The 118,416-nt window shown below is 39.5% G+C and overlaps 1 protein-coding gene and 1 long non-coding RNA gene across 3 annotated transcripts; both read left to right on the top strand.

Moving 5' to 3' along the window:
- The first annotated feature begins 8,736 nt into the window (after nt 1-8,736).
- Nucleotides 8,737-62,796, top strand: CUL2 (cullin 2). The gene is made up of 21 exons (XM_083379428.1): nt 8,737-8,859; nt 10,388-10,526; nt 13,634-13,736; nt 13,999-14,093; nt 15,809-15,914; nt 17,554-17,636; nt 24,592-24,688; nt 24,786-24,896; nt 30,638-30,800; nt 31,516-31,640; nt 33,942-34,049; nt 37,635-37,694; nt 38,385-38,513; nt 38,614-38,700; nt 39,955-40,107; nt 42,046-42,123; nt 49,759-49,825; nt 50,832-51,034; nt 56,929-57,030; nt 61,012-61,128; nt 62,192-62,796. The coding sequence occupies exons 2-21, from the start codon at nt 10,408-10,410 to the stop codon at nt 62,321-62,323; spliced, it is 2,238 nt and encodes a 745-aa protein (XP_083235554.1). The 5' UTR covers nt 8,737-8,859; nt 10,388-10,407; the 3' UTR covers nt 62,324-62,796.
- A 1,332-nt stretch (nt 62,797-64,128) lies between these two features.
- LOC310648734 lies at nt 64,129-73,810 on the top strand. Of its 2 annotated transcripts, none has more exons than XR_014494135.1 (4): nt 64,129-64,244; nt 70,313-70,429; nt 72,433-72,514; nt 73,068-73,810. It is a non-coding gene; the product is annotated as an uncharacterized lncRNA (long non-coding RNA). The 2 variants fall into 2 exon arrangements; XR_014494136.1 differs by having other exon boundaries at nt 72,433-72,591.
- The last annotated feature ends 44,606 nt before the right edge of the window (nt 73,811-118,416 follow it).

The following is a 118,416-nucleotide window of genomic DNA, read 5'->3' as shown; positions in this document are numbered from 1 at the left end:
CATGAGACAGCCCTCTATCGTGGCACGTATGGGAATTAAATTCGGGCTACTATATCCGGCCTCAAAACTTGATACGGTCCCTGGAGAACTCTGGTGATTGTGGCCTATGCATCTCGTTGCTGTCATCTAGTGGTCGTCCGGATATCCGAAACCCAATTTCTCTACTCTTCATGAAAGAGAGTGCACGGAAGAGTGCTCCAAAGTCACTTGGGAGGCTTGGCTGCCTGATTATTATGCTAAACAAAATATAGTTAGCTACTTCCAAACATAGTTTATTATTGGTTCTTTGGTCATTTCCTTTAGGGAAGCTAGCCACTGTACTTTAATGCTGCCTAAACGCATGTTTGCTCAAGCAGTATAGTTGCTTGATTCAGTGCATCATATTGACTTGGAAAACTTAGGTTAACTCAAGACACACATAATATGATTTCAATAAATGTGTATTGTGAGCATACAGTATATTGAGTATATGATTATATTTTATTGGATTTTATGCAAGCAGCATGTTAGGTTGATTTTATATTACAGTAAACTGAGATTTTTGGCCAATCCAGCTGAGGCAGGTAAAAAGAGTTCAATAACTAGATAACTTTCTTTGAATAACTTGATATAAAAAAACAAGGCTCTACAATCATAGAAAATGTGGGGGAGTGCTTTGGACACCATTCAAACAGAAGAACAATATCCCACATATTCATTAAGCACCTTGACTTTCACCTTCCACATGAGCTTGGAAAAGAGTTATAGCTATTTAGCATTTAACTTTTTTTCAAGGTGCTACAGTGCAGAGGTAAATAGAAGCCTGGACTTTTTATAGCAATAGGCACTCACCATGTACTTCCAGTGCCGAACCTCCTTCATACCATGTAATTTTGTTTTACTTCCCGAATCTGCTGAATGATCCCCGGATAGCATAGTCTAGAATGGGAAAGGCAGCATTTTGTCCTCCAATGAGTGACTTTTGACATTCCTAACACTGTCTCAGCAGCTTCCACAGGCTTGTCAGAGCACAAAAACACTTGTGATGTTTTTTGTTTTGTAAAGTCTGCTTCTTTTGGGCATGAGGGCAAAATCAGGACTACAAAAAAAGGTGGTGTGATTTGCATTGTACACTGCTTTTGGCAGTCTGATCCCCTGCTCCCTTATTTGCAAACACCACCACCACTTTCTATCCTACTGACTATATTACTGGTATAATCATTATAAACAGGGAAGGCAGAGAAAGGTCTCTCCCCTTTTCATTTTATTTTTTTTTAAATCTGTTCTACTTATCCATCACTGGAAGAATAATTAAAAAAAAACCTGAATCTGATACAGGAAAGATAGAATACTTTCTCCTTCTTCATACTATCAACAAGATAGAACAAACATATGATTAATAGTTTCAAAGCATACACATCTGTTATGAACTACAACTTGCATCATCTCTCACATTAACCATGTTCAACCATATTTGGATAGCTTTAGGCTATCCTCCTTTGGAAGTTTTTTTTTCAGTTTTCGTTTTGCCAAACCCTGAGGCTCTTTCCCAGTGAAAACCAGTTTTTCAAGATAAAGAGTTCTGAAACCACCAATTTTTATGAAAATTGGCCAACACAACTATTTTGTGTGTATGTGTGATTCAATTTAATGTGGTTAACTGATTGCAAAGGAATTTTATCTGGGGGAAAACATGCCTGGGGAAAAAGCTGCTCATCAGATAAATGTTTATCAGTGTAACAAAAAATGGGGCTAAGAAAGAAGATAAACAATTGAAATTTCTTTCTTGGCTGTATTGTCTCTCAAAACAAAGGGTCCATTTTCTTCCAAGTCTACCCTTATCCTTTGTATTGCTATTACTACATTTCTGGTTCTAATAAAATCATCACCCATGTAGTGATTATGGATAAAATTCTCAGGTATTTTTTTAATCTAGTGATTATTTGGTAAGAACTCAGAACAGATCATTTTCCTTCCAGTGTGTGTTACATACACACACTCTAGAATTATAGCTTCTGTCATTTATAGTCAGCATAGTGGAGATAAGAACTGTAATCAAATCCATCTGAAATTTGAGAAAGATTGAGTTATGTGGTTTAACTTGCCCTAGAAGTCTGGCTTCCTGAGTTATCACTAAATTGATTACTAAACCCTAAGGAAATAAAAGTATCTTCTAGAAAGTAGCATCATACCATTTTTCTTCCATTTACATTTTGGATATGAGGTCCTGTCTGTAAAGCAATTAATTGCTGCTGAAAACAGAGAGCTAAATTTGAGGCCCCAAACTCCATTTTGAATACCGACATGTCTCTTTAGGACAACTATGAACACCACTAAATACTGACCCATTGTATTATAAATAAATGGAAGTATTACCAAACGCTACAAAACCCCAGTAACTTAATTGGAAAAGTATCTGAAGTTGGTATCAGCACAGTACTCATGGTATTTCTGTTCTGAGAAGAGTGCTCATAAGCAAGATGCACCTATAAAGCAATGTGACTTGAGTTCAATTTTTAAAAATGTCTATTTTGGAAGATCACACTATTATTTTTTTGAAAATTTGGTTTCAGAATTAGCATGTCAAGAGAATTTGATAAGACATTTACAAATTATAATTTTATTTACTTACTGGATTTATATTGTTATATATTAAATTTGTTTGCCACCCATCTCAATATGAGGTGATTGGCTTACAATGTTAAAAAGAAACATGTATTTAATAAGAATAAAATACTATAAAAATACAAGCTGACAGGTATAACTAATCCTGACAAGGATTTTTAACATCTCCTTGCAAACGGCATGTGTACCATCGTGCTTGAAAGCAGCTACCATTGTCCCTGTCCCTAAGAAAACTGCAGTTGAGTGCCTGAATGACTACAGACCTATTGCATTAACGTCTGTAGTCATGAAATGCTTCGAAAGATTGGTTCTCCAACATCTTAGGACATGCCTCCCACTGGACTTTGATAAACATCAATTTGCCTACAGGGGAAATAGGTCGACAGACGATGCCATAGCTACTGCTTTACACTCTGTAGCAAGTCATCTCGAGAAGCCTGGAAGTTGAAATTCTTGAAATTCTCCCCCGCCATCTGCGATTGGATTCAAGACTTTCTTAGGGATCAGTTACAAACAGTGAGGGTCGGCTCTGCTTTGTCCACCCCCCTGAAGCTTTGCACCGGCACGCCACAGGGCTGTGTGCTTAATCCCTACCTGTACTCTTTATACACTTATGATTGTGTATCATCTGACCCATCCACTGTGATAATCAAGTTCGCAGATGTTACAACTGTGGTGGGTCTTATTACAGGTGGGGATGAGACAGCATATAGGGCGGAGGTACAAAAACTATCCATATGGTGTAGTAACAACTTGCACCTAAACATCGGCAAGACGAAAGAGATGGTGTTAGACTTCCGGAGAAAAAAGGAGGAACCTGCCCCACTTTACATCAGGAAGGACTGTGTAGAGAGAGTTTCCTCCTTTAAATTTCTGGGAGTCTACCTCTGTGAAGATCTGACCTGGAAAGTTAACACAACTCAGGTGGCTAGAAAGGCCCAACAGAGGCTTCACTTTCTTAGGGTCTTGCGGAAGAACAGGGTAGAACAACAGCTAATGACCCTCTTTTACCAGTCTACTATAGAGAGCGTCCTCTCGTATGGTATTGTGGTTTGGTATGCCGGTCTGACAGCCGCGGATAGGAAAGTATTACAGAGGGTAGTGAGCACAGCACAAGACATTGTGGGCTGTTCCCTGACACCACTGGATGACATCGCCAGGGCTCGTTGCCTTGGAAGAGTGAGGAAGATTCTCAGGGATGACTCACACCCTGGACGGTATCTCTTTACTCTCCTACCATCCAGTAGGAGATATAGGAATATAGCCAGCCGTACCAACAGGCTGAAAAATAGCTTTTATCCGTGGGCTGTTAGGCTTTTAAATGGGACATAATCTCATGCAGAATTGACGTGGGAGGCCGGTGTGTGGTGTAGTTGGTTCACATAGTGTGGTGGGATGAACGGTTTATTGTCACTGTGTGTTGGGGAGAGCACGGGGGGGGAGGCTCAGCTAATCTCAATGTACACATGTTGTACTTTGACAATAAAGGTTTATTTATTTATTTAAGATGGGCAGAAGGGAGTAGGATGAGCATGGGTGGGTGGGGAAATGAGATCTGTTGTTAATCTATCTATCACCCCAGAGTGATCCTCCCCTATTGGACCAAGCCAGCTGCCAGAGCCAGGTCTTCAAGGTCAGGAAGGTGAGGAAGATAAGAGCTGATCTCACAGGGGAGTGGGAGCAATGGCAGAGAAGACTCTAGACCAGACATGTCAAACTCGCAACGTCACATGATGTCGCGCGACGTATCAGGACTGTTTTACCATTGGGGGCAATGGAGTGGGCACAGCTTCCATGTGATGCGTCTGGCCTGTGGGCCGGCAGTTTAACACCCCTGCTCTAGAGCCTGCCAACCAGAATTCTCTGGCTGAGGGGCCCACAGTTTGCATCCTCTGACGGAATGGGTGGGGCAGGCCAATCACATTGGGATGAAACAGTTCCTTAAGTAACCACCCATGTCCCTGTTCAAGGCAACTCTGGTCTTGCAATGTGATAAAATTATAAATATAAAACATTAAAATTGACAATTAAATGAAGATTAAAAAACAAGAGAACAGACATTATTCCACAAATACCTCCAGCATAGCATGTCCCCATTGGTTACCCAAGCCAACTGGCAAAGGCGGATTTTTAAGGGCCTTCAAAAAGGTCAAAACTGGGGTATTAGATCTTACGTCTAGGAGTAAGATGTTCCAGAGAGCAAGGGGTCATGATATAAAAGACTCTTCTCCAAGACCCTGCTAGTTGAAATTTCTTGACCAATGGGATTTGCAGCAAGCTCCTTCTGTCAGAGCAAGTGGGGTGGGCCAATCCCATTTTATTTAGTTATGACCTGCAAACTAGCTACAATTAAAAAACAGCACATATAAGCACGCTCAAATACAATGGCAATCAACCCATCAAACAGAATTGCCAATTAAAATACAATTCAAAGCGAAATAGGAAAAAAATAAAAAAATAAAAGGACAAAAGTAAATTCTGGTGACATCATTCCAAGGTTAAGACACCTTCAACATTCTTATAGTAATAGCTTCTTATAAAAACTTGGCAACTCTGTGATAATGGCTACATCAGAGAGTACAATATAAGTTACTTTTTCCTCTCTGAAATCATAGATAGATAGATAGATAGATAGATAGATAGATAGATAGATAGATAGATAGATAGATAGACAGACAGACAGACAGACAGACAGACAGACCTTTATTGTCATTTTTCACTGTGGACACATTGGCACACATTACAAATGAAATTTTGTTGCTTACTCTCAAAAGTGTACACATATAACACATTTGAACATGCTATATACAACACATGCATAAATATACATCCTTACATATAATAAGATATAAATATTAATCACTCTCCACCTTGAATACATAGTGGAAAGAGAAAGCTTGAGAGTTCAGAAGGTTAATACTGTATGGAACAAAACTGTGACTGAATCTGGATGTTCTGCTACGGATACCACGAAGCCTCCTCCCAGAAGGTAACAAGGAAAACAGGTCGTGAAGAGGATGTGTAGTGTCCCAGACAATCATGCAGACCCTGCTCAAGCAACACTTATATGCTATGTCCTGGATGGAAGGGAGGGAACAGCCAATGATCTTTTTTGCCATCCTCACCACTTTCTGCACTGCCTTCCTATCTGACGATTATCTATCTATCTATCTATCTATCTATCTATCTATCTATCTATCATCTATCTTTTTATACTTCCAAAACAGACTGTAATGCTGTATAACAGGATGTTCTTGATTGTCCCTCTGTAGAAAGTGATAAGACAGGGAAAGGAAGATGTACTTTTCTCATGCAACGCATGATCTTTACTAAGGGGTGGCACTTATTCCAGCTCATAAATTCTTACAGAAAAGTCAGTGAAGAAATACATGCACCAGGTTCTCTGGTTCATTTTGATCACAGGGACAATTTATCTAATTAAACAGACTTTATGAAACCATCCAATACTGCTGAGGGTAGGACACTAAAGTAGCCCCAAGAAGTGTAAACAATAGGGATTGCTAAGCATGCAAGACTGAATATGTAGTTTGCACGTCTAAAAGGTTTGCAGGAGGGAACCCAACCCTATAGATTGCCTATAGCACTCAATTCTACCTGATATGTAATATACTTTGGTAAAGGAGGTTGCCTATAGCACTCAATTCTACCTGATATGTAATATATTTTGGTGAAGGAGGGGGAAGGTTCATTGGATATGTTATTTATTTAGCATATGGAGATGTACAGAAAGCCAGGAGTCTACTGTGTTGAAGAAAATAGATATTCAGCAGACGATGGGATCCGGAAACAACCACCAAGGCACTTCTGAGGTATTAAGATAAGACAAGATAACTTTTATTGTCACTTTACTGTGGGCACAACGGCACACATCAAAAATGAAATTTAGTTGCCCACTCTCAAAGTGAAACACATACATGACACACACCTAACCATACTATATACAACATATGTATAGACCCACAACCCTACATATACATAACAAATAAATATTAAATACTGTCCATCTTGGATATATAACAGAAGGAGGAAGCTTGTGAGTTGTTCACAAGGTTAATGCTGTATGGAATGAAACTATAGCTAAATCTGGATGTTCTGCTATGGAAGCCTCCTCCCAGAAGGTAACAAGGAAAACAGATCGTGAAGAGGATGAATAGTGTCCCAGATAATCTTATGGACCCTGCTCAAGCAACACTTAGAATAAGCAAGAGCTTAGTTAGGCAAAAAAAAAACCCACCTTCTTTTTTTTGGTAAGTACAGCAACCGCTAAGTCTATATAAATATTAAACTGTAGGAAAGGCAACATGCATCTTTCATTCCTCAGTAGATTGGAATATTGGAATATTCCATAGCATATTAGGACAACCAGCTTTATTGCACAGTATCTAACCCCGCTTATTAAGCATTTGACAAAATGAGCTGCAGCTCACAATAGCTTATGTCTTTTAATAAATTCTGTTACTTGGAAAGTGCTTTCAAAATGTCCTGATTTTTTGCACATGGTTCTCCTACAGAGAATATAAATTTCTGTGTGCAGCAGTGGGCAGTAGTTTGCTTGATTTTAAGAAAGCTATCAGGATTATACTATACCTGCATGGGAAGACAATAGGGCTGTAGAATTGAAAAGAATCAAATGGAAGAATCTCTTGCTAAACATATTACACAGGATACATCTGTAAAGTCACCAAGATTAAGTTTTATTGTGTCTTGAAATAGCAAGACTTTTAAGCTACTTTGGACAGATCTATTCTCACTGTGTATTTGTCCTTCACCCCTCTCTCCAGTAACAGTTCACTTGAGAGCTAATCACAGGGTATTATAACAGTAGCCCTTCAGAGCCATTCTGAGATTGGTTATTTTTTTATTTAGATAGTTGCCAATAACTTGAGAAACAATTACAAATCAGATTGCTCAGTGTTTAGAGCAAGGAAATGTCAGGGTCTATATTAAAGATGAAGTTTAAAAACCTGCACTCATTTAAATGCCTTTTGATTCCTGTTTTTGTTGAAAGCAACAACAACAAAAACAACAACAAAAGTAGGGAATGAGTTATAAAATACCTGGGCTCTTGATTTACAGTAATTTTATAGGACTCAGAACTGTTAGCTTGGACTGCAAGGTGTTTTTACATAAATTTCAAAATGTCCGTTGACATCTCTCTTTCAGGGCTTGTGACAAAGCAGGCTTTCCAACATCATATTTGATTCTGCATCACAGTATATTTTCAAACGTTTAATATTTGGAAGATAAATCTCAGCAGGGACCATTTGGAAAAAGAGTTTCATAGAAAACTAAGCCCAAAAAAACCAGCCGTGAATCGGAGCCATTGCAAATCTGCAGCATCCCCCACCCCCACCAATCAGCTTTTCGAATCCGGCAGGTTCCGATACGGCACAACCTGTGGTCCTTAAACAGACCCGGATGAAGTCCCCCCCCCACCTCAGCCGCAGAAGCATATTGAGTGACCCGATTTCTGCGTCCACACCTCAAAGGGCTGTTTGACGAGAAGCCCGAAGGAGGGTTTGGAGCTTCTGAGGGAAAGGCGAGATATAGTAAATCGAAGAACCGCAGCAGCATTAGCCGGACTGTTGTTTTCCTCCGTAGATATAGCAATTTTTTTAACCCATTCTGAAAAAGGCTTCTCTCAAAAGATGAAAAAAGAGAACGGGACTCGACAGCACCCCGCGGCCAGAAAGCAGCGCGGACTCACCTGACAAAGTGAGAGACTGCGCGCAGGTTAAAGTCTGACTGCGCCTGCGCAATCCAACCCTTGTGCTGCGCCGGAGGAAGCCGTATTTATTCATTTATGTGAAGGAACGGCAGTGGCGTGCTTGTTTGGCCCTTCTCGTGTTCCATACATGGGACGAAACCAACTCTCCCCGCAGCCTGGGTGGGGAGGAGAAGTAAAAAGAGTAATGAAAAGCAGTCAGGTTATTGCTGTTAGCCCCGACGTGCTGTCTGACAGGACGAGACACCGCTGAGAAAAGGAGGGAAGAAACGGCTGCCTTTCAGCCTTGGAGGGCGTCAAGAAAGATTGGTGAAATGGTCGCGCCCGCTCTGTCCCCGCTCGCGCTGAGCCAATGGGAGCCCAGAGGGCGGGGCTCAACGGGCAGCCGTGGCGGCTGGGTAATGGCAACCCTGTGAGGGGGGTCTGGGAGAGCAGTCTGCGCGCGAGGTACACACGGTGCGGCGAGGGCGTGGGGACGCGACGCTGACCCAGGCCTCTCCAGTTGCCAGGTAACAGCAAAAGGGAAGAGGCTGAGGGTGGGGAGATGCTCTTCCTTCGCCAATCTTCCCTCCCCCCGCGACATCTCCTTTCATCGCTCCCTGGAGGATCCGGTGTCTCCCTTCCTCTCTATTCCCTCTTCCCAGTTACCTCCGGCTTCTTCCTCTTGGGGGGACGGAACTGAGCCTCCCCGCCCGCATCACCTTAGCCGATTATCGCTTGCTTCTCCCCTTTCTCGCTTTCAGGATTAAATGTGAGTATGCGAACACGCGTGCGTGCTTGTGTCTGGAGCTAGAGATGGTGCAACCCGTGTTTAGAGCGGATCGGCTGACATCCTTGCCGAGTTAGTCACTTCAAATCGGCAGGATGTAAGCTGCTGGGTGTGGATGCTGGAATAGGCACCAAGCAGGCCCTGACCCCGCAAGTCATCAGCCAAAGCCGTGCCTGATTTTGAAAATTCGGATAGGATCATCCGGTCCACACCAGTGTTTTTGTTTTTGCCCTCATTGGAGGGGGAGGGGGCATGGCTGTAGTGGGGGAAGAGAATAGTTGCATGATCCTGGAAGCAAACAGGCTGATCCAGTGTAAAAAAACATGTTATATTTCCTTTAATCTAGGTGAGATAAGGTTATGCCTTCAAACTCCGGGATGTCCCAACTTCTCCCAGGTCCTTGCTTGTTGATCCCGAATAAAGGATGCAAAATGTTAAATGCTGGCTGGATCTTAAAGTTAGAGAGCATTTAAATTTTACATCGAAACACATTTTTCTATAGCATTTCCTTCATGAGGATGGCCTCATGCCATTATCTTCCAGACGGATATTTACTTTACTTTCGCAATGCTGAAAAAAAGATTACAGGAGATTGTGCTCTAGTTTCGAGTTTGTGATACAGAAAGGCAGCCAGCTTATAGTGCTTGGGAAAAGTAATTTGCTGACAAGACCACAACCAATACAAATATTATGTCACTTATACTTATTCTAGTGATGTTATGTTTTTATAAAAGTACTCAAGCTGTACTTATGAACTATTACTCCCAATTATATGACAAAAATGGTTCACCTATTTATCCTTGTTTTAACTGGCCATATGAAAAGTTAATTTAGGGGTTCCTGCAATAGCCTAGCTTTTTGCTTTAATTAAACTTTTATAACACCCAACATGCTCTTCAGTTGTCACTGTATATTACAAAATATAATAGAAATAAGCTATTTTTCTTGATACTGTTATTTTTATACTCTTTCACCTAAGGTTTGCTAGGAATTGATCTATTTGAGTTTCATCCAAAATATCCTTCCCTGATTTAGAATTTGTAATTCAGGTGGGAGAAGTAATAATCATAAGGATAAATCACCAGTAGCTGCAACTTTTTAGTAGTAATAAAGTTCAGTAGTAGTAGTAAAGTTTAGAGAAGTATCTGAAGAAAACCAGACTTTCTAGCAATATAGGATGTTTTTTACATAGATATTGTAACAAAAAATTAAGATTAATATTTCAAAAATATATAATCATATTTGCATATTTGGATTTTTTTTTGCAGATTCATTTTACTTCCCCACAATGTCCTTGAAACCACGAGTAGTTGATTTTGATGAAACATGGAACAAGCTTCTCACAACCATTAAGGCTGTTGTTATGCTGGATTATGTTGAAAGAGCAACGTGGAATGATCGCTTCTCGTATCCTTTTATTAGAGGACAGATATTGATTACACAGGATTAAATGATGTACAGAAATTGATTTTTTACAGAATTCAGAGCTGAATAAAATACATTCAGCATCAGCTCTAGCACTAATAAGTTTTATAATATAATGACTGTTAAGAATTATGCATAGTATACATAGTAGATTAAGCAAAGTCTAATTTGCTAAGAATGGTACGTATGTCTAAATTACAAAGAGTACGTTTAGTATATGATTCTATGCAGTCTCTTCTGAATAGAAAATGCAATTTCTAATTAAGAAAACATGGTTCTAATCAAACCCACTAGTTGTTCTCACTGTTCTTGCTAACCTCATTTGAACTACTGCTAAGCTTTATTCTGGTCCAAACAAAAAGCACAGCACAGCAAAAGGGAAGAGGCTGCGGGTGGATTTTCATTTGGAATTATTCTGAAGAAAGTTAAGATTGGCTAGAACTAGGGAATCATGTGCTCTAGAGGAAATGATAGATACTTGTCCATCTGGTGATTTTGAATCTTGTAAACTTCTATTTAAGGGGTATAGATTAGTAAATAATCTATTATTTGTGCTTGACATAATGTGTTGTGCTGAGTTGGATATACTCTATCTGCAGTTCATAGATAAACTTTATTATTATATGAGGGTGTCCATGACTGGAAGATTAAAATTGTTTATGGAACAGAAGAACACTCTAGCTAGGAAGTGAAAGTTCAGGAAATCTTTCAGGGACTGCATCGGTAGCCATAGATCAAACTACTGAACTGAACTACACTGTTTTTAAAATATATATATTATATAATTCTAGCCATTCCAATTTGTAAACTATGGGTTAAGCTTAGTATAGTATGTGTTGCAGGCTGCTCTGCTTTATTTATTTCAGGTAGCATGGCTAACTATAATATGAGAAGCTAGCAACTGTCTATGTTAGTACCAACTTTTTAAGAGTGTTCCTAATGACGTGTATGGATTTTTACTTTAAAGGGGGTCCTGTGCTTCTGTCTCCATCTTAATTCATTAATGTCTTTTAACTATGGTTTGAGAAAGAAAGCAAAAAAGAATGCTCTCAAAGGTTTCAGTGGATAATTAATACATTTTTAATCATCCTTAGTAGATGTGGCATATATATAGGAAAAAAATCTTGTATCTTACTTAAAAATATAGATTGTTTTACTCTCTTTAATCAGATGGAAGCAGTGTTTAATTGTATCATAGATTTTAATCCCTCTTTTAATTAAGAAATGCTCCTTGTGGAATTGAAAGCAAGATTAAGCATGCTTTGGACATTGAGTGTCCCAGTATAGTTTCTAGTCTTTTGGAAAAGAGCAGTGGAAAGGCCACATAGCACTTTTATTTGAAGCAGTAACTCACTTTCTCTTACCTTTTGACCTTCACATCTCCTGTTCGAACCTCTCTAGAAGTGAGATATTTCTGGCCCTGCTATGTTTGTGCCACCCTCCCAGCAGATGTATGACAACTTAAGTCTGTTTCTAGAAATAACTGAATGTTTTATGATTGCGTTTTGTAAAATAATATAACTGTTTTTTATTTATTGGGTACGGGTTACCTTCAGAATGTTGATTTTTTTCGCATTAAGGAGCTTTTTTAAAAATTCAGTTCTAACCTTTCCTTTATTTATCTATTGCCAAATAAATAAGACCATTTCTCTTTGCACATGGTCTTGTGACTTCCCCTTGACTCTGGCTTCATTCAATCACTTTCCACAAACTTGCTATTTATTTACCCTACTATTTGTCAAACTATACAATTGAAAGAGACTGTAGAGCCACTTAAGTCTTTCCCTTTGGATAAAGGTCTATCCTCCATTTGAACATTGCAATAAATAACACCATCAATCTTGGTAATTGGTTCATTGTCAACCTGCTGTGTTAGGAAGTTTTTCCTGTCTTTTAGTGAGAAAGACTTACTTATTTGTTAGGGTTTTTTATTCAACCTTTATTACTTTAAGAGTAACTCAAGGCAGGGAACATACATAATACTCCTTCTCCTATTTCACAACAACAACCCTGTGAGGTGTGTTGAGAGAATGACTGGCCCATTCCTTCGTGCCTGCTGTGGGACTAGAACTCAGGGTTTCTAGCCTGAGCCTTTAACCACTAGACCGAATTGATTCCTGTAGAGTTTCAAACATGGTCTGCAACAAGGAAAAACTTTTCATGGCCTTTCAAGTGTATAAAAAGTGTTATCTTTTTTCAATCGTGTGTTTTTCAAGACTGTTCCAAATTCTTTGACGAAATAGGGTGTTTTGTTTAGGAACTAAGACAATGGTGATCTATATACTGCAAATGAGTGTGACTTTCAACGTAGCACAGAAGCAAAACAATTTTGGGAGTCATATATTTTTTTACTTTTTTATTTTAATTCCATTTATATCCCGCCCTTCTCCGAAGACTCAGGGCGGCTTACAAGCTTAGCAGTAGCCTTCATTCTATGTATATGCCTGCTTATTAGGGCTTTCACACACCCCCCAAGCGGCATTATTACAAAGTCAGCTTAATTGCCCCCAACAATCTGGGTCCTCATTTTACCTACCTCGGAAGGATGGAAGGCTGAGTCCTTCTACATTGTATTTTAACAGTAGTGGTAGGTAGTCAGACTAAAAACCCACAAAAATGCTAAGTAAGCCCTTTAAAAAGTTGGCACAGGAAAGACAAAATTTGAGTAGCTAGGTTTGGTGGGTTAGTGAGTAACAGACTTGTGCTCTAGAGTTGAACAAATCATCTGGTCTTTAGAAAATAGTGATTTGGAAGATAGTTTCCTTTCCATAGATTCAGTCCAAGGGGCTTTTACACAATATCCCATGAATATATGGATGCTTTGCACTTAATCCCTTGTAGTGCCATATTTTGGAGAAAGTTCTCCCTTCTATCCCAAAGTGTTCTCTACACTTTCAGAGAAACAGGGATCATGGGATTTTTTTTCCCTGTAGCCTGAAAATTTTGAAAACCATGGCTCTTCAGCAGCTGGAAAGGCACATGAACTTTGGAACTCCAGTAAGACATTGGTTTTTTTCCTTTCTATCAATATTTCATTAGAACTTGAGTTACAAAAACAAAAAACATTTTAACCTTGACTTAATACCCAGGGACATATATGCTTTGTGTGTGGCCTATCCCGAACCTCTTGGAGAGAGACTTTATATGGAAACTAAAATATTTTTGGAAAATCATGTACGCCATTTGCACAAGGTAACTGTGGAATGGATTAAAAAAAATGTTAATGCAGCTTGTCAGAATTAATTAGCGTGCAAGCTATTTTATAATCTGCTGGAAGAAGACAGCCATTTATTTTTATTATCTAAAACATGACATAAACGTGTTAATATGTTATTTTATGCCCCAAATGTTTGAAATAGTTCATGGAGTTGAATTTATTACACAGTGAGTTGCTTTTTAACATTTTAAATACAATAGAGCATGAATAATAAAATTTAATCTGGTTTTTTTATAGAAAGTCTTGGACTCTGAAGAAAAAATATTGGTAATGTATCATAGAAATTGGGATGAATACAGTAAAGGGGCAGATTATATGGACTGTTTATATAGGTAAGTGCATTTTGAACTTATTCTGGAATTTGGATATGTAATTACTCATAATTGAGTTATGGTTTTGATCCATTGTTTTGACGCTTGCTGTGAACATCCTTACCTAATTTTCATGGGGAGAATCTTGTAAGCGTATAAAGTTGGAGGTTTGGGGGCTTGGCTAATCATAATACCCAAAAGACAATTTATTGTATTCCGACCACATATTTCCCACTTCCGCTACTATATTGGTAAAACAAAATAGGACCACAAATCGGCTAGAAACTTTTTTTTTGCCCCATATCTGGTGTGTGTTTGTGGAAAAGTGGAAAATGGAACAAGAATTTTAGAGACACATCTGCATGGTTCTCTAAAATTACAGAGATGGTTGTTTTGTTACAGTGCTTTTAGAAGAATAATTGGTGTTTATTTCTAAAGGATATCATGACCTTACCTCTGTTTCTCAATCTTGGCAACTTTAAGATATGTGGACTTCAACTTTAAGATATGCGGACTTCAATGCCCAGAATTCCCCAGTCAGCCAGGGTTGAAAAGCACTATCTTAAAATTGCCAAGGTTGAAAAACGTTGCCTTAGCTTAACAAATTAACAAATTATGAGGGGTCCTTGGTCCTTTCTGACCTTGGTTGTTTTCTTGCAGACATTTCATTACCCAAACTCGGTAACATCCTCAGTGCTAGTTTTATCACCAGTTTGGGCAATGAAACCTCTGCAAGAAAACCACCAAGCTCAGAGAACACCAAGGACCTCTCATTTCAACCCTGAGTTGCAATTATTCTCTTTATTGCTTAACAAATTACACTTTTCAGTAGAAAAGAATATATATATATAGCTCATATGAAACTCCACAAACTACACATTTTCTAATACTTTTTGATTGTCTCTTTTCCTCCCTCTCTCATTCACAGAAGAGATTCTTGTTACAGGTTTGATATGCTCTCTCCAGTTCACAGGTTCACTGCATTTACTTTCAGGCTTTCTTTTAGTCTAAAGAACAGGAGGAAAGAAAAAAAATAATGCTTTTCTAAATAGTTTGGAATTCCAATATCTTTGTCAAGCTATCGAGTCATAGTTATCTTGTGCATCCTGGTATCTGCCCCGTCCTTACTAACGCTTCAACCTTTTCTACCAGCCAGTCCACTCCATAGAGCTCTCTTTCAGATCGTGCTGGATCCTGAATTGTAGGTTCTTCCTCCTGCTATACTTGGGTTCACACAGTACACATGCAATACCAGCTGACTGCCAACAGTCTCCGCTGCCTAACACGTCTGCCCTTTTATTTGTTTTCATCAAAAGGCAGAAGTGTCTGCTATTGGGTATATTAAATAGGCAGGAAACTTCAAGGTCTCTCTACGTGACAGTTTGCCTTAAAACATCTTTAAACTTGAAAACAGTTTACATTATCCCCTGTTCATCAGGGCAATCTGCCTGATGGAGATCAGTTTACCTGTGGGAAACCTTAATTGGAAATAGAGCCACAGTGATTAGGCTGAAAGCTCAGAGTTGTCAGTGATTGTAAGATTGTATCATGCTTTTATTCTCTATCAACTGATTTCTCCAGGAACTCAGCCAAAATTGAGCACCAACCAAGCTTTGGACATGATAGAGGTTCATTATCTTATATGCATACATATTCCTTGGGTCTAAAAATGTTCCTGTTACTTTCTCTTCCATAGAACAGTTTTAGAAAATATCTGATAAATATTTTTTTCATAGATACCTCAACACGCAGTTTATTAAAAAGAATAAATTGACTGAAGCTGATCTTCAATATGGTTATGGAGGTGTGGATATGAGTGAACCATTAATGGAGATTGGAGAAGTAAGTAATATGGAAAATAACTGTGGAGAGGTAACTGTAAAATACATATTTTCTGATCCATTAAGATAATTTTTGCCTTTTCAAAATCATGTAATTTATTTTGTTCGATCCATAAAACAAAGCTTGCTTGTATTATTTTCCTGAATAAAATAAGCTATTATTGGCTTTTAACTAGCTTCTGATTTATCTGTTGAGAGAAATTGAAATTGCTGTACTTAGATAGGAAGGGTGAACTCTAAGGATCAAATATGGGCTGCAAGACTCTGACAACAGAAATACCAAGCATAATTAATGGTTGTCATGTATTCAATGCTTATTTGTTTAAGGTAGCTTCTTTAATTAGAAGTAGGTAGGAATAGAGCTAGTTGAGACCTTTTCAGGACCCTGTGTAATGAAAATTAATCATTTACAGCAGTGTTTCTCAACCATGGCAACCTGAAACTGTGCAATTCCCAGAATTCCCCACGCATCATGGAATTCTGGGAGTTGAAGTTCATACATATTAAAGATGCCAAGGTTGAGAAACACTGCTTTAGAGATAGGTGCACTTTAAGCCTATTTTATATTTTTGCTTATTTTTATAAAGGAAATAGATTGTTTACCTATCTGTATTACATTTCTACCAGCAAACAGTAAATGGTTATTTTTTGCTATGAAATAAAAGTCAAATGGAATTAGTTAAAGATAGAGACAGGAATAATTCATGGGTAAAAAGTAATAGATAGGATTCCATTGCAATCAATAGGATTGATACCTGTTTATAGTATGTCAGAGAGATACAGTATGTAGAACAAATAGTAAGAGATGTAAACATGGCCTTTGAAATAGGGAAGGAATGATCAAATTGTTAAGGAGAGACTCGAAAAAAATAATTAGTCTTGAGAAAGTGGAAAGCAAAATAAAAAACTTAAAGATTACTCTGACTTGATTTTTGTTTGCCATAAGATGAGACATACAGAACACTAACAGGCTTTGTACTACAATAACGAGCATTCATAGAGTCCCTGCCATGATGGTTTACTGATTTGTTTTTAATTTTTTGGTTGAAAGAAAATAAATCAAGGACTGCTTAATTATTGTGCAACATTAGTAATCCTTTCATTGAACTCTTTTAAATCTTGCATTTTAAACAAAATACCTCATGCAGCCTTAAATATATAATGTATGGAAGTAAGATACATCAGTAATGCAAGCATATCCACATAAGCAGTTTTGAATTCAGTATCTGCTAACTTGTACTTAATTTGTAGGTTTTCCAAGAGCAGATAAATTTCTTTAATTCCAAAAAGCTACTTATTTCTGAATATTAGATGCAATTTGGTCAGTGTAGAGTAATTGGTTTGAAAAAGAAAAAGTAGCAGGGGTCATAAAAATGCCATTCAACATTCCACCGTCTCTTCTTTTCAAGTGACAGGAAGCCAATAAGATTTTTGATTTGGTATATTCAGTTGCTAGAGGTTTCCTTCATAAGTGGAAGAATTATTGCACTTTATTAAATTAAATTTATCTATTTAGTATCCTTTCAGTATATTCCTCTATTTTTGAAGCATTTGGGGCTGAACATTTTTTTAAAAAATAAGTATGAGTGAAATGACAGTTCTATTATTGACTTGTTTTTTTTTTCATCGTACCATGACAGCTAGCACTTGATATGTGGAAGAGATTAATGATTGAGCCCTTGCAGGCTGTTCTCATTCGAATGTTGCTCCGTGAAATTAAAAAGTGAGTGCTTTTTTTAAAAAACAAAAAACAAAAATGTATTATGTAGAATAGCTTGTTTGAATGCATATGCCTTTATTATACTATGAGAATTGTATTTTATGCAAACTATGTGATATACGAGGCTGTTTGTATATTTTTATTGTAATAATTGCAGCCACCTTTTCACTACAAGTATTTGCCAGGATGCCCAAATAAAGCAAGTGTTTTCAGCTCTAAAATCAAGACATGTGTTCTCCTAGTAAATGAAAGCTATTGAAGTGTCAGAACCATTCTTACTCTGCTAGTTAATGTTGGAACCTTGAGATCCATCTTTTTTTGTAACTGGCGTAGAACATTTAAATAATTCCATTACTAAATAGCTCTTGTGATTTTAAAATTATTTTAAATTGGGCATTATAGAGTATTGTATAAATGTTTTTCTTTTAAAAAAAAGAACTGACCCCAGATTAGATTCCTTTCTGAAATTCTGAATGTGTTACAGAACTGATCAGCAGTACAAGCTTCAGCTACTTCTGTCAGTCAGCCTTGTTTCAGGGTAAGGCTTTGAGTGTCAGCAATATAAAAACCTTGCATATTCTATAGCTTATTAGCAAATGTATAGAAAAGTCAAGTTAGGCCATCTGATTATTGATTTATTGTAATTATATACCACTGAATTCAACAAAAGTGACTCCTGGCGATTTACAACAGACTGTTTGAATGTGTGCTGACATTAAGTTGTAATATCTTGTTTATAGAATTTGTTGATGAAACACGTTAAATTAAAGTTTAATTATTATTTTATTTTAGGATGTCAGTATGTTTATTTATGGCCTGGGTTATATTCAGTATTATATATACATAAATACATAAGAGTAAAAAGCCCAGTATCCTTGGTATCAAATTTCAGGCAGATTTCAGGGGTTTTTTAATGCCTGCTTATTCAAATATATATATATGTACACTTTTTGTGAAAAATAATTATTTTAGGTACTTTGAGGAAGAAGAAGCTATCCATCCATCTCCATCCTCTGTCTGTCTCTTTCTCTTTCTTGCCTCTCCTACCTCAAAAAGAGAAATATATGTGTGTGTATATATATATATATATACATACATACATACATACATACATACATATATATATATATATATATATACATACATATACATACATTACATACATACATACATACATACATACATATATATATATATATATATATATATATATATATGTGTGTGTGTGTGTGTGTGTGTGTGTGTTAAATGCTTGTTAACTTATTTAGATTATCTTGCTAGGCCCCAAACATGGGACAAATCTCCCTTTAATTCTTTGTTAGCAATCTAAAAATTTATATATATATATGTGTGTGTGTGTGTGTGTGTGTGTTAAATATTTGTTAGGCATTCAGAATATACTTGCTTAGTCCCAGACGTGTGTGTGTGTGTGTGTGTGTGTTAAATGTTTGTTAAGCATTCAGAATATACTTGCTTAGTCCCAGACATGGGACAAATCTTATTTCCTGTTTCAGTCTAGCCCAAGGCCATCTACAGGCAGTAGCCACAGCAGTGGCAGCTCATATTTGTGTAAATTTTTGGCTTGCTAACAAAGAATATCGGTTTCCTTTACACAAATATGAGCTGTCACTGTTGTGACTACTGCCTGTGGATGGCCTTCGGTTAGGCCAAAACAGGAAATAAAGATTTGTCCCTGTCAAGGCTTGAATACACCTTGCTAATTAACTCTTTCTTTCCTGTTTTGCCTAACCCAAGGCTATCCACAGCATATAGTCAACTTATGACAGCTCATTATTTGTGTAAATTATTCAAATTGCTAATAAAGATTCAGGGAGGCTGAGATGGCCATTTTGAACTTATTTTGTTCTCATCAGTCAGTCATACCCTTTATCTGAGATTCGAACCTGGGCTGATTATATATTAGGCAGTTGTTTTAACTCCCTGAGCCACAGCTTCTTTCTCTCTTTATCGAATCTCAGATAAAGGGTATGACTGACTGATGAGAACAAAATAAGTTCGAAATGGCCATCTCAGCCTCCCTAATTCTTTATTAGCAATTTGAATAATTTACACACACACACACACACGTGTGTGTGTGTATCTATATGTATTCCTTTTATATAGGAATATAATAGGATATTTTACCGTATTTTCCGGCGTATAAGACGACTGGGCGTATAAGACGACCCCCTACATTTCCTGTTAAATGATAGGGTTTGGGCTATACTCGCCGTATAAGACTACCCCTCTTCCAACGCACACCAAATAAAAATTAAAAAACATCAGATTTGATTTTAATATGGTAATTTTAATTCAAATGCTTATGACATGCAGGTACTTAGTAGGAAAACTGTCACTTATAAACATAAGGCTGTTTGTCAACAAACATGTAAACATAAAACAGTGCAAGTGGATTAATAATAATAATAATAATAATAATAATAATAATAATAATAATAATAATAGTAATAATAATAATAAGTTGGAAGGGACCTTGGAGGTCATCTAGTCCAACCCCCTGCTAAGGCAGGAAACCCTATACCATTTCAGACAAATGGCTGTCCAGTCTCTTCTTAAAAACTTCCAGTGTTGGAGCATTCACCACTTCTGGAGGCAGGTTGTTCCACTGGTTAATTGTTCTAACTGTCAGGAAGTTTCTCCTTAGTTCTAGGTTGCTTCTCTCCTTGACTAGTTTCCATCCATTGCTTCTTGTCCTGCTTTCAGGTGCTTTGGAGAATAGCTTGGCTCCCTCTTCTTTGTGGCAGCCCCTGAGATATTGGATCACTGCTATCGTGTCACCCCTCACCCCTCTCTTTGTAAACTACACGTACCCAATTCCAGCAACCCTTTTCCTATTTTCCTAATTCACTTTTTCACTTTTCCTAATTCACTCTAAAGCTTTCCCTGCGCAGAGCCTTAAGTAACCCCAGCTGCCTGCAATTAGTGCAGGTTCTCATCCCACCAGGCTCAAGGTTGAGTCAGCCTTCCATCCTTCCGAGGTAGGTAAAATGAGGACTCAGATTGTTGGGAGCAATAAGCTGACTTTGTAATAATGCCGCTTGGGGGGGGGCAAAAGCCCCAATAAGCAGGCATATACATAGAATGAAGGCTATTGCTAAGCACATTGATTTGTGCTTTAAATTGTAAGCCGCCCTGAGTCTTCGGAGAAGGGTGGGATATAAATGGGATTAAAAAAAAAGACCAAATGGGAGATCCGCTCCAGGTTTTCCAGCCAGCCCGCCCAGTTCCTGAGTCAAATGTGTCCTTAGAGCTAAGCTGCTGCTCTGCTACGCATTCCCCACCTGCCTTTCAAGTTGCTCTTGCATTTCCCACCTGCCTACAGCTGCTCTTCAACTTTAGAAGGAAAAAAGCCCAGACCCCAGCCTGTAAAAAATCACAGACTGCAGCTTCTACTCCAATTGGTCCCGCTTTCCCTGCGCAGACTAAATGGAAGATCCGCTCCAGGTTTTCCAGACAGCCCTGTCCCTAAAGTTTCAGCACCCGCGTATAAGATGACCCCTGACTTTTGAGAAGATTTTCATGGGTTAAAAAGTAGTCTTATACGCCGGAATCTATGGTATATCCTTTTTTTCTGTGTGTGTAGCTTGCAAGAGACTGTTTATCTGGTGTCTGGTCCTTTCTAACCTCTTTTATTTATCTTTTATGTTTTTTGTTGCTGCTGGTATAAACCGCTATCGTATTTAGTGGTTGATTGGTTTTGATCTATCTGTTGATCTACCTTCATGAACGTGTTACTAGTGGAAATAGTAAAATCATATTTAAAAGATTGTAGTAGAACTTTGCATGCTCAGCAACTGCACTATGCCTCATGCTCTTCCACTCACAATATCTGAGAAAAGTAAAATATTCGAATGTAATCTATCTTGAGTATGCTGAACATATCATTTTAGTTATATGTTGATAACAAAGAAAAAGACATCCTAGATGATGAAAGAGATTCATACACAACTGAGTCTAAATCTCCAAAGGCATTGATTTGTAGAAAATTCAGATTTGCATTGAGTTCAGAACTTAATTCTATAAGTTATCAGAATCAAGTTAAATAACATTCTAACTCGGGTGAGTTTAGATGATTTCATGTGGAAATATTGGGTAGTATTAATATTTGGAGCCAAATATTCAATGGCACATTATTCAGCTTCAGCTTTATTTGACATCATTGAATTAGTGAAAGCCTGAAAGGAGATAGAAAGGAAGTAAAATTGGTCATGACTCCCCAGCATTAAACTTTTCTGGGCTAAATATGATCAATTCATGAGTAGTTAGTTATTTGCCTACAAATCAGTATGTCAAAAGCTTGTGTTCAGTCAGTGCTGTGGTAGATAGTAAGATAGAATAAATGAGATGAGGAATAATTGTAGTAAAGAGTAAATTTGCAGTAAATACGTTGAGTAAGAAAAGAACATTGAAGGCAAAAGGAGAAGGTGACGGCAGAGGGTGAGGTGGTTAGTGTCATTGATGCAGTAGGCATGGGTTTGGGCAAATTTAGGAGACAATGGAGGATGTGGGGGGGCTGGCATGCTATGGTCCATGGGATCGTGAAGAATCAGACATGGCTTAGCAAATGAACAACAGCAAAGAACAAAGAAAAGAGTATGGTTTTTAAATTGACCTTTGAACGGTCAATATGAAATAATTGAAGTTGAATTAGCTGAAATAGTTTTGAAGTTAATCTGCTGGCATACTTGTTATGTAAGCCCAAAGCAAGTTCACGTCTAGATCATAAATCCCTGACGATTTGTTTGTTTATTTGTTGCCCTTTGAAAATCATGTTCCCCCCCCACCCCTGAATCTGAGAAAAGGTCAACATGCTATCTATTTATTATTACAATTTCATATCTTATTTTCACTCAGTTATATCTAGAAGATATCTGCTGCAGTAGCAACATTGATTCCAGATTTTAATCTGCTTGGTTTAAAGAACAGTATAGTGTGAGTTGTAGTTGTTAAATATCAAAGTAATCCTTTCTTTCCTGCCTATGTTTAACAGAGGAATATTTTGATGGATGAAATAGCTTTTCCCTTAACTCTTTATCTGCTGAAATGCCCTCTTTATTGCCTCAGATAATAGTGATTGTAACTATTTTAATTTCAATCTATTTGACTGACTATTTGACACAAAAGTGAAAACTTGAAAAGTATTGATGGATCTTTCTCCTCTTTCTTAGGGTATTCTTCTTTTCTTTTTTTTACCTTCTCCAAAAATCATTTCAGAAGGGGAAAACTCAGGATGTTACCCAATAATGTATCATTGCCAAACATCCTCTATGCCAGTTGTTTATTTAATAAGAAAATAAAATCACTCCTTATCCTTACCTAAGAAGAGACTGTCAGAAGTTTTAATTAGACTGTTACTAAACTGCTAAGGGACGCGGTGGCTCAGTGGGTTAGGACGCTGAGCTTGTCGATCAGAAGGTCGGCAGTTTGGCGGGTCGAATCCCGAGTGCTGCGTAACAGAGTGAGCGCCTGTTACTTGTCCCAGCTTCTGCCAACCTAGCAGTTCGAAAGCACATAAAAATGCAAGTAGAAAAATAGGGACCACTCCGGTGGGAAGGTAACAGCGTTCCGTGCGCCTTTGGCGTCCAGTCATGCCGGCCACATGACCACGGAGACGTCCTTGGACAAGCGCTGGCTCTTCGGCTTTGAAACGGAGATGAGCACCGGCCCCTAGAGTTGGAAACGACTAGCACACATGTGCGGGGGAACCTTTACCTTTACCTTTACTAAACTGCAGATGAATTAAAGAAACAAACATTTTTCATTTTTACTTCCTTGGCCAAATCCTAGCTATAAGTGAAACAAGAGTTCATCTCTCCTAAAAGTGTGCATCATAATTTCTAACAATTTAAGCAATTGTTCTAAAAAGAATTGCAGATATTTGGACTTCATCAGCATTCTGCTATGCTTCAATTTTGTTTGAAAGCACAGGAACAAAACTAAGCATCGGTCTGCAATTCATTAAAGTAGCTGTATCTGGTTCCAGGATGGTGAAATGGAAGCTTCCTGTAGCAGTTACAGTATTCTGGAAAGCGATGTAGTTGCTTTAGTAAATCACAGGCAGGTACTACATTCACATTCACTCATTTTGTGAATGACATGTTCTAAACGGAATCCGAAATGTAGCACAGTTGCTCAATAGAAAAACTAATCTTGATTCCATCTTCCTTGTTTCTATTCAAAGATAGCTGTAATTTTTAATTACCCAATGTTGAAAAGCATTGCTAAATAACACATCTGAATTGAAGAAAATGCTCTGATCTTGGTCACTAGGAGTTTCTAGGATTATTCTTGTTGTTGCTGCTGTCGTTGTTGTTGTTGATGATGATGATGATGATGATGATGATTTTGGAGAGGACTTTAAGATGGTGAGCTGGGATGAGCTGTGCATCCTTTGGACTCAAATTCCTCCTATCTCCAAACTTAATGCTCATATGGTGAATACTCTAAGAATAAAAAAAGTTTCTCTTTCCCCCGGTATGGTTTTATTATCAGAGACTCTAAATATTACCTTGGTTGATCACTTTTGACATAAATACTTCAAACAATTCTCCTTCTTTGAACATTAACTACTTACCACTATTTTTCTACTACTATAACATGTAGAGAAGAAATTTGGTGAGATTCCTCCATCCTCAAAATAAGTACCAATTTTCTCAGGGTCTTTTATATAAACATACTGATTTTTTGAAGACTATATTCCAGAGTGTAATATGCTTCAGCATTAAAAGGAAACTGTTATCTCTGTGAACAACAGCTTTATTATTGTTAGTTGATTTTAGAGTTCAGACCAGTGTTTATCAATCTCAGCATCTTTGAGCTGTGTAGACTTAAAACTCCCAGAATTCCCCAGCCAGCATGCTGATTGGGAATTTAGGAAGTTGGTTTAACAGTATATGAACAGTATGAATTCTGAGAGTTTTATTTTTCCATCTTTCAGTGATCGTTGTGGAGAAGATCCAAATCAGAAAGTAATCCATGGGGTTATTAACTCCTTTGTTCATGTTGAACAGTATAAGAAAAAATTCCCTCTGAAGGTAAAAAGTAGTTTTATTTCTGTCATGGGAAACAGTGACAAACATTTTTTTCCATTTCTTGTCTTTTTTTGGGCTTGATCCGACTTTCTCAATTTAGTTTTATCAGGAAATTTTTGAGTGTCCTTTTCTGAATGAAACGGGGGAATATTATAAACAAGAAGCTTCAAATTTAATGCAAGAATCAAACTGCTCACAGTATATGGAAAAGGTAAGGTGATCACATGTACTTTTTATTCTGTGTATTTTGGAACATGCTGCTTTCCAACAAGAATTTCAGGAGCAGTTGTATCAGAGTCACTGGTGTCACAAGGGTTGGTGGCTGGGGGGGGGAGGAATCAAAATTCCCTTTTGCTAACGTAAGGCCTCATGGTGCATCTGAAATGTATTTTCAGCTGATTCATACACCTACAGATAGTCTTCACTTAGTAATTACAATGGGGACCGGCAACTCCATTGCTAAACAGCATGGTTATTAAGTGTGATGTTGCACAATGAAACAACCTCACTTCTGATTGCAGTCATTAATTTTAATTTAATTTAATTTTAATCCCATTTATATCCCGCCCTTCTCCGAAAACTCAGGGTGGCTTACAATTTAAAGCACAAATCAATGTGCTTAGCAATAGCCTTCATTCTATGTATATGCCTGCTTATTAGGGCTTTCGCCCCCCCCCCCCAGCGGCATTTTTACAAAGTCAGCTTATTGCCCCCAACAATCTGGGTCCTCATTTTACCTACCTCGGAAGGATGGAAGGCTGAGTCAACCTTGAGCCTGGTGGGACGCGAACCTGCACTAATTGCAGGCAGCTGGTGTTACTTAAGGAGGCATTAGCCCACTGCTCCACCAAGGCAAATCATTATGGCTCATTAAGCGTGGGTGACTGATTTGCGACTTTCTGCCAGTTTACCTACTGACTTCACTGGAAATGGCTGTGAAGGCCATAAACGGAGATCTTGTAACCTGCAACTGTTGTAAATGTTTGTTGGTTGCCAACCACCAAAATTGCCAATCACATTTCTGTAAAGATGCTGCAATGACCAGAACTTCAAGGACCAGTTGAAGTCTCATTTTTCAACGCTGTTGTAACTTTGAATGGTTGCTAAATGAGTGGTCAGTAAGTGAGGATTTTCTATATATCCAAAGTCAGGTGCAGGCTAAATCAGAAGAAGCATTTGCTCTTATTTCCAAAAAGCACTATAATCTTTTTAATTTTTTGAGCTGTAGTCAGGTTATATAATTACTCTATTTGTGATGTGGTCTGTGTCATAAATCAACTACCTAAATTAGATAGAATAAGATGCTTAAAGAAATAAAAGGCATTCAGTTTGCAAATACCATATACTTCATTCAAGCGAGTACCTGTTCCCTAGTTTTGAACCATTCTGTGGCCTTTTCAATAGTTTTTCTTTCCTTTTTCTTGGTAAGCTCACCTTTTGCACCCTTAAATTTATATAGTTTTAGGTAGCCCTTTGATAATAGATTATTTGAATTGGTGTTGTGCCAAACATTTTATTTGATTGTCTACTTTTTAGTCGCTATTACTGACTTGTATATTTGCTTTATTCATTTATTTGTTTAAATTCATTTTCCTTACAACATAACCACTTAGCAGGTTCTCTACCAATATCACTGCATCCCCAGGCAAAGCTATGTCTTCCGGCTTTTCTGGAAACCAGCTAGATTGGAGTCAGTCTCACCTCAGTGGGGGGATTTTGTTCCAATGGACAGGTACTGCAGCAGAAAAGGTCTCCTTCTGAGTCCCACCAAGTCCCACATTCTTCATGGACAGGACTTATGACATCCCTGGATCTGATGTAATAGGTAGATGTAATTGGGGAAAGGTGGTCCCTCAGATAACCTGGCCCCATGCCACATGGAGCATTTTAGGTCTTTACTAACATCTTGAAATGAAGTCAGTGCAACTCGAGGAGCAGAGGTGTAACAATCTAAGTGCACAAATAACTGTGCCATACCCATACCAGATGAAGCTTCCGAATACTCTTCAAAGGCAGCCCATGCATCACAGTAATCCATATAGGAGGTGACTAGGGCTCACTCTATACTACTTGTTATTATTCTGATACATATTTATTTACAGATATTTTGTTACTTGTTCACTTCCACTTTTGTTACAGTGATCACTTGATCACTGTATATTTTTTTAAATAAAACAATAAAGTGTAAATGTTCAGAATGATGCTATGGGTATGAAGCATTAATCAAATGTAGACAGGAATTATAGTTGATACTAGCCAGAATAACTAATATTAGATAGGATATAGGATCATCCTGCTTTATTTCCTTGATTGTTAAGGAAACAAGCCAGAAAACAAGTCTCTAAGGGACCTTCATAGGAGACAGTCCTGATAAATATTTTGAGATTGAAATCTTAAGAATTTTTGTTGTTGTTAGCTGCGAAGTCGTGTCCGACCCATCGCGACCCTATGGACAACATTCCTCCAGGCCTTCCTGTCCTCTACCATCTTCTGGAGTCCATTTAAGCTCACGCCTACTGCTTCAGTGACTCCATCCAGCCACCTCATTCTCTGTCGTCCCCTTCTTCTATTGCCCTCGATCTTTCCCAGCATTAGGCTCTTCTCCAGTGAGTCCTTCCTTCTCATTAGGTGGCCAAAGTATTTGAGTTTCAGCTTCAGGATCTGGCCTTCTAAAGAGCAGTCAGGATTGATCTCCTCTAGGACTGACCGGTTTGATCGCCTTGCAGTCCAAGGGACTCGCAGGAGTCTTCTCCAGCACCAGAGTTCAAAGGCCTCAATTCTTTGGCGCTCAGCCTTTCTTATGGTCCAACTTTCACTGCCATACATTGCAACTGGGAAGACCATAGCCTTGACTATACGCACTTTTGTTGACAGGGTGATGTCTCTGCTTTTTAGTGTGCTGTCTAGATTTGCCATGGCTTTCCTCCCAAGGAGCAAGCGTCTTTTAATTTCTTGGCTACAGTCCCCATCTGCAGTGATCTTGGAGCCCAGGAAAATAAAATCTGTCACTACTTCCATTTCTTCCCCATCTATTTGCCAGGAATTGAGAGGGCCAGATGCCATGATCTTGGTTTTCTTAATGTTAAGTTTCAACCCAAGTTTTGCACTCTCCTTCTTCACCTGCAACAAGAGGCTCTTTAGTTCTTCTTCACTTTCTGCCATTAGAGTGGTATCATCTGCGTATCTTAGGTTGTTGATATTTCTTCCGGCAATCTTAATTCCAACTTTTGATTCATCTAGCCCTGCCTTTCTCATGATGTGCTCTGCATATAAGTTAAATAGGCAAGGCGACAGTATACAGCCTTGCCGGAGTCCTTTCCCTATTTTGAACCAATCAGTGGTTCCGTGTCCAGTTCTCACTGTTGCTTCTTGACCCGCATATAGGTTTCTCAAGAGACAAATAAGATGGTCTGGTACTCCCATCTCTTTAAGAACTTGCCACAGTTTGTTATGATCCACACAATCAAAGGCTTTAGCATAGTCAATGAAGCAGAAGTAGATGTTTTTCTGGAACTCCCTAGCTTTCTCCATGATCCAGCGTATGTTGGCAATTTGATCTCTAGTTCCTCTGCCTCTTCGAAATCCTGCCTGTACTTCTGGTAGTTCTCGATCCACATACTGCTGAAGTCTAGCTTGTAGGATTTTAAGCATGACTTTACTAGCATGAGAAATGAGTGCAATGGTGCGATAGTTTGAACATTCTTTGGCACTGCCTTTCTTTGGAATTGGAATGTAAACTGATCTTTTCCAATCCTGTGGCCACTGTTGAGTTTTCCAAATTTGCTGGCAAATTGAGTGTAGCACTTTTACTGCATCATCTTTTAAGATTTTGAATAGCTCAGCTGGAATACTGTCACCTCCACTAGCTTTGTTGTTGCTCAGCTTTTCTAAGGCCCACTTCACTTCACATTCTAGGATGTCTGGCTCGAGGTCAGTGACCACCTCATTGTGATTATCAGGGACGTTAAGCTCATTCTTGTATAGTTCTTCTGTGTAATTTTGCCACCTCTTCTTAATCTCTTCTGCCTCTGTTAGGTCCCTGCCATTTTGGTCCTTTATCGTGCCCATTTTTGCATGAAACGTTCCCTTCATCTCTCCAATTTTCTTGAAAAGATCTCTGGTCCTCCCTATTCTATTGTTTTCTTCTATTTCTTTGCACTGTTCATTTAAGAAGGCATTCTTATCTCTTCTAGCTATTCTCTGGAATTCTGCATTCAATTGGGCATATCTATGTTTTTCTCCCTTGCCTTTCGCTTCCCTCCTTTCCTCAGCTATTTGCAAAGCTTCCTCAGACAGCCATTTTGCTTTCTTGCATTTCTTTTTCTTTGGGATGGTTTTGGTTGCTACCTGTTGTACAATGTCACGAACCTCCATCCATAATTCTTCAGGCACTCTGTCTATCAGATCTAATTCCTTAAATCTATTTGTCACCTCTACTGTATATTCAACAGGGATATGATTTAATTCATACCTGAGTGGCCTAGTGCTTTTCCCTACTTTCTTCAGTTTAAGCCTAAACTTTGCAAGGAGAAGCTCATGGTCTGAGCCACAGTCAGCTCCTGGTCTTGTTTTTACTGACTGTATAGAGCTTCTCCATCTTTGGCTGCAGAGCATATAGTCAATCTGATTTCTGTGTTGACCGTCTGGTGATGTCCATGTGTAGAGCCGTCTCTTGGGTTGTTGGAAAAGAGTGTTTGCTATGACCATCGTATTCTCTTGACAAAATTCTATCAGCCTGTGCCCTGCTTCATTTTGTACTCCAAGGCCAAACTTGCCTGTTATTCCAGTTATCTTTTGGCTTCCTACTTTAGCATTCCAATCCCCCATGATGATAAGGACATCATTTTTTGGTGTTAGTTCTATAAGGTGCTGTAGGGCTTCGTAGAACCGGTCAATTTCATCCTCTTCAGCACTGGTGGTTGGGGCATAGACTTTGACTACTGTGATATTGAATGGTTTGCCTTGGATTCGAACTGAGATCATTCTGTCATTTTGAGGATTGTATCCCAGTATTGCTTTTCCTACTCTTTTATTGACTATGAAGGCTACTCCATTTCTTCTGAGGGATTCTTGTCCGCAGTAGTATATCTGATGGTCATCTGAATTAAATTCACCCATTCCTGTCCATTTTAGTTCGCTGATACCTAAGATGTCGATGTTCAGTCTTGTCATCTCTTGTTTGACCACGTCCAGCTTTCCTTGATTCATGGATCTTACATTCCAGGTTCCTATGGAGAAAAAATCTTTACAGCATCGGACTTTCCTTTCACCACCAGACACATCCACAGCTGAGCGTCCTTTCGGCTTTGGCCCAGTCGCTTCATTCTTTCTGGCGCTACTAGTACTAGCCCTCTGCTCTTCCCCAGTAGCATATTGGACGCCTTCCGACCTGAGGGGCTCATCTTCCAGCGTCATATCGTTTTGCCTTTTGGTACTGTCCATAGGGTTTTCATGGCAAAGATACTGGAGTGGGTTGCCATTTCCTTCTCCAGTGGATCACGTTTTGTCAGAACTCTCGGCTATGACCTGTCCGTCTTGGGTGGCCCTGCACGGCATAGCTCATAGCTTCATTGAATTACGCAAGCCCCTTCGCCACGACAAGGCAGTAATCCATGAAGGGGAATCTTAAGAATATTTGTTTGCAAAAGTTCCATTACAATTTTATCAGTGTTCTCGTTCTTTCTTAAATTCTTAGAAGTCTCTTCCTTGGCACCACAGTTCACCCTAACCCATTTTTCCACTTTTTTTTTCTAAAATGTTTTCTCTTTGTTATTGCGTAATATCATCACAAATAATGTGATTAGCCTCTTTTAGAGTATGTAGTTTGAAAAATGCACTTTTTATATTTGCCTCGGTCCTGAATTGGCTGTGATAACTTGAAAATATATACTTCCTTTTACTTTTAGGCTCTTACTATTTGATTGTGTTCCTAATGTGGAAAATTATTTTTAGGTTTTATGTAGGCTAAAAGATGAAGAAGTAAGATGTCGAAAGTATCTACACCCCAGTTCCTACGGCAAAGTAATTAATGAATGCCAACAGCGAATGGTAGCAGACCACTTACAATTTCTTCACGCAGAATGTCATAACATCATCAGACAAGAGAAGAGAAATGGTAAAATGGTCCTGTGGGATAAAAGTTTGAATACATATTAAAATATGTGTTCAAGAGTATTTTTCCTTCTAACCAAAGTGAATCAGGCATAAGAACAATGGCCATTACTCTCTGAAGCTACTTAACACAGGGAGTAAGTGTGGATTAGAGCCAAGAGTTTCATAGAAGGTGTAAGGATATCTCCCTATTCCTTTTATTAGACCTGGTTTAAAGCTAATTTATAATTCAGCCTTCTGTCATATCCAATGCTTAAGTAGTATAGCAATTGCATTTAGACTTATGTACCACTCCATCGTGCTTTACAGCACTCTGTGAGTGGTTTGCAGAGTCAGCATAGTGCCCCAACAGTCTACGTCTTCATTTTAACCACCTCGGGAGGATGGAAGGCTGAGCCAACCTCGAGCCAGTCAGGATCGAACTCCTGGCTGTGGGCAAAGTTAGCTTACAATAGTTGTAACCACTGCATCACCGGTGCTTCTAGTTTGTTTACCCAATGGCATAGGTCAGCAACAGTCCATACAGTGTGATCTTATAAAGCAGGTTTCCTGACATAAGTGGGGTTCAAAGGTCACCACACATTCTCACTCTCTCCTTTTAGTGTCTTAGGAAGGAAAGATGGTTTCCAAAGCCATCATGCTTTTTATATATTGGCATTTGAGAGTAATGTTTTTTTTAAAATTGCCTATCCTGAAAATCAAGTTCTTTCTTTATGCAGATATGGCGAATATGTACACGCTGCTTCATGCTGTGCCAAGTGGCTTACCTCATATGATTCAGGAACTACAAAACCATATCCATGATGAGGGCCTTAGAGCAACCAGCAATCTTTCTCAGGAAAATGTAAGTTTCTCTTCTTCAGGAGAAGAAAATGATTTGATACATCAAAATAAAAAGATGTTGCTAGTGACTCTAAGTTTGTTTGGTTTATCATAAGTTTTTGTAGTTTGGTAATCTGATAGACCATATTGCTAATTTCATTATAGAAAAAAATGAGTAAATTAGCATTTTATTGGCCTTGAATGATTTACAGTAGATTTGAGTAAGTACAGCAAGTCCTTGACTCACAACCATTCATTTAGTGATCATTCAAAATTGCAGCGCTTAAAAAAGTGACTTATGACTGTTTTTCACACTTGCAATCATTGTAGCATTCCCATGGTCGTGATCAAAATTCACATACTTGGCAACTGATCCATATTTATGATGGTTGCATGTCCATGGTCATGCAATCACCTTTTGAGACCTGACAAGTATAGTCAATGGGGAAGCCAGATTCACTTAACAACTCTGTTACTAAGTTAACTTCATTTAGCAAGTGTGGCAAGAAAGATCATAAAATGGGGCAAAACTCACTTAATACTTGTCTCACTTCGCAACAGAAATTTTGGGCTCAGTTAGTATGTGTAGGTTGAGAGCTACCTGTACTTTAGCTCAGGCATTCAATATTGGCTGAGGTAAAAAGTCTAAGCAAAACGTGGACCTAGTACTTGAATGAAAGGCAACCAAGAAATCCCAAGGCTGTAGATTAGACTGAGACATTGAAGGAACATCGCAGAGGAAAGTAACAGTAAACTATTTCTCTGTTGGGGTCAAGAAAACAGCACAGACACCTGCATTTAAACCACAGTCAAGCTCAACCTCAGGGGATCTTTAACCCTGGGTCTTTAATAAAGTCCTTCTCAGTGTGTAATGTGTGTAATGCATTGTTAAACTTTCCATTTTATAGAATAAAATATCTATAGCTCGGAGTTGAGCTGTGGAGTCTTTGGTGCTCTCTGAGCTTGGTTGTTTGCTTGTAGACCTTTCATTACCCAACAAGATAACATCACCATTGCTTGTGAGTGTGGAGTTTGGTCCCTGCTTTTAACAGTAGCCTACCCTGCCAGTGTTAGTGAGAGTATAGCTTTCTTCTTGGTAATTCCTTGATTAGGGTATTGTTTTCTATTTTCAAGCTTCTGCATGTGTAATGGAATGTGTGGATGATCACCTAGGAAACAAACAAGAGATTTAAGAGCCCCTAATACAGGGGTGTCAAACTGCTGGCCTGCGGGCCGGATGCGTCATGAAGAAACCGTGCCTACCCCATTGCCGGCAATGGGGAAAAAACAACTCCGAAACCTCGCACGATATCACGTGACGTCGCGAGTTTGACATGTCTGCCCTAATGAATTAACAATCAGAAGAAGGAAAGATTTGCCCTAATTATTCAGATGATTAAAAATGATGGTGGAAAATTTATGCCTTCAGACTTGCAAAATGCTGTTAAGGTAATTTTATAGTAAAGTAGAATTTGCTCATCTAGTCAGTTTTTTTCTCTCACTTAACTGAAACAGCTTATATCACAATACCTTAATCAAGGAGCTACCAAAGTGAAAACCATACTTCCACCAACATAGGCAGGACAAGCTATTATATAAAAACAGGGTGCAAACCCCACACTTACTCACACTGATGACGTTACCTAGCTAATGAATGAAATATCTGAAAGCAAAAAAATTCAGATATCAAGGACTCCATTTTCCATATTTAATCACTCTGCCCTAAATCTGTAGGCCATCACATTTGGAAGGCTGCTTATAAATATAATACACACTATAAACAAAAGTATCAAGCATGGGTAAGTATAGTTATGGCCTTGCCCAAGATTATATGCCTCCCAACTAGCTAAACCTGAATTCTGGGAATCGCCAAGATTGTTAAATGGCCCTTAGTATTCATATATCTGCCAACACAAGAAAATACTGATTTTGAATTGCCCAGTGAGCTTGTTCTTTTTCTATGAAGAACTAACAATGATCAAGCCATTTATCAAATTTTGGCAGTGTTTCTTAGCAATAATAACCATCATCCTTCCGTTCAGATGAATTGAATTTTAACTTGGAAGGGTCAGTGAACTGGGAATTGACGGAGCTGACTTCCAAAACATCAGGAGTGTACTGTGTAATAAGAAACCTAGGTTAATAGCATTGTAAATTGATGACAGTAAACATATTCTGAGAATTATATTATTCTTTTGCAGATTCATACTTTTAACAGGATATGAGTTTAGACAGTGTTCTTAGTTTTTCCTTCTTGCAAAATTATTTTGCTAAGAATTGTTACAGAACTGTTTTTATTATTCTGTTTGATTTTTGTCTTCAGATGCCCACTCAGTTTGTAGAATCAGTATTGGAAGTACACAGTAAATTTGTTCAGCTCATAAATACTGTTTTGAATGGTGACCAGCGTTTTATGAGTGCCCTTGACAAGGTGAGCCCAATGAAAATACTGCACAGACGCAAGTAGCGATGAACATAGGGATCGAACTAGAAGTGAACAGATTTAGAACAAATTTATGGAAATTAATGCTATTTGGAAGCTAAGCAGGGTTCCCTGGGTAGTCTTTTGACAGAAAACCACTATGGAATGCTATAGTGGTTGGCAAGGCTAAGAGGTTGTTAAGAAAAATCAGAAGCAGCAGCATCAAAACCCTTTTCACATTTTTGCAAAGAAAACTATTTTGGGTAGCTCCACTGATTCCTCAGCTTGAGTTGAAATAGACTATTTTGATTATTCATACCAAATCCCTCTCTTTTGAATGGGATCTTAAAAGAAGCCTTGAGACTGTCCTTAATTTGTGGAGATGATTAATTTGCCCATTGAATGGCAATCTTAAACAGCAACAGTGAAGTGTGGGGCTTTATTATTGTGAGTTAGATTTCTGTCGCTTATTTTATGCACCTCCCATTCTTAATCCTTTTCAGGTTAAGCAGTGTTTTGCAAAACGTGGAAAAGCATTTAAACAAAATAGAAAAAAGAAAGAAACTGAGATCGTGAGATAAGAAAAAAAGGGGGAGGGAAGAAGTATACTTTAGTAAACTTAATTCCATTTAATTTCCCCTTCCTTGCAAAACCTCCTTGTTTCATACCTCTCCATACTTTGCAGCTATTGGATTCTGAGACAGAAAAGGTTCTTTGGATGGATGTGCTTGCTGCACCTCTCAAGTGTTTGAGTTAAGGTAGCTCTGACAGAGTAGAAGAAGGTTGTCACGTTCTGTCCCTGTCTCCTTTCGTCCAAATGGGTATTTTCCTGGAACTTGCATGAATGTCCTGCAGGTGGCAGAAAGGTGTGGTTTCTTTTGAGAAGGGAGCAGTCGTGTTATCATCACCGAGACACCCGTTTGGAGCTTCCATCCCTGTCTCCTTTGTTCCTTTCACAGCTCTCTTCTGGGAATCCCTTCAATTCCATCCGTTCACAATGTGTGTCTGACTTCCCTTCCCCCCCCCAAAATTCCCAACTCGTTCTCTCTTTCTTCACATACTTGATTTGCCATTCAAATCCTTTTTATTTGTTCTCTCGCTTTTCCTTTTATGCAGCACTCTTGCCCTTGGCTCTCTTTGTTTTTATCAAGCAGATATCCTGACCTATTCTCCCCGTGTTCAGTTTCATTTTACGTCTTTCTCAGATGTTCCCTGCTGCCACTCAAGATTAGAGAGTGGGAAGAATTAAGCTGCCATTCTCCCCTCCTTTTTTTTTTTTGACAACTAGTCTTCCTTACAAGCATATACTGTACAACAATATTTTTCAAACCTGGAAACTTTAAGATATACGGATACAGAGTCTGGAAGATTTCTGGGAGTTGAAATCCACACATCTTGAAAGTTTGGGAAAAAAAACACACCAATTCATTACAATCTCTTAAAACTTCTCCATCCTGTTTCCTGTTTGGTGTCCATAAGAAGGAAATGTGACCTAAGTTTTTTTTTTTTTTGTAAAAGCAGACATCCCAATTACATGATTTCTTTTTTAAACCAAAGGATATATTGCTATGCTTTCAAAAGGAAGAACAAGGCTTAGAAACAGATTCATACTTAAATAAGAATGTATTTGCTCTGGGCTATTTTTACTCCCACTTAATCACACACTACAAAAGAAGATAAAACCTACTTCAAGCACATGAACAGCTTGGCTACCTGGCTAAAGTCACTAAAATCCTCTGTTGGGCAGATTTTAGCTGCACTCCCATGTAGGAAACAATAAATGTTAAACTTTCCAGCCCATAAGGAAACAATTAGGCTGTAACTGGTCACAGGATAGAAATGAAGTCACTTATTTGTAGCTATCACTCTGGTTTACAGATGACCCCTGATTAAGGAACCGTGGGATAAGGAAATTCCAGGTGGCTTCATCAGCCAACCGAAAGTGGCCTATAAAAGAAACAGATATCATTATAGACATATGATTTCTGCAACTTCTTTTACTTTAGTAATGCTTAGAGGAGTTACATAGACTCAGTTGCACCTCTCACAAAGTAGGAAGAACAGACTACCACTGAGTTCTTAGGCATAATATTATTATTAAAAAAAACTTTCCCCTTTCCTTGCCCCAATTCTATTGATGTTTTGCTAAATGGGGTTTGGAAGTTATCTCCAAGTTCGATCAATCAAGATGATTCTTTGCATTAGGCAATTAGCAATCCAGCTTCATGGCAGAAAAGGGTATCTAAATTAAGAGAGATTAACATATTTTTGAGTTAAACAAATTATTGAGAGGAAAGGGGGCAGCATTGGTTGCTGGTGTAGTTTTTTCTGCCTACAAATTGTCAGTTAAATAGTAATTTTCACTAGGGCAAAAGTAGTAGTTAGTGACCATGCCATTTTTAATTTAGTAAGACACCATTACTCTTGTTTCAAAATTTCAATTGACAAAATTATAAATATACATATATTTCTCCATTTGTTTCTCTATTTTTTAGTAAACATACTCTTAATGTCGACAAATTCCTCCTTTAGTTTTTCTTCATTTATATGCAGACATCTAATCCAACTTGCCCTTCTTATATTAATTTTCAGATCAATATTCTTTACCGTGCAATCTGTCTAACAGTTGTGCATATCATTTGGCTTCACAGCCAGTAATGCAGCAGCATCTGCATACAAAAAATACATGTATTCCTGTACCAAACAAGGGCAGCCTCTATTTCCCCTGCAATTTTGTCCATACCATAGGACATTAAATTACTTACGGGAGCACCTGCTGCCCGCATCAACTTCCCTTCGTCCTGTGCGCTCCCACAGAGAGGGCCTCCTCAGGGTGCCATCGGTCAGGGACTGCCGGCTGGTGGCCCCCAGGGGCAGAGCATTCTCTGTGGGCGCGTCAGCCCTTTGGAATCAATTGCCTGTTGAGCTCCGGATGGCTCCCGACCTTCGCTCTTTCTGCCGTGATCTGAAGACCTGGTTGTTTGAACAGGCCGACCTGGACTAAGGGTTTGGGTTTATTTTTAACTATTTATTGTTAGGGCTAAATTAATTTAATTTTACTTTTAACTTTTGTACATTGTATTTTATTGCCCTCTACACTGCCCTGAGTCCTTTGGGAGAAGGGCGGTATAGAAATTCAATAAATAATAATAAATCCAGGGGATATCATGTATCCTCGTCCTACACCATGCACTGGTATAATTAAAGTTCATAATCTAGTCCACTGTTTTATCTTACTAAAAATTTTGTAAGTAATGCAGCACATGGTATTTACAAGTCAGTTTCAGAAAACATGTTTGGTGTTAAAATTCAATAAGAATTAATACGTTGGTGTCTCTGCCATCCTAGACTATAATATAGAGGTTTGAGGGGAAGAGAGTAGGCTGAGAGGTATAGTGATTGATTCAGAGTATCAACTTGAAGATGAATTTCTCTATTCATAATCCAACTTCCCTAATCACAGCGTTACCCCAGTTCTCCCAAGTCAGCGAGCAGTTGGGAATTTATTCTCAGAGGTATTGTTTACATTTGTGTGGTCAATGCTATGACGTTTGCATACCTTATAAAAGTTATTTTTCTTGCGCTCCTAAATAGGCTTTAACATCAGTAGTGAACTATAGGGAACCAAAGTCTATCTGCAAAGCTCCTGAACTGGTAAGTGTCAAATACTAGTTTTATGCACTTAAGTTTAAGTGGAGAATACCAGATAATATTTTGTAGGGTTTTCTGCAAGCAAACATATAATGAAAATTTCCAAAATGGTGATCAGAATTGTTACGGCTATGGCTTAGTTTGTTTGGATGACAGTTGTTTTGCAGGAGTTGCCTGCAATACGAGATGGCTTTGGGGGTGCAGGTCAAATTCTGGTTGTCACTTTGAAGTCCTACAAAGCTCAGAATCCGGTATCTTCACAATTATCTGCTTCCAACTGTATCTACTGATCCAACAAGGCCTGAAATGGAGGATCTATTCAGGTTCCTATTCTAAAAAAAAGTGCTTCCACAAGGGATCATCAACCCAGGTCTTTTCCATTACTGTCCCATTTCTATGGGAAAGATCCCTTTTGAGATCAGGCCAACCCTAGTCCTGCTGGAATTAGTAAAGCTATTAAAACTTGGCTTTTCCAGGAAGTATTATGGTCTGATTACAATCTTTTTGCAAATGAAATGATATGTAAGTTTGAAGAACAAATATATAAATAAATTAAATGTAATTTCCTTTAACTTAGATAATCTATTCACTATGCTACATCTGATTGCATCATTTCAGTTGCTTACCATTAGTGAGTTGTCATTATGATTGGTTTTTGCCTTAATGACTATTCTTTTTGTTCCTTAATTTGAGTTGGCCAAATATTGTGACAATTTGCTAAAAAAATCAGCAAAAGGCATGACAGAAAATGAAGTGGAAGACAAACTTACAAGCTTCATTACAGTTTTCAAGTACATTGATGACAAAGATGTTTTTCAAAAGGTAAACAATTATACAGAAGATTACTGTACTTTTATTTTTCCTCTTGGAAAATACTTTTGTTATGCAAGGAAATCTGAACTTCTGCTTTTTTTAACTATAGTTCTATGCCAGAATGTTGGCAAAAAGGCTTATACATGGTTTATCAATGTCCATGGACTCCGAAGAAGCTATGATTAACAAATTAAAGGTAAATACTAGTTTATCGGTACAATAAACCCAGCTCTTCTTGGTGCTTAAATTTATTCATGTTATAAACAGTTACTAACCTGATTGCAAGTCAATTTTTAACAATATGGTGAGGTGTTTATTCAGGCTGCTATTCAATACAATTAATAGATTCTGGTTGTCTTCCACCTAGAAAATTGCCCTGAGAATTAACTAGCTGAAAATTGCATATTAAGAAAAGAACCTGCAGGTGGTGCTAAGATTATGTAAGTTAGAAAAATAGTGATTTCCTGATTTAAAGCTGTGTGCTAAAAAACATTTCAGTTAACTAGGAGATGATCTTCACAGAACTTTTATTAAATAGAGTACACAGACATCACCAGAGTCTCCTGTAAATTGGTTCTACCTAATAGAATAGATGAAAGTTTCAGAAGGAATCTAAATCTGTGAACTGGGATGATTGGCTGTGCTCTTCTTAGTGTTTATTTCTCTTCTTATAGAACAATAAAAAAGGGTTTGAGGCATGAGAAGAAAGAAGCTCGTGGTTTAATTATTCGGTGCAATAACATAGATACTCTCCAGTTGAGTACCTCTAGTTAGCTTTCATGAATACAGGTTATGACAGCCCTACCCTCAAATTACTTACGACTCAGTTCTGACAACAGTTTTGACCAACCCTGTTGTCACTTGACTGGATGTCAGACTTTTAGCAACGTACCACATTTATGGCTATTTTTGGCAAAAATGGCCCACAACAAACAATGGGCTTATGACTGTAGAGATTGCTTGACCACCACCACAAAAAGTCATGGTGGCCTGCTTTATGATTGTTACAACCTACAACTATAATGAACAGGCTCCATTATGGTCTTAAGCCAAGGGCTGGGCTCCCCGTAGTAGCTTTTCATTTTTAATTTATTCAATGTCAGTATGATATACAGCAGTGCTTTCAGATGGCCTTCTTACTTTTAAAAATAAGAGCTTTTTGTTTGTATGGTTAGATTTATTGTTATTAAAGATTAAAATAAATTGTACTTGTAGAATATTTAATGAATCACGTTTGATACCATACTATTTTTTCTAAGGTCCTCATTCTCCATAAGACAGAAGTAGCTTCTTTCAAAAACACCTGTCTTTTAACACATTTACGTTTTGGGTAAATACATCTAGCAAATACATTTGTTATGGTGCTATAGGCTATTAATCCACCTAATGCTTACATCTTTGTCAGTGTCAAGCTACAAATTTGGCATGTGTGTGTTCTTTTGTTTTACAGCAAGCCTGTGGATATGAGTTCACTAGCAAACTCCATCGAATGTATACAGACATGAGTGTTAGTGCAGATCTTAACAACAAATTCAACAACTTCATAAAAAATCAAGACACCGTCGTAGATTTGGGAATTAGTTTTCAGATATATGTTCTTCAGGTAAGGAAATGTATCTTTGTGTGTTTTCATTTGTGTGTGTCCACACTTTGTGTATAATGTTGATGGCACAAGAACAAGTGCTAGAGGTTTTCAGACATTATGGAGAGAAGGCAGCGATCGGTACACAGGATTAGAAAATGGTTTATGAAAACGCCTTAGATAGTTCCCCCCACACACACACACACCCCTTAATTCTGATGACAATAAAAAGGGGAGGAGGAAAAGCACATTTATAGAGCTAGTCTTCAAATTATGAGCATACATTGAGTGCTTGTTTGAAGTTATGATGGCACTGAAAAAAGTGACTTATGACTGGTCCTTGCACTTGTGACTGTCACAATGTCACCAAACTCATGTGATTAAAATTTGGAGGGTTGGCAACCAGCATGTGTTTTACAACAGCTTCAGTGTCCTGACGTCAGGATATATATTTTTTTGCCCAATTTACAACTTCCCAACCTGCTTCCAGTAAGGAAAGTCAGTGGGAAAAGCTGAATTCACTTAATGACCTCTGTTATAGGCAGCCTTCAACTTTTTATAGCCACTGAACAGAATAAATCATCTTAGGGCTGTTTTTTTCTCTCCTTTGTCTTCAGTTTATTTTTTTCTAAGGCATTTTGTCAGTATCTATGAATATTGATTGGTAGCTTTTGTATGGCCCCCATTTTGATTACATTACATTTTCCTAAGTTTGCTTGTAACATGCAATGCAGAGCAAACGTTCATTGAATGTAAGTCCTGAATATTTTGTAATCTTGTACAGGTAAGTCTTCAACTTAACAACAGTTCATTTAGTGACCATTCAAAGTTACAACAGCCTTGAAAAAGTGACTTATGGCCATTTTTCATATTTATGACCGTTACAACATCCCCATGGTCACATGATCAAAATTCAGACAACTGGTTCATGTTTGTGATGGTTGCAGTGTCCCACAATCATCTAATCCCCTTTTGTGACCTTCTGATAAGCAAAATCAACGGGGAAACCAGATTCACTTAACAACTCTCACTGACTTAATAACTGCAGTGGTTTATTTAACAACCGTGGCAAGAAAGAGTTGTAAAATGGGGCAAATTCACTTAACAAATGTTTCGCTTAGCAACAGAAATTTTGGACTCAGTTGTGCTTGTAAGTCAAGGACTACTTGTACCTAAATTTCTTTCTGTGGATGCTTTTTATATTTTATATAATTTCTTCATTAACATGGAACATTTTTCACAGAAGTGTTAATGCAGTAGCATCTGTACAGATGAGTCACAGGCAATTCTGCAAGAATACGATGGGATGCGCAAAAAGAAGTCTTCTCAGACACTAGCAGCCCAAAATCTCTTGTAGCATATTTGTAATGTGCCTGGAAGCATCAGCTAAAGTGCTGGTTTTCATATTGTCCATGACTGCTTTTTTCAAAATGAGAAGCTCAATTAAATGCTTTGCATTTGTGACTGTTTGAAGAATCTGGTGAGAAAAATAAAATAATAAAGTCTCTTAGCAGCTAATAGGGAAGTGGACATAATTTTCAGCCTGCAGGAACACTGTAATTGTCCCTGAACTCTTGAATTTGCCAAGAATACAGCTGGAGAGCTTGGGCCCTTTCTGCTATTTTGATTATTATCCACTAAAACTTACTTTTTCTTTTAAAGCTAATTTGTTAAGTGACTTTTTGTAGCATTTTGCTTTGTTTCCAGTATTACTGACATAGACGTGTTCATGAATTTATCAGGAACCATGGTCAACCAAGGAGATTTTCCTTTATTTAGCTTTCCATGGATTTCTGTGCTTTATAATTTCAAATAATGTTATTCACAGCTCTGCTCCTATGATTATACTTGGATCTTGGTTTGTTTTTTTTAAAAGATGACAGCTGTTTTATATGTTGGTTTTTTTTGAATGACATAATTTTGGTGTAAAAATAAAATGCTAATATGATTATTTTTCAGGCTGGGGCATGGCCTTTGACCCAGGCGCCTTCATCTACCTTTGCAATTCCTCAGGAACTGGAAAAAAGTGTACAGATGGTAGGTTAGTAGGAGATTTGTTGCAGATTTAACAATTTAGGAATGACTGAACAGAAATAAAAGTTGAACTGTACATGTAACTAAGCTTTTGGCTTGATCACAGCAACCTCTTCAGTTTCAATACCTGGACTATCATTTTACTTTTGTGGTTTTTGCTGATAATTGTCAGAGTTGGTATACATATCTGGAGAGTATCAGCATTGGGGAAGGTTCTTTACAAAGTACTTCCTAATATCTGTATGTCTTCTTTAAGATGTAGGTGATGTAAGCATATCATTGTTCTAATACAGGGGTCTTCAAATTTGGCCCTTTTATGATGCTGGCTGAGGAATTCTGGGAGTTGAAGTCCACAAGTCATAAAAGTACCAGGTTTGAAGACCCCGGTTATAACATAACAGTCCAAATCAATATCCTTACATATTCTATAGATTTCCTTGTGCTAGATGAAATGTAGAAGTCTGAATATTGTTTGGCATTACAGAATGAATCGTAAGGAAATCAGTTTTCAAATTCTATTGAGTGAAAATCCTACTAAAACTGAGGAAAATTTGCCAACAATTCATTTTGTAATGCTAAACAAGGCAGGTGTACTGACCTATGAGGTAAGGCTTAAATAGTCTTTCTGCTTAAAGATAATTTTCAAGGATTCTAAATATCTTTTGGGACCAACTGCCTTTGACAAGATTAATTTATATCTTACTATACATGTCTTTTGCTAGGTATTTTCCTAACTACCGTGATTCACATGGTATTTGTAACATTTAATAAATATATTTATTTATCAAATTTATATAGCTGACCATCTCACAAAAAGTGACTACATGGGGTACAATAATTAAATAAAGCAATAAATATATAAAAATAATCATTAAAAATGTAAAAGTCATTTTTTTAAAAAACATAAACCGCTAGGAGTAGGAGAAAGTAAATATTAACAATGGAGTCATCTTAAAATGTGATATAGACAGATCTTCAAGGACTTATGGAACCTACTACGATATCAGTAGGGAGAGGGGCGAGGAATGTTCCATAAAGCGGGTATGGTACTCTTATGGTTTGAGTATCACAATATTAAATGAGTCTTTATGCTCTTAGATTAATTATCTTGCCATTTCTTTTTAGCAAGACTTTTTTTCTTGGTTTCTGGTCATAATATGCCTTTTCTTGACTATCAGCCTTTTAGAGTTCAATTTTTCCCCCATTGCTTTCTTCAATCATTTCTTCATTTACCCAAGCTGCTGCTTAACCATTTTTGGGTTTAATCAGAGGAAAATATCTCATGTTTTGCTGCAAAGGTTTAACTATTCTAAGCAGTGAATTAATAATAATAATTTAAAGCATACAGAGAGTCTGGGTTGCTAATATGATCCACATGTTTAATATACAAATCGTTTTTGTAAATATGTCCTTATGATCATGGGATTTCAGTTCATCCAGTTATGTTCATAGCATTAATTTGGTTCTCTGACAGACTGTATTTTCTCTGTCTTTATAAGCTGTAAAGCCTGCCAACCTCTACTATTTCTATAAATTACAAGGGTGGGTACTTATAGTTTACCCTAGGCTATTGAATTCAGGGTACTGTCTTTCATCGTGTCATATTTTTTTCCTAAAGATATTAAATTCTACAGAATGTCAAATTCCACATAGGGAAACCACATACATCCTCTTTTAAGGAATATGTTTATACCTGTGTATACTAAGGTATACTAAGGGACACAGTGGCTCAGTGGGTTAGGACACTGAGCTTGTCGATCAGAAGGTTGGCAGTTTGGCGGGTTGAATCCCGAGTGCCGCGTAACAGAGTGAGCGCCTGTTACTCGTCCCAGCTTCTGCCAGCCTATCAGTTTGAAAGTACGTAAAAATGCAAGTAGAAAAATAGGGAGCACTACAGTGGGAAGGTAACAGCGTTCCGTGTGCCTATGGCATCTAATCATGCCGGCCACATGACCACGGAGACGTCCTCAGACAAGCGCTGGCTGTTTGGCTTTGAAACGGAGATGAGCACCGGCCCCTGGAGTCGGAAACGACTAGCACACATGTGCGGGGGAACCTTTACCTTTACCTTTAATAAGGTAAGGACATTGGTATGTGGGAGAGAGAAACTTTCTCCTGAAATATATATTTATCGGTATCCCATTTTTATTATTTTTAGAAATAACTCATGGCAGTGAACATATTTAATACTGTACTCTTTTCTCCTATTACTTTCTCAACATCAGCTCTATGGAGTGAGTTGGGCTGAGAGAGTGACTGGCTCAAGATGACCCATCTGGCTTTCATGGCTAAGTTGGGACTAAAACTCACAGTTTTCTGCTTTCTAGCCTGGTCTGCTAACCATTACCATTAGGGTTGTTTTTTTTTTTTTTTTTTGTAATCTTCGTTGTACAGGAATAGTTCTTGCTTTTTCCCCCTTCATGAAAGACCTTCCTTGGAAGGTGTTCTTTCACATCTATTTTACCATCTTTGTAATTTAGTTCATATATCAAGCTCTTGGCTAATATCTACTTATTAGTATTTTTTATTGTGGAGTGGTTTTTCTAACAATATTTTATGTTCTATAGTTTCTGAAAGACCCATCTGAGTTTATTGTTGCTTTGTGATTTGTCCTTACAAGGCTTCTTAACATTAAACAGTTCTTTCTCTTTTCTGCCTTTTTTCATAAACTTGTGAAAAGTTCCAAAGTATTTGAAACAGTTCTTATATTCCTTCAGCTGTTAGCTCAAGTTAATATTTTATTACCAATTTGCCAGCATCAAGAAAGAAGCCTTTGATCTTTGGCTTAAATTGATGACAATTTAAATGAAGCCCTGTATCTGTATAACTTGCCTTAGCCTTCCTTCAGATTTCTGAAAAAATGTATCCTCCTTTCTTTGTCTTAAATTTTCCTCCATTACAGTTAATCAGTCAGAGAAACATAAAACGTTTCTGTGATAAATCTGTTTCTTTGACCAAGAACTTGTCAGAATCAGTTAGCTTTTCTTTTTAGCAAGGATGCTTCTCATAATTCATTCTTTTGCTTTTTCTCTTATCTCACCCCCTCTTTTAAAAGCTTCATTTTTTCTAGAAATCTCAAGGTCAGTAAATTATTTATTTATTTATTATTGGGACTTATATGCCGCCCTATCTCCCGAAGGACTCAGGGCGGCTAACAATAAAACACAATAATACAAATGTTTAAAAAAAGATTAACAATCCCCAGTGATAAAATATTAAAAACATTTTTTTAAAAAAAAAATCCCTATCGTCAGTCCAGGTCAGCCTGATGGGAAAAGAAATGTTTTGAGGCCGCGACGAAAGGACCGGAGATCCGGGGCCATCCGGAGCTCAAGGGGAAGTTGATTCCACAGGGCCGGCGCTCCCACAGAGAAGGCCCTCCCCCTGGGGGTCGCCAGCCGACATTGTCTAGCCGACGGCACCCTGAGGAGGCCCTCCCTGTGTGAGCGCACCGGGCAATGGGAAGTCGTTCCTGGTAGCAGACGGTCCTGCAAATATCCCGGAGACGTCCTCGGACAAGCACTGGCTCTTCAGCTTTGAAGTTAGGCAGAGAAGGGTCTGTGCTTTGCCACTGAGATTAGTTTTCATTGTTAGTTTGGTACTCAATGCATAAGCTAGAACTTGTAAGTTTCGGCTGTCTTGTGTGATTCACCGCATTATTTATTCCTTGTGGGAAAAATTTGTTTGGTATTCATCATTTTTGGTACTCATCATGCCTCCCAGAGGGAATTAAGGATGAGTATAGCTGAGAAGACCAGTTGACTGGTGAGGAATAAAACTGTCCCATAACAGCAGTGCTTAAAAATCATTTCTACTCCTGATGATCAATTCTATAGGCATGTTCTTTTCTCCTTTTTGTCTTTGGTTGTTACCTGTCAGTGATTTTGCATTGGGGACTGAAAAGTTTAAAACTGCAAATCATGCATCCAAGCCACAATGAATATAGGAATGTTGTGCCATCAATTGCAAAATGCAGCTTTATTTATTTATTTATTTCCATCCTGCCTTTATTACTTGTATAAATTACTGCAAGTAACAAACATAAATAGTACTCCTTCTTTCTCCTGTTTTGCCCACAACAACAATCCTGTGAGGTAGGTTGTGCTGAGAGAGAGTGACTGGACCAAGATCATCCAGCTGGCTTTCATGCCTAAGATGGTTTCTTGTCTGGTGTCTTAACCTCTAAACCAAACTTGGAACAGATTACACCTTGTGATCGACACCTATAATATCATCAAAGAACAACATCTACCTATTCCAGGTCCCTGGGAAGGACTTTATATAGGTGAATAAAAATCTGAAATCTAGTCTAAACATCTGAGTGCCTGTGTGGCCAATCATATAATAAAGAGAGGAGGAGAATAAAATTCACAGAAGGAGAAGTTGGTCATTATCAACTTTGTGTCCATTTTTTCATAAAAGAAGCACCTGCAAAAATAATATAATTAAATGCTGAGAAAATTCTGAGAGGGACAATTTTGTGATCTGACAATCCCAAGCACATAAATGTTGCCCTAAGCCTGCAACTCCACTGGATATTCAAAAAATACAGATACTAGAATTGCAGGTCCTAATGAATAGGTGGTAGTTAGCTAGAGAATGAAAAACAGTGGACAGAAAGAGTAGAACTAGTATATTGCATCAGTTTCTGGCGTATTTATTTATGTTCCTATAACATATCATCCTCAGACTTAACATTTTAACATCCCATGGTAGCTCCTTTCTCAGCTCTTCCGACATTTGCAAAATTAGTCATTACTATAGAGGTATACCATATAATCTGGAATGAGTAATACAAACTCTTCATTTAGATATTTTCTGAATTTCCTGATGTATAGTGAGAAAATAATGTAGGGAATTATGAAACGTTTTGTGGTCCAACTAATAAAATGGTATGATTAAATCAAGAGGCAGCATGCTTTTGAAGCTATTTAACCAAAACCTAAAAATCAGAACAATACTTATAAAAGGAAGGCAAATTTATCTGAAATATATTATAGGAAATCTTGTATATGACATTTTTTTCCAGGATTCATACATACATGCTAATAGCTTGCATAGGTAGATTAATTATTCTAAAAACTTTATTCAAAGAAACATATTTTTTGTAAATGTCTCCTACAACCTAATGCAATCCTAGGAATTGCAATTCAAATACATCTGGATGATACCTGATTACAAAAAGTTGCAAAGAAGCTTAGTATGGGAATAATGGTCTAAAACCTTGAAAAGGCTGCCAGGTTCCAAAGAATTTTGCCCCAAATTTCTCTTGTCTCCATTAAATTCCTTACTAAACCAATCTGGGGTGCAAATGTGGCTGGCATAATGTCAGTGGGCATTCAAGACAGCTGTTGAAGAATTGACGGAATGTTTAGCTTTTTTTTGTGTACTTCTTTGGAGTTAGATAAAATTGCGTAATAAGCAAATTCTTAATTGATTTCCTTGCACATTTTGCAAATGGAAAGCCAGCTTGATCCTCAGTGTTTGCTTTCAGATTCATTAGATTAGAGGTAATTGGCTAATATTATTTGAATTTAGCTAGAACTTGCTTTTTATTTTTAGTTCATTTCAGGGGGAAAAGAGCTATGAAATAGAAAATTTATTCTTTCTTCTTTTAAATCTCATGACAGCAGCAGGAGAAGACACACACCCCATATTAAGTTCTGAGGCTTGGGAAATAAAATTTAAATTAGTTAAATTAAATGATATTGTACTAACTTCCAGTCTGGTTATTAATTTCATAAAACATCAATTAAGGTGTGTGCACTTGATTTATGGGATTAAATAAGTACCCACATAATACACACTTAATATTTCATAGAAAGTCATTCATGTGAGGTTTATCTTTTTGCAATCAGTGTAGCAAGAGATTCAAAATACTTTTTAGAGTTATTTAAGAATCTCTAGAAAGCCTCTTGCATTTTTCTTTCATCAAAGGACAAATTGTTCTAAGTACTGTTTAAAGTTTCTCAGAAAACAGCTTGCCTTGTTAAAATAAACAGCTAAAGGAATGGAGGTACTATTGTTCCTGTTCTGAGTGTTTTTGTTAAGAAAATAGACTACTGTGCAGTGTGGCTTATTGTTGAGAATTGATTTGCAACTTTTGAAGCACAATTTTAGGACGGGGCTCCTAAACTTCTTTTAAATCATCCAAGAAGAAATTGCTAGCTAGAACATTTTTCAGGTCTTTTTTCATTTTTCACATTATGTCTTTAGGAGTTTGAGATGCCCAATGAATAAAAAAGTAAGGTGTCCCATTTCTCCTATCTATGATGATGATGTGGACTTCTTAAAAGTAGTTCCCAATATCTCTACAGTCTCCATTTTCAAATGGGATTGATAGTGATTTGGGGCACATTGTTGCTATGTTATATAAAAATGTACAAATTCATTTAAAAGTAGCTCTGAGTATAAAAAAATGTATTGCTCAATGGGACCTTGGAGGTCTTCTAGTCCAACCCCCTGCTCAAGCAGGAGATCCTATACCATTTCAGACAAGTGGCTGTCCCAGTCTTTTTTAAAAAACTTCCAGTGATGAAGCACCCACGACTTCTGAAGTTGCATAATAAATCTATAGTACCAAATTGTAATGTTAAGTGGGGATTTAATTTAATTTAATTTAATTTATTAATATTTCTATACTGCCCTTCTCCCGAAGGACTCAGGGCGGTGAACAGGGCAAGAATAAAAACACAGAATTACAAAAGTTAAAAAATGATTAAATACATGCCCACTAAAAAACAATTAATACATAGTAAAACCCCAATAAAATACAGTAAAAACCCCACCAATCCCCCATCAGGCCAGGCCGGCTTGTTCGAACAAGTATGTTTTTAGATCGCGGCGAAAGCGAAGATCGGGCGCCATCCGGAGCTCAACCGGTAACTGATTCCATAGTTCCGGGGCACCCACAGAGAAGGATCTCCCCCTGGGGGCCACCAATCGACATTCTCTGACCGGTGGCACCCTGAGGAGGCCCTCTTTGTGGGAGCGCACAGGGCGGAGGGAAGTTGATGCCGGCAGCAGGTGTTCCCTAAGGTACTCCGGACCCATGCCATGTAGGGCTTTAAATACCATTACTAGTACCTTGAATCTGATGATCACCAACTGCACAATTAGTGTGTAAAAGATACATCAGCCCACAGGAAATTTTCCATAGGAAACTTTTCAGAAAGGAAAGCTTCTGTTAATGTAGCTTTACAATAAAGATAGTGCTAATATTTCTAGTTGTGCTTGACTGGACTACCGTATCTTGCTGGGCACAAATAAATTGGATTTGGATTTTCAGGTTGGGGAGAAAGAGTTAGAATTTTAAGATGTCTTGGGTAGCTTTGAATAAATCAGTGTGTTTCTCATCTCTATGAAGGTGAATGAATGTAAACTGAGAAGCACTAAGAAATCATTGTTGTTTCTGTGACACTTCATTGTCCAGGGTTCCGCATTCAGAAGTAGAATTTTTTACAATATATAGATAATATAATTCAGTTATTCCACTTTTACCTTGTTTTTAATTAATCTTTGTTGTGTTTCAGATAAGGTCATTATTTTTAATGTTTTTAAAAATATTTTTTTCTGCTTTTACATATTATTTTTAAAACCCTTGAAATATTTGACCAAAATGATTGTTTTGTTTTTCAGTTTGAATTATTTTACAGTCAACATTTCAGTGGAAGGAAACTTACCTGGTTACATTATCTTTGCACAGGTAAAATAAATTTACATGATCCTTAGCTTTTGAAAGAATAATTATTTTGTTTAGTTGAAATGTATATTGCACATCTTTTGAAGTTTTGATGATGATAAGCCTTAAATTTAAATTATTTTCCCTATTTTAGCTAATCTGGTTATCTTAATATATCTCAGTTGGATATTTTTATTACAGTTCTTGTGGTTGTTATCTGAAAAATCAGTTGTTTTAAATTTTATACTTTACATTCTTGACTGTTTTTTTTTTCAGGAGAAAAACTAACCAAGCATTGTAACTTAAATTTTAAAAAATGCTTCTGTATTCCCTATACCAGGGGTAGGCAACCTTGGCTTTTTAATGAATCAGGAATTCTGGGAGTTGAAGTCCATGAGTCATAAAAGAGCCGAGGTTGCCTACCTCTGCCCTATACTTTTCAAAGTATAGGTAATCCTCAACTTATAGCAGTTCATTTAATAACCGTTCACAGTTACAACTGCACTGAAAAAGGTGACATGGCTATTTTTCATGCTTGAGACCATTGCAGCATCCCACAATCATTTGATCAAAATTCAGGTGTTTGGCAACTGACTCATGTTTATGATGGTTGCAGTGTCCTGGGTTCATATGATCACCGTTTGTAACCATCTGACAAGCAAAGTCAATTGAGAAGCCATATTTGCTTAACAACCATGTTATTAACATAACAACTGCAGTGATTCACTTAACAACTTTGTCAAAAAAGGTCACAAAATGGGGCAGAATTCTCTTTAACAACTGTCTCGCTTAGCAACATAAATTTTGGGCTCAGTTCATAAATCAAAAGCTACCTGTAGCATCCTTTTTAAAAATCTAATTTCTCTTCAGGACAGTCTTGCAAATTCAGTTCTGGTTTTGCTGTACCCTTGGATCAAATATGGCTTTCTTCCTGCCGCCAAGTTGGAGGAATGAAGGGAGGCTTTATTAATAATTTTTGAGGTTTAATTCAATTAATTCATTATCTTTATACTTTATAATTAACTTGCAGGCGAGGTCAAAATGAATTATTTGTGCAAACCCTATGTAGCCATGGTTACCACTTACCAAATGGCAGTGCTGCTGGCCTTTAACAATAGTGAAACCGTCAGTTACAAAGAGCTCCAGGATAGCACACAAATGAATGAGAAGGAACTGACCAAAACTATCAAATCATTACTTGATGTCAAAATGATCAACCATGACTCAGATAAGGTAAGTTACAAAAAAAGACACATGGCGGGGTGGGGGCATTTTTCTATTATATGTTTTGAAAAAATAGAAATAGTAGATGATACAAATAAGAAAAACAGGTACAGATACAGAAATACAGATTAGTAACAAAACTGAACTATTATGAAGCAAATATATTCTAATGTATCTTTAGAAGCTTATAGCATTCTCAGAATGTGGTTAAAAAGTCACTGTAGAGAGGATAAAGTGAAAATGTATTTATAACTGCTGTAAAGAGCATCAGAAATTATTTCTTTTTTCTGTTGTCTTTTTTATTTCTTACACTACTTTTCTTTCTTTTTCTTTAAATTTATATTATTTTTTCCTCTGTGAAAAACCTCTCTGATGAAAATTAGTTTTAAAAAAGAAGCTTATAATATTGTAATATACTTCATAGTCATTTTAGGATCAAAAATGTGCAAGTGCCCCCTATTGAGCTTCCTGTTAAAAACACTTGTTATTCGGTTCAGTTCAAAAAATACTATAGGTAGTAAGTAAAACATTAATGTAAAGCAGACGTTTCAAACTGCCGGTCCGCAGGCTGGATGCGTCAGGGTGAAACCACACCCACCCCATTGCTGGCAATGGAAAAAAGTTGTGATACATCGCAACACATCACATGACATTGCGAATTTGACACCCCTGATGTAAAGCATACATTATACATAAAATTAAGATATGAAGTTTAAAATTTTGGAGGTAGCATGATTCTGTGGATAAGGCTGTAGTCCAAGAATGGTTTAAAGTTAAAATTATATTCTGTATTGAATTTACTTTTTAAATACAAAGGTTTCCAAGACATTGAAACAGTTTAGTTAGCCATTTTAGCAAAAACAGTTGTTTTCTAGAAATGTCTTTGTGTATAAGATATTTTTTGATAGAGCTGAATTGTTGCTTCCTGTCACTGTTGCCTCCTGCAACAGTGTATATAGAAATACATTCAGTAGATTTGAAATAGTTGTTTGTACATAACTGCTTAAAAAGTGTTAGCATTTCCCATTCTTCATTTCTATAAACCACCCAAATGCTTCTTGAACAGTCCTGATGTACTTGGCAAAGGACTTGAAATTCATAGAGCTTTGAAAATTTATTTTAAATATGACTTGCTCTTCAGAAAAGGAAGAGAAAGGGAGGGGCGACTCCTAAGAATCCCATTGGTGACAATTTAGAATTGTGGTTCTCTGTGTATTAACTTGTGGACATTTTAAAAGACTTCAGAAGTCACCAGAGATACATATATTTTAAGCATTTGCTTGCGTGCTCTACTGTAGCCCAGAGAGTACCCAAGATCTCAGTGAAACCATGTGATACCATGTAAATTACTATGGTTGCGCGGGAAAGGCACGCCTTCCAGCCACCATAACGCATGCCAGGCCCACGGCCGTTCGCGACGGCGAACAACGAGGACCAGTCGCCGATAACACCCACTGGCGTACTGACAAACGTCCCATCCCTAGGATGGTGGGGAATGGCAGAAGGTGCACAGACAGAGGGCCGTATCGTCACCGGGAGTGTCATCTCCGCTCTGTACAAGCGGTGAGACGCTCCGACCCTCTGTTCTCCCCCGGAGGACCCGGGAGCAAAGGTGCGCACCCTCCCATGCTAAGGCTGGTCTACCTGAATGCAAGGTCCGTAGCTAACAAAGCTCACCTCATTCGTGACCTAGTGGAGAGTGAGCATGCGGACCTGGCCTGCATCACGGAAACCTGGCTGGGCCCAGAGGGGGGTGTTCCTCTGGTTGACCTCTGCACGCCAGGTTTCCAGGTACTGCACCAGCCTCGGGCTCATGGGAGGGGCGGGGGAGTGGCAGTTATCATCAGGGAATCCCTTAGCCCGCGAGAGACCACCGTCCCTCAGATGGTCGGGTGTGAGTCTCTCCTACTGAGATACGGCCCAGGGGCGCAGTTGGGCCTGCTGCTGGCGTACCTACCACCTAATCGTGCAGCGGCGGCCCTACCCGAGCTACTCGATGTCCTCTCAGGGTTGGTGGTTGAATTCCCAAGACTCATGGTCTTGGGCGACTTTAATCTACCGTCCCTGGGAGGATCGTCCGAACTGGCTCGGGAGTTCATGGCTTCCATGGCGGCCATGGACCTGTTGAAAATAATTTCTGGGCCGACTCATGAGAGAGGCCACAACCCAGACTTGGTGTTCTTGTCTGGACGGTGGCGTGATGGTATCGGTGGGGGTGCCACAACTGTTACGCCCCTGTCATGGACCGATCACCACCTCCTGCGGCTAGACTTCCCCCTTGCCACCCCCCACCGTGGGTGCACGGTGCCAGTCAGATGGTACCGCCCTAGGCGCCTAATGGACCCTGATAAGTTCCAGGCAGCGCTTAGGGACACGCATGCACCCCCTGCTCACAGCTCGGCGGATGCCTTAGTGGAAGCCTGGGAAAAGGCAGCCACGGAGGCTCTGGACCGAGTTGTACCCTTGCGGCCTCTGACCCGGCGCAGATCCCAGCGAGCCCCATGGTTCACCGAGGAGCTCCGGGAGATGAAGCGTCGGAGACGGGGCCTAGAGAGCCGTTGGAGATCCAGTCGATCCGAATCCGACCGATTGCGACTAAGAATCCTCACCAGGTCTTATCTCGCTGCGATAAGGGTGGCAAAATCCAACTACTTTTCCACCCTCATCGCGTCCGCAGATAATCGCCCGGCTGCCTTGTTCAGGGTGACTCGCTCCCTACTAAACCAAGAGGTGAGGGAGGAACCCTTGCAGGGTCGAGCCGAGGAATTTGGTCAATATCTGCTGGATAAAATTGCTCGGATTCGAACTGGCCTGGACTCCAACTGGGCTGAGATGGAAGAACAAGACATGGACAGTCTTGTCGACGTCATCTGGGAAGAATTTGATCCTGTAACTCCTAAGGAAGTGGACAGGATTATGAGAAGGTTGAGCTCCTCCACATGCTTACTGGACCCGTGCCCTTCCTGGCTGGCCTATGCAGCTCGAGAGGGGACACGAGGCTGGTTCCTAGTGGTCATCTCGGCTTCTCTGAGTGAGGGTCACTTCCCCACCGCCTTGAAGGAGGCGGTGGTGAGACCTCTTCTCAAGAAGCCCACCTTGGACCCATCCTCTTTGAATAACTTTCGTCCAGTCTCCAATCTTCGCTTCCTTGCGAAGGTTGTTGAGAGCGTGGTGGCGCACCAACTTCCTCAGATCCTGGATGAAGCGGTTTATCTAGACCCGTACCAATCGGGTTTCAGGCCGGGCTACAGCACGGAGACGGCATTGGTCGCTCTGATGAATGATCTCTGGAGAGCCCGGGACAGGGGCCATTCCTCTGTCCTAGTCTTATTAGACCTCTCGGCGGCTTTCGATACCATTGACCATGGTATCTTGCTGCGACGCCTCAGGGGACTGGGAGTGGGAGGCACGGTTCTGCGTTGGTTCTCCTCCTTTCTCCAGGGTCGCTCGCAGTCGGTGCTGACAGGGGGACAGAGGTCGACCCCGAGGCCTCTCGCTTGCGGAGTCCCTCAGGGGTCGGTCCTCTCGCCTCTCCTGTTCAACATCTACATGAAACCGCTGGGTGAGATCATTCGCAGTTTTGGAGTAGGGTACCATCAGTACGCTGATGACACCCAGCTTTTTATCTCAACTCCAAACAATATCAGTGATGCCCTAGACGTGATGTCCCGCTGCCTGAAAGCGGTCCGGGAATGGATGGGGAGAAACAGGCTTCAACTGAACCCGGACAAGACTGAATGGCTGTACGTACCGGCAAGCCAGGATATTCAGAACGTCCCACTGCTTAACATTGGGGACAAGTTACTTCCACCTGTTGATAGGGCCCGCAACCTGGGTGTCCTCCTAGACTCGCAGCTCTCCCTGGAAGACCACATAGGAGCTGTGACCAAGGGGGCCTTCTCCCGGGTTCGACTAGTTCGCCAACTACGGCCTTATCTGGACCTGGATTCCTTACGTACAGTCACCCATGCCCTTGTGACCTCTCGCCTAGACTATTGTAACGCTCTCTACATGGGGCTGCCCTTGAGATCCACTCGGAAGCTTCAACTGGTGCAAAGTGCGGCGGCACGGACACTCTTGGGAGCCTCCCGATACTCCCATATCACACCTTTCCTCCGTGCGCTGCACTGGCTTCCGGTTGCCTTCCGTGTGAAGTTCAAGGTGCTAACAATGACATACAAAGCCCTACATGGCATGGGTCCGGACTACCTACGGGAGCACCTTCTGCCAATGTCAGCACCCCACCGTCCTGTGCGCTCCCACAGGGAGGGCCTCCTCAGGGTGCCACCGCTCAAGGAATGTCGGCTGGTGGCCCCCAGGGGGAGGGCATTCTCAGTAGGTGCGCCAGCCCTCTGGAACAGCTTACCAACCGAAATCCGGATGGCCCCTGACCTCCGTACCTTCCATCGCGACTTAAAAACTTTCCTGTTCCAGCAGTCCGGCCTGGCATGATAGCGTTAATTGGGGTCCCAGTTTGTTTTCATTAGTGTTTCTTATTATTTTATTGTTCAACCTGTATACATTCCTTCCTCTGTACACCGCCCCGAGTCCCTCGGGAGAAGGGCGGTTTATAAAAACTAATAAATAAATAAATAAATAAATAAATAAATAAATTAGCTGAGAAAGGAAAATTATCATTGTGTCATTAGGTCATTCATAAATGTTTAGTGTTGGCTTAACATGCTGCATGTATCCTGTCCCATGGCATGTAAGTTAGCATGGCATATCATATGAGTTCATCTAGTTGCAGGTTACTCTACATATTGTGCCCGTGTGATGAGAAAGGACATTGAAACAGTGAAACACCTATTACTGCCTTGTGAATTGTACAGATACATTAAGTCATTCTACGTTGTATCCCAAATTCCCTGAGAGGTCATATAAATTTTTACAGGACACTTCTCCTTCAGGATTTAAAACCATTCATTATAAGTGTCATAGCTCAATTTTGTATTCTACAATGAAAGCAAAATATAATAGATCAAAGAAATATACTGCTCAAAAAAATAAAGGGAACACAAGATAAGACATCCTACTATTAAATACAGTACATTGTGTTGTTTAAGTGTTCCCTTTATTTTTTTGAGCAGTATATTTACCTTTTGTTTTAAAATACTGCTTGGTTTGGTATATCTTAACGATTAATTATAGAGAATATGTGGTTTTTATCTTTGTTTTATACCTATTAATGTTTTAGATCTATCTCCTGGGTAAAAATTGTATTAATATAGCGTTTGAGGAGTTAATGTTATGTTCTGTTATTTACTTTGCTATTGTTAGTTTGTTATTGTATTTATTTGTTTCACTCGGTTTTTGGTTTGTTCTTTTAAATTTTTCTGATTGTTGACTGAATACATATTATTGATTGATACTCTACAAATTATGGTGCAAATGCCACCGTAGAGCCAATGGTAGTATTGAAATGTATCTTTTGTCACTATTATTTAAATCTACCCTTAATGTTATTTCTAGCTGGTTAAACTGAAAGTAAGTTGCCTCCAAAGTGATGCTGTTTTGTTAAGGGCCTCTTAACTACAAAATATTCTCCTTTGTTGCCAAAAGATATTTTCTAAAAAGATCACATTTAGTACATGTTAATCTTACTAACGTGAATGTTTCTATGTTTCTTTTATTGAAAGAATTATATTGGGGTTGGTTTGAAAACATATGTACTACTTCCACTGTCTTAGGCATCCAAGATGCTCTGTAGAGAATTGGAGTAGTTCAAACTTGCCAAATTGAATAAGTAGCAATATGTTTATATTTCATCAGTGGAGATGTAATCCATATGCAAGCACAGATTTTCAAAGCAAGATGCTTTTCCTTAAACTGACAAGTTGTTGATACGTTTGGCATCATTTATATGTGTGTGAAAAGAGGAAAAACACTCTTTTTTCTTGCAGGAGGATATAGAGGCAGAGTCCACTTTTTCATTAAATATGAATTTTAGCAGTAAACGAACAAAATTTAAAATCACTACTTCAATGCAAAAAGACACCCCCCAGGCAAGTATTGCTAATGTTAATAACAACGTATAAGCTGTATTTCATGAGGGACCTAACACTGAATAACATCTCTTTTAAGTCAAGCTCACTTCTGGACATTTCTGTACAGCTTTCTTGGCATTCTTTTCTTCCAAAATAATTCATGGGCTTCCAAGGCTTGTCTACAAAGTCCTTCCTTATCCCAGTACTAACCAGTTCTGACATTGATTAGCAGCTGAGCCCAGACAACTGACTTAGGGTTGCCAGGTATTGAAACATAAAAGTGAAACTTGGAAACAGTTGCAGACTTGGTGAGATTAGCAGTCTGGGAGCATACTTTTTTGACATTCCCTTTCTAGGGTTGCATTGTCTCAACTATGGGTTGGATCCCCAGTTAAAAATATGGAGAGGAAGCCCATTGAAATCATGACTAACAAAGTCCATTACTTTTAGCAGGTCTTCTTTAAAACTACATCAAACATTTACTAATAATATCAGAAATAAATAGTCAAAAAGCAGCTTGTTTAACACTTCTACCTAACTAGCTTTTCTAATTTTTTTAAATGTTATATTCCTGAAGGTTTGGGGCCATTGAAGGCAAATTCAGGATTATTATTTTTTTTAGTAATTCAGCAATTAAGTACAATTAAATAAATAAATTCCTTCAAAATGAGAAGGAAAATATACTTTAGAGGGGAGAATCAGAAATATTTCTAAATGTGTATCTTTTCAAAATTAACAGCCATAAAAAACAACATAAAAATAGCATATTCTGTTTCTGATTTATTGCTGCTTGGTTCTTTTTCATTTCATCTGGTGAAAACTACCTATTCTCTACTCTTTGACATAACTTGGAATCTTTTTTGGAAATGCAACCCCTATGCATTTTTAGTGCAAGGTAAGATCCATTTACCACTTCCAGACTCCACAGGGAGCTAGAATTGTTTATTGCTTATAAGTAAGCAACATGGTGGTTTCTGCTGCCTGTGGATTTTGCTAGTAAATTTAGATAGCTTTATCTGTTTATTTTATATTTATTTCATTCTTTACAATTCTAGCCTATATGATCAGTACCCATATGTTCAGTGGTATTTATCTCCCAATAAGGTTATGACATTAGTTCTTCATTTATTTTCTTTACTATCTGTTGTTGTTCAGAACATCTCTGATTTGCTTCAACACGCACTAAATTCTATTTATCGTTTCCCTTTAACTTACAAGGGATATGTAGGTTTCCCCACAAGACACTTATTTTTATTTTATTTATTTGTTTACTAATAATTTGGGTATATTTTAAACTAGTAACACTATTAAGTTTAAGTTTAAGTTTATTTGATTTCTATACCGCCCTTCTCCCGAGGGACTCAGGGCGGTTCACAGGGCATATATAAATAGCAGTACAAAAATTAAAAAGAAATTAAACCAATGCCCAATTAAAATACAACAACAATAAAATAGTAAAAAAAACCATTAAAAAACCCATATTCCCCCATCAGGCCAGACCAGCTAGTTCAAATAAGTGGGTCTTCAGCCCGCGGCGGAAGGAGCGAAGGTCCGATGCCATCCGGAGCTCAACCGGCAGTTGGTTCCATAATGCCGGAGCACCCACAGATTAAGGCCCTCCCCCTGGGGGCCACCAGTCAACATTCCCTGACCGGAGGCACCCTGAGGAGGCCCTCTCTGTGGGCACGCACAGGGCGGAGGGAAGTTGACGCCGGCAGCAGGTGGTCCTCGAGGTATCCCGGACCCATGCCATGTAAGGACTTAAAGATCATAACCAAAACCTTGAACCTCACCCGGAAGACAACTGGTAACCAATGCCGCTCGCGGAGCAAAGGTGTAACATGGGAGTACCGGGAAACTCCCAAGACAACTCTCGCGGCCGCATTCTGTACCAGTTGGAGCCTCCGAGTGGTCTTCAAGGGAAGCCCCATGTAGAGAGCATTGCAGTAGTCCAGGCGAGAGGTCACGAGCGCATGAGTGACCGTACACAGGGCATCCCGGTCCAGATAGGGCCGCAACTGGCACACCAGGCGAATCTGGGCGAAAGCCCCCCTAGTCATGGCCACTATATGATCTTCCAGAGTAAGTCGTGAATCTAGGAGGACTCCCAAGTTGCGAGCCCTATCCACGGGGGGTAAGGACTCAAGATAATTAAAGATCATTATGATCATTAATACATTGATGTAATATTAATTACATTGTCAATGTTATTACATTAATAAATATAACAATTCACACCAGATGTTTCTAATACAGTATTACCAATAATTATCTAAAATTAATTTTATTAGCCAGTACACTATTTTGGAAATGACAGCCAAAATGGCATTACCACTATATATATTATACGTTTATCTTCAAATAATTTTTTTTTGTTCAAAGAATGTTTTTTGCTGAAAATACTTTCTGAATTTTATCTTTTACATTAATTTTTTAAAAACTATTTCAAATTGTGCTACTTGCATAATAAAATGCCTTTCTAGGAAGACATTATTAGCTGAAGTTGGCCGGGAATTTCTTCTTCATAGGATCACTTGAGATCTCATTGGTTCTATAAGCTAGCAGTCCTGCTTACTTCAACATGTTAATAATGACTGCAGCTTCAAAAGTACAAAATAAACTTGAAATGTTTATTTCAGCCATATGTTTTAGGAAATATCTAGAACAGCTAAGAATTAATGTGTCTTGAACTTCAATTTCACAACAAGTATCACATTGTACTTATTACTCCACTGATCTGATAAGAGTCTTTGGCAAAGCAATGCTAAATGTACTTATTAACGCAGTAAGCTTTTCTAAGATGATTGAAATTACTTTTTGTTTTTAAGGTGTTTGACCATGTTTTTTCAAAAGTATTTGTTTTTCAATGTACATGGAATTATTTTTTATTTTGTTCCTTAACTTTAGCAGTTCATTGCACTATACTTCAAATTCTGAAAAAGTATTCCTGTTGGTTTCATTTCAGATTTTATCTGATAATCAGATTTAAAGAACAGTAAAATAAATGTTGTCCTAAAATTATCAATTCTTTTTTTTATCTTCAATGATAGTTCCATAATATTCAATTTTTTATTGTGTCTGGAATCTTTCTGGTTCTGATTAAAAGATGAGTTGAACTGAATTTGGCTACTGGTTCATTTAGCTAAGCATTTTCTTTTCCATCCTCCCCTGATAATCCAAGGAAACCCAGAAAGTAAACACAAAATAGTAATTCTCTGTTGTAGTTGTATCTAGCAGCTTGGTATTCAGTGGCATATTTCCTTTTAGCTTAAGATTTATACACAGCTGCTGCAAAAGTACTCAAAGACTCTATGGTGACTTCATTTATCACAAGAGAGGAAAGAAGAATTCTTAGTGCTCTATCTCCACATAGAACATTATTTGGATTTCTACCATAGGATTTAGGAATATTCAGTGAATCCAGAATTTGTAAGAGCATAGGCATAGTTTGTTTGAATCTCTATACTGTAATAATAGGTAAGAGATTTACTTAAGGTCTGCATCTTATTGCCTGGATTTGAATAACATTGAAAGCTAAAGCGCAATATAACTGGTATGTTGTCCCAATGAAATTACTTCAGAAAAGTTGCTTTACAGGATCAAACCAAGTATGGCCTACTTAGATCTATTTTTAGCTATCAACCTCTTCATTTAAATCAGGGTTTTTCAAACTTGGCAACTTTAAGATGTGTCAGTTTCCCCATGTTGACTGGAGAATTCTGGGAATTAAAGTCCACAGATCTTAAAGTTGCCAACATTGCAAAACACTGGTTTAAACTCTGGAAAAGAAGCTAAAGCAAAGGATAACCATGGTTCCTCATTCATGTTTCATTTAGTTTCTAAACTAAACCAAAGGATTAGCTTCTTCCATACTGTATATCTTATTAAGAAAAAAATAGTTTTCATCCGGATCACAAAAGACTATACAATTTGAATAAGGATGGCTCTGCAGGTGATCACAGCTAATAACCCACTGAATTATACTGTCTTGTATTGCAGGAAATGGAACAAACAAGGAGTGCTGTAGATGAAGATAGAAAAATGTACCTTCAAGCTGCAATCGTCCGCATCATGAAAGCTCGAAAGTTGTTGCGACACAATGCTCTCATTCAGGAGGTAAGATTATGTGCCGCTTGGCGAGTAGAAATCTTGTTAAGTGGGGTGGTTAGCTGGGCCAATTGAAATAAGGTGGTTGTCCTGTGCCACATGAAGTAAGTGTGACATGTTACATGTTGTATTCGTCGACTTATGAATGTAATGGAATCTGTGGATTTTCTGTCGTAAGTCACAATGGCCATTAGTCAAGGCACCCATGCGACCAAGCCCAATTTTACAACTATTTTCTGGTGGTCATTAAGCAAACACCATAGTTGTTAAGTGAATCAATGTATCATCAGTGGTTTTGATGGAAACCAGCTGAAAAAACCAGAAAGCAGCAAAAAAAGTCATAAAGGTCAAACAATTACTAAGCACCTGAAATGCAATCATTTGACCACCATCAGAGAGAGTATGTATAACTTTTTTGGGGAAGGAGGTCCTCATAATTTCATAACGGTTACTAAGCAATGTCATTAAGCAAGGACTATCTATAGTGGGTTACAGAAACATACCTTATGATATATAATGTCATACTTAGTATTCTTTAACCTCCATCAACTGACCAGCTTAAAATATGTTGTCTTGCATCAAAAAGATTGTTGATGACTCTTGAATATAAATGGTTTTGTTTATACGCAATTCTGAGCCTGTTCATGGTGACACATGGCATATTAGTATCCAAGCGTGAATCGAGTGATAGTATTTTTCCTTTTCACAAAAGTGCTTTTCCAAAAGTTATGATCCTAGACATTGTTGCCTCTGCATGAATTAGGAACTTTGCCCCAAGCTCTTCACTTGCTCCAGAAATATACAAACTGGCCTGCAATTTTGGGAAAATGAATCTCTGTTAAAATCTGTCTGTCTATCTATCTATCTATCTATCTATCTATCTATCTATCTATCTATCTATCTATCTATCTATCTATCTTTTGTTTGTGTGTGTGTATGTGTGTGTGAGTGAGTGAGTGAGTGAGTGAGTGTGTTTGTGTGTACTTGGCTTGGTTTTGAAATCCCCCTCCCCCCATCTCGTTTAATTAGGCAGCATTTACATCAGGTTTTCTTTCTTCTCTCCTTTGCACAGGTAATTAGCCAATCAAGAGCTAGGTTTAACCCAAGTATCAGCATGATTAAGAAGTGTATTGAAGTTCTGATAGACAAACAGTACATTGAACGGAGCCAGGCCTCGGCAGACGAGTACAGCTATGTAGCATGAGTTTAATATTCTGCAGATATGGCTGTAAGGAGGTTGTTTCTGTCTCTGCTTGGTGTGTTCTGTGGGGAAAAAAGCAGGTCTGTAGTGCCTCCATAACTGGTCACTTGGCAGCCCCTGTTTTTTCTGCTGTTTACAACATCACCAGTGCCACGTCATGAGCATCAGTGAAGAAAAAAGCCTATAGTTATCCCGAGCTCATGTCATTATGACATTTCTTAAAACTTTATTAAAAGAGAATGAGTGAAGTCTTGCTGAAATGTGGAAATTTTGGTTGGATACCATTTTTCCCCTTCCACCTGTCCATCCTCCCACGTTTGCAGTTGATGTTTTTTTAATGTATCTTAAAACACAAACTTAAAACAGACTAAATATTGTAATATGGCAGATAACATAATAATTGTATCTACACTGAAATGTAAAAAAGACAAACATAGTACTACTGCTTATCAAATAAATAAAAAATGGAATATGTGGTGCAACTTGTTTTAATTTATAAATTGAACTATTGTTTTCACTGTTAAGCATCTTTGTAGCTCATTCCTGTTTGATCAGCAGGATTTAGCTTATATTTAGGGATGCCCTTGCTCTGTAAAATTAATGACTGTATTTCCAAATTACTCTGTTTAGGATCCAGCTTGGAAAAGGGATAATTCTGTTCAGGTAGTTACTCTTATGCTGATTTTATCTATGAAAGAATGGGTCATGTGGATGCTACCTCACTGTGATTGGATTAGTCTTAGAAGGCAGGAATAAGTTTTAAAATGCTTCCCCTTCCCACGTAGGAAGAGAAAAACTAAAGGCTACTTTATTACATCAATTTTCATTTATATGATGGCATTTTTGACAACTCAAATTGTGAAGAAAAGTTATTATGAAGAAAAGTTATTATGAAGAAAAGTTATTATGAAGAAAAGTTATTATGAACCAGGCTACCTAAACTCACAGTGGTAAATGGTTCTACTTAATAAGATTTCAAGTACTTGAATATTTAACGAAGTGTCACTAAACCACTGCTTGGTTTTGTTGCATTAAAATAATGTCCTGGCCTATAAGAATTTTTAAAAGTCCCTGTGAATTACAAAATCCAGCCTTCCCCCCACCTTTCGCTACTTGGCTCCTTTAGATAAAATCTCTATATAATAATTTTGTCAATGAACATCTTCTGATCTTTATAACATCTTCACCATCTGTGTAGAAAGAATAGATCAAAATTAAAATTCTTTGCAGAATCTGTGAAAGAAACTACATTAAAATTAAATGCATTGATTATTTATTTACTTGATTTTTATTTATTCATATCCCACCTTTATTATTTTTACTCATACACTGTTACAGGACTCCAGGCAGATTAAAATCAAACATAAACACAAAATGGGCTTAAAACAAAAGTAAAAATAGATAGCCACAAGAAACATTCTAACCTATAAGCCAGGGGTGTCAAACTCAATTTCATTGAGGGCCGCATCAGCATTGCGGTTGCCCTCGGGGGGCCAGGTGGATATGGCCAGGGTGGATATGGCCTACTGGGTGGGCGTGGCTAGAGTGCGTATGGCCTACTGGGTGGACATGGCTAGCTCTACATCGTTCGCATCAAGGGTGCCTATGGGGGCCTGGGCAGGAGTGGGACAGATCTGAGGGTCTCTGGCAGAAGGAGGGTCTCTGGGCCATAGCCAAGGCAGTGGGGCCCGTTCCCTCACTGTTTTCAGGATGGCTTCGCAGGCCGCATGAAACCACTTCGTGGGCCGGATCCGGCCCCCGGGCCTTGTGTTTGACATGTCTGCTATAAGCCATACAAACGAGACAGGCTCTCATCCATGCCCTTGCCCTATAGGCTTGAACACAAAGCTGGATTTCCAAGGCCTTTCAAAAGGCCTACAGGGATGGGGTCAATCCAATCTCAGGAAGACTGATTTTCCAAACGGTGAGTGATACAGCAGAAAAGAGTCTCCCTTTTTTTTTTTTTTTGAGCCCCATCTGTCGACGTTCCCTAGCTGAAAATATCCAGAAGCATGCCCTTTCTGCGTATCAGATAGGAAGAGTAGAAACAATTGGGGAGTGAAGGTCCTGTAAGTAACTTAGTCCTAAGCCATAAAGGGCTTTAAAGGTGATGGCCACATTTTGAATAGCACCCAGAAGCACACCAGAATCTAATGCAGCTCGCAGAGCAGTGTTGTCACATGGTGAGTAATTGGCACCAGGAACTGCCTGCACCATTGCATTTTGCACCAGTTGAAGCTTTCATTTTTCAAGGGCAAGCTCACATATTGGTCATTGAAATAGTCCATTCTGGAAGTCACAAGGGCATGACTGACCATGACCAAGGCCCTCCGAGTCCAAAAATACGTGCAACTAATACATAGCCCTAAGCTATGCAAAAACCCTTCTTGCTATGGCTGCCACCTGCTCTTTGAGTAGGAGCCATGAGTCTAGAAGGACTACCAGATTGTGAATATCTGAACTGGTGTGACAATCCAGATTCAAAATAGAAAGTCTGGAACCAGGAGGTCCAAAACCCAAAGCCACCTGATTTTGCTTGCGTTGAGCTGAATCTCTTGTGTCCCATCCAGGCCTCCAGAGCCTCCAGCACTGAGACAAAACCTAAGCATCACTCAAGACAGCATGGCAGTAGAAATATAAAACCAGGCATCATGCTGAGGATACCACAAACTGTTGGAATACCTCGCCCAACAGCTTCATGTAGATATTAAGTGGGCGAGAGAAAATATCAAGCCCTGAGGCACCACACTAAGGGGGGACCACCAGCTGGATCTCTCTCCCTCCATTATCAACATTGAGTGGAACTGATTCTGGAAGAAGGAGGAGAACGGACAGAACACTGCTGGCCATCCCCAACTTCCAGAACCAGTTCAGAAGGATTTCATGATCAATAGGTAGTATTGAAAGACACTGAGAGGCCATGAAGAACAAGGATGGGCATACCAGCTCCATCCTGCTCCCACCAGATTTGTCCAAGAATGCAATCGATACCTGGTCCTGATTATGTACTATGTAATTTGCAGTGTTCTTGTTCTCTGAGTTTGATTGTCTTCTTGCAGACATTTCATTACCCAACTAGGTATCATCTTCAGTGCACTGATGGTGTTACTTAGTTGGATAATGAAATGTCTGCAAGAAAACAATCAAGTTCAGAGGGCAACAAGAACCCCACAGTTCAATCCTGAGCTGCAAATATTCTCTTCTATGTATCTTATCTTGAAAATGTCAGTATAAAAATCCAATAATATTTTTGGAAAACAGTGAAGTCTGCACCTTCTTTCATATACTGCTAAGTTTCAATGTTGGAACTTTTAATTATATTTGTTATTGTAATGATTAATTACTGCATGAATGAATGCCTTCTAGGAAATGTAACCTCCAAATGTGGGGATCCCCCTTCTGTTAAGCGTTGTGGGGGGGGGGGAAATCTGTAAAAGAAATTGAGCTGAGTCAGTATGGACTGACCCAAGGAGAACTCTGGTCAAGGATGACTTACACCTGTGATCCCCAGTGCTGGTCCAGTGGTTTAATTGCTAGGATACACAATTTGTTTATGTGGAGGTTTCATAATCCAGTTGGATTTCTATATAAAGAAGGTCTTATCTTTGGGTAAGAAGTTCACTTTTATATCTTGATAGCTTCCAAGAAATTTTGCATAATTACAAAAGACAAGTATTAGCTGTTCCTTTTTATAAAAAAATATTTTTTTTAGTTTCTCTACTAGGATTCCTTCTTCTCTTGTCTTCCTTACTGTGATTTATATTTATTTCTAATGTAGTATGCTATCAGAACCATCAGCCTGGGGAGAGATTAGTTAACATGTACTGCTGTTACTCTTCTGGGAAAAATGGATTTTTTGCCTACTTACTATCTGAGCTATTGGTGGAATTCATATGGTGTTATGAACAAGGTGCTGATGAACTCATACCAGGGCAAGTGCACTCAGATCTGGATTTCATAGGTGGGTGCAGTCCAGGCACTATAAACTAGCCAGCTTTATTCTTAGAGAGTGTTATTTTATCCTTATAAAGGTACCCTTTATCTTATGTACCTCTATGAAGAAAATTCACTCTTCAACATATGATCTCAATTGGAAAAATTGTTAAGTGGTACAGCTATTAAGTGGGGCATCATGTGACCATACCTGATTTTATGACTTCACCAAAATTGTTAAGCGAATCACGACAGTCATTACATCATTGTGCAATTTGCAACCTTTCCTGATGGCTTCCCCATTGACAACTTGCTGGAAGCTGACTCGAAAGGTAACAAATGGTAATTGCAAGATCCCGGGCCACTGTAACAATTGTAATTGTGAGCCAGTTGCCAAGCATCCAGAGCATGATCATGTAAGTATGGAAATGTTGTGACAGTTGTAACGATGAGGTCAAAGGTCATGTTTGTCAGTGCAATTGTAACTTCGGTCATAAAATGAGTGGTTGTAAGTTGAGGGAGAATTACCTGCAATAGTCTAAATCAGGGGTCCACAACCCCCAGTCTGTGGACAGGGCCCAGGCCACAGCATGCCAGCAACTGGTCTGTACAAACAAGCAATGCCCCACCCATGAGATGCAGGCAGCACACAAAACCACGTCCCCTTTGGTCCGCAGAAAAACACCTCTCCACGGAACCGGTCCCTGGTGCCGAAAAGGTTGGTGACCTCTGGTCTAAATAATGTCATGTTTAAAGATATTCCAATCTTACAATAGTAATATCAAACCTATTCTTTGCTTCACTAACTTTTCCAAGAATTCAGGAAAGACTCAAAACAAGAAAACAATGCACTGATTCTTAAATAGTTTTTGGGGTGGTCTCAATACATCATTTTCAGATATACAACATGTAAATCAACTTTAGCTTGGGTGGCCCTGCACGGCATAGCTCATAGCTTCATTGAATTATGCAAGCCCCTTTGCCATGACAAGGCAGTAATCCATGAAGGGGCAACAACAACAACAATTTCAGATAACATGCCAAATATTAGCTGCCATTTTGGCCAATTATGTGCCTGCCTTTTTGGCATTTCGGCAATTTATACTTTTTTGGGGGGGTTGGTTTCCCAATTAATCAGTTACAAGGAGGGGGCAGGAGGGATGGGTTGAGTGTCTTTCCAGCTGCTTCCAAATCTTCAGTGCTATGGGGAAAAATAAAACAAAAAAAAATGTTTGGGTTAGAATTGTTCTACAGGCAGTCCTCGACTTATGACTACAACCGAACCCAACATTTCTGTTGATAAGCAGGACAGTTCTTAAGTGAGTTTTGCCACATTCTAAGACCTTTTCTGCCACAGTTAAGTGACTCACTGCAGTTATTAAGTGAATCTTGTAGTTCAGCAAATCTGGGTTGACTTTGCTAATTGCAAGCTCTATGGGCGAGTTATAAATGGTGATCACGTGACCACAGGATAGTGCAACCATCATAAATACATGCCAGTTGCTAAGCGCCTGAATTTTGATTATTTTACAATGGGGATACTGCGATAATTGTAAGTATGAAAAAAAGTCACCAGTCACTTTTTCCAGTGCCATTATAACTTTAAACAGTTACTAAACAAATGGTTATAAGTTGAGGAACTACCTGTATTTTGCAGGCCCTCCCATCTCTACATCTGAAGGCAGACTCAGCTGCCACCTTATGCTTGCTTGTGCTTCTCTGCTACACGGAGACAGACTGCCATGAACTGTGGGAAGGGGAGATGAATGGGGGAAAGATTGGGGAAATGAAAGTAAGTGCTGTATCTTCTCAAGAAGCTGCTTCAAGGTCATCCAACTGGAAGGAGGAGGGGGGGCCGCATACCAAAGTGTTCTTGGACTGACCGTTATGAAAACATCTTGTCTGAACCTGATTGGTTACTCTAGGGTGGGCAACAAGAGACAGTTAAGGTATGGAAAAGTAGAACTTAGGGATTTTGGCATGCTATTTTTACTACTGGCTTTGTAATACTGCAATGCATTTGATCTCTAATAAACTATACCTTTCTCAGCAAATGGAACCAAGGATTGTTTTTATTTAGAGGTTTAAGTCGTGGCAGGTTGGACACAGATGTTTATATCTATTATGACATATTATCATAGTATGATATGCTATGACATACTATGATGTAATATAATATTACATCATAGCAATGCTATGAAAAAATGGGAGCAGAAGAGATGTTCTGTTTAAAATTGCCCTATTTCACAGCCCCTCCCATCTCAGCATCTGAAGGCATGTATTAGTAAGTAAATCAGGTCAAAGGGAAATACAGTATGCTACAGGTGATGGTTAAACCACTCCTCAACTGCTTCTTAATCCAAGGACTGTATTAAAAAACAACATTTAACTTAAGTCTTAAGATCCTAGCACTCAATGAGGTTATTTATCTTCTACAGCAGGGGTGTCAAACTCAATTTCATTGAGGGCCGCATCAGCATTGCGGTTGCCCTCAGGGGGCCGGGTGGATATGGCCAGGGTGGGCATGGCCTACTGGGTGGGCGTGGCTATAGTGCATATGGCCTACTGGGTGGGCGTGGCCAGCTCTACATCGTTTGCATCAAGGGTGCCTATGGGGGCCTGGGCAGGAGTGGGACAGATTTGAGGGTCTCTGGCAGAAAGAGGGTCTCTGGGCCAGGGCCAGGGCAGTGGGGGCCATTCCGTCACTGCTTCCAGGATTGCTTCGCGGGCCACATGAAACCACTTCACGGGCCGGATCTGGCCCCCGGGCCTTGTGTTTGACATGTCTGTTCTACAGAGACAGTGCACTATTCATCTACTCCACTGAAGTCTTGACTCTGGATAGAAAAGTATATTGAATAATAATTGCAAGCTAAATTGTTTGGGCTTCGTAGGATACACAAAAAAGTCAATTTATCTAATCCAGAAGCAATTACTAGGTTGCAGTATATACCTCATGATATCTGTATCCCAGGGTTTTCTTTTTCTGGGCAAAAGCAAGTTTTTTTTTCCAGATCCCAATCCTCTTTTCATTAGGCTGGTTAGGAAATAGCAATATACTACTGCTGCTCGTTCTTGACTGCCTTTATTTGATTACTCTTCCATTTTTATGTCCATCTTTGCTGCCCCACTTTGCCCCAAATACATTGCAACTGTATGAGTATCAGTTTCCCACCAGGAATTAAATCACATTTGTTTTGTTCTAGCAGCCACAAATGTCAACGTTTCATATTAGGAGGTGCCACAGCTGCCTGATGCCTGAAGGTTTTATATGCAGCCATGTGCAGCCAATTGCACATCACATTAAAACTTTTTATTATAAACAAGTAAATGAAATGCAAAATAAAAAGCTTCATTTTTTTCCTGAACCAAAGATTGAAGAATAGAAGATACAGAGCAGTGTTTTTCAAACTTGGCAACTTTAAGATGTGTTGACTTCAAACCTGCTGATTGGAGAACCTTGGGAATTGAAGTCCTCACATCTTAAATTTTCCAAGTTTGAAAAACATGATCTATATGAATGTACAACTCTTCCATGCATTTTAATTTTGTTAGCAACATTTTTCTCAGTATGGACAGAAGATTACATTTGTACACCACACTGAAATAGGTCAGTTTGTAATTCAATGTGTTATTTTAACCTCTGCAAACCAGGCCATTTTATCAAAGCATAATACAGGAAATCCTCAGTTTACAACCATTCATTTAGTGACCATTCAAGATTACAATGGCCCTGGCCTTTGCAATTATGTCCCGTCACAGCATCCCCAGTGTCATGTGATTGAAATTTGGGTACTTGGCAACCAGAATGTATTTACAATGATTGCAGCATCTGTGGTTCATTTGAGATTTTCCCAGCCAACGTCCGACAAGCAAAGTCAATAATGAAAATGGCAAAAAAAGTCATAAAATCTGGTGATGACCGTTAACAGCTGCCTTGCTTAGCAATGGAAATTCTAATTCCAACTGTGGTCATAAATCAAGGACTACCTGTGTGAATTATTCAGGCATAGTATGTTATATGGCCATAACAAATGTGTTTTGTTACCCTGGATTTAGGCTTGGTGCAATGTGTGAACCAGCTTAATGAAGAAAGTTGCTGTGGCCTTTGTATGCTTGCAGAATCTGTTTAATTTTGCTATATCAAAGGTTACAATTATCAAGGAAGGATGAAAGGTAAAGATTAAAGATAACTTGAGCTATAACATGAATAAAATCTACACTAATTTGGTCCTTCATTTGAGTTTCATTATGAAGGAACTGAAGTCAGAAGCTTGCTTGTCTGTAGTACATTTCTTCTGTCACTTTTCCAACTTCCCACTATTGTGGAACACTTGTCATACACATTTGATACATGGTACATAGTTATGTTCCCCATTAAAGATGCATTTAAATTACTGCTGGGAACTGTTAGATTGATAGTGAAAAAACGAACCACTTCATGCCCTTTCTATTCTGGCTGACATTAGATGTGCTATTAATTTCCCAGTGATAAATAATGTGGATTTATTGTTACTTCTGGGAGGATTAAGCCAAGCGGCCAACTAATGCCAGCTAGTTCTCTGAATCAAGCCTCTGAATAGAAGCAGACAATGATCTGTTGTGAGAAGTAAATACGAAGATGTAATTCTGCCATAAGGAATTCTGCACAGCTAGCATTAACCATCTTTCTTTCCAGTCAGTTTCTTGTTTTGTGAAATGAGACAAGGAATCTGTAACAAAAAGTAGGAGGATGGAATGATGGAAGAGAGAGAAAAAAATAGACTTTCATCTTTGTAATGAAACTCTGAAAATTTTTGACCAACCATATAAGGGAAAGTACTTTCTAATATTCCAGGAACCAAGGATTGCTTGAAGAGAAGACTAAAGTTGGAAAGAAAGCTTTAGAGAGTATTAATAGGTGCTAATAATTGCTTTTGCTATGGGAGATATCTTTGAAATTAAACGAATTATTTCCTGATACATTATGTCAAAATTGCTTATATATTCAGTTCTTGATGGATAAAGGAACATCTCAAAATGAACATCATATTCTATATCTCTAAAAGTAGTTTTGGACAAATTTAGATTTTTCACTGAGCTAATTTCAAACATTTCCTATTTCAAGAGTGCTACATATTTTTTATATATTTCTTTTACCTAAGTCATCTTAGGCACAATAAATCTTGTCTTTGGGGCTCTGTCCTAACCATGCTCAATATGTTAACGTTTTTCATCTGCCCAAGGCAAAAAGGACATCACGTCAAATAGGCTTCCTGCTTTGTAAACAGAAATCTTGTCATATTTATTCCTTTCATATTTGTGCTGCGTATATGCATGTTTATTGGGAAATGAAAAGAGCACTAATGAATTTTGTGTTCCTCCTTGAGCAACTCCAAACTCCGATCATTTAGTCCGTAACTGTTCTTGAGGGACCATCTTCAAATATCAGCCCTCATGTCTTGAATATTTAATCTATTTTCTGCATTTCCTTGCCTGTTTCCATTCTTCTATTTTCTGTAACATTTAACTTGACAAAAAATTCTAGAAAAGTCTAAAGCTTACCCATTATTTTAGTTATTCCCAAAAATAACAATACCCAATTTGGAGATTGGTGGTTTGGTTTTTAAAAATTTCTTAGGGAATATTATAGCAAGCAATGTCCTTTTATTTTCTATCTCACTGTATTTTATTTTATTTTTTTATTTTCCAACTCACTGCATTAAATCACAGATGTGTTGATTCCTATTTCCACTGTAACCCACTCGACATGCTCTCGACTGTTATCCTCTGGCAAACTGCCCGTGGACCTGAAGCAGAACAGAAGAATAAGTATTCCTGGGTGTTTCTAACCAGCTGTCAATTAATTATTTACTACTAAAGTTATGCCCTGCTTTTGAATTAAAATGGACACTCTAGGGTCAGGTAGGAGAGGCAAAAGCATCAAGGACATCTCCAGGCAGAATATAAAACATCTGAGTAAAAAATATAACTCATGTATGTTTTCTTCTCTTACTGAACTGATGAAGCTTCTTAGATGAGAAGGGAATATTCTTCTCCTTTAAAAACAGTCCAGTTGGCTTTTTTTTGGGGGGGGGGGAAGCACCTTTCAGACAACTATAACCTGGATGATCGAGAATCTCGATAAACAGTTCTCTCATGCAGTTTTTTTTCTTTTTTCTTTCTTTTTTGTTGTCTAGTGCTACATTTCAATTACGTAATGGAAAGCTGGAGAAAGGGGTGCAGGGAGGACACCCCATGAGGAATTGCTTCTTGAAAGAGGTGTGAATGCATAAGAATAAGAGGACTGCAACTGAGATTATCGTTTTTTTCAGCATGCTTGGTGGATGAAAAATACTGTAATTATTAGTATAATGATTATGTTCTTTTCTCCAATATGCATAAAATGGCATTCTTTGCAGCTGTGAAGGAAACACCAACACACGCACCAACACACACACACACACACACAAATCATGCAATGCCTGTCTGCAAATTACTTTGGCACCAGTCCTCCATGCTTTGTTTTCAGCTTTGTGCTCAGCATAGATCATACTGCCTTTTATTTGTGGCTTTGTAGGAAAACCTTGTCATTCATTCCTGCCAGACCAAAGTCATGGTCTTCTCTAACGCTTAACAAAATGCAGCTGGCAGATGAACAGACATATGATAGAGGCAGGTTAAGATGTGTAAATATTTGGGTGTTGTTTGCCAGCCCTCAGGATCTTGGAGGGCTCATTCTGCTTATGTTATAGAATCTGCTCGGAAATGTGACTATGATTCTCTTTTTCATTTTTTTTCCTAATGTGAGTCAGCATATTGTCTCTCCCATTAGGGTCTTCCATGGCAAGATGGTGATTCAGCTGTTGCATGGTGTATGGGACTTCTCCTCCATGTGGATAACTCAGTCCATATTTCTGAAGGCTACCTTTGAAAGTCCTTGTTGTATGCCCAATGTTGTATGCCTTTCTGCTAGAGTGGCAGGAGTTGAAAGTAGTCCTTGACTTCAAACGTAACAGGGACCATAAATTCTATGGCCAAGTAACATGGTTAGGTTAATCATGGCCAATTTTACAACCATTTTTGTCATCGTTGCTAAGTGAAGCACATGGTCATTACTGTAGTGATCTAGCTTCCCCCATTAACTTTGCTTGTTAGAAGCCAGCTGGAAAGGTTGCAAATGGCAATCATATCACCCTGGGACACCACGACTATTGTAAGTACATGCTGGTTATCAAGCACCCAAAATCTGATTGCGTGACTATAGGGATGCTGCAAAGGCTGCAAGTGCATGGACCAGTGATAAGTCACTTGTAGCTTTAAGAGGTTGCAAAACAAATGGTTGTAAGTTAAGGACTAGCTGCATTTCAGCTGAGGCATGAAACTGGATATTCAGGATTTCTTATTGTCTTAAATAAAATTTCTGCCTAAAAGCTAGTTTCCTTGATTCCACTAAAGCAGGGGTGCAAACTGCTGGCCCATGGGCTGAATGCGTCATGGCAAAACCATGCCCACCCCATTGCCGGCAATAGAAAAAAAGTCACGATATGTCGCAGCACGTCACGTGATGTTGCAAGTTTGATACCCCTGCACTAACCTGTGAGGATGAAACTACATAACTGTAGTGTTTCTGTAATTAATCCTACAGTATTGGGATTTTCCCAAAGCTAACAGGAATAGGAATCAGTGCATAGTGATTTGTAGGGAAGCAATACAAAGATCTTTTGCTTTGAGAACAGAAACCAGCAATGATTTTGCAATATCATTGTAACCTGGATATTGCCAAATATCACAGTGCTTGTTCAAATCACCAGGACATGACAGATTACATCCCAGAGTTTCAAAGGAGCTGGCAAATGAGATCATGGAACCATTGAACCATATCTTTGAAAGATTCTGGAGCACTGGGGAACTACCAGAGGACTGGAGAAGAGCTTATGTGGTGCCTATCTTTAAAAAAAAAACCAGATCCAGGAAACTACAACCAATTAACTTGACATCACCTGGGAAAATCTTGGAAAAGATAATCAAGCAACAGATCTGTGAACACTTAGAAGCAGGCAAAGTTATAACCAGAAACTAACATGGGTTTATCAAAAATAGATCATGCCAAACAAATCTCATTTCATTCTTTGACAAAGTGAATAAATTAATGGACCAGTGAAATGTAGTGGATATAGTATACTTGAATTTCAGTAAGGCACTTGACAAAGTGGACTACAACGTACTTCTTGGTAAGCTAAAAAATATGTGGGTTAGACACCAGATGGATTTGTAACTGGCTGACAAATCATACTCAGCATGTAATACTCAAAGGAACTACATCAACATGAAAGTAAATAAGAATTGTGGTACCCCAAGGTTCTGTTTTAGGCCCAGTACTCTTCAACATCTTCATAAACAATTTAGATGAGGGAATAGAAGGGGAAATCATCAAATTTTTAGATAACACTAAATTGGCAGGAACAGCTAACACTCCAGAAGACAAGCTCAAGGTCCAGATGGATCACAACAGACTTGATCACTGGACCCTATCTAATAAAATGAAATTCAGTGTAGAGAAAAGTAAGGTTTTACATAGGCAAAAAATAAAAATAAATCAAATGTACAGGTATAGATTAGGTGAAACCTTGCTTAATACCAGAAACTGTGAGAGGGATCTTAAGACTCCTATTGGATAATCACTTAAATATTAGCCAGCAGTGTGTGGCAGCAGCCTAAACAGTCAACACAGTCCTAGGTTGCATTCACAGAGGGATAGAGTCAAGTTCATCTGAAGTATTAGCATCACTTTATAAAGCCTTAGTAAGACCACAATTGGAATTCTGCATCCAATTTTGGTCTCCATATTATTAAAAGGATGTAGAGATTCTGGAAAAATGCAACAAAGAGCAACAAAGATGATTAAGGAGCTGGAGGCTAAAAACATATGAGAAACGGTGGGAGGAATTGGGTTTGTCTAGTCTAGTGAAAAGAAGGACTAGGGGTGATACGATAGCAGTATTCCAGTATTTGAGAGGTTGCTGCAAAGAAGAAGGGGTCAATTTATTTTCTAAAGCACCAGAGGGCAGGACAACAAACTATGGATGAAATTAATCAAGGAGAGAAGCAACCTAGAACTAAGGAGAAATTTTCTAACAGTGAGAACAATTAATCAGCGGAACAGCTTGACTTCAGAAGTCATGGGTGAGACTGGACAGCCATTTGTCTGGAATTGTATAGAGTCTCTGCTTGAGCAGAGAGTTGGACTAGAAGACCTCCAAGGTCCCTTCCAACTGGTTTTTTTTTTTGTTCTGGACTATAAGAAATTAAATTAAAGGGACGTGGTAGCTCAGTGGGTTAGGACACTGAGCTTGTCAATCAGATGGTCGGCAGTTTGGTGGGTCGAATCCCGAGTGCCGCATAACAGAGTGAGTGCCTGTTACTCGTCCCAGCTTCTGCCAACCTAGCAGTTCGAAAGCACATAAAAATGCAAGTAGAAAAATAGGGACCACTACAGTGGGTAAGTAACAGCGTTCCGTGCGCCTTTGGCATCTAGTCATGCCAGCCACATGACCATGGAGACTTCCTCGGACAAGCACTGGCTCTTCAGCTTTGAAACAGAGATGAGCACCGGCCCTAGAGTTGGAAACAACTGGCACGCATGTGCGGGGGAACCTTTACCTTTATAAGAAATTAAACATTTTCCATCATTTCACAGTAACTCTTCAATATCTTCATAAATAACTTAGATGAGGGAATTGAAGGGGAACATCAAATTTGCAGTTGACACTAAACTGACAGGAATAGTCAACCCCTCCCCCAAGAGACAAGCTCAGGATCCAAAAAAGATCTTGACAAACTTGAACAATGGGCCCTATCCAACAAAATGAACTTTAATGTGGAGAAAAGCAAAGTTTTACATTTAGGTAAGAAAAATCAAAGGTTTGTGTACAGATTAGGTGAGACCTGACTCAAAACCAGTAACTGTGAGAGGGACCTTGGTGTCCTAGTAAATGATCACTTAACTATGAGCCAGCAGTGTGCAGCAGCAGCCAAAAAAGCTAATACAATCCTGGGTTGTATAAACTGAGGCATAGAATCAAGATCACGCGAGGTATTAGTACCGCTTTATAAAACCCTAGTAAGACCACTCCTAGAATACTGCAGCCAATTTTGGTCACCGTACCACAAAAAAGATGTTGAGATTTTGGAAAAAAATCAGAGAAAAGCAACTAATATTTGGCGCAGGAATGAAAACAAGGTAGCTGAGTACAGGAAAACTCATTTTATTTCGTGCAGAATCTGTACTGAGCAAATGGCTGCAACTAGCTGCAATATATAGTCTCGCCCCTAGGTGGCAGCCAATAGGTTTGAAACAACCATTGCCGCCTAGGGATAACCAATTGTAGCACTGGAGACGTAGTCTGGGTTGCTGGAGAGATGTTAGCTGCTCCAGCAACCCACGTAGTATTACTTATGAGCCCAGTACATAACACCCCTCCCCTCTTAGATCAGACAATATTAACATAAGTTAGTCTTTATGCAATTATCAAGACCCATTATCAAAACTCACTAAAATAAAAGTAATAGAACAAAAAAAACCCAATAGGTTACAATGTGATTAAACAATGTCTGAATGAATAGGCTTCATGGCTAGCATACTTAGACAGTTACAACATAGCACTAGTTTCTATAGTATAGTGGCATACAGCAATACACAATATTATAGCTCTTTATTTTACAATGTAGTCATCAAGATATGAAGGAGGCTTGTGTGCCCTAGAGGAACATCTTGGAGTCCCCATCACTTTGTGGTCTACCAGCTTACCCAGTGGGCTGGGTAGACTTGTGTCCCTTTGTGCTCCTGAGTGAAGGTGATTAAATGCTCTCTGGCTGGCCTCTCCAGGTTGTCCCACCCCAGAGTCAGACTGATCAGCAGAGTAGGCGTAGTGGTTGCTGAAGTTTGGATGGCTTGCTCCTTCAGGGGATCCATGTTGCATTCCAGGACTCCCCACTTCTCCCTCTGGTTCCACCTCAGTTATGAAGGAAAAGTCCTGAGAGTCCATGTGAAGACTGGCTTGGCCGCAAGTTTGAGGACCATGGGAGGGATTTATGATGCAGCCCTCACTTAGTGGCCGTTCTGAAAATCGTTTCCTGAGTTGATCAATGTGTCGTCTGACAACTCACCCTCCCTCCACCCCACTTCATAAGACGGGTCTGGATGCTTTGGTAATTTGACCAGGTACCCACACATTCCCATGACCATAGTTCCTGGCCCAAACCCAATCGCCCATGTGTAGCCCCCTCAGGGGTTTTGGTTGAGAGACTTCTGCTGCCACTCTATCTGGATGCAACCTGTTCAGTTTAGTGATCAAACGCCTCCCCCAACATAGTTCTGCAGGACTTTTGCCTGTAGCAGTGCAGGGTGTGGAATGCTGGCAGAGTAGAAAATATGCCAATCTGTGATGCTAGTCACCTGTGACAATGTGCTTGAATGATTCCTTCATTGTCCTCACCATGCATTCAGCTTGACCATTAGAAGACGGATGAAAAGGCACAGATGTTGCATTTCTGAAGAGATAAGCTCTAAGGAAGGCCTGAAATTCAGCAACAGTGAATTGGGCCCCATTGTCAGAAACTAAGACATCTGGCAGCCCATGTGTAGCAAAGAGTTTTCTCAGCACCTGGATGGTCCTAGCGGTAGTCATGTTAGGGACTGAAATTACTTCCAGCCATATGGAGTGGCTATCCACAACTATAAAGAAGAGCTGTCCCTGAAAGGGCCCAGCATAGTCTATGTGAATCCTAGACCAGGGAGTGTGCATTTCCTCCCACCTGTGAACTGGAGCCTGTGGCATTTCAGGCCTCGATTGCTGGCATGTATAACAACCATGGACTTGTGCCTCAATGTCCTTATCAAGGCCAGGCCACCAAAGGTAGCTTCTAGCTAAAGCTTTCATTCTGATAATGCCTGGGTGGCCTTCATGTAATGACTGTAAAACCCTGTCTCTTAGGGAAGTGGGAATTATGACTCTGTTTCCCCATAATATGCACCCCTTGTGGGCAGATAACTCATGCCTTCTGACAAAATAGTTTTGAAATTCAGAATCTGAGCTTTTATCCAACCAGCCCATGTATACCCATGACAATACTCTACTAAGTATTTTATCTGTGGCAGTTTCAGCAGCAATGTCCCCCGCATGGAGGGGAAATTCAGGTATGTCCTGTATGGACAGTATTCTAGCAGCTAGAGCCGGATCTGGTTCCATTAGTGGCAGAGGTAGTCTGCTGAAGCTATCAGCATGGCCCATTTCTTTGCTCGGTTTGTGAATCAATTTAAAAGTGTAAAGGTAAAGGTAAAGGTTCCCCCGCACATGCGTGCTAGTCGTTTCCAACTCTAGGGGCCAGTGCTCATCTGTGTTTCAAAGCCAAAGAGCCAGAGCTTGTCCGAGGATGTCTCCATGGTCATGTGGCTGGCATGACTAGACGCCAAAGGCACATGGAACGCTGTTACTTTCCTACCGTAGTGGTCCCTATTTTTCTACTTGCATTTTTTATGTGCTTTCGAACTGCTAGATTGGCAGAAGCTGGGATGAGTAACAGGCGCTCACTCTGTTACACGGCACTCGGGATTCGACCCGCCAAACTGCCAATCTTCTGATCGACAAGCTCAGCATCCTAACCCACTGAGCCACCACATCCCCTTTTAAAAGTGTATGCAGATAGAAAAATAGACCATCTCAGCATTCTTGGAGAAAGAATGTGGGGGGTTTGTTTGTCTGTTGTAAAAAGTCCCAACAGAGTTTTGTGGTCTGTAAAGACCATGAAGTCCCTGCCATATAAATAGTCATGGAACTTCTTAATTCGAGCAACGATGGCTAGTGCCTCTTTGTCAATCTGAGCATAGTTGCGCTCAGCAGAGGACAATGTCCTTGAGTAAAATGCTATAGAGACCTGTGTTCCATTTTTTTCTATGTGGCTTAAAACTGCCCCCACCACATAGGGAGATGCATCACATGCAAGACATACAGGTTTAGACTCTTTGTAGTGAGTTATAGTGGACTTTTCTGACAATAGTGCTTTTAAGTCCTGGAAACTTTTTTCGTGTAAGTTAGTCCATTTCCATGGAGCTCCCCTATCTAGAAGCCTGTGGAGAGGCACTGCTAGTGCGGCCTTATGAGGTAGAAATGTGTGGTAGAAGTTTAGGAGAGCCAAGAATGCTTGTAACTCTCCTTTGGATTTGGGCTTAGGAGCCATTTTAATGGCCTTCACTTTAGAATCAGCAGGGTGAATGCCGTTAGCAACAATTCAGAAACCCAGGAATTCTGTTGAAGGAACCCCAATACTACACTTGCTTTTTTTTTAATTTGAAGCCTGCTTCACGAAGCCTCTGCAAAACCACCCTGAGCCTACTGGCTAACACTTCTGGGGATTCCCCTGCGATGAGAACATCATCAAAATAAGGGCAGACACCCTGAATACCCTTAAGTGTATGCTCCATAATTCCCTGGAAAATGCATGGTGCAATCCTGACTCCAAACTGTAAGTGTTTAACTTTGAAAGCCCCCCTGTGAGTCACGATCATCTGAGCTGCCGCTGTGACCTCATCAACAGCAATTGCTGATAGGCCTGTGCTAAATCAAGTTTAGCGCGTCACCTTTACTCCTCGCCTGTACCTTTGCTAAGCCTGCCCGTGACGAGTTTGAAGAGGGTGCGGACAAATTTCAAGAGGCCGTGCTTGCACCGCTTCCCACACATGCTCATGGCTCCCGAGGAGGAGGGCCTGGCTTCTCTTCTGCTAGCTAGCCCGAAAAGTCCTTGCCAACTTCGAGAGCACAAAACTCCCAACTGCAGCTGGGTGGGGGGAAAGGGAGGCGGCCCTTTCGCTGCTGCTTCCCCGGACGCCGGGCTTCCCGTGCGAAGCTTGCAGCCTCGGGAGGCACCTGCGCGGCAGTGGCAGTGGGTCTCCCTGGCGACGGGCGCTGGGTCGTGGTGCCGTTTTCAGCCTGGGTGCCGCCGGAGCTGTCCGAGCACCCTGCCCCTCCCCCCAGGGCCTCCAAACCGCTGCCGCCCATTTGGAGATCATGTTTGATGAAGGCGGAAACTCTCCAAACGGGCGGCAGCCCGTTTGGAGATCTGCCACCTCTGTCAAACATGGACGAAGGCGGCAGCTCTCCAAACTGCTGCCCCCCATTTAGAGAGCTGCTGCCTCTGTCAAACATGGACAAAGGTGGAAGCTCTGCAAATGGGACAGTGGTGGTTTGGAGAGCTGCGCGCCCAGCTCTCCAAACCACCACTGCCCGTTTGGAGAGCTGCTGCCTCCGTCAAACATGGACAAAGGCGGAAGCTCTGCAAACAGGACAGTGGCGGTTTGGAGAGCTGTGCGCGCAGCTCTCCAAACCGCTGCCCCCTGTTTGGAGAACTGCCGCCTCCGTCAAACATGGACAAAGGCGGAAGCTCTGCAAACAGGACAGTGGCGGTTTGGAGAGCTGCGCCCCCCATTTGGAGAACTGCTGCCTTCGTTCGCATTTCTTTCGGCCCTGAAAGGCACCAGCTCTCCAAACCTCCGCCTCCCCATTCTCTCAATGGGACTTTTTTACTCCCACTTTTTTTTCCCAGAACAGCGGAGGACTGGGAGCTGCAGGAGACAGCTTAAAGAGCCGCATGTGGCTCCAGAGCTGCGGGTTGCTGACCCATGGGCTAGAAAGTCATTTGTCTGAAATGGTATAGGTTCTCCTGCTTGAGCAGGGAGCTGGAATAGAAGACCTCTAAGGTCTCTTCCAGCTCTATTCTATTCTTTTGAAAATAGGCCTCAACTTAACTACCATTGAATTAGTAACTGGTCAAAGTTACAGCAGCACTGGAAAAAGTGACTCATGACTGGTCCTTGTGTTGTAACAATTGCGGCACCGCCAGTCATATTATCGAAACTTGAGAACCAGCATGTATTTATGATGGTTGCAGCATCCCAGGGTCATCTGATCATCATTTGCAACCTTCTCAGTCAGCTTCCAACAAGCAAAGTCAATGGGGGAAGCCAGATTCAATTAATGACATCATGATTCACTTAACAACTATGGTGATTTTCTTGTGACAAAAAAAGTTGTAAAATCATGTGCAGCTCACTGATAAACTGCCTTGCTTAGCAACGGAAATTCTGATCCCAATCGTGGTCATAAGTGGAGAACTATCTGTATTTCTTAAACAAAGCTTTATAGCTTATCCTTAGCTTGTTCTTGAGTACAGGTAATCTTGACTTATGATCACAAATGGCTCCAAAATTTCTGTTGTTAAGTGAGACATTTGTTAAGTGAATTTTACCCCATTTTACGAACGTTTTTGCCACAGTTAAGTGAATCACTGCAGTTGTTAAATTAGTATCTCATTTGTTAAGTGAATCTGGCTTGTTCATGGACCTTGCCTTTCAGAAGGTTGCAAAAGAGGGTCACATGACCCTGGGACTCTGCAACTGTCAGTTGCCAAACCAATTTTGATCATGTGACCATGGGGATGCTGCAAAGGTCGTAAGTGTGAAAAATGGTCAGAGGTTTACTTTTTTCTTGATGTTATAACTTTAAGAGCAGTGGCATTAGGTTAGGAAATAAAATGTTCGGGGGATACTGAGCATAAATCTTCTCTGCTTAGTCAGTCTCACATCTGGAAAGCACCGGTTCTACAGGCTTGCCAAGGCAGTCTGCCCACTCCCTTCCTTGTTTGCACTGTTCCTGGGCACGAGGGAGGGGATAATGTGTCCCAACCTGCCTTGCTTTTTTGACAGCTATTCAAGGAGAATTCATGTGGGAACATTTTTAACACATTGCGTGATCTATTATCCTGATCACAGAATATGTTTCTTTCCTTTTTAAAAGATTTAAAAACAAAAAAAAACAAACAAACCCCCTCCATAATTGTTAGATCTTGGCCTGCCTATAAACCTAGCCTGAATAGAAACTGAAGGGTTCAATGTGCCATTGGCCAGAAAACCTTTGCAAAATAAGTTCCTCTTAGAAAAATATTGAAGGTGGTTCTTTTCAAACACACACCAGGGTGACCTATCTCCTTTTTTTTGGCTTTTTAAAGTTTGAAAACAGAATGAGAAAGTAAAGGATAAATGGAATATGAAACATCAGTTTGCAATCTTGACCTTAATACGGTAGTTTTAATTGTTGCATTTCAGATAGCAGTTACAGTACTGACTTCTTCAAAATGCTAGTTAACCTTTGAGAAGAATGTTGCTCCTGCAAACATGATGTTATCCTTATAAGAAGACGTGTAGCCAAGAGATTTAATTCAGAAATAGACCCTTCCCCCATTATTTTTATCCCCATGGTAAAATATGTATATGAGAGTCAGTTAAGGAATCTAGCTAGAAACCAGGAAACTGTGAATTCTAATCCCACTTCAGGCAAGAAATCCGGCTGTTTGACTTTGGACTAATCATCAGGAGACCCTGAGTTCTAGTTCTGTCTTAGCCATGAAAGTCAGCTGGGTAATTTGGGGCCAGTCACTCTCTCTCAGCCCAACTGATATCATAAGGTTGTTTTTGTGGGGGAAATAGGATGAGAAAGGAATACTAGGTATGCTCATTGCCCTGAGTTATTTATAAAAATAATGACCCATTGGGATCCCCATATCAAAATAACTTACCTTATGTCCGGTCAGAACTTGAAAATAACATTTAACGTAGCACAGTATTTAAACAAAATGATCTGGTTAAGATCTGCATATGTGGGACTGATTGGGGTAGATTGCAAGGGCGACTCCAAAATATAATGTTATCATATTTTATCTATATCTTAAATTATTGTACATTATTACAATATCATTTTAGATTGTATTTTATTACTATTTCATCTTAAATTGTATTTTATTTTAATTCCATTTTAAATTGTATTTTATCAAATTCCATTTTAAATTGTATTTTATCAAATTCCATTTTGGATTGCTTTTATCAAGTTTTGGTGACGGTTTGTTGCTGGAACTTTGCACTTTGATATGGCCCAAGGGCTAATCAATAAAGTTGTTGTTGTTGTTGTTATAAAAATAAAATATAAAATATATAACCTGAACATCTGTGTTATGTATTGTTATTAAGGGTTAATGTGTTTGATTTAAATGTGTCTCCAACTGTTTTGGAGGGAAGCTGAAGTTTGGATTTGAGCGGGAAACCAGCTTTTGATTTGATTGGTCGCCGCGTAGAGGCGGCAAGCATAAACAGCTGTCATTCTATTGGTTACTCTCAGTCTTGTTTATTCTGCAATAAATGGTGTTGTATTAACCCTCTCTGGTTAATGCCTCCAAGATACCCACTACACAATAATCTGAATTTTGAATTGAATTTCAAAATGAACAACTGGAATTTGGAGAGCAAGTGGCATAATTCTTACAAAATGGCTGCCATGAAGAGATATGACTAATTCCAAAAGTCTGATTACAAGAATGCCACCTGCTATTCCAGAAAATTCCCTACACCCTATTCTCCATATTCTTTTCCTTCTCTATGAAGATGTAAACGTTGGAGATTCACAACTGAATTTTTATACAGATAGTCCTCAACTTATGACCACAATCAAGCCGAAAATTTATGTTGCCAAGAGAAGCGTTTATTAAATGAGCTTTGCCTCATTTTATGACCTTTCTTGCCACAACTGTTAAGTGAATCGGTGCAGTTGTTAAGTTAGTAACAGTTGTTAAGGGGGTTCCCCATTGATTTTACTTGTCAGGACACAAAAGGTGATCATATGACCCTTTGCAACTGTCATAAATATGACATTGCATATGGACATTGCAACTGTCATAAATATGAGCCTGTTGCCAAGCATTCCAATTTTGATCCACAGGATGGAAAAACAGTCAATTTTTCAGTACCACTGTAACTCTGAATGGTCACTAAACAAATGGCTGTAAGTTGTAGTGACAATGAATCTGAACCTTCAACCACAGCTTGACTTCAAAAAGCAAGGAGTTATGGGAGACAGATCACAAAACAATTCAGAAGAAATAACCAAGGCTGAGCTGCTACCACCTGCACAACTGCACAATTTCTTTCTCTCTATGCCTATAGCAAAACACAAGATTTAACCAGAGGGTTGTAAGATGAATTGTGGTTAGCAGACTGACTTTCATCTTATCTATATGTATCTATAAGACACATAATATCTTGAATTAGCAACATAAATATACGGATGCAGTAATATCACAATAGTGCTTGTTTTTCTTCCAGTTCCAGAATTTGACTGGTTGGTATAAATAGTGAATTTCAACCCTAGCAGAAGAAGCACCTAACCTTAGCTGAGTGTCACAACCGCAAGTGCCTCTCTCAAAATACAACTCAATAGACAAAACAAGAGGGCTTCTTTGGTGCTAGGCTTTTAGCTGCAGGGGAAACCACCTTGCACAGAGCAGCTACTCTTGTGTCATCATTAAAAGAGGCCTTTTTACCTCTGGGGGCTGCTGGTGAAGATTCAGTAATTATGGGAGGGTTCCTGTTTCCATCTGTGTAGACAGCCAGGCTTAGGCTGTTTTTCAAATCAATGCAAATGAGCTTCCAGGCACTTCTCTTTGACTCCTGGACTTATTCAGCTTCCCAGCTAATTGCCATGCCGTGTTGGGCTTCTCCAGCATGCTGGTCTGCTTGGCTGATGCACCCATCTTCTCTAAGCAGCTGTCAAGAAGCAATATTCCCTTTATAAGCAAAACTGCTATAGTTAAGATAGAATCTGCTTGATTAGGTTGGCCCCCTCCTAGCCACTGTTTAAATTAAAGCATAGTAGTTAACTTAAAGGGACGCGGTGGCTCAGTGGGTTAGGACACTGAGCTTGTCGATCAGAAGGTCGGCAGTTTAACGGGTCGAATCCCGAGTGCCGCGTAGCAGAGTGAGAGCCTGTTACTCGTCCCAGCTTCTGCCAACCTAGCAGTTCGAAAGCACGTAAAAATGCAAGTAGAAAAATAGGGACCACTATGGTGGGAAGGTAACAGCATTCCGTGCGCCTTTGGCGTCTAGTCATGCCAGCCACATGACCACAGAGATGTCCTCAGACATGCACTGTCTCTTCAGCTTTGAAACGGAGATGAGCACCGGCCCCTAGAGTCGGAAACGACTAGCATGCATGTGTGGGGGAACCTTTACCTTTACCTTAGTTAACTTAGTGGCCATTGTGAAAATATCTTTCTTGGGCCATAGAAAGATCAGTGTAAGCTACATGGGGGGTAGGGGAACAAACTGCAACCCACAGACTTCCTATTTCTCTCCCCAGCTTGGTCCAGTTTTCTCTCTCCCCAGAGTTCTATCATTTCTATTCTCTCTCTCTCTCTCTCTCTCTCTCTCTCTCTCTCTCTCTCTCTCTCTCTCTCTCTCTCACACACACACACACACACACACACACACATATCTATCTGTCTGTCTGTCTATCTTTCATCTATCTTCCTATCATCTATCATCTCTCTTTCTTTCTCTCTACCTATCATCTATCATCTATCTTCCTATTTATCATGTATTCTCTCTCTCTCTCACACACACACACAAACACACACCTGTCTGTCTGTCTATTTTCATCTTTCATCTATCTTCCTATCTATCATCTATCATCTATCTTCCTATCTATCATCAATCTTTCTCTCTATCTACCTATCATATATCATCTATCCTCCTATTTATCATCTTATATCTATCTATCTATCTATCTATCTATCTATCTATCTATCTATCTATCTATCTATCTATCCTACTGTATCTATATCATCTATGTCTGTCTGTCTGTCTCTGTCTCGGTCTCTGTCTCTATCCATCCATCCATCCATCCATCCATCCATCCATCCATCCATCCAACCATTCTACTGTATATATATCCATGTCTGTCTGTCTCTGTCTGACTCTATCTATCTATCTATCTATCTATCTATCTATCTATCTATCTATCTATCCATCCTACTATATATCTATCCATCTATGCCTGTTTGTGTCTGTCTGTCTGTCTGTCTGTCTGTCTCTCTCTCTCTCTCTCTCTCTCTCTCTCCATCTCACTGTCAAATGCCTCTGGAGAGCTTACAACATCATGAAAAAAGAAATCTACACCATTAAAACACTGAGCACTAAAACGTACCGTATTTTCTGGCGTATAAGATGACTTTTTAACCCATGAAAATCTTCTCAAAAGTTGGGGGGTCGTCTTATACGCCGGAAAATAGTACATAAATCAATCGAGCGTCCCCATTCGTGCAAAGCAACTTCAAGCCTCCTTAGTCCAGTCGCCCTCCAATGTGACTCTCCCTTCCCACCCCCAAGAGCCTCTAAGCCCCTTCCCCTCCCCCTTGCAAATACCAGACCCCGGGAGCGGCAGGAAACCCCTCCCCCTCACCCAAGCGGCATCTGAGCATAAGCAGAGCACGCCCTGCTACCCACTATCTCTCCCAGCAGTTGTCTTCTACCCCTGCAGGAGGACCCTGAGTAGAGGGGGTGGCATGTCGGGCCCGGCAGGCCCAACATTCAGCAGGGCCTCGAGACCACTCACCGGTGATCTGGCAGATGCCCGCATCCGGCCTCGCAACCAGCCACAGAAGCCCACGCCCGGCTTTCCTTCCCCCCACCCGCACCTGGCTACCGGTTCCTGGGCCCCGGCCCCAGCCGCGGGCCAGCTCGCCAGCAACCAGGCCAAAGGATTCCTGGCCGCCAGATGCTGTGCTTTGGGAGACGCTCCCCGGCGGGTTGGAGAGGGAGCGCCCGCCCGCCACCAGCCCGTTCCAGGAACTTCCGGGGACTTCCGGCGGGCCTGGCACCCCTCTCACCCACAGACCATGCAGCGGCCCTCGCCAGCCGGCCTCCAGCCCAGCTCTCCAGCGCGTCTTCCGAGCCCACCTAGCTGACTGCCTCCTGGGCGGGGCTTGGCTCCAGACGCGCGGCTGCTCCATCTGCAAATGTGCTCTCAAATGGGTGGGTGGAAGGAAAAGCCCCTTTGGGCTTCAAAAGGGAGGCTTTGCACCATCTGCATCAGACGGGGCTGAATCGGGCTTGTGTCAGACACTTGGCAACTGGCATGTAAGTATTTTCCAGCGTATAAGACGAAAAATCTTGAAAATCTTCTCAAAAGTTGGGGGCCGTCTTATACGCCGAGTCGTCTTATACGCCGGAAAATACGGTAACAAGAAAACTGGATAAGCTAGGAATATAAATGGGTGGAGATGTGGATTGAGGTGGGTCCTGACAGTAGACGGAATCTGCTTTAAGAGTCAACCTGGAAGGGAAAACCTTACCGGGGGACTTTGCAACAAATACAAATGTCTGGCGACGAAGCAAGAGAGGAGGGAAGCCCCATGGAGGGGGAGTCTTCCCCCCAAATGGAATCCCAGAGACAATGGGAAGCTGAAGCAGCATATTCCCCCGGGGAAGAAGTGGTGGAGCAGTACGACCGAAAACCCCGGTGGTCGATGGGCGTTGGAAGGAAAAGTGAGTGGGAAAAGGCTTCGGGAGGAAAGACCCTGAGACGTAGTAACCACCAACCGGAATGGAGGCAAGAGATGGAGAGTTCCCTGCACGCCAGCGAGGAGGAGCGGATCCTGGAAAAGGCCATTGATCTGATGAAAGCAACCCTGAGTTCACTGAGGGAGGAGAGAGCTGAAAATCGCAACCGAGGCAGCGCCTGGGGATGCAACTGGAAAGGTAACGGAGGGGATCCAACACCTGAAACCCCGGGGCCATCCAATGGAACAGGAATTGCTGCCTCAGCAGTACCCCCCCCAGAACCACAGATGGGGACCAGGATGAGGAGCGATACCGGCCACGGCGCAGACAACGCTCCAGCCAAAGACTCCCGCCCCTGGAAGTCAAATTCAAGGGGGAGCCATCACGACTGGGATTTTTCCTAACCCAAGTCCTCAGCTACATGGAAGAGTACGGACGGGATATCCCCAGTGACAAAACACGCATCCGAATTGTGCAATCTGCCCTGGACGGGACGGCTGCAGACTGGGTGGTGAACTTGCATGACTCCAACGCCCCAGAAGTCAACGACTTCAACCGATTCATGTCATCTTTGAGGTGACGGTTCGAGGATCCTTTGGCTGACCGTAAGGCCCGGGAGAGAATCAAAACGGTGAGGCAGGGCAGGTGAGCAGTGGCTGATTATACCCAAGAATTCCGAGCCATTGCCAGCAAGCTGAACTGGCCAGAAGACATCCTCCTTAGCCACTTCAAAGACGGTCTGAACTATGACCTGTATGATGCTTGCCTGCCTCGAGGAGACCCACCCCACCTCGACGACTGGTACATCCTGGCAGAGGAAGTGGAAATAGACCTACTGAAGAGACACCGCAGATGAAAACCATGGGGCCGCCTGCCACCCGAGCAAACACGCGAGGGGGAAAAACCACCAGCCACAGCCAAAAAATCAACAAGTTGCTTCAACTGCGGGAGAGAGGGCCACCGCGCTGCAGAATGTCATTCAAAAGCCCCCCCACGAAAACCAGAGGCATCATCCTCCAAGAAGCCGGGGAAGCCCCAAGGCAACACAAAAGAATCTTCCATGAAGGGGACAGAGGCTGTAGAGTCCACAATTCCTGCCAGGAACTGGGACTGGACTCCGGCCTGCACCGCAGGGACGGTGGACAACTCGGAAGACAGCTCAGAGGGAGAACCATTGGTAAGTGGACCCCTTCCACCCATACTTAAGACAGTGACTATATTAGCTTCCCCTATGCCTGAAGCAGCCAAAATAAAAGCTCTGATAGACTCTGGGTGCATCCGCTGCCTTATCAGCCCAACGCTGGTGGAGAGATTGAGCATCCCAGTGAGGAGGCTAAAACATCCAATCTCTTTTAGTCAATTAGATGGGACAATAGCAGGGGGAGGACCAGCCATCCTAGCCACTTTACCAATCCACCTATCACTGGGGCCCCATGAGGAGGACATAACGTTTATAGTGGCCCCAGGCATGGAATGCCCAATGATCCTAGGACTGGAATGGCTGAAGAAATGGAACCCCGGGATAAACTGGAGGACAGCAGAACTCAACTTCCCAAAGGGGGGGGCAGAAGAACGTAGACTCCAAAAGCACCCCCCCAACCCAGAGGGAGGAGACAGCAGCAGTGGGGAAAGAGAAGGGATTACCAGAGATACCGGAGGAATACAGGGACCTGGCTGAGGTTTTCAGTGAGGAAAGAGCAGATGAGCTTCCCCCCCACCGCCCCACAGACTGCACCATAGAATTCAAACCTGGGGCAAAACTCCCAAAACCCAGGATGTATGCCATGAGCCCAAGGGAAATGGCAGAAATGGAGAGATTCATAAAGAAAAACTTAGAAAGAGGATTTATTGAGCCTGCCAAACCCAAAGTGGCCGCCCCGGTTCTGTTCAGGGAGAAGAAGGATGGGTCCTTTCGTTTGGTTGTGGACTATAGAAATTTGAACACAATTAGTGAATGTAATCTGTACCCCCTTCCCCTAATGAAGGATATGTTATCCCACCTATCGAAAGGAAAGATTTTTACCAAACTAGACCTGAGGGAAGCATACTACCGTATTAGGATTAAGGAAGGAGACGAATGGAAGACTGCATTCAACTGCCCAATGGGGTGCTATCAATTCAAAGTATTGCCATTCGGACTGCAAGGTGCCCCCGCAGTCTTTATGCAATTAATTAATGACATGCTGAGAGAGCACCTATATAAGGGGGTCGTGGTTTACCTCGATGACATCCTTATCTTCACAGAAACCAAAGAGGAACATATCAAACTAGTAAGAGCAGTCCTGAAGAAATTGCCAGCTGCCCACTTATATGCTAAATTGTCGAAGTGTGAATTCCATCAGGAAAAAACTGACTACCTGGGATATCGCATATCTCCAGAGGGCATCGAAATGGACCCTGAGAAGGTCAGGGCAGTACTAGAGTGGGCACCCCCCCGCACACGGAAGCAATTGCAAAGTTTCCTGGGGTTTGCAAACTTCTACCGCCAATTCATCCCCGCATTTGGCCAAATAGCCATGCCCTTCACAAATTTGTTGAAAACGAAGGGGGGGGTCACCCGTGAAACCCAGCCAGCCTCTGAAATGGTCAATGGAATGTCAAGCAGCATTTGAGAGGCTAAAGAGACTTTTTTCTGCTGAACCTGTCCTAAAACACCCAGATCCCGACAAACCTTTTGTAATACAGGCAGATGCGAGTGATGTAGCGGTAGGAGCCGTACTATTACAAGAAAATGATGGGGGGACATTGCAACCATGCGCATACACATCCAGAAAACTCACAGAAACAGAACAACGCTGGCCAATATGGGAAAAAGAGGCATTCTCGTTGAGGTGGGCATTACTAACATGGTGCCAATTTTTAGAAGGAAATAAAATACCTTTCCAGGTCTGGACAGACCACAAAAATTTGGAAGCACTAAAAACGCCCAGAAAGCTCACTCCTAAGCAAGCCCGCTGGTCCCAACATTTTCACCGATTCAATTTCACTCTCAAACACTTACCGGGGGGAAAGAACTTCCTTGCAGATGCATTATCCCGCATGCCCCAATATAACAGCACAAGAGTTACTGACTTTAAACCACTTGTACCGGAACAACAACTGGCAGCACCAGTCACCACCAGGGCACAAGAAAAAAATGAAGCCGAAAGTAGATAGCCAAACTGGAATAGAATTCAGGAAATCTTTGGAAAGTGATGAATGGTTCCAGAAAAATAAACATGTGTGCACAATTAAAGATGGACTGCCGTGGGTGGGGGAGAAGCTATATATACCTGCCACACAGAGAATCAATTTCATGCAACTGTGCCATGATACAAAATCAGCAGGACATTTTGGCTTTGTAAAAACCTTACACTTAACTAAAAGGCAATTTTGGTGGCCATCTATGAAAAAGGACATAGAAAGCTATGTGGGTAGCTGTCAAATTTGCGCGATGGCCAAAAGACTGCAAGGGAAACCGCCAGGTCTGTTACAACCGGTGGCAAACCCCTCGTAGAACTGCCAGAAAGTAATGGAAACACCGTAGTGTGGATTGTCACAGATCTGTTCTCTAAGCAAGTACACTTCATACCTTGCCAAAAAATCCCGACTGCAAAAGCATTAGCAAAACTTTTTGTACAGCATATTTACAGATTGCACGGGGTACCACAACGCATCATATCTGACAGAGGGGTGCAATTTACGTCGGCATTTTGGAAAGAATTTTTATCCCTCTTAGGAACCACCCAAGGACTGTCATCTAGTCACCATCCTCAGACAGACGGAGCTTCTGAAAGACTTAATAATATACTTGAACAATATCTGAGATGCTATATTAATTTTTAGCAGTCCGACTGGACGGACCTACTGCCTTTTGCAGAAGTAGCATATAATAATGCAGTCCACTCAAGCACAGGTTACACTCCTTTTCAAGTAGCTACAGGCCAGAGTTTCAACCCAATACCAGAACTAACCCCAAAAGAACCGGTTATCCCTGATCTGAAGGAATGGATTGCTCAATTACAAAATACATGGCCAATCGTTAGGAAAGCGTTGGAAGATGCCAGAAAAGCATACAAGACACAGGCAGACAAAAAAAGAACCGATCCCACACCATTTAGGGTAGGAGAGATGGTATATTTATCCACAAAATACCTGAAATCACTCCAACCCTGTAAAAAACTAGGACCAAAATATATTGGACCCTTTCCAATTAAAAGAATCATAAACCCAGTAACAGTTGAATTAGAACTACCCAAAAATCTTAGACGAATATACCCAACCTTCCACTGCAGTCTATTAAAGAGAGAACAACAATCTCCACTACGAGAAAAAATCCCACCACCACCACCCCCTATCATGGTGGAAGGAGAACAACATTTTGAAGTGAAAGAAATCTTAGATTCCAGAAAACACCATGGAACGATACAATATTTAGTGGCATGGAAACACCTCCCCTCCTCAGAAAATGAGTAGGTTAACAAACTCCATGTTAAAGCACCTAAGTTGCTTAAGAGGTTTCATACAGAATATCCAAACAAACCAGGCTAACATTTATATGTTTTCTTTCCCCACAGATGGACTCATCTTTTTTCTGAAAGGAGAGCCGAATGTCAGAATCCATTTATATCACATTTCATAATTGTATAGGTAGAACAACGTGCTATTACTGGGGATTCTGCCATCTCTCCGAGGGGGGGGGAAAGGATGGTTACTAAAGCGATTTTCAAACAACAGGGGATGTTTTAATGGGGGAAGGGAGGGGGACAGACAGATCTGGTTTGTATCTTCATTTACAACTGAAAAGGGAAGCAATAACCATAAAACCAAGGAGAGTTCCCTTTCCCATGGAAGGACCTGACACCTAGCAACTGACGACAGCCTGACCAAATGGATGAGGGGAGGGACTGGAATGGGAATGGTTTATATAGGATTGAAATGTAACTTTTCTCAGATTCCGTCTTGTATTCCCACAATCGATTCCTTCCTAGTAAACATTTTCCTTTTGGACTAAACTTGCATCCAAGAGTTCTTATTTCCTAAGATGTGGATTGAAGTGGGTCCTGACAGGATGATCCTTGGCCTAAAATGCTTGTGGGCCTGATGAACCTCTCCCTTGGGAGAAGGGCGGTATAGAAATCAAATAAATGAATGAAATGAAATGAAATGAAATGAACTAAAGCATCTATTCTTATTTGCCGATCACAGCAGGTCATAGTACCTAACCAATCTAATCTAGCCAATATCCAAGCCAACTACACAATACAAAGTAGTCTTCAACTCACAACCATTTGTTCACCAGCCCTTTGAAGTTACGGATCGTCCTGGAATTTCCTTTCTCACTGTCACCTCTTTCATGCTCTGGCTTTACAACTTCATCACTTAGTGATGGAAAATGTGGCCTCAATTGCTATTATAAGTTGAGGACTATCTGTACATGAATTGGAGACCACTAGGAGATCTTAGATTTACAGGCTAGTCTGGGAAACTGAAAATAACCATCCTGGGAAAAGGCAGTGATAATACATCCCTTCTACATTTTTGGCAAAAATGCATATGATTGTGTGCGTAAAGTCCAGCTTGAGAGAATCCTTATCTTTCTTTTATCTATTTGGGACAGCAGTGGTACTACATAAAACCTCCTAAATCCAAATTTCAAATTTTGGTCTTCAGGGTATTCCAAAATTGTGCTGCTAAAATAAGAGAAGAAATGAATATGCTAAAATCAAAATGGATGGGTAGATTCTAGTCCAAACCAGTTCTGGAAATGGAGCTAATTTGACTCTATTTTCTAAATCAATTTTGAAAGAAAAACAAAAACACCCACAGCATTTGCACAAGCATTAAAGCTGTTCTGGGTTGTTAAATCAATTAGATACTGCAACCTGAATTGTCAACCCAAAGCAGAAAAATGGAATAAAACCACCTTCAAAGTAAATCTTTGAATAATAGCCTCATACTAAAGCTTTGTGATATAAAACACGCCCAATTTATCTTTAAAGCATATCTAACTAAAAAATATTCAGCTCTGCATCTGAAGCATTAGACAGTAAGTGCTTCCAGTTTGTTAACAGGAAACTCTCCACTCATGGCACAAACAAGAGAGCCAAGGAAAGTCCTTCTTTGGAGATCTGAAAAACAAAGACTGCTTTGTCAAGCAACTTGCCATAAATCAGAACAAAACACAAACCAACTACATTTAATTAAAAAGCCCTTGGTTTCAAAATCCAGTGAATATGACTCAAATCATCTTGACCCACTTCCAGGAACTTGTAAACTGAAGTTACAAGGTTACCAAAATTGAAATACTGTGCAGGTAGTTTTCTACTTATGACCACAGTTCAGAATTTTCATTGCTAAACAAGTTAAGTGAGTCATATCCAATTCTATGAATCTTTTGCTATGGTTGTTAGCAAATCCCTTCAGTTGTTAAGTGAATCACATGGTTGTTAACTGAATCTGAGGTTTCCCCACTGACTTTCATGTTGGAAGTTGGGTGGGAAGGCCACAAATGACAATCAGATGATCCCAAAATGTTACAACCATCTTAAATATACCACAAGGAAGAGGGAGTCAAGCTATTCTCCAAAGCACCTGAAAGCAGGACAAGAAGCAACGGATGGAAACTAGTCAAGAAGAAAGCAACCTAGAACTAAGGAGAAACTTCCTGACAGTTAGAACAATTAACCAGTGGAACAACCTGCCTCCAGAGGTGGTGAATGCTCCAACACTGGAGGTTTTTAAGAAGAGACTGGACAGCCATTTGTCTGAAATGGTATAGGACTTCCTGCCCGAGCAGGGGGTTGACTAGATGACCTCCAAAGTCCCTTCCAACTTTATTATTATCATCATCATCATCATCATCATCATCATCATTATCATTATTATTATTATTATTATTATTATTATTTACATTTCCAACATGATGTTCTCCAGATGTGTTATAGTTCAACATATTTTGGGAAAAATGGGGGAAGGTTATTTTAGTAGGTGTTGTAAATATATCCTACAAAAATGTTTAGGGACGTGTAAAAAATAGTTGAGATAGACACAATAGGAACTTTAACCTCTCCAGACTTTCTGCATTGTAGTTTTTTTCCAGCTGCAACATTTTTTTAAAGCAATGTTACTGCCTCTTTTTCTACCTTTTTCTACCTACCTAAACAATTTATTTCTACCTGTGATGGTAGAAAATTGTGTCTTGATTATTGGGGGTATCTTTATATCTTGAAATTTTGAATGATTACCAGTAAAATTGTAATAAGTTTAAAGTTTGGGCTTACATTTGAATTTCATCAACTGTACTATAACCACCATATACTTATTCCTTCCCTTTTAAGAATTTAATCTTAAGTTTAGATAGTTCTTTTATTATAATATCCTGACTTTTACACCAATGGTAGCCTTTGGGATTTACAGGATGCATTCCTATTTATAAAGCAAAGAGGAATTCCAGGGGGAGTGTTTTAAATTATTTAAAGAGAAGCAGTTGTGAAGTTCATTATGGAAAAGAGGAGATGAAATCTGTGCTTTTCTGTGCAAGCTCTTTATTTTTCTGGTCCTCTGGGAATTTTGGTGTATCATTTAGAAGCTCTTTGGCCAAATGCAAAGCAAGTGTATTTTCTGCCCTTGAGATGAATATTTTTAATACATTAAGAAATAAAGAAGTAAATGTTCTCTTTAGGGAACGAAACACAATCCTAGACTACAACTGCTGTGCACATTTGTAGTTAACTTAGCTAACCAAGATTTTTTTTGTATATTTTATTTGATTGTAATAAAATATGTTTTGAAGTTGTATTTTGCACACTTGGGAGAAGATTAAAATAATTATTGTACCGGGCGCTTCTAAATTACAAAGTGAGATAGAATGATATTTTAAGAGTCAGACCAAACTCCAAAGGGACAAAATCTGCCTCATTTTAGTAGTTATGAGAACATACATCACAGTAATATTTGGCCAGATCCTAAAATAAAATCTTAGAAGTAACCTGATACAACCAGATTCTTCCATTCTGCTCTCTCCAGATTTCTTGGTCTTTATTACCATCAACCCCGCCATATAGTTTATGCCAGATATAGATATAAATATACCCATACATACACATTTGTTTTATTGTAAAACATTTATTTGTTTTATTCAATATAGCCAATCAATTCACAATATGGGTAGCCCTCGATTTACAGCCACAACTGAGCCCAAACTTTCTGTTGTTAAGTGAAACATTTGTTAAGTGAGTTTTGCCCACTTTGCCACAGGTGTTAAGGGAATCACCGCAGTTGATAAGTTAGTAACCTGGTTGTTAAGTAAATCTGGCTTCCCCAATGACTTTGTTTCTCGGAAGGTCATAAAAGGTGATCACATGACTCCAGGACACAGCAATGGTCATAAAGATGAACCAGTTGGCAAGCATCTGAATTTTGATCACTTGACCCATGGGGAATGCTGCAAAGGTTGTAACTGTGAAAAACGGTCATATGTCACTTTTTTCAGTGTTGTTGTAACTTTGAATGGTCACTAAATGAACTGTTTTAAGTTGAGGACAACCTGTACAATGAAGATAACTTTTTAAAATAAACAAATAAGAACAAGATTGTATAGAACCGATGTTGGTGGTATATTCTTTTGAAAGCGGGCAATAGAATTTCATTTTTAATGTGTGCCAGTGTGTTCACAGAAAAAAAATGACAATAAAGGTTATCTTATCTTAAATATATACAACCGAAAGCATTTGGACAACTGAATGTCTAGACCAGAGGTCCTCAGCCTTGGCAACTTTAAGACTTGTGGATTTCAACTCCCGGAATTCTTCAGCCAGCAAAGATCACCCCTGCCAATTACTGTCCTGATTGCTATCTTATAAGGCAGGGGTCCGCAAAGCTAGCTGAGGATTTCTGGGAGTTGAAGTCCACAAGTCTTAAAGTTGCCAAGGTTGAGGACCCCCAGTCTAGAATATGCATTTTTATTTTCCTTTAAATTACCGGCAGACAGTAAATTCCAGATAGTGCTCAACTTATAACCACAATTGGGACCAGAATTTCTGTCGCTAAGCAAGGTGTTTATTAAATGAGTCGCATCAAATTTTATGACTTCTTTTGCCATGGTTATTAAGCAAGACAATGCAGTTGTTAAGTGAATCACATTGTCATTAAGCAAATCTTATCTAGATGTTATATACCATTTTTATGCTTCAATATTTTACTGGTGTGCCGCCCACCAACCCTCTGTGTGGGAGATGGGAGGTTTTTAAATTTAATAAACAAAAAACAGAACAAATACAGCTTTCCCCATTGACTTTGTTAGTTGGGAGTCCAGGTGGGAAGATCACAAATGGCAATCACTTGACTTTTGGATGCTGCAATTGTTGTACATATATGCCAGTTGCCAACATTTTGATCATATGACCATGGAGATGCTGCAATGGTTGAACATGAGGACTAGTTGTATGGCACTTTTCTCAGTGCTGTTGTAACTTTGAACAGTCACTAAATGAATAGTTTTAAGTTGAGGACTATCAATATTCTCATTATGTTTACATATAATTAAGCATTTAAGAGCAATCCTAGTGGATCAGGCTAAGGGGCTACCCAGCCTAATGATCTGTGTCATATCTGGTCAGTCAGAGGTTTTGGAACGTGGTGAAATAAGACACAGGAATGTAAGGCTCTTCCACTATCATTACATTATAGCTGGCGAACTGCTTCTGTTTCAGAAGAATTATATCTCTACTACAATCTGATCCTTTACAGGTTTGTTTAGTTCTCCTTTTCAGCTATCTAAATGGAGGGTCATCATCACATCTGATGGCATCAAACCCAACAACAACAACAATAATAATTCAGAATTCAAACAGACAAGCATCTGCAACATAACACCCTGGACTTAACAATTGTCGATAAGAAAGACAAAAAAGTCTGGATAGTGGACGTGGCAACAGCAGAATAGACGAGAAAGAACTAGAGAAGATAACAAAATACAAAGACCTACAAATAGAAATAGAAAGACTGTGGCAAAAGCAAGCAAGGGTAGTACCAATAGTAATCCCAAAACAACTGGAGCACCATTTAAACACCATTGGCACTGACAAATTTGCCATTAGTCAATTGCAAAAGGTGGCTTCACTAGGAACTGCTTCAATCCTGCGACGATATCTATAATACCATCAAACATCCACATCTGCCTATCCCAGGTCCTTGGTAAGGACTTGATAGGTAGACAAAAATGCCAAATCCAGTCTGAACAGCTGGCTGACTGTGCAAATAATAATAATAATAATAATAATAATAATAATAATAATAATAATAATAATAATAATAACAACAACAACAACAACAACAACAACAACAATAATAAAAAACATTAAACTTTTGGAAAGAACTGTGGGAAAACTGAATGGAACATAATAAAACTGCCTCCCGGATCAAAAATATCCAAAAACAAGTAATACAAAACAAAATGGAGAATATTGTAATAACTACTGATATGTTGCAAAACAAGTAAAGAAGGTCAAGAACTGGAGTAAACCTGGCCTGGATGAGCTGCATGGATACTGGTTCAAACACCTCACCAGCCTCCATCACCGCATGGCCACTCAGTTTGATGAAATGCTTCAAAACGCCACAAGTGAAGAATGGTTAACAGCTGGTTGAACATACTTGATAATGAAAGACCCTGAAAAGAGCACAGAACCAAGCAACTATTGCCCAATTACTTGTCTGCCAACAGCGGTCAAACTTTTTACAAGAATACTGGCAAATTCAGTATTCAATCATCTGATGGAAAACAATTTGTATCCAGCAGAACAAAAAGGAAATTATAAAAAATCAAGATGAACAAAAGATCAGCTGCTCATTGACAAAATGGTACTTAAAAATGCAAAAAGACAAAAAACAAATTTAAATATGGCGTGGATTGATACAAGAAAGCATTTGACTCATTACCCCACAGTTGGATTAATGCATGTCTGGAAAACTTTGGAATCAGCAAAAACATCTGTACATTTTTGAAAGCAAATGTGCAAAAATGGAAAACAGTTCTAACAGCAAATGGGGAGAACATTGGTGAAATCAACATCAGACAAGGAATCTTCCAAGGGGACTCACTTTCACCACTACTGTTCAACATCGCATTAATTCCATTGACAATAATATTATGACACACAAAACTGGGATACCACATCTTAAGCCAGCATGGCAAGATAAACCATCTACTATACATGGATGACTTAAAACTGTGTGCAAAAAGCCACACTGAACATGAATCAATACTCAACACAGTTCAACTGTTTAGCAGCGACATCAGAATGGACTTTGGACTTGGAAAATGTCTATATTATCCATGCAATGAGGAAAAGTGGGAAAAATAGAAGGAATAGAACTGGGAAACGAAAGTATTATGAAAGCACTAGCAAAGGATGACGGTTACAAATACCTAGGCATATTGGAAGCAGATAGCATCTTGAATGGAAAAGTCAAAGAGTCAACACAAAAGGAATACATCAGAAGAGTCCGCAAAATGCTAAAATCAAAGCTGAATGCTGGAAATATAATTAAAGCCATTAATACGTGGGCAGTCCCAGTGATACGCTACCCAGCTGGAATTATCAACTGGACATTGGCCGAATTGGAAAACCTAGACCGAAAAATGTGTAAACTTTTGAACATGTACCATGCTCTACACCCACGAAGTGACATCGACAGATTGTACCTGCCAAGAAGAATAGGGGGCAGAGAGCTACTGCAAATCCACCAAACTGTAGAAGAAGAAAAATGAAGTTTGAATGACTATGTGAATCAAAGTACAGAAAAATTGCTGCAGGCTGTGAAAACAGAGAGCATTATCAAAATAACAGAAACAAAGGCAGAATATAAGGAAAAACGGCTGGATGATAGATTAAATAGATGGAAAAACAAAGCTTTGCATGGACAACATTTGAAAAACATTGAAGGAAAATGTGATAACAACCTGACATGGGCATGGCTTAAGCTACCCTGAGTCCTTGGGGAGAAGGGCGGCATATAAATTTAATAAATCAAATCAAAGATGAGAACCATCAAGAAAGAAACAGAAGGCTTAATACTGGCTGCTCAAGAACAAGCACTACAAACTAATGCCATGAAAGCGAAGATACAAAAATCTACTGACAATCCAAATTGCCAGCTTTGCAACAACAAAGCTGAAACTGTTTCACATTTAATATGTGAAGTGCAGCAAAATCACGCAAACTGATTACAAAGCTAGACATGACTGAGTTGCTAAACTAATCCACTGGGTTTGTGTAAAAAATATGACTTGCCTGTGTCCAAAAAGTTGTGGGAACATAGGGTAGAAAAAGTTGTTGAGAATGAGAGGGTGAAGATCTTGTGGGACTTCCGAATAAAGACAGATCACCATTTGGAAACAACACATCAGATATGACAGTTGTAGAGAACCGAAGAGTATAGCTGATTGATATCGCTGTACCATGAGATGCCAGAGTCAAAGAAAAAGAACTGGAAAAAATTATGAAATACCGCAACCTGGCCATTGAAACTGCACGATTATGGATGAAATGCATAACAGTGATACGAATTGTCATCGGGGCACTGGGAACTATGTCCAAAAACTTTACAAAACACATCAAGAAATTACAATTTCCTGCGATAACTCCAGCAAAGCTACAAAAAACTGCGCTACTCAGAACATCTTACATTTTAAGGAGATACCTGGTTGATACCTAGGATGCTGGCAGCAGCCCGTGTCAACCATTAGTGCCAGTCAATTTGAGTGTTCAGTTGACTGAGTTTCATGTTTTATGAATAAAAGTTTTATAATGATGATAATGATGATGATGATGATGATGATGATGATGATGATGTTGGAAGGGACCTTGGAGATCATCTAGTCCAAAACCCTGCTCAGGCAGGAAACCCTATACCATTTCAGACAAATGGCTGGCTAGTCTCTTCTTAAAAACTTCCGCTGTTGGAGCATTCACAGCTTCTGGAGGCAGGTTGTTCCACTGGTTAATTGTTCTAACTGTCAGGAAGTCTCTCCTTAGTTCTAGGTTGCCTCTCTCTTTGGTTAATTTCCATCCGTTGCTTCTTGTCCTGCCTTCTGGTGCTTTGGAGAATAGCTTGACTCCCTCTTCTTTGGGGCAGCCCCTGAGATATTGGAACACTGCTATCATGTCACCCCTCATCCTTCTGTTCATTAAACTAGATATACCCAATTCCAGCAACCGTTCCTTATATGTTTTAGCTTCCAGTCCCCAGATCATCTTTGTTGCTCTTCTCTGTACCCTTTCTAGAGTCACAACATCTTTTTTACATCGTGGTGACCAAAACTGGATGCAGTATTCCAAGTGTGGCCTTACCAAGGTATTGTAAAGTGGTATTAATACTTCACGTGATCTTGGTTCTATCAGAGAGATTTGATCCCAGAAAGCTAAGGTTACATCCAAATGCATGACTATACTGCTGCAGCAAAATTTTGCATTTAACATCTTGCTATTAGTATTTGGCAACTTGAATCAGCATGGCGCTTAACAGAGTAATAAAAACCAGAGAGGCCTCCCCGTCTAGAAATATGTGGGGGGTGGGCTTGGTAAGGACTTAATAAGTTAGTAACAAAGGAGGATGAATCAAACTCTTTTGCAGAAAAAAATGGCACTGAGGAAGAATAGGAAGGAAGATGAATGCTTAGGCAATAGGCCTCACTTCTAAAAAAATTAATGCTTTCACAATACTAGCATTGAAATGATGCAGGGTCAAAGTTATATCAAAACTTCACTTGTTCCGAACCAAAAGAAAACAAAAAACAAAGACACCCCCGCCTTAACTGTGTGGGGTGCTTAGTTTATGTAAATGTGCATAACTTATTTTGCATAGTGCATTGTTTCCATGCTGTACAGGAGAGTGGACAATGAGCTCTGTGGAACACAAACATCCTGTCCCTGTTAGAAGCTTGGTCCCACCTTACTTCTCTCTTTAGAAATCTCCACATCACTGCACGCTCCTTTCAACAAGGAAAGGAAGCTGCTTTCTTAAGAAGCTGAAATTCCCAAGAAGACTACTTCATCTAATGCTAAACCATTTTTGAATACTCCATCAGTGGCTATGTTTCACCACCAAGATAGGCTATGACCAAGATTTTAAAAAATGCAATGCTGAATTTACGGACATATGTAGCAAATACTGACTTTCCCCTAGGGTGGTCAATGCTGGAATGGGTTGAGGTCTAGCTGTAGAATCTTGCTTTGCAAGATTCCTTGGGTCTGCATAATCTCTCCATATTATTAAATATTAAATTAAATATTTAATATTTAAAAAGTTAAAGGTTTCCCTTGTCCAATCATGTCTAACTTTAGGAAGTAATGCTCATATTTGTTTCTTAGCTGAGAAAGCCACATTGTCCAAAGAAACTTCTGTGATCATGTGGCCAGCATGCCTATATGCTGAAGCTCCCAGAACGCTGTTATCTTCCATCAAAGTGTAGCTTGTAGCTCCTTGTAGCTCCTTGATTAAGGTATTAAGGCAAGGGTCCCCAACCCCTGGTCTGTGGACCAGCACCGGGCCACAGCATGCCAGAAACCAGTCTGCACAAACAATTGAAGCCCCATCCATGGGATGCAGGCAGTGCATGAAACCACACCCCCTTCAGTCCATGGAAAAACCTTTCTCCACGGAACCGGTCCCTGGTGTCTAAAAGTTGGGGACCTCTGTATTAAGGTATTCCTTTTTCAATTGTACATCTCTATCCCAGGCAGTCCAGAAGAATACTATATGAATGATAGTATCAAAAGCTGCCAAGAGATACTCTAATCAAGGGATAGCTTAATACTGTAATCAAGAAGGTACAGCACCAGCTTAAACAAACAATTTAGCGATAAACAACAGCCTAATAAAAGAACTACCTAGGAGAAAAAAATACCCCTACCGACGCCGATAGAGCAAACCAGGGTATGTAAATAGAGAGCACATCCCATTCGTTTCTAGCACTAAAGATGTTACCTAGTTGGGTAATGAAATGTCTGCAAGAAAACAACTAAGCTCAACGAAAGCCAACATGAGTTTTTTCCTGATGGGACCAATAAAATAGTGGCTGTTAAATCCCAGAGACCTGATGTCATAATTCTATTTTATTCATTGCATTTGCTTAGCACCTTAGTATTAACTGTAGCACCCCACAGAACAATCCAATTATCCAAGGAATTTCTTGTTTTTTCCTGTGAAAAACTAATTATATGTAACACCTTCTTATGACCCTCACTAATTGCATCTTCTAGGTGTTTATATAAGTTTCAGGCACAAGAAATCAGGAGCCAGGGTTGTTCAAGTGAGTACAAATTTAGTCCATTCTATGTCTCTGCAAGAATCTGAACTACTAATGGCCAAAGCAAGTTGGTTCTAGATAAGGGTCAGTGGAATTCAATGAGGGCTGGACTTAGATCTCTTGTGGGCAGGAAAGGATTTGAGACTGATGACATGTTTTATTCCTCTCTCAGGCTCAGTCTGGCCATCTTCTGCAATCAATACAGACTACTTGCTATCCACAAAAACTTATAAAAGTATTGTAATAATGGAAATATATTTGTTATTTTATGTTTACATTTATACTGAAATATCTATTTATACTGCGAGCTGCTTGTAATCAGAAACAACATAAAAGCATCAGCAATAAGTATTAAGTACAACAGAATCAAAATTAAATTGCTTTTAAATTTTTTATTAATTTCTCTACTCCCTTTGCTTTTCCATTTCCTTCTTTCCAGTTTTTATCTAGTGTACAAATGTACAAAGATTACTTTTTAAATATATAATTTTATAAACTCTAGATCATATCATCATGACTGAAATATAACTTTCTCATAAAATATAAAACTTGTGTGTGAAAACTGTTGCTTTTTTTAAAAAAAAATTCAGTCACTGATTACATTTTAAAATATGCAATATCCTTTGCCAACTTTTCCCTCATTTTCTCTGACTCTAAAGGGAACAAGTCCAACATCATTTAACTAAATGTCTTCCTAAATGGGATATTTGCTTTTTCATTTGTTATTATAGCAACCTAGCAAGCAGAAATAGTCTACAGGCTAACTGTCTATCATGTCACAGCAAATTATTAATTTAACATTTGCCTCTATTAGGAAAAAAAAGCCCTTAGCAATTCTCAGTTGAAGCAGAGGAGATAAATTTCCAGTCTTCAGGGGTGTACTGAAGCAAAGATTTTGGCTGAACAACTACATCCCACTTGCAAAGAGTCACCATCTGCAAGAACTTCTGCCTGGCTTCTTTGAGAATGCCAAGTGAAAATTAAAATCTTTTTTTGTCTCTGCTTGCATCAAGTGAGAGCATCTTCCTAAATAAAGACTGCTGCCACAGATTGGTGCTTAATAGAAGCATCATCATTCTATTAAACTCCACCACATGATGTCATTCACTTCCCCACGAAGAGGACTTTGAGCCCTCATCCGAAGTCCCCTGCTTTCATCAAAAGCAACTCATCCCATCTTGGTTTATAAATCTCAGAGATATCATTTATACTGGTTGGGAATTCTAGAAAATAAAGTTCCAAAATATTTTGAGGGAGGTAGCTCCTGAGGCTGTGCCTACTTATCTTTTGGCCTTCAGGAAGGGTATCCAAATCTGGCTTTGCTTGTTGGCATAGGGCAAGGCTTTTCAACCAGTAGTATAAGTACCACTGGCAGTACTTCGGCACCTGGCAGGTGGTACGCGACCTAGACAAGTGTAGTGGGGAGGGGATGAACTGAAGTGGTGGCAGCACCACATAGGCCTGGGAAAGAGTCAGTTGGAACTACAGCATTGCCAGGGCTCTGCTGAAGGCCCAAGATCGCCATGCATAGGTCCAGCTGATTGGTGCTTTTGGCAGCCTCTGCTATCACCGAGAGCAGCAGACAAACCCTCGGATGAGAGAGTCAGGCGGAGCTCCAGAGGGCCCAGGATCAGTGGCCACAGTTCCAGCTGATCAGTGCTGGGTGCCGTGGCCAGCCGGGGACTGGGTGACTGCATGGGGGAATGAGACTGGGATAGTGGCCAAAACTGGAGCTCTCCCTGATCCCCAGAGAGTGGTGCACCCGGAAGAGAAAAGGAGGGGGAGGGGGATGTTATGTATTAAGCTTTATTGCAACACCTAAAGCTGTGTATAAGAGTCACCACTAGGAGGTGTTGAACTGTAACTGTTTTGGCGGGAAGCATTTCGGCAGGAAACAGAGGTTCAAACCAATTGGTTGGTTGAGTACCTGGCTAGGTATATATAAGAGTGCAGGTAGCCCCTATTCCCCCAGTACAGTCCCTTCCACCTCATAAAGAGCTGTTATGCTGTACTCATCGTCTCAGCGTCCTTCCTGCTATCCAGAACCCACTACACAACAGGGGAGAGAGGAGAGGATATAAAAGAAGAAGGTTCTGGCAGGAGAGGGAGAGAAAAAAGACAATGGGGAAAGAGAAAGGGATGGAGAAAGAGAGAGGGAAAGGAGGAGAGGCTTGTGTGGGAGAAGCAGAGAGATCAACAAAGGAGTAGGCTGTGAAAGAAATACAGAGGAGAGGGAGAGAGGAAGAAGGGCTGACCAGCCATCTGACCACCAAGGTAGTGGTGCATGTTAATAAACATGGATAAATGTGTCATATATTCATCACTGTAAAGGGAAAGTGATTCAGCAAACAAACCACCACTGAAGAAATTAAAACCGATACTTTTTTCCTTTTTTAGCAGGGTGGGGGTTCAAGATTTTGACACCTTGCTAAGCACTGGTGGTACTCAAATACTGTTATGTCCTAAAAGTGGTATAATCTGTGAAAAGGTTGAAAAGCACTGCCATAGGGCACTGAGAGGTGTGCAGTCACTACTGGAGGTGTCTGACAGGGTAAGAAAACCTCATCCCCTTCCCATCCATGTCTTGGCTCTTATAGGTGTGGTTTTTAGTAGTTTTTAATAATATTTTAATGTCAGTTTATTTATGTAGGAGGCGATCAGGCTGAGCCCGAGGAAGGAGCCAAATGCGTCATCAGTCATGAGTCCCATCATGCCCGCAAGAGAACTTATTCCAGCCCACTTTGAATTCCTTCTACTTTTATCTCCTACTAATTTCCCTTGGCTGCTAGCAGTTCAGTTTCTTGTGGAAAGCTCAAGTTTACAATACATCTTTATATCCATTTGAATTGTCTGAATTTCCTGATTTTCCTGACACCGGACAATTTAAATCTTTTCATATTTTTTCTATTAAATATTTATTATTTTTCACTTGTTTCTATAATTTGTAAGCCAGCCGAAATCACCTTGTAGGGGAGATGGGTGGCATAGAAATTTAATAAACAAAACAAACAAATAATAAGTATCTGGAAATAAGACTCACTGAACTTTTTTGAGTTGACAAATCTACAATTATGCTTTTGAGTAATTTTTATTATGAAAAAGAGATCGATTTCAGATTTTTTGCATTCATTTTATTACACATAGAGACACAAAAGCACACCAACTGATTCTAATGGGATCTGCCCCATTTTCTAATACAATCAATATGTACCATTGCATGAATCGTGCAACTGACCATGAGACAATAGCTATGCTGGTTACTACCCTTCTTAAATAAATACTCCTGTTATGAGAAACTCTCTATTTGTTTAAAGAAGATTTCATTAACTCGGCAACCTACAAATCAGTGGAACTACAACTTCCATAATGCTTCAGCTGAATCAATCTAAAGAGATTAAAAAGAAGCAAAAAGATGATGAATAAGAAGCATAGTTCTGGATTTCAGAAGTTATTTTCCCCGATACCACATTCCTTCCCTGTCATCTGCAGTCCTCTAATTCACATTATCAGACTATTTTTGCCTAGTCATAATGGGGGCCAAAAATAACAAGAAATGTACACAGATGAGCAGAGTCACACACAGATTAAACTTCAACCAAAGGAAGCTTGCAGGAACTAGAGGTGAACATTTCAAATAATTTCTATGAGATGGTGTTGGAATGTGTCATTGTAAAAGCTGAGAGCCTTGACAAGTTTACCACTTTAGGTTAAGTTGTTGAATAGCACGTGCTTCAAGGGGGTTACTCTTGTACTCCTGCTTGTGCATTGCACAGATATAAATGCACTTCTGTCTTGGAATGTTTTGCACATCTTTTACACCAGAATGTACACTCAAATAGAAAGAACTGGGACTCCTGGAAGAGCCATTCTAGAACAGGGGTCCCCAACACTTGAACTGCAGCCCACTACTGGGCCACGGCCTGTTTGAAACCAGGCTGTAGAAAAAATGAGCAAGCACATGCACATAAAGCTCCACTCGAGCGAGCTGAGGGCTCTGGAGCTCACTTGTAGAGCTCCATTTGCACAAATGGAACTTCACGCCTGAGTGCCCTCGGCTCGCGTAAGTGGAACTTCAGGTGTGAGCACAAGTCCTTTCTGCTCAAATGCCCTTCACTCTTGTGAGTGAAGCTTCATGTGCAAATGCAAGTGCCTGCCACTTGTGCAAGAAACTCCATTTATCCGAGTGGAGGGCACGCATGCATATGTATGCTGTGCGCACATATGTATGCTTGCCACTCATATCCCCTTCACATCAGGCTGAGCCGCCAACCTGGAAAGGTTAGAGACTGCTATTCTAGAGCACATTTTTACATGTGGTCTATTTAAACATTTAACATAGTGCTTTCCAGATTATAAAATATAAATATGGGTACAACTGTTTACTTAGCAACCCTATGAATTTACAATGGACTCTGAAAACATACTTACAACCTGGATTCAAAGTTCCAATGCCCTCCCCAAGTCACAGTGTTGAATTTGGGGCATTTATATCTGTTTGGAAATTCCTGCAGTCACATAACCCCAATTTATGATGCTGTTTGCTGGAACTTGGTATTTACTTCCTGTTTCTGACAAAAAATATCCTTTGTTGACAATGGATTCAATTGGATTCAACAACTTTTACTTAATGACCAATGTGTTCTCTTTAAAACCACCCTGTTTGCTTTACAACCTCTGCAAAAAAGGTCATAAAATGAGATGCTGTTGCATGATGATCTGTTTAACAACCAACACAACTTATAACTAGTTCTGGACTCAATTATAGTTTTAACTTGAGAATCTGTACAACAGTGGAAGAACATTCATTTCTTATGAACTGCACTACTGTCTGAAGAACTTTCCAGACATTGAACAGACATTTTATTACCTGGAATCTAGACTGGGATATTATAAATTTTGACTAGATAGAAGAGGAAAAATTGCTTTGCAAATTGCATAGTGTATCTATCAGAAATTTCTTATAGAACCTGTATCTTGGTTAAGTGTACTATGTGAAGATAGCTGCTAAGTCTTTGGGAAGCTAAATTATGAGGCTACATTTGTGATGCTCTACACATTTATGAGAGAGGAAGCGCCATAGAATACAGCAAGGAAATAGACATATAATTGCAACGTATGTCAAGTGGATAACTAGCTCTCATTCCTGAGAAGTATATGCATCCTGTGGTGGAAATAGAAATTTCAGGTGCTTATGTGCGCAATATGAAGCCTGTAATGATTTGCATGACAGTTCCATCTAAGTATCAGCAGCTAGGCTCTGTGAGAATTACTCTAAATGTTGGCAACAAATTACGTGGTACTATCTCAGATAAAAGAGGAAATACAAATTAAGCTTTTCTCCATGTCAGATGATTAAAGGCTGTCATAAACAAGTCACTAAAGCTTTCCCTAGACAACAGCCCAGATTAATCTTCACAAAGAAGCAAGATGTATGTCCTTTGTACAAACAGGCAACTAATATTATGCTTTCACTAGCCTAGGACTTATTTTCTACATGGGTACCTTTGTCCAACTCATCTACAAATAACTTTCATCCTCGATACTCCTAAACTTTATTTTTTAAAATATTTTATTCCTTTCAATTGTACCAGCTGATGTATTTTATCCACTTTTCCTTCTTATAGCATCTGTTTTAATGTTTGTAAGGTCTCTGAAATCAATGAAAGGTTATAGATCTAATGGTGTCATTCACAGTTGTCCTCAACTGGTTATTTGTAAAAAGCAGCCTTCACAAATTCCCAGAAGACCTGTCTGTTTAAAAGAAATGTCTGCATGAAGAGGTAATAGTCAACTGCCTATAGCCACTTGTGGGAAAACTAGAACAATGACAAGTGAAAGTTACTTGCAGTGATATAAACAAGCAATACATTTTAACCCACCAATAATTCTTCTCAAGGCTTTTCCCCAAGTTTTGTATTCCCCAATCCAGCTATTTCAAAAATAAAAAAGGTACATTATCTCTGATTTGGTTATTGTTTCATTTACGTTGTTCTTTCCTTTGTGACAATCTGATCCGATCTTGATTAATGAAGAAAGAAAAGAAAAAAACCTGTTGAGAAAGAAATCCGTTCAGAACCCACAAAATTTTTAGATTTTACATAACCAAATGTGTTTCTGAAGATAAATGTTCTAACAGGGAAATCTTTCATGTGATTGCATGAACTTTCTATTTTAATCATAAAAATATTCTTTATTGTGTAGTGGGTCCGACGCAAGGAAGAGACGCCAGCCGGTGTGTGAGTTCAGCTCTTTATTGGAAGGGGGGTAGCGAACTGGGGAATGAGGGTTACCTGGCCTCCTTAAATACCTAGCCAGGTAAGCTGACAGCCAATGGGGTTGGCCCTAGGTTTCCCACCGATAGTCTCTGTAGTTTACTTAATGAGCTTTAATGGAGCAAGCACCAGTATGTAGTCTGAATGCCAGCCTTGAACAATGTTTAATAACCGTAATGGAGAGCTCTCTAAAACATTTTAAAACTGCACTTTCTTTGACTGTGAGAAACCAGTTATAAGTAGTACTCAACTTACCACCATTTGTTTAGTGATTATTTGAAGTTACAATAGCATTTAAAAAAATGACTTATGACAGTGATGGCGAACCTTTTAGAGACCGAGTGCCCAAACTGCAACCCAAAACCCACTTATGTATTGACAGTTGCTGGGTGGGCGTGGCCCATTGGCTGGGTGTGGCCCATTGGGTGGGCATGGCTATGGTGGTAACGGCAGACTGGGTGGGACTAAAAAGTTCAATCAATCAATTTCAGCTTTGCGAGATCTTTTTTTTCCCATGAGAAGTTGAAATTGATTGATTGATTGAACTTTTTTTTGCACATGGCAGTAGAGGCCTAAAGCGAAAAGGTTTTATAAAACCCAGCTGAAGGCCTAGGACTGGGGCAACAGCGTGCATGCCCACAGAGAGGGCTCTGCATGCCACCTGTGGCACGCATGTCATAGGTTTGCCACCATGGATTTATGATTTTGTAGCACCCTATCCATGATCACATAACCATTTGGATGTTTGGCAATGGGCATGTATTTATAATGGTTGCAGTGTCCCAGGGTCATGTGAACCTTTTGCAACCTTCTGCCAAGCAAAGTCAATGGGGAAGCCAGAGTCACTTAACAACCATGTTACTAATTTAACAACTGCAGTGATTCATTTAATAACTGTTCAAAAATGGTCATAAAATGGGCAAAACTCACTTAACAGCTGTCTTGCTTACCAATGAAAATGTTGGGCTTATTGTGGTCATAAATCAAGGTGACTCCTATATGGAAACTATCTTATCCAAATGTTAAGCTGGTAGCAAGTTGTAGCAAGACAGATAAACCAAATCTGTCCATAAAATGTGTCCAATGTTAAATTTTCATATATATATTAAAATTGCAAACAAAACGTTCTGCTAAATCTTTTCCCATAACTCTCTTTGAAAGGAAAAATAAATATTTTCAGGTTCTAAAACTGTGAAAATAGTGCACAGTGAAATTTAACATTGTTTTCTTTAAGTATATTATATATAATATCCAAACTATATACTATATGCTGTTGGGACATTCTCCTTAAAAATTGACAGCAACTTTATCTTGACATGAGTTTTCTGCTTATTTCCCTGATAGTAAATTAAAAAAATTAGCAATGTATATTCAACTCTTTGAGTGTATATACGAGACCTATGTTTCTCAGCCTTAGCAATGGTGAGATGAACGGAATTCAACTCCCAGAGTTCCCCAGCTAGCCTTGCTAGGAAATTTTGGGAATTGAAGTTGACTTATCTAAAGTTGCTAAGGCTGAGAAACACCATACAAGAGAGAGAAAGAACCCAGTTAATTACTGAGAAGGTTTGGTGGTATAAATTGTATAAAAATGATGATAATCATAAATCTTGTATTTTATTGGAGCATGGTAAGAAGGCTGAACAGCTTATAAGTAAGACATAAGTAGAAGCCCATAGTATTATATTGTGTGTTTTTCTTTAAACTGGAAAATATCAGTCTTGACCTTGGAAGTTGATAACCATATGTGAAGTCAACAGAAATACTCCTGTTATACGGCTATCAATCTCCAAGGTCAAAACTGAGATGGAGGAACAGCTTCCTCAAAACCTCCACCCCTTCTAACAACCAGCTGCCACAGACTGCATGGGAGGTATGAGACTAGGAGATTGCTAAACAGACTGAGCTCCAGAGCAGGAAGATCAGGGACAATATAAGAAAATGAGCTTCCCAATAGAAGATACTCTGTGTCTTTTCTTTTTTAATATATTTTTATTTTTTTAAGGTATGAGAAATGTAAAAGTGTTGGGATGGCCTGTATGAGGAAAAAGACTTAAATACTTAAATGGAACGAAAATCTTAACCAGTAAGAATGTTTTGAATATTGTGGGGAAAACAAATTTAAATAAGAATTTTAAACAGTATCTATGATAAGGCAATCAAGATGATCAGTTAGAAAAGAAGCTTTATATCAGTGTGGTTATTATTTGCAGAAATATTAGAAAAATGTCTATATTTAATTGTTATTTATCCAAATAATAAGAATTGTATTAATTCAAGGTTGGCAAAAGAGAACATTTTTGGAAGAAGAGAACATCAAGCAAAGCTATTATGTGGACTATAGAATTATTAGAAACTAATTGTTATTGTTTTTAAATATAACCCAGAAAACATGATGTGTACCAAATATTAAGGTGATTATGTTATATATATATATATATATATATATATATATATATATATATATATATATATATATATATATATATATATATATATAAGGTACTCTGTGTGAATATGGAGAATAACAATTAATTTCACATATACTACGGAGTATACAATGTCCTTCAACATGTACAGAAGAAATCCTCAATCTGACGAGACAAAATGCTGTTGACATGGCCCAATACTGTATGAATGTCATTTAGTTTTAATACCAATAGCACTTAGATTTATATATCACTTCACAGTGCTTTACAGCCCTCTCTAAGCAGTTTACAGAGTCAGCGTATTGCCCCCAACAATCTGGGTCCTCATTTTACCGACCTCAGAAGGATGGAAAGCTGAGTCAACCTTGAGCCGGTCAGAATCGAACTGCTGAACTGCTGGCAGTCGGTAGTCAACAGAATTAGCCTGCAATACTGCATTCTAATCACTGTGCCACCACGGCTCTTATCCTACTTATTTTGCATACTTTTTTTTACATTTGCTATATTTTTATTACCCATTTCATTTGCTCAGTGTTGAATGTTAAATGTTTATAATTTGAAGGTGCTTCTGACATGAATAAAGAAAGCTGGAGTTCCTTGTTGTACTGGTTGAGTAAGTCTATGCATAGCTATCTTTTCCAAGATTTTATCAATCATTGGCTTTTAGAAGTCTGCATGAAAGGTTTCAAGAGACATGCCATGACTTATATACTAGGGCTTCTCTTTCATTTTTCAAGATTATCATCTTCAGAGTTTTCATCTAGCTATCCTCCAGAATTTCCAATCAGCATAGATGATGGCATCTAGAAGTTGTAATTGGACCATATTGTAATTAGCTTACCTTTTGTCTGATTCTGTGAGGATTTCAGTAAAAAAACTGAATAACTATTTGATTGTTTGCTTAATCTGAGACCTGCAAAGAAAATGACATAGCTGCAGGCATTGCTCCAAAGGTATTGGGATGGGTTCAGACTTGTAAGACAATGGTCCCTTTTAAATCAATCTCTTTCTCTGCATGCATTTGTTTTTCTCTTATTATGCAATCTCATCCTCTATACATGCCCTGGAGAATAGAGCTGAGACAGGCCATTTAGAGCTGGCCCAACAAATTACATGGAAGATGGCTAAACTCTTCCTTATGTTTTGGAAAGGCTGAGCTAAAATATTTATTAAAATTAATTCTTCTTTTAATTTGTGACTTAGTCATTTTGGGGACTTTTGGACTGACATTTGGGAATGAACATTTCTTTGCAACAAGGCTAGATGTTATATAATATGTATAATAGACTGAATTGGCTTGATCACAGAACTGCACAAATATGGATCCAAATGTATTAATTTTGTAATATAGGTTAGGAAATATTTTTCTTTGCACATTAGCAAGCATTTGTACATGTACATCACGAGGCTGTAGGACCCAGTCCCTCAAACTTTAGCCAAGTCTCTTAAAAGTTTTCCAGGAGTTGCCACTGTAATTTTGAGTGTGAAGAAAGAAAAATGATTAAAGACAGAGAGATAAATTAGATTAACTATATTATATTATGTCAAATAAAATCTAATGTTTGTTTCTTCCCATTCTGTTCTGATCCCACCTGCATTTCAATGTGTGGGTCACAGCATGCCAATCAAGGTGTGAAGAAAACCATGTACCTGTTGTTTAGAATGATATTCATATAGATTTTCCTACCTTATGTCAACATCCATTGATAAGAATAATTACTGTTATTTGTGATTTCCCTGACAGTTGTACAACAATATTAAGAAACAATGGCCAATTCTAGCAGTATTTGCTGTTTAACTTGCCATGCTATATTCTTTATGCCAAGACCTGAGGCTCTGTCCCATCCATTTTTTTCCCTTAAGGATGGTTTAAAACAGGTTGAGACACATCTGTGGAAGAAACTTTGTCTTTTGTTGTTCAAGACTCTGCTTTTAGCCTCCCAGGGTCCACACCTGTTTCACTGTCATTCTGTATTACGAATGACTGAGGCATATGAAGTGGCTCTGGTTTCTTCTTATGACACTAGAGGTGATTTATTCAAATAAGACAAACTACATCTCCTAAACTGCAATGTACTAAACTTCATAGTGTGTGTGTGTGTGTGTGTGTGTGTGTGTGTGTGTGTGTGCTTCTTCCTATAGTTGCCTATTACAGAACCTTGTTCAGGCTTGTTGTAACTTGGCAAAGCTACACATGGTATTTTTTTAAAAAAATTTGGTTGCAAAACTCCACAGAACAGAAGGCCTTCACTCAAGTTTTCCTTTCCCTGCTCAGGATCCAGTTCAACATCCATGAAGTTGGAGGCTTCCTTAATAGCCTATTAACCATGTCCATTCCAGCTTTACCCATACAGCTATCTTTCAGCCATTCATGATAAGCCTGGTCAAGAAAAAAGAGACCCTGGGCAAACTAGGGATTCTATTTATTTACTGCATAACTTCATTGCTGCAGAATTTCCAGGAATTCTATTAAGTTACTCCATAAATTTATTGTTGCATAGTAACTGTATCTTGCACGCCAGACCAGGTTTCTTTCTGTCCTAGCATATGCAGGTAGTCCTCAACTATTAGAAATATTAATTTAGTGACCATTCAAAGTTACAACGGCACTGAAAAACGTGACTTATGACTGTTTTTCACACTTATGAGCCTCCCCATTGTTATGTGATCAAAATTTGGGCATTGGAAACTGGCAAGTAGTTACCATTTCTGATCATGTGATCAACATTTGTAATCTTCCCAGCTGGCTTCCGTTAAGTAAAGCCAATGGGGGAAACTAGAATCGCTTAATGGCCACATGATTCACTTAACAACTGCAGTGATTAGCTTAACAACTCTGGCAAAAATATTGTAAATAGAGCAAAAATTCACTTAACAAGTGTTTTGCTTAGCAATGGAAATTTTGGGCCTCAGTTGTGTTCATAAGTCAAGGACTACCTGTACTAAACATCAAGAAAGGGTTATTTTAAATTTCTTTCACATGCTTTCTTCTGTCTATATAACTATATACAGGGCTTTTTTTTCTCATAGAACGCTCAGAACGGAGTTCCGGCACCTTTTTTGGATGGAACCTTGTAGGGTAGGCAAGGCGGGTTGTATGACACGTGTGAGTTCCGGCACCTTTTTTTTTTTTTACAAAAAAAGCACTGACTATATAATATCTTATCCTGAACAGATTGGTCATATTTTCTCCAAAGTCAGAATTAAATATTTTTCACAGTATCCTCTTGCTGCTTGTGTCACAAATTTGTAAGAGACAGATTTTTTAAAGAGGAAAAAATAATAATTCAGACTTCCCTAACCATTAAATCAGATAACAATTACCATTGACGTGCTGGACAACAATGCTAGAAGATACAATCCAAGACCTCTCGTGTCCTAATTAAAAAGATTGGAATAAAACTATAATTCCTCCACGTCTCTGTCAGTAATATGTTTATTATATAATTACTTAATTAGGTGTCTTTGAGTTGGCTTTGGCCTCTAGTAACTACATGAATAAAAGTTCACCATCTCAATTTACTAATAACTTATGCAAGGACATTCATTCCAGCAAACTCTTTGGTCCTATCCCTCCATCAACCTCATTGTCTTCTTTTTTTTCTACTTCTCTTCAATTTGAGCAAGTTGAGTTTCTGCTTGCTGATCAGTGGAGCTGTTGGCATTTATTTGATCCAAGACTAACTAATTGGTTCTTCTTGCTATCCATGGTGTATCTATATGCATACATGTGTAACTCCATGCAGAATCATATAATAGCTGGAGTTAGATATTGAATTTGACCATAACATGGTTCATTTGGCGTTGCTGAGATGATGTGTGAACTTTGCCGTTAAATTTGTTATAATGATTGATGGTTTAGCACTATGTTGGAAACTAGCCAATGCATACTTAATAATCCGTAGTTAAGCAAATCATACTACAATGTTTGAATACAAGCAATTATTAAATAGAAATGAGTAGACTTCCCATTACAATAGTGATCCAAAATTTGGCACCAAAGCACAGCAGAAATATTAGTATGCATTTTAAGTATATTGGTCCTAATCTTCCATTTTGCTGGTAAACTTCTTCCTTAATATGTACATATTTCTCCTATTTATGTGGTTATTAGAATTATCTACTTAGCTGCTGGGATGCCATAGGATGCCTCTCTCAACTAATTGCAGCCAAAGAAAGGGTTTGTTTCATCCTTGAACTTTCTAAGCATTCCCAGGGGTTGGAGTCAGGCACTCCCAAAGAGGTGATTCATTCCTTGGCCTTGAGCAAGTCTCATCATTTGCTGCTTTGTGTTTCAGATTCTCACTTCTGCCTTTCTGGGTGATATTCCCTCCCCCTTCTCCTCCCCCCATTGTCTGGGTTTGGAAAACAGATGCTCCTTTTTTTGATTTATAAGCTCAGAGTGCTGCAGTCTGATCCTTTATTCAGCTCTCCATTGCCTCAAAGAATCCTGAGGAGGATCCAAATAATGGTCATACTAACAATATAGTTAATAGAACACAACAATGTAGGTAGCTGATTTTTAATCTGGATTTTAAGGGTCTTATGCAGGAGATGAAGTAGGAGCTTTGTGTGGTCATTATTTCAACAATCAGAAATTGTCCTGCCATGTAGAGTTTCACAATTTAAAATAGTTATATGTTAAACCAACATCGCGACTGCAAGAATAGTTTTCTTATGCTGTCCCAATGCTAAGAACATTGCCTTAAAAATAAGCATCCTTATTTTAAAATGGGGGTGGGGAAATAAGATTATAAACTTGTGCTTCTTAAACCCATAAGAAAAGCAACAGTTCCAGAACTATCTACCCTGCATAGCTTTGTGGAGTTTAGGATCCTCAGCTGGAAGCCTCAAAGAGTGTTTTCTCCCCACTCTATCACTCTGGTTTTGTTGTGAAGTGGCATCCTAGGATTGAAGAGATTTTCACATCCTCTTTCTTCAGCCCCTAACATACTCCTCTGATATGTGGCCAAATTTGGGCAGTTGGTTTGCTGAAAATGGACGGCACCGCTTAAGACCAGGCTTGAAAACAAAAGAAAAATGAAGCAGTTGTCCTTCTCATTTCACAGACACGTTTGCTGAATGGACCCTTTATTCACTTCCATTGAAGACAAGAATGCTTTCCAGCCATCTGAAGGTAGCATACGGAGCCAGGGATGTCTGCAGGATATGGTTAAAAAAAAAGTAAATACAGTAGCTGGAGTGGTGCAGTCAAAGCTCTGCCCATTTTTTAAATGAGCATCACACTTTTTTCACAAACTCTGTGGACAACTCTGAGGAGCACAGAACAAGCTGCCATGGTAACCATAGCACTCTCTATCTCAGTATTTTTCAAACTGACAATTTTATGCTGTGTGGATTTCAACTCCCACAATTCCCCAGCCACCAAGCTAGCTGGATAATTTTGGAAGATGGAGTCCATGCATCTTAAACTTGCCAAAGCTGAGAACACTGCTCCAACTACTGTCACAATCCAACTTTTGATGCCTGAGGTAACATCCTCACTATTCTGACTGGGAAAACCAGTCCTGAAATGGGGAAAAGCTGGAAAATCCCGTTCCATTGCATGGAACATGGCCCCATTTACTATTCCTTCTTGCCCCACCTGCAGTAGCTTGGGCCCTGGAGAAAACGCCAGCTCTTAATCACCCCAAACTTGCTATGAAATTGTTCTTAAGTACATTGTTCAGTTTGGACCACTGTAGACATGTCATCAGGTTCCGATTGATGATCCCAACAAAGTAAGCATTCCAATCTGTAATAAAATCTTTATTGAGCTCAGCATACCGGCACTGATGAATAGAAAACCAGCTCTGGTTATATTGGCACCAAATTAAAAGTATAGAACCTTTCTTCCCCCTTGATAGTGCAGGTCACATTCCCCAATTAAGTGTCAGACGTTTGTTATGAGAAAAATCTTCAGTTCCCAGCCAATGGTTCTCCAATGACCTTGAGTCTCACAATAGACTGCTCACACCTGTGATGAGCTTTCCAATCATCCCCCCTTCCTCATGGGTCTGTTGGCAAGCTAAGAAACAACAATGGCTAAAGCAGAATAAAGTTTCTTTGGAACCTGACATATCTCTGATGACATGGGGAAAGCCACTGTATTGTCGTTGTCCAGGTAAAAAGCAATATTTAAAAATCAGATTTTTATAGATAGCATAACTAATTCCTCCAAACTAAATGGGGCTTCTTCTCATTGCCTGGCTGGGTTTACTGTTGGATATATGAAATGGTTTTATGTATTTGGGACATAATATTTGTTGATGTTAAAACCATTGGACTGTATAGGCAAGTGCTCTCCGTGCTACCTTGTCAAGCACAGTTTTTGGAGGTTTTTCTTTGTATCAGTGTTGATGTTATCAAGCCAGTGTGTTCTTTGCTTGCCCCTTCTTCTTGTTCCACTAACCATTCCATGAGATGATATACTTATAGCCTTTGTGCAAAATCTGGGGCTTACATCAGAAAGTGCAGAAAGAGCTCTCAAATTAAAATGGCCTCTATTCTTGCAAGTGAGAAGGCTGCAGCCTTCAATTATTCTCCCTGGAGCTGAACTCCTATAACCCTGTGGTTAGTAAATTATAGGATGGAAAGAAACAGGGGAAATGTCTAGAGATGAAATACAACTTTGACATGGAGGGTTTTAGGAGTGAAAAAGAAAGCAATCTACAGTATATGTTAAACCAAAAGTTAAGTAATTCAAAACTTGTTGCATATGATAACTTTTGAGAGAATGATTAAAAATATAC

Source organism: Vipera ursinii (assembly GCF_947247035.1).
Source record: "Vipera ursinii genome assembly, chromosome: Z".
In the NCBI taxonomy this organism is placed as follows: Eukaryota; Metazoa; Chordata; class Lepidosauria; order Squamata; family Viperidae; genus Vipera; species Vipera ursinii.
This window is presented reverse-complemented; position numbering and strand designations above follow the sequence as displayed.

What these genes read in the sequence shown, in the direction of transcription:
- CUL2 (XM_083379428.1), top strand. Translation starts at nt 10,408, where the DNA reads ATGTCCTTGAAACCACGAGTAGTTGATTTTGATGAAACATGGAACAAG. An exon ending in GTTACATTATCTTTGCACAG is followed by an intron (nt 49,826 to 50,831) that starts GTAAAATAAATT and finishes ATTAACTTGCAG; the next exon opens with GCGAGGTCAAAATGAATTAT. An exon ending in TCAACCATGACTCAGATAAG is followed by an intron (nt 51,035 to 56,928) that starts GTAAGTTACAAA and finishes TTTTTCTTGCAG; the next exon opens with GAGGATATAGAGGCAGAGTC.